Below are 140,822 nucleotides of genomic sequence, written 5' to 3'. Positions count from 1 at the left end.
GTGTTGAGGGAGGGTCACACTGGGAGAGGGGTGGTATTGAGGGAGGGTCACACTGGGAGAGGAGTGGTATTGAGGGAGGGTCACACTGGGAGAGGTGGTACTGTGGGAGGGTCACACTGTGGGAGGGGTGGTATTGAGGGAGGGTCACACTGTGAGAGGGGTGTTATTGAGGGAGGGTCACACTGTGAGAGGTGGTATTGAGTGAGGGTCACACTGTGAGAGGTGGTATTGAGGGAGGGTCACACTGTGGGAGAGGTGGTACTGAGGGAGGGTCACACTGTGGGAGGGGTGGTATTGAGGGAGGGTTACACTGTGGGAAGGGTGGTATTGAGTGAGGGTCACACTGTGGGAGGGGTGGTATTGAGGGAGGGTCACACTGTGAGAGGTGGTATTGAGGGAGGGTCACACTGTGGGAGGGGTGTTATTGAGGGAGGGTCACACTGTGGGAGGAGTGGTGCTGAGGGAGGGTCACACTGGGAGAGGTGGTATTGAGGGAGGGTCACACTGTGGGAGGGGTGGTGTTGAGGGAGGGTCACACTGGGAGGGGTGGTATTGAGGGAGGGTCACACTGTGAGAGGTGGTATTGAGGGAGGGTCACACTGTGGGAGGGGTGGTATTGAGGGAGGGTCACTGTGGGAGGGGTGGTATTGAGGGAGGGTCACACTGTGGGAGGAGTGGTATTGAGGGAGGGTCACACTGTGAGAGGGGTGGTATTGAGGGAGGGTCACACTGTGAGAGGTGGTATTGAGTGAGGGTCACACTGTGAGAGGTGGTATTGAGGGAGGGTCACACTGTGAGAGGTGGTATTGAGGGAGGGTCACACTGTGAGAGGGGTGGTATTGAGGGAGGGTCACACTGGGAGAGGTGGTACTGAGGGAGGGTCACACTGGGAGAGGTGGTATTGAGGGAGGGTCACACTGTGAGAGGTGGTATTGAGGGAGGGTCACACTGTGGGAGGGGTGGTATTGAGGGAGGGTCACACTGTTAGAGGGGTGGTATTGAGGGAGGGTCACACTGTGGGAGGGGTAGTATTGAGGGAGGGTCACACTGTGAGAGGGGTGGTATTGAGGGAGAGTCACACTTGGAGAGGTGGTATTGTGGGAGGGTCACACTGGGAGGGGTGGTATTGAGGGAGGGTCACACTGGGAGAGGGGTGGTGTTGAGGGAAGGTCACACTGGGAGAGGGGTGGTATTGAGGGAGGGTCACACTGTGAGAGGGGTGGTATTGAGGGAGGGTCACACTGGGAGAGGGGTGGTATTGAGGGAGGGTCACACTGTGAGAGGAGTGGTGTTGAGGGAAGGTCACACTGGGAGAGGGGTGGTATTGAGGGAGGGTCACACTGGGAGGGGTGGTATTGAGGGAGGGTCACACTGTGAGAGGTGGTATTGAGTGAGGGTCACACTGTGAGAGGTGGTATTGTGGGAGGGTCACACTGTGAGAGGAGTGGTGTTGAGGGAGAGTCACACTGTGAGAGGGGTGGTATTGAGGGAGGTTCACACTGGGAGAGGTGGTGGTATTGAGGGAGGGTCACACTGGGAGAGGTGGTATTGAGGGAGGGTCACACTGTGAGAGGAGTGGTGTTGAGGGAGGGTCACACTGGGAGAGGTGGTATTGAGTGAGGGTCACACTGTGGGAGAGGTGGTATTGAGTGTGGGTCACACTGGGAGAGGTGGTATTGTGGGAGGGTCACACTGTGAGAGGAGTGGTGTTGAGGGAGAGTCACACTGTGAGAGGGGTGGTATTGAGTGAGGGTCACACTGGGAGAGGAGTGGTATTGAGTGAGGGTCACACTGTGAGAGGTGGTATTGAGTGAGGGTCACACTGTGAGAGGTGATATTGAGTGAGGGTCACACTGTGAGAGGGGTGGTATTGAGGGAGGGTCACACTTATGGGTGGGGAAAGTGGCGAGGGTGCAGAGATGATTATATCCAGGAAGTGGGTGGAATTCTGGATCCAGAGCGGTCCGAGCCTCCCTCTATCACCGGTCCGGGGGGTAGAGCCTGTGGTTAGGCTGAGGAGTGAAGGTGGTCACATTGGGTATAGATGATGACTGCTGGGTGGGTGACGAGAACATGGGACACGGTGAGGGTGGAATTGTGGTGGTGGGGGGGGGAGGACTCTTTTGAAGCCGAGATGGCAGACCTCCTCGACCCAACAGCTTGTCACAGCCCGTCTCTCCGGACGAGAACGGCAGTTTGTGAGGGACTACTGGAGGAAACGTTTGGCCACGGATCGCTGACTGGGTCTGGGAGGGGTCCTTCATTCGATCCGCAAGATCCTCCAAAAGAAGGCGAGGGGAGCAGGGTGACCCGTCAGGAGCGGCGTCAGTTTCAGCGACTCCTGGAGTCCCCGGAGAGGGCGCGAAGGAGAGGTCTGCTCCTTCTCCCAGGGGCTCTGAGAGGGGCCAATAGGCGCGACATGAAGTTGTGTGGCGCAGGAGGGGCGGCTCTCCACGGATTCCATCAACTCTCTGTCCTCCGGGACGGGAGACAGCGGCGAACTTCCCGCAGGAAGCCCGCACCATCCCGGCTCCTTGAATGGCGAGGTGGGGGTGGGGGCCATCTTGCTGGCCCCCTTTTTCCCAGCCGGAAGCGGTGAAGTTTCGGGAGCTCTGCTTCACCTCGCCATGCGTCAGGTCGGCGCGCCGATGCCCTTTGTAACCGCGTGCGCCCTTAAGCCGGAGCTGCACCGGCATTTCAACAACCAGCTCCGGGATTCGCCCCGGCAGTCCTGGCAGGAGGAGCGGGGGAGTTTCCCCTCTCTGAGGCTGTGGTGGGATGTGGGCAAGGTTGATGTCCGACCGCTCCGCCAGGAATCCGTCCGCGGGTCGACCAAGCGGCGGACGTCCGGGAATCGATCCTTCTACTCTCTGGAAGGGGAGTTGCTGGCAGAGGATGGCTCCTCCGTCACGGATCCGGCGAGAATTGTTCCGGAAGCTCATTCCTTTTGCGAGACTCTCTTCTCGCTGGACCCGTGCAACGAGGGTGCACACGGGGCTCTGTGGGAGGAGAGTGCCGAGAGTCAGGCCTGGCGGCGCTGAGCGGTTCGATGCCCCGCTATCTCGGGTGGAGCTGACCAGTGCCCTCAACCAGCTACAGAGAAGCAACTCTCAGGGGCTGTTGAATTTCTCCCGGCCTTCTGGGACATCCCAGGGGCTGATTACGCAGGGGCGCAGGGGGAGAGCACGGTGACGGGTGGGTTGCCCCTCTCTTAGCGCAGATCAGTCATGGTCGAAGCCTGCGGATCTGGGGCCTCAGCGCGGAGAACAAGATCTTTGCCCGGGCGATGGCCAGTCGTCTGGGCTCCGTGCTGGCGCAAGTGGTCCACCCTGACTCGGGGCGGTCGATCCAGGGCAATATCAACCTCGTCCGGGATCTGATGCCCCCGTGCCGGGAGGCTGGTCTGTCGGTTCCCTTTCTCCCCCTCGGCCAGGAGAAGGCGTTCGACAGGGTGGACCGCGGGTACCCTTTTGGGACTCTGTGAGTGTTCGGGCTCAGGACACACTTTGTGGCCCGCATCCGACTGCGGAGTGGCTAGTGAAGGCGAACGGGTCCTGGACAGCGCCCCTGTGCTTTGGGAGTGGGGGGGGGGGGGGTTGCCCCATGTCGGGACAGCTGTACTCGGTTTGCGTGGAGCCATTGCTGTGGCTTCTCCGTAAGAGGTTAACGGCTGTGGTTTTATTCTGTGCAAAACCAGACATGGAGGTCTCGTGTACGCTGATGGCGACCGCTCCTCATGGTCACCGACCCGGCTGACTTGCAGAGGACGCGAGACTGCCAGCGTCTTCGGCAACGGTCATCTGGGAGAAGGGTCAGTGGCGGAGCGATTGAGGCCATTTGCGCGGAGCACCACACCCCACGTCCACCTGAGCTCGGCAGAGGAGGCCTGGCGGTGAAGTGGCGGGAGTTGGAGACGAAGACCTCTGCCCGGCTGTGGCGCCGGTCGGACGATCTCGCACCGGGGAAGGGCATTAGTTATAAATCACCCGGTCACCTCCATGGTGTGCTGCCGTCTGACTACTTTAGTCCCACCCTCTGCATTTGTATCGAGGACCCAGAAGAGGCTGGTGGACTTCTTGTGGGGCAATAGCAAGCTGCGGCCTCGAGCCTTCCGATTGCGGAGGGCGGTCAGTCCTTGGTGTGCGTACGCACCCAGCTGTCGGCTCTCGGCCTCAGGACCCTGCACAGTGACCAGCCCCCGAGAAGGCACGCGTGGGCGGCGCACTCTCTCCGCCGGGGACGCTGCCTGCTGGAAGATACGCGACTTCTGGCTCCGCTCTGAGGAAAGTGCCTCGCTTTTACCGAGCGCTGCTAGGGTCCAGTCTCATCCGGAAAGGGTGCTCCCGTGCCGGCCGGGTCTGGGTGCCGATCCTATTATGGTGGCTGTCGGGTGGTGGGGGTGGGCTGGGAAGTGGAGGGGCTCCGGCCGAGACCGAGTCCTCGGGACACCATGCGGGAGAGGGTCACGCACTGTGTGAGCTGTCTCGCGGTGATGTCTCGCCGTTCCGTTTCGCTCCGAAGCGTTTCTTGTCCGCGCTGCCCTCGCACATCTTTCACCTCCGGGGCGGGTCGCGAGGAGGGTCTCCCGGTGGGCTTGCTCCTAGTGAAGGTGGAGGGCTCTGCCCCTTTCCTGACGATACGTTCGTGCCTGGCTGTCCTTGGAGAGGGAGCACGGGGTCGCAATGGACACATTGGGGGATTTCCTGGAGCGGTAGGGCCCCCGGGGTACTGACTGTTTAATAGACGGTAGTAACCATGCTTTAGTCCGAGTGCACCCACCCACTGTCTTGTCTACATCTTGTGTGATTGTTATGTAAAGGAACTATTGTGGCGACCCACTTTCTGCGCAGGCGCCCCGGCTCACAAATAGCCAGGGCGGGGGGAGACTTTGGTCAAGCACCTCTGACGTCATTTCCGGCCGGAGAGGGTGGGCGCGAAGTCTGAATAAACTAGTCTCGAAACGACTTACCGACTGCGTGTCGTTATTTCAGCGCTGTGTGTAGCACAATCGCTACATTGGTGACCCCGACGGTCCAAGCGGGATTTGAACCAAAGATGACCGACTCTTCATCTGTTCACGCAGTTTCGCTAGAACTGCCGACTTTCTGGAAGCTGCGACCACGTGTGTGGTTTAGCCAAGCAGAAGCCCAGTTCCAGATTCGGCAAATATCCTCTGATTCCACGTATTACTACCACGTGGTGAGCACCCTTGACCAGGAGACGGCCGACCAGGTTGTGGATTTCATACAGTTGCCCCCGGAAGAAGGCAAATATGAAGCATTCAAAGCGATGCTCATTGGGACCTTTGGCCTCCCACGGTGTGAGCGGGGTGCCCGCCTGCTTCACCTGGATGGTTTGGGAGACAGGCTGCCGTCAGCATTGATGAACGAGATGCTGGCCCTGGCTGACAGACACAAGCCCCGCCACATGTTCGAGCAAGCATTCCCAGAGCGACTGCCCGAGGACGTACATGTGCTGCTGGCCGACGCAGATTTCAGCGACCCCCGGAAGGTGGCGGCCTGGGCAGACGTGCTGTGGATAGCCAAGAGGGAGAGTGTGGCGTCTGTCGGTCAGATTACCAGGCCACGTGCCCAACAGCAGACCAGACCAGGCCCGGCAGGGGGGAGCACACAACACAGAGGCAGGAGTGAGGAGGCCAGTGAACAGTGGTGTTTCTACCACCAGTGGTGGGGCAGAAAAGCCCGCCATTGTCGCCGGCTCTGCAAGGGCCAGGGCCAGCTGCCGCTAATGACTATGGCGGCTGGCCACCAGGACAGCCTCTTGTACATCTGGGACAAACAGTCGGGACGCCGCTTCTTGGTCGACACCAGATTGGAGATCAGCGTCTTGCCCCCGACGGGGTACAACACCCACAACAGGAAGCCAGGACCCACCCTGAGGGCTGCAAACGGCAGCACGACACGGACCTACGGCACCCGCACGGTGCAGCTGCAGTTCGGCCCCAGCCGGTTCACGTGGGACTTCACACAGTCCGTGGTCGCCCAACCACTCCTGGGGGCGGACTTCTTGTGAGCTCACAGCCTGCTGGTCGACTTGCAAGGGAAAAGACTGGTACATGCCGAGACTTTCCAGACGTTCTCCCTGGGTGAAGCCAAGTTGCCGGCCTCACACCCGGACACGAATTGACCAGAATCCTGGTGGACTTTCCATCGATTCTGGCACCGCAGTTCACGCTACACTATTATAGTTTTGTAAAAAAAAAGGCAGAACTGAGAAAGCCCTACATTGTGAGAGAGCAGGAATTAAGGAGTGCAACGCTGTTAGAGGTGCGGTCCTGACGGACAACCTGCGTGAGGGGACATCACTGTGAATGGACATCGCTGTGAATGGACATCGCTGTGAATGGACGTCGTGAATGGACATCGCTGTGAATGGACATCGCTGTGAATGGACATCGCTGTGAATGGACATCACTGTGAATGGACGTCGTGAATGGACATCGCTGTGAATGAACATCGCTGTGAATGGACATCACTGTGAATGGACGTCGTGAATGGACGTCGCTGTGAATGGATGTCGCTGTGAATGGACATCACTGTGAATGGACATCGCTGTGAATGGACATCGTGAATGGACATCGCTGTGAATGGATGTCGCTGTGAATGGACATCGCTGTGAATGGACATCACTGTGAATGGACATCACTGTGAATGGACATTGCTTTGCGAGCCGAGAAAAGCTGATTCGCAGTAATTGCCCTTTAAATTCTAAAATCCTATCACACAGTTTAGTCGTTCTCCCTCCCCCTCTCTCTCTCTTCTCTCTCTGTCTGTCTCTGTCAGTCTGTCTGACTCTTCTCTGTATGTTTCTCACTGGCCAATTGTGCACACTTCCCCCCCAGATTGAATCACTGGTATCCCCTGCCCAAGTATTTAATTTGTGTGGAGGTTTGGTCGATCGCTGAGCTTGAGCAAGTGTTTACCTTGTGTATACACCAGCATCTCTTCACAGTTAGTGGTGACCTCGGCTCTCCTGATCCTTGGCTCATTGGGGGGGGGGGGGGGAGAGAGAGAGAGAGAGAGAGAGAGAGACCTTCATGGTACAAGCAGTGGAGGGGTGGCTGTTGAGGCCAGAAGGTGTCACAGAGATGGGGATGCAGAAGGAGTTAGGGGCTGGAGGGAGTCACAGAGACAGAGAGGGGTGCGGGGAAAAAGGGAGTAACAGGTAGCAGGAGTGTAGGGAAGGGTTTTCAGACACAGAGGGACATGCGGGAGCTGTACAACATCCACAATTTTGCACTGTCTTGTCCTGTCTTTCCTGTCTCCCTTCACAGAAATCTTTCAGCCCGACCTCGGCTGACCGAACTCTCACCCCGACCTCGGCTGACCGAACTCTCACCCCGACCTCGGCTGACCGAACTCTCACCCCGACCTCGGCTGACCGAACTCTCACCCCGACCTCGGCTGACCGAACTCTGTCACCCCGACCTCGGCTGACCGAACTCTCACCCCGACCTCGGCTGACCGAACTCTGTCACCCCGACCTCGGCTGACCGAACTCTCACCCCGACCTCGGCTGACCGAACTCTGTCACCCCGACCTCGGCTGACCAAACTCTCACCCCGACCTCGGCTGACCGAACTCTCACCCCGACCTCGGCTGACCGAACTCTCACCCCGACCTCGGCTGACCGAACTCTCACCCCGACCTCGGCTGACCGAACTCTGTCACCCCGACCTCGGCTGACCGAACTCTCACCCCGACCTCGGCTGACCGAACTCTGTCACCCCGACCTCGGCTGACCGAACTCTGTCACCCCGACCTCGGCTGACCGAACTCTCACCCCGACCTCGGCTGACCGAACTCTCACCCCGACCTCCGCTGACCGAACTCTCACCCCGACCTCGGCTGACCGAACTCTCACCCCGACCTCGGCTGACTGAACTCTGTCACCCCGACCTCGGCTGACCGAACTCTCACCCCGACCTCGGCTGACCGAACTCTCACCCCGACCTCGGCTGACCAAACTCTGTCACCCTGACCTTCGCTGACCGAGCTCTGTCACCCTTTTTTCTATGCAAAATATCTTCATTACAAATTCAGTGTTATATATACAAAACAGTGACTAACACAATTACTTCACTACAAATAGACTATAGACATTAAACTAAAATGTTCCCATCTCTGTCAATGATACAATTACCCCCCACGGAGCCCAACGGTCCCAGAACTCTGTCACCCTGACCTTTGTGGATTGACTCTGTCACCCTGACCTTGCTGTCTACTTTTATTTATATACTCTGTTTTCACCCTCTAATATTATAATGAGTTAGTTATTGCCGGTTACGCCGCTGGTGTTCAGGATGACAAAGGTCCTCCATCTCTTTCCGTCTTTCGCCTTCTTCTCTATTGTGCTCCCGATGTGGTTCAGGGTCCCAACTTCGGTCTTGTTCTTGTCTGTGTGCAGGGCCTCCTTCATCGTGCCAGTGGTTCCTCTCGGTTTTCCCTGCTGTCGGTCACGCGAGTCCCGGGTGGAGACTCAGGAATTCCGTCACACTCGAGTGTAGAAGGATTCTTCGTGGCAGTTTCTGTAGCAGTTTTGTTTGACTGGTCAGGGTTGTTAGCCCCGAGATGAACCCCTGAATCTGGAGGACCGGTGGACCATTCTTAGTCTGTCATCTACCTTTGACCTGTTTGGCATGGGTGACCCATAAGACAAAGGAATGGAAGTCGGCCATTCGGCTCATCGAGTCTGTTTGGCCATTTCATCAAAAGCTGATCCATTCTCCCCTTTAGTCCCATTCCCCCGCCTTCTCACCATAATCTTTGATGCCCTGGCAACTCAGATACCTATCAATCTCTGCCTTAAATACACCCAATGACCCGGCCTCCACTGCCACCCGTGGCAACAAATTCCACAGATTCACCACCCTCTGGCTAAAAAAAAAATTATTTGCATCTCTGTTCTGAATTGGCGCCCTGCAATCCTCATGTCCTCTCGTACCCTACCAAGAGCCAAAGCACAAGTCCCTGACTCCAGCCAACACACCTCCAGGTCGTTGAGGCATGCAAGCCTCCAAACCCTATGGCCAGATAGTGGTCCACTTGGAGGAATTTTATAATGAGTCACAGAGTAATATAACATAGAACCAGGACCTTCGGCCCAACCTATTCATGCTGTCAATGTTGCCCACCAAGACAGTCTCATATCCCTCTACATTGCTCCTTTCCCTGTACTTATTCCCTGTTTTTAAGCTATTGCCTCTACCACTTCCCCACCATCATCTACAGTAGAAGTTGTCCCTCAGATCCCTTTAGAATCTTTCACCTCAAACCTCTACCCTCTAGGTTTTGATTCCTTTTCTCTGGGAAAAGGCCTGTGCACGTTCACCGTATCGATGCCCCTCATAAGACCATAAGACATAGGAGCAGAATTACCATGGACAGAATATAAAATAAAGAAATGATAGAAAATATTCAAAATGCTCTGTAACACTTCATCCTTGAAATTAAATAGCTTCTTACTCTTTTGTTATTAATGCATTAATGATTTAATGCGGCATGTAATATCTCAAGGATTACAGCTGATAGCACTCACATCTACTGTGATGATGTGCTCTGAGAGGTTGGTTGGGGCAGAATCTACTCGATTCTAGCCATGGCCAAACTCTCAAAGTGCTTCATCTGTAGTTCCTGGACCTACTGCAATTTCCCTAAAGCTACTAAAGTTCTACAGCAGATGCAGTCTCACCGGCTGTACACTCGGATCACCTGGATATCAGCAATACCCATGCCAGGCTGCCGTTTATTGATTACATCTCAGCATTCAACACCATCACTCTCAGTTCTAATCAGCAAGTTCCAAAACCTGGGCCTCTGTACCTCCCTCTGCAAATGGATCCTTGACTTCCTCAATGGGAGACCACAGTCCATGCAGATCGGAAATAACACCTTCTCCTCGCTGACAGTCAACACCAGTATACCTCAACAATTCATACTTAGCCTACCGTTCTACTCTGTCTACCCTCATGACTGTGTGGCTGGGCACAGCTCAAACACCATCTATAACTTCACCAATGACATCGCTGTTCTTGGTAAAGTCTCAAATGAGGATGAGGAGTTGCACAGGAAAGAAATAGATCGGCTATAGTTGATTGGTGTCACATCAACAGCCTCACACTCAGCATCACTAAGACCAAGGAATTGACTCTGGCCTTTATGAAGGTAAAGTCAGGAGAGCACACCAGTCCTCACTGAGGGCTCAGTGGTGGAAGGGGTGAGCAACTCCAGGCTGCTGGGCGTTAACATCTCAGAAGGTCTATGCTGGCCCCGACACATTGATGTAGTCACAAAGGGGCCATACCAGCAGCTGTACTTCATTAGGAATCTGAGGAGCTTTACCCCTCTATGTTTCCCAAAGACACTTTCAAATTTCTACAGATATACTCTTCAAGGACGTCTTCAAGAGGCGGTGCTTCGAGAAAGACATGCTCCATTCATAACATACCCTCTTCTCATTACTACCACCAGGGGGAGCCTGAAGACCCACAGTCACTGATTCCGTGACAACTTCTTCCCCTCCATCATTAGATTTCAGAGTGGTCTTTTAATAATAATTGTCTATTTTGTCGATTATAGTAATTTTATGTCTTTGCATTATGCTGCTGCCACAAAACACATGCCAGTGATAATAAATGTGATTCTGATTCTGAAGATCTCCCCTCATTCTCCTATGCTCCGGGAATATAGACGAGGCTTGTCCAACCAGTCCCTGTAACTCAGTCCCTCAACTCCTGGCAGCATCCTTGTAAATCTTCTCTACACTCTATACAATTTAATCATGGCTTAAAGAATACATCACTGAACTGGAAAGAGTGTGAAGACATCATAAATATCATCCTATTTCTTTTGGGATATTATCTCATTACTTTCCCATCACTTGCATCAAGTCAACTGGTCTACAATTTCCTCTCTAAATTCCCTGAACAGTGAGTGAGTTCCATGCCCTCTTTATTTACTTTCTAAAAATTTCTAAAAAGACTCTTGTCCTCACAATCCTCCAAGAGGTCCTCAACCTTGTCATGGTTTGCAGGCTTGTGTGCCTCAATGACCCGGAGAGCTATGTTGGCTCTTGGTGGGGTCACCCATGCCAAACTGGTCAAAGGGCCAGGCTAACAGTGGTCCATCAATTCTCCAGATTCAGGGTTCAGCTCAGGACTAACCACGCTGACTGGTAAAACAAAATTGTTATGAAAACAGCAATGAAGAATTCTTCTACATCTGAGTGCAATGTATTCCTGAATCTCTATTTGGGACTTGCTTGATGTAACATTAGTGAAAACATAGTGGAAGCTACTGACATGATAAAAGAAGCCCTGGGCACCACCCGAGATGGAGGACATTCACTGCTGCCCTAAACACCAGTCGTGTAACAAGCAGGCATGCCTTGACCTCAAAATATACCTCGTTATGATCTTGCACCTTATTGTCCGCCTGCAGTGATCTGGTGTGAATGAACAGTATGCAGGGCAAATTCTCCCCGTATCTCACAACATGTGGCAGTAAGGAAAGGAGGGGAAGAAAGAGGGAGAAAAAAAATTGGAGGGGAGGGGGAGGGAGGGAGAGAGAGAGAGAGAAAACAAAACATGACAAGAAAAGAGATAAAGAGAGAAAATGCCAAGGAGAGAAAGAGATCATGAGATTGTGAGAGGATGATTGAAAGAGTGACAATGAAGATGAAAAAATGAAACGGAGGGGGAAAGGGAGACAGAGGCAGAGGAGAGAGAGGGACAGAGGTAGATAGAGAGAGTGTGTGACAGGAAGGTAGAGAGAGAGTGAGCAAGATGGTGAGGGACAGATAGAGAGAGTAAGAGGCAGATGAGGGGAAAGAGGGAGAGAGCGTGAGACGGGAGGGAGAGGGACAGATAGAGACAGACAGACAGAGAGGGGAGAGGGAAAGAGTGAGACAGGGAAGGAAAGGGACAGAGATAGGAGGGAGAGGGAGAGAGAGTAAGTGCTCTGAATGTCTACGTCAGGAATGGTAGTGGTTGTGTATGAAGTGCACAGATTTAAAGCTGAAAGGCATGAGATTGGCACATGGAGCTGACATTGGCAGGCACTAATGACTGTACCTTCCTCTCCATATGTCAGATCCCCAGTGGAACGTGGAGAAGGGTAATTAAAATGCAGGCAGTATATTTTTGTCCTCGCTGTGCTTAGCTCTTCTCTTCAGGCCCAGCTGTTCTTCCTGAGTTCTGTAGATTATGGGGCAGGAGAATAGGGTTGAGAGGAAAAATAAATCAGCCCTGATTGAATGGCAGAGCAGACTTAATGGGCCAAAATGTCCTAATTCTGCTGCCTCAGCACGTCATTTGGTCTTATTATTCATGAGGGGCTTTTGGAAGGAAGAGATTAAAAATCAGCTTTATTTGTCACATGTATGTTGAACCATATGGAGAAGTGCATTGTTTGCATCAAATCCAATGTGCAAAGATTACGCTGGGGGCAGCCTGCAAATGTCGCCATGCTTCCAGTGCCTGCGTAGGATCCCCAAAACTGACTAATCCTCACCCCGACATCTTTGGAATGTGGGAGGAAACTGGAGCACCTAAAGGAACCTCGCACAGTCACGGGGAGAATGCACAAACTCCTTAAAGACAGCGGCAGAATTGAAAACCCGATTGGTGATGGCTGGTGCTGTAAAGGGTTACGCTAACCACTACGCTACCGTGCAAAGATACCATACAGAAAACGTTACTCCAAATACAGTGGATTAATTTGGCCATCAGTTTGTCGGGGACAACTTTTTAAAGAACAAAAACTAAACTGAGAAAATAGTTGGGATTTCCTTAGTATTTTTGGGACACAATGCCTCTTGGGGCGGGGGACTGTTACTGAACAGTTTCTAACGGTCGTGTGCACTTGTGTGGCCTTTAGTCACTACTCCGTGCTTGGAGCACCAGTTGCATGTGTTTGTGTTCAAAAATGAATGTTATTTGTCACTGATAGTTGGCGAGAAATAAGCACCAAGTCAATTCAGAATTGTTCTGCTCACTGCAGTTTCCAGTGTTCAGGTTTGGGAATACCAGAAACGGCCGGGAGTGAAAGTGAAAAGATTTCACTGCTTCAACGAGTTAGGAATTACAATGGTATCAACAATCATCTTGAATGTTACAATGAAAATGAAGGAGGATGCAATTATCGATAGCATCATATGAAGGCAGTCCATTATCTGAACTCATTTTGTTCATTTACAGTTAACCGCACTTTCTCCTTCTTCATAGTAAGGCCTTCCTCAGTTTAGCTGACTTGCAACAGCCTATATACACAGGTCATGTCAGGGAGACCAGCAGGACGAATCTTTCAGCTGCTGCTGAGTGGGTATTTGGTTCATGGCAATATCTAGATGGTTAAATCAAATGCTCTGGTTTAACTATATGTTGGCCTAAGTATATTGCTGGAGTCAGCAGATCAGGCAATATGTACCTCCATTTCATGACGACGTTTATGTGCATATATGATTGGTTTACAGGCAGTCCCCGGATTACGTACGAGTTCAGTTCGTGAGTCCGTTTTTATGTCGGATTTATACGTAAGTCGGAACAAGTACATCCGGTATTATTTAACGTCAGTCAGACATTTGTCTTAGTATATAGTATATATTTTACCTTTCTATGCATATAAAACACTTAAGAAACGTATGTATTCCAATAATTAAACCACTGCGTTGCTTAGTAATAAGTGTAGCTTTCATCGGGGCAGGGCCTTTCAAATGCTCCATAATTCTCACTTTATCCGTTATCTTTTAAAATTGTTCCGATCGTTGACGGACTGTAGCCTAATGCTTTTCTAATGACCGGTGGCGTTTCACCTCTTTCCAAACGCTTTATTATTTCCACTTTATTTTCAATCGCGATCGCTTTCCGTCGATGGAACAGAAACACTGCGGGCGTCGGGTCCCGACCTCCGCCGGCTCCCGAGGTCCGCTGGGTCTTAAGGACCACCGCACACTGTCAACGGAACAGAAACACTGCGGGCGTCGGGTCCCGACCTCCGCCGGCGCTCGAGGTCCGCTGAGTCCTAACGACCACCGCAGTGAGACAGGCTGAATGGAACAAGTGCGGGATGCGCTGGGTTTGCGTATTTGATCATCCACAATATTCCGCGTGGGAATTTAAACTGGAGGTGGCAGTGTTTTTTTACGAGGTCGTATGCGAGCTCGATATCAACCCGGCACGGAAGATACGGGAGTCACTAGCCCAGCGCTGATCTCACTGCGCCACCAGCCGACTGGAATGGTGGGGGGGGGGGGGGGGGGAGGAGGGGGGCGGGGTCAGGGTGAATCTTACTAAGAAATTTTTAAGCCAAATACAAAGTTAAACACTCAACACAATGTCAACAGCAACGATTTATAATGGCGGACGGCGTTCTCCTTCCTCGGTTCGTAAGTACGAGTGGCCCGTAAGGCGGACGTTCGTAACTCGGGGACTACCGGTTATTTAAATTTTCTTTTCCTTTTCTGCGACTTCCTTAAAGTTGAAAATTTGGTAAATGTATTTCCTCCAATTCTATGCTGGTGTACACTTTTCTGTATCAACTGTGTATCATTTTTCTGGTGAACACTAAGTGCAAGGGGCTGTATTTACACAGCATTCACTACAATCAATGTTCTTCCCCAGAACATTCCAGTTTACCTGTTTGGTTCATCCCCAAATCATATCGATCCTAGATGCTGAGTCATGTGGCTGTTAGCAGAGTTAGCCAACGAACCAAGCCCCGGTGATAGGATTACCTTTGTGAGGGCTCATCTGGGAATCGGATGCTGTGTGAATTCTGTTTAAGGATTAAACAGTTTATTAGTGTGTTTAAGCCTGTGTTTTTGGAAAGTGAGGTGCGTTGTAATTAAGGTACATTGTAATTATGGATGCTGCTGCTGGGATTAAGGTTTGCTGTGATTTGAAGATATCTACAAGTAACTCTTATGTTCTGAGCGGGGTCAATATTCAAATTCCCAATGAACTGTTACTTAGAGAGCTGAGTTCTGTAAAAGTGTTGGGGAAAGTTACACTGATTGAATGGTGTTGTGACCAATCAGCTGATGTAAATGTCTTGTTCGCCCAGACTACTAGTGATGTGACTGAAACCATGTTGCCTGATAGGATAGGGGCACCTGGAAAGGGACTGTGGGCAGTTCATATCTCTAGAGAAGGGGAGAATGTAGCTGAGGGTGAAGACTTTAAAGTCAAGTTGTTCTTGTTTCTGCAAAGTGAGGGAAAGGAGTTGTCTGATGTGAGAATTCTAATTAGTCCTTCAGCTGCTGATTTGGGTTCTGAGCTGGTTTCAGCTACTACATCAGTGGTTGATAAATGCCAAGGTGTACTTGCAGAGAGCCAAAGCGATTGTTGGCTGAGAATGCTCACAGCCAATGGGGAAGAAGAATATGAGGCTTGGACTGAGCAGACATCTCAGTTACTGGATGAGTGGCAGTGCTCAGATAATGTGGGGAAAAAAACTGAGACAGGTAGGGAGCTTAAAGGGACAGGCAGCTCATCTAGTGAGGCTTCTAAAGGCAGAACCTTTCAGCCATGCCAAACTCTGGAAGATGCTTTTGACACCACTGAAAGTTCAACTGATTTATGATGAAGCTTAGGTACAAATTCCAGAAGGAAGGAGAGAAGCTGTCGGTCTCCCTTTCCAGGTTGGAGAAATGGCTGCACTGTTTGTGCCATGAAAGGGGCATTCGGCTGTCTGAGAGAAGTTGCTTGAGGATGGAGCAAGTTGTGAAGGGCGCACTGTCACATGACGGGGTTGCTCTATGAATGACCCACGAAGTGTGCCCGCCTCCGTCTTTTACCAAGTTACTCAGAGAAGTTAGAGAGGTGGAAAAGGGGCGACAGAGAAGCAGGAAATTTACAAAAGCTGAGCCGTGTCTTCAGTGGTGGCCTCTGTTATTAGAGTGACCCCTGATGCCACAGAGACAGAGCTTTTGAGGACCCTTTGAGCTGAGCTGATTCAATGGATGTCCACTAATGTTTTAGTTAAAGGTGACACGTCCATTGGGAACCTAACCCATCTGTAAGACTTGCTAAGCAGTGGAATGTTGCCGAGAAGGGTTTCCTGACTAGAGAGGTGACTGGTATTATCTGTCACAACGGTGGAGAAGATGGACACTTCAAATGAAACTGTGCCAGTCTGGAAAACCTTGGAAAGTAATTCAGCGGTTAATCAAACAGAGAAGAAAAGAAACAAAACAGAGGGACCCAGTAAAGGAATGGGCTGGTGTCTCAGGGAGGAGACGTTCCAATCAGTGTATCAAGGGAAATGCTAAAGTGCAAAGACAGACAGACAGAGAATTGATCCTGAGGGAAATTGGGTTTCGTTACAGCCGTGCCAACCAAGAATAGTGAAGAAATATAGCAATATAAACCATAAATAATTAAATAATAATGTCAATCATGCCAAGTGGAAATAAGTCCAGGACCAGCCTATCGGCTCAGGGTGTCTGACACTCCGAGGGAGGAGTTGTAAAGTTTGATGGCCACAGGCAGTAATGACTTCCTCTGACGCTCAGTGTTACATCTTGGTGGAATGAGTCTCTGGCTGAATGTACTCCTGTGCCTAACCAGTACATCATGGAGTGGATGGGAGTCATTGTCCAAGATGGCATGCAACTTGGACCGCATCGTCTTTTCAGACACCACCATCAGAGAGTCCAGTTCCACCCCCACAACATCACTGGCCTTATGAATGAGTTTGTTAATTCTGAATCAACAATATTCCAGAAGGTTTATTGGGGCCAAGTTCTGACATATCCATATGGATTGAAGGTGTTTATGCTAGAACCATACTTGACACAGGTTCTCGAGTTTCTTTACCTTAGAGATCCAATTACAATCAGTATTTGATGTATTGACCATGGACGCCACTCAATGCCTTTGTGATTCAGGGGTTTAGTACTGATGAGTACCGGAAGATGGTTACTTGTCATTGAAACTAGAGTTTTTGAAGCAGATGTTGGAGTAACTGAGACTATTGATACACCAGTGTTGGTCTGCCAGGATCTGGCATTGTTGGTCTGCCATTGTGAGAATGCTCCTGGCAGCATGCAAGGAGAGAAAAAACTTTATCCATTCACCTGGTGTTCAGAGCTGCTTTTGAGAAGGTGCAAGTATACTGGCAGCTGTTATGAGCATCGGGTGTCTTTATTCCTGATCGGTCTCTCAACAGTGTTCCACCCTCCTCAGGAAATTCAATTCCTTTTTGTGACAAGTTAAAGGATAAGACACTAAAGATCTGTTAAGTTCAAAAATTGTTTAAAAACAGTGAAAACACATGTTAAAAAGGGCTAAAATACTAACAGGTATTTAATTCATTTCATTGTTTCTTTCATTCTTTAATGTGTAAAGTTAAGCCCTGATAGTATTATCAGTGATCTGCAGAGTAGCCTTGATCTGCTAGCCAGAGGTCGATTGCTTCTGTCTCCACCCACATACCCAGGGGACGTCGGGGTACTTTCTTCACGTGAGTAAATTCTCAATGGGGAAACCACGTGGCGTCTTTGTCGTGATGATCTCTCCCCGTTTTTCAGGTATGTTGTCGGTAATTTACGCTGTTAAAGGGGTCATGATAACTTCCTAATATGTGTAAAGTGCCAAGAGAGTGTTCATGTAAAGTTCGACTAAGTAAGAGTAATATTTGCCGAGTGTATTACAGTGCGCGTGTGAGCGGAGCCGCCGCTATTCTGTGTACCGATACCGCGTGTTTTGCTGCTTTGTGAGTTTACACGTGCACCTACGTAAATGCATTTTGCACAGTTGTTTGTGTATTATTTATTTAGTAACTTTGTGAGAGTTTTCTGAGCTAATGCTACACATTATGCACCAGTAACAGTAGAGAAAATGTGAATGATGTCTCAGGGAAATACTATGTATTGCTGTAATTTACAGAGGGCATGTATTCTGTTGTGACCAATTTGTTGTGAAAATATGTTTTTTTGTAATTTGTGTATATTTTGATGACTTGAGTAAATTTTCAATGAGGAAACCACCTCACGTCTTTGTCGTGATTATTTCTCCCCGTTTTTCAGGGACTTAACATTTTCACTATTCCTCCCTCCCATCATGGGTTTCTGTTGTCCCACATTCTACATTGTTTGTTTTCATCCACCGACATCCCCCTTTCTCCCCCTAGGGACTTTTATAAGAGGGGTAAACCTGAACGTATTTTGGTAGATTGCCTTAAACCAGCCCACCAGGGTTCCACTACCGTACCCCTGCTGTCACGATATGACCATGAACATGTCAACACACCTCTGGCCAAGCCAGAGCCCTCTGCTGTTCCTCCACCCATGGAATGCAGGACCTGAGCTGGGCGCTTATCCGAGCTCTGAACAGGCTCAGAATGCCAGTTTTAGTAAGTCCTGGGAGTGGGGCGGTGGGGGGGTGGAACTATGTAGGGTAATGTATTTGGGAGAAATGTACATAATTCACAACCACTGACATGGAGTTGGGGTTCTCTTTAAGAGGCTGGTCTGATGGGTTGACATAATTATGTAAAGGACTTTTAGTGTGCTTTTGTATTCAGGTTTAGTAGTTCAATAAAATTTGTTATGATCTTTCCCAAACATAAAATGCCTCACTTAGTTTTATTTGCAAAAGTACAGAGGAAACAGATATAACAAGGTGCTTGAGGCTCTTAGGTACATGAGCGTGTGGAGAATGGATGGATATGGACACTGGAGGCATTTAAATATTAGTTTGACACAGTACGTGCTGAAAGAACTCAGCAGGTCAGGCTGAATCTATGGAGGGAAGTAAGCCGCCGATGTTTCGGGCTGAGACCCTTCTTCTCCAGTCCTTATAAAAGGTCTCAGCCTGAAATATTGACTGTTTCTTCCTTTCCATAGATGCTGCCTGACTTGCTGGGTTCCTCCAGTATTTTGTGTGTGTTACTCTGGATTTCCAGTATCTGCCGAATCTCTTGTGCTTTTTAGTTCCCACAATATCATGGGCTGAAGTGTCTCTTTTGGTGCTGTACTGATCTACATTTCATATCCCCCTATCTGCCATTCTAAACTACTGACCCCTCAATTCCAAAGACCACCATAGGCACTGACCAGCACAAACAACCTTGCTATTCCCCAGTCTCCTGTTGACCCCTGTGCCCCCTTCCAATCATAACTGGGTGGCTCCAAACCTTTTGCCTTCTCTGCTTGCTATTCCCCACCTCTCTTCTCCCTCAGCTCACACTAACCTTGCTCCTCAGCCCAAGGGTGTGATGGAGAGAGTTGTGGGGATGTGTGGGAGGGTCTTGTGGGCGTATGCAGGAGAGATTTGTTAGGGTGTGTTGGAGGGAGTTGTGGGGGTATGTGGTTTGTAGGGGTTTTTAGGAAAGAGTGGTGGGAGCATGCAGGAAAGTGTTGTGGGGGTATGTGGGAGAGTTTTGTTGGGGTATCTAGGAGAGAGCTGTGAGTGTACATGGGAGAGAGCTGTTGAGGATGTTGGAGAAAGTTATGGGGGAATGGTGGAAAGAACTGTGGGTGATGGGGGAGAGAATTGTGGGGTAAGTGGGTGTGAATTGTGGAGGTATGCAGAAGAGTTGGAGTATCTGGGAGAGACTTAAGGAGTTATGACAGAGGACATTGTTGAGGTATGTGGCAGAGCATTGTGGGGGTATGTGGGATAGAGTTGGGGTATATGAGGGAGCTGCGAAGGTACGTGAGAGTGTTGTGGGGTTATGTGGGGGATTGTTATGGGGATAAGTGGAGATGTGTGGAGGGAGTTATGGGGGTATTTGGGAGACTTTTGTGAGGGTATGTGGGACAGAATTGTCGGGGTATCTGGGAGAGAGCTTTATGGGGGCATGTAGGAGAGAGTGGTGGGGGCATGAGGGAGGGAGTTGAGAGGTATGTGGAAAAGAGTTTTTGGGGATGTGGGAGAGAATTTTGGGGGACTGATGGAAAGAGAATTGTGGGGCAATGGAGGAGAGTGTTGCTGGGGAATGTGGGAGATGGTTGTGGGGTTATGTGTGTGGTGAACTACATATACCTGTCTGGACATGCCCCCTGCTGACTGCTCCTGTGGCTCCTCCCACAGACCCCCGTATAAAGGTGATCAAGGCCTGAGCCTGGCCTCTCAGTCTCCAGGATGTAGTATGGTGGTCACTCTCTGCTTGTTCCTTCTTCCAGTCAATAAAAGCTGATATCTCACCTTTACGTCTCAGAGTGAGTTATTGATGGTGCACTAATGTGGGAAAGAGTTGTGGGAGTACTTGGAAGAGAATTGTGAGGGCATGGTGCAGCGAGTTGTGGGGTATGCGGGAGAGAATTGTGGGAGAATGTGAGAGAGAAACATGGGGATATGTCCGATTGATTTGTAGGGGTATGTGGGAGAAAGTTGTGGGGGTCTGTTGGAGAGTGTGGGTTTAGTGGAAGAGATTTGTGAGGGTTTGTGGAAGTGAGTTGTAGGGGTATGTGAGAGAAAGGTGTGGGGCTATTTGGACAACATTTGTGGGAGTATGTGGGGAAGATTTGAGGGGTATTTAGGAGAGGGCTGCAGCGTATATGGAAGAAAGTTGAGGGGGTATTTGGACAAGAGTTGTGGGTTGTGAGGAGATGATTTGTTGGCGCATGTGGGATAGAGTTGTGAGGGAATGTAGAAGAGAGTTGGGAAAAGATGTGGGGTTGCGTGGGAGAGAGTTGCTGGGTCTGTGGGTGGGAATTCTGGCAGTATTTGTGTGAGAGTTGTGGTTAAGTGGGAGAGAATTGTGGGGGTGTTTGGGAGATTATGATAGGGGTATGTGTAGGAGAGTTGTAGGATTATGTGAGAGAGACTTGGGGATCTGTGGGAGGGAGTTGTGTGAGTATGCGGGTGAGATTGTGAGGGTATGTAGAAGAGATTTCTGGGTGTATGTTGGAGTGGGTTGTGGAGGTAAGTGGGAGAGACTTGTGGGTGTATATGGGAGAGAATTTTGGGGGTATGTGGGAGAGAGTTGTGGGGATTTGTGAGAGAGGTGTCTGGGTATCTGGGAGAAAGTTGTGGGGGTATGTAGAGAGACTTATGGGGTACATGGGAGAGAGTGATGGGGGATGTGGGAGAGAGTTGTGAGTGCGTTGGAGAGAGCTGTGGGTGTGTCGGAGAGGGCTGTGGGTGTGTCGGAGAGAGCTGTGGGTGTGTGGGAGAGAGTTGTGAGTGTGTCAGAGAGAGCTGTGAGTGTGTCGGAGAGCTGTGGGTGTGTCGGAGAGGGTTGTGAGTGTGTTGGAGAGGGTTGTGGGTGTGTCGGAGAGGGCTGTGGGTGTGTCGGAGAGGGCTGTGGGTGTGTCGGAGAGAGCTGTGGGTGTGTCGGAGAGGGCTGTGGGTGTGTCGGAGAGGGCTGTTGGTGTGTCGGAGAGGGCTGTGGGTGTGTCGGAGAGGGCTGTGGGTGTGTCGGAGAGGGCTGTGGGTGTGTCGGAGAGGGCTGTGGGTGTGTCGGAGAGGGTTGTGGGTGTGTCGGAGAGGGCTGTGAGTGTGTCGGAGAGGGCTGTGAGTGTGTCGGAGAGGGTTGTGGGTGTGTCGGAGAGAGCTGTGGGGAGAAATAGATAGTTGGCTCTGAGAAAGGATGGGATGAAGAACAGGGAAACGGGCACAGGAGTTCGAGAATGAAGTAAGAAAAGACTGAGATAACAGGTGTGGTGGGTAGTGATAGAGAGGCTGTGACACGTGTTGTTGACAGATTCATTTTGCTGGTTTTAATATCTACAGAAGCAAACAGGATCCACTTGTTGACAGCTGCGAATGCCTGACCAACACACGTAGGACTACGACAACAATGATGAGTCAGAGAGAGTCAGGACTGGGCAGAGGCATTCGTGCCTCCCGCTCCAGAGCAGTACCAACTGACTCGGGGTCAGTGCACTCCTGAGATGGGCTCCCCATAACACCGAGATCACCAGTCACATGGAGGACAGGCTGTGTGAGACCCAGAGGGTGGTGGGGGAAGCTGTGAACTCTCAGCCATGGCCGCTGGCAGGCTGCTCTCCCAGCAGCCAGTATGTTCTCATCTTCCCCTTCCCCTGAAAAACAAGAGCACATGGTTTTAGCTGCCCCAGGACGGACCGGGTTAACCTGCCTGGTCGCATCACAGTTGGTAATGACAATTCCAAAACACATAAACACAACATGGATAACATGAAGGGAACTTCACTCTGTGTCTGACCCCGGGAGTGTGTGATGGGACGGTGTGGAGGGAGTTTCACTCTGTGTCTGACCCGGGAGTGTGTGATGGGATGGTGTGGAGGGAGCTTCACTCTGTGTCTGACCCCAGGAGTGTGTGATGGGACGGTGTAGAGGGAGTTTCACTCTGTGTCTGACCCCGGGAGTGTGTGATGGGACGGTGTGAAGGGAGCTTCACTCTGTGTCTGACCCTGGGAGTGTGTGATGGGACAGTGTGGAGGGAGTTTCACTCTGTGTCTGACCCCGGGAGTGTGTGATGGGACGGTGTAGAAGGAACTTCACTCTGTGTCTGACCCCGGGAGTGTGTGATGGGACAGTGTGGAGGGAGTTTCACTCTGTGTCTGATCCTGGGAGTGTGTGATGGGACAGTGTAGAGGGAGTTTCACTCTGTCTGACCCCGGGAGTGTGATGGGACGGTGTGGAGGGAGTTGCACTCTGTGTCTGACCCTTTCACTCTGTGTCTGACCCCAGGAGTGTGTGATGGGACAATGTAGAGGGAGCTTCACTCTGTGTCTGACCCCGGGAGTGTGTGCTGGGACAGTGTGGAGGGAGCTTCACTCTGTGTCTGACCCCGGGAGTGTGTGATGGGACAGTGTGGAGGGAGCTTCACTCTGTGTCTGACCCTGGGAGTGTGTGCTGGGACAGTGTGGAGGGAGCTTCACTCTGTGTCTGACCCCAGGAGTGTGTGATGGGACAATGTAGAGGGAGCTTCACTCTGTGTCTGACCCCGGGAGTGAGTGATGGGACAGTGTGGAGGGAGCTTCACTCTGTGTCTGACCCCGGGAGTGTGTGATGGGACAGTGTGGAGGGAGCTTCACTCTGTGTCTGACCCCGGGAGTGTGTGATGGGACAGTGTGGAGGGAGCTTCACTCTGTGTCTGACCCCGGGAGTGTGTGCTGGGACAGTGTGGAGGGAGTTTCACTCTGTGTCTGACCCCTTTTTTTTAATTACAAAATCCTTTATTACAAATATCAGTGCTATACAATATATACAAAACAGTGGCAAACATAATTACTGCACTACAAATAGACAATAGACATTACACCAGAATGTTGCCATCTCTATCCACGATGGCATTTACACCCCGCAGAGCCCAACGGTCTCGAAACTCCTCTAAGGCCGCTGTGGACTGCGCGTGTTCTTTTTCAATATTTACCCGGGCACGAACATACCCCCCTAAACATTGCCAGGCAGTCTGCCCGGGGGAGATCCTCCCGCCACCCGTTTCCAAGACCTTCGGATGGCGGATTTCACCAGCCCCAGGAGCAAGTTGACTAGGACATCCTCATCCCTCCATGCCCCCTTCCTTACTGGATGACCATATATAAACAGGGTGGGACTAAAATGCAGCCAGAAGGTGAGAAGCAGCCCACGCAAATACGCAAAAAGAGGCTGCAGCCTCACACATTCCATCTACATGTGGTACACGGTTTCCTCCAGCCCGCAGAAGTGGCATGCGGGTGGGAGATCCATGTAAAAACTGAAGAACTTATTGCAGGGCACTGCTCTATGCAGTACCCTCCAGGCGAGATCCCCCAGGTGCATGGGAAGAACCCCCTCATAGAGGTACTTCCAGTGGGGACCCTCCTCACCTCTGGGTGGAAGGACCATCCGCCATGGCGTGTCGGGACGGTGGACAAGGGCAAGGAAATGGAGGGTGTGGAGCAGCAGCCCATACAAATACCTCCTACTTGCATCCCTGAATGGGACTGTGGGTATCGATGAGAGACGGCTCAAGTTGTGTGGACACAACTCCCGGAGAAGATTGCGGGGTCTGGGCCCGACCAGCAGCTCGGCCTGAGTCGGTCCACACAACTGAGCCGCACCGACAGCCACTGAGGTAGGGCAAGGGTCAGCCGGGACCCCGCCCTCCGCCTGAGGAAGGGATTCCCGGCCTGTGGCGACCATGTTCCAGACTCTCAGTAGGTCCTGATAGAAACCGGGCAGACTCCGCAAAGCAGCACGTCTGACGCCCGCCGGTGGTAGCCGCAAGTCTTCGTGAAGACAGCAGCCCCTCAGGAGGAAGAAAGTTTCCAATACGTGCCACCTGGGAGGGTGCTCGGCGTCCAGGAATCTCTGCAGAGTCCTGAGGCAGAGAGCCGCCAGTCGCGTTCGGACGCACACCAGCGACTGTCCGCCCTCTCCCACTGGGAGACTCGACCGCTGCAGAGACCCAGTGTTTCCTGTTGCCCCAGAAGAAGTCCACTAATTTCCTCTGCATTCTTGCAACAAACGGGGCAGGAGGGGCCAAGGTGACCATCCGATACCACAACATGGAGGCCACCAGCTGGTTTATGACCACCACCCTGCCTCGATAGGAAAGCACCCTGAGAAGGCCTGACCAGCGCCCCAGCCGGGCCATGACTTTCGTCTCCAGGTCCTGCCAGTTCGCCAGCCAGGTCTCCCCAGAAGGACTCAGGTAGACTCCCAGATAGAGGAGACGCCTAGTGTTCCACTCAAAAGCTCTCATCTCCTCCGGCAGGGAGTCCACCTGCCACTGACCCACTAAGAGTCCGGAACATTTCGCCCAGTTGATCCTGGCGGAGGATACCGCCGAGAAAACTTCTTGGCACTCGCGCATCCTCCGCAGGTCATTGGGATCTGTCATCATGAGGAGTACATCATCGGCGTAGGCCGAGAGGACGACCTCCATGTCCGGTTCACGCAGAACCAGACCTGTCAGCCTTCGCCGTAGGAGGCTCAGGAATGGCTTGACACAGATCGCGTACAATTGACCGGACATGGGGCATCCCTGACGCACTCCTCTACTGAAGGGAATGGGTGCTGCCAGTGATCCATTGACCTTAACAAGGCACTCTGCGGCAGAGTAGAGGAGCCGAACTCGGGCCACAAAGTGTAGTCCGAGCCCAAAGGCCTGCAGAGTGCCCACCAGGAAACTGTGGTCTACCCGGTCAAACGCCTTCTCCTGGTCAAGAGAAAGAAACGCTGCCGGGGACCCAGTCTCCTGGTGCAGGTGGATCAGGTCCCGTACTAGGTGGACATTGTCCTGGATGGAGCGGCCCGGGACTGTGTAAGATTGGTCAGGATGGATCACCTGTCTCCGTACTGAACCAAGATGGATGGCCATTGCCCGGGTGAAGATCTTGTAGTCCGCGCACAAGAGGGAGACTGGGTGCCAGTTCTTTAGCAGGCAGAGGTCTCCCTTCTTGGGCAGTAGGACCACAACAGCTCTCCGCCACGAGAGGGGCATTTCCCCGGTGGCTAGGCTCTCCCTTAGAACAAGGCTGTAATCGACCCCCAGGACATCCCAAATAGCCTGATAAAACTCTATACTCAGACCATCTAAGCCAGGGGAATTACCCCTCCGGAGTTGCTGAAGGGCAGTAGACAGCTCCTCCCCAGTCAGGGAGGCATCCAGACGCGCTGCGTCATCTGGGCTGACCTTTGGCAAATCTTCCCAGACCTCACTGCACGCCCCCGCATTTGACGGATCTGGTGAGAATAAGATCTGATAGAAAGTGCGGAGTTCTTTGATAATTTCGTCAGGGTCTGTGATGGAGGAGCCATCAGCAGCCAGTAGCTCCACCAGCTGCTTTTGAACTCCCCGCCACTTCTCTGACGAGTAGAAGAAGGGTGAGCCGCGGTCCAAATCTTGCAGCATTTGGATCCGCGACCTCACATATGCACCTCGGGACTGCTGAAGCTGCAGATTCCTTAGTGTGTCCTTCTTCTCCTGGTATTCCTGCCACATTTGATGGTCTCCACTGGTCGGACCAAGACAGGACTCTAGGTCAAGCAATGCTTTATCAAGCTGCTCAATCTCAGAGCCCCACCTCTTTGTTGACCCCTAGTGTACTCCCGATATAAAAACCAGATGTGGGCTTTGCCCACATCCCACCACAGCCGTAGGGAGCAGAACTCTCTCCGTCTCTCTCTCCAGGTGGTCCAGAACGCTCAGAACGAATCCCGGAATCGACTATCCTCCAGTAGCCGGTTGTTAAAGTGCCAATACCCAGACCCTACCCGAGGGTGCAGAGGAGTAAATTCCATCCACAGAAGGTGATGATCCAAGCACAACACCAGCCGCATGGAGGACGCCGACACGTGGGATACATAAGCCCAAGAGATATATAGGCGGTCTATCTGGGAGCCCCCCTCTCTAGATCTTCTGGAGAAGGCGCTAGAGTCAGGGTGAAGATTCCGCCAGCTGTCCGCCAAGTCAAAGGAGCCGACTAGCTCCTTTAACTTTTTTGCCAATGCTGGGTCCTCCACCTCGAGGGTACAGTTGAAGTCTCCCCGGAGGATGACGCAGTTCCCAGGATTGATGGAACTCAGCAGAGTGGACAGCTGACAGAATAGGCGCGTCTGCATCACCCCGCGCCTCGGAGCATACACGTTGATAAAATGTAACGGTACTCCATCCAGGCGCACAGCCAGGTGGAGCAGACGGCCGGGCAAAACATCTCGGACTCCTACGATTTCTGGCCGGAAGGTTGGGGCCAACAGGATCGCCACCCCACTAGAGTTGGAGCTAAGGTGACTCATGTAGACCCCGCCCTGCCACTCCAGGAGCCAAGCGGATTCGTCCCCCGGGGTGGTATGGGTTTCCTGCAGGAAACTCACCGCGTATCTCTCATCCCTGAGGACTGAGAGATTGTTATACCTGCGGAGAGAGCCCCTGCTACCGTTCACATTGAGACTAGCTATGGTCACTTTCATGTCGGGAGCTCACTAAGCCTCAGCACCAGTCCACTTCCCACAGCCGCACTATCCCAAAGAAAACCAAGAATATCCTTTGCTTTCCGGGCCCGACTGCTACTATCGCTTCCCTGTGACCCACCATCTCCCGAAGGAGCGAGGCTGCTTTTCATCCTGATGTCCCGCACCAGGTCATCCAGGAAGGATTTCAGCCTGTCATTCCCCGTCACAGCATTCCTCTTCCCCTTCCCCTTCCGTCTGAGGATGACCCTCAGGGACTTCACCAGCCTCGGCATGCTAGGCCAGCAAAGCGAGGCTAGTTTAGGCCGATGCTTTACACCCACAGAGGAGTGAATAAACTCTCTGAGCTCCTCCACAGGTATTAATGGGGATTTCTCAGGAGGGGTGAGGATGTCCATCGTCTCGCTATCAATAGAATCTCCCTCCAGCCCCTCACTGCAGACAGATTCCCCCATCTTCCTCCTCATGTAGTGTATAAGGTGGCTGCACTTGCAACCCACACTGCGCAGCGGGTACCTCCCTCATACCTTTCCACTCCACCGTCGTATCAGTCTTATCCACAGTTACGGCAATGGAGGGAAAATCCCCAGGTACTCCCTGTAGGGCATTAATTGATGGGGTCAGCATGCAGGTTATATCCCACCCCTATCTGGGACTCCCCTGCATATACATTCCCTGCCCTCTTGGGGGAACATTCCCTTCTCTTCAAGCGGGAGGAGCACACAGGTGCGGGATTCACCGACGGAACATTACTCTCCACTTCCATCACCCCGTCCGACTGTGCACTTCCCCGAGCCTCCCGCTCCGCTTCAGGGCAGATGGGCGTGAGCTCTGCGGTCTCGGGGGCCGACTTCTTCATGTGTTTGGATTTCTTCCTCACTTTCCTTCTCCGCACAGGCTCCACCCTGTCCCTCGCCTGAACCTCCCCACACGTAGCCCCAGGATCACCCGCCTGAACCACAGGGGTAGGAGCAGAGACTGGAACAGATGTAGGAATAGGGACAGGGGTAGAGACAGGGTCAGGGGCAGGAGCAGAGACCGGAACAGACGTAGGAACAGGGACAGGGGTAGAGACAGGGTCAGGGGCAGGAGCAGAGACTGGAACAGACGTAGGAACAGGGACAGGGGTAGAGACAGGGTCAGGGGCAGGAGCAGAGACTGGAACAGATGTAGGAACAGGGACAGGGGTAGAGACAGGGTCAGGGGCAGGAGCAGAGACTGGAACAGATGTAGGAATAGGGACGGGGTAGAGACAGGGTCAGGGGCAGGAGCAGAGACTGGAACAGATGTAGGAATAGGGACGGGGTAGAGACAGGGTCAGGGGCAGGAGCAGAGACTGGAACAGACGTAGGAACAGGGACAGGGGTAGAGACAGGGTCAGGGGCAGGAGCAGGGGCTGGCACAGGTGTAGGAGCAGGAATGGGATCAGGGGCAGAGGTAGCTGGGGCACTAGTTCCTGAAGTGGACTCCCTGGGTTTTTGGGTGCTAGGACAGTCCCTCCGAAAGTGCCCCACCTCCCCGCACGCATGGCACCGTGGGCGCTCAGAGCTCCAATACACCTGATAATCTACCCCCTCGTGCCGGACAGTAAACCGGCCCTCAACTTTGTCCTCCCTTTCCAGCTGCATGAATACCTGTCGCCGGGAAGAGATTACGGTATGGAAGGTGCGTCTCCTGAATTTGTGCCTGATGGCAGTTATCTCTGACCGTACTTGCCCCAAGCGTGCTAGTGCGGGAAGCAGGTCCTTGTTGGGAATGAAAGGCTTTACGTGACTGAGGACGATGCGCTGTGAGGGAGCTGTCACTAGCTCCATCTGTAAAAAGATGTTCTCCACCGTGATCCCTCTACTGAGGGCCCGATGCACCAACTCATCATTCCTCAGGTAAAACACCGCTTTCCCGAACTCTTTCTCAGCGGCCAAAACACCATCTCTCCCCAACAAGTCCTCCATAGCCTCCGCACACTTTTCCAGGGTAGTTCCAGTTCGCAAAATACATTGCACACCGCGTTCCACTTTCACCGACCGAAACAGGGCGTTGTCCGAGGCCGGAGAGGCAGCCGCCTTTGCATAACTCCCCGCAGGCCTGCGACTCCCCGCAGACTGGTCCGGCATGTTACTTGTGTGTCCGAATCGAGAATGATACGGTGGTGCTGGTTATAAAGTCCTGGAGCGAGTGGAGTAACTGGCGGGAAAAGTTTGTACTCGACGGTACCTTGCTGGCTCAGTGCCAGAAATTCCAACGCCAGGAAAGGCTCCGTTAGACCTGTTGAACTTCCAGGCCGTGAGAGGATGAGACGTCTCAAACGATGTTTCGGCTCCTACACCGAACGTGAGTCACGACGATAGAGATGGAAGGAGGTGTCCCGATGTCAGTGGGGGAACAACGGCGTTTGTCTCCGGTTTTTGGAGCGAACCCGCTTCCCGGCGAGTTGCCAGCGGCCACAGCTGGGAGCTACGCAGTTCGTGGCCGTCAACGAACCCCGTCCAAACTGACAGAAAAACTCCAAATGAAGCTTCCACACTAAACCAGCCGCTCACTTAGACGTTCAAGGGATGTTTCAAACCAACTCCAAAGTAACTCACGACCTTAATACAGCAGTTTTTCCTCGATTTCTCCCAGCGCAGTCAGAACAGCTTCACTCTGTGTCTGACCCCGGGAGTGTGTGATGGGACAGTGTGGAGGGAGTTTCACTCTGTGTCTGACCCCAGGAGTGTGTGATGGGACGATGTAGAGGGAGTTTCACTCTGTGTCTGACCCCGGGAGTGTGTGATGGGACAGTGTGGAGGGAATTTCACTCTGTGTCTGACCCCGGGAGTGTGTGATGGGATGGTGTAGAAGGAACTTCACTCTGTGTCTGACCCCGGGAGTGTGTGATGGGACAGAGTGGAGGGAGTTTCACTCTGTGTCTGACCCCAGGAGTGTGCGATGGGACAGTGTGGAGGGAGTTTCACTCTGTGTCTGACCCCGGGAGTGTGTGATGGGATGATGTAGAGGGAGCTTCACTCTGTGTCTGACCCTGGGAGTGTGTGATGGGACAGTGTAGAGTGAGCTTCACTCTGTCTGACCCCGGGAGTGTGTGATGGGACAGTGTAGAGGGAGTTTCACTCTGTGTCTGACCTCGGGAGTGTGTGATGGGACGGTGTAGAGGGAGTTTCACTCTGTGTCTGACCCCGGGAGTGTGTGATGGGATGGTGTAGAGGGAGTTTCACTGTGTCTAACCCTGGGAGTGTGTGATGGGACGGTGTGGAGGGAGTTTCACTCTGTGTCTGACCCGGGAGTGTGTGATGGGACGGTGTGGAGGGAGTTTCACTCTGTGTCTGACCCCGGGAGTGTGTGATGGGACGGTGTAGAGGCCATTACAGTTTGTGGGTTCAAGGCACTCACCTTCATTTCAATATCGCCTCGCAACTCAACCACAAAACAGCTGAACTGCTCCAGCACGTCCTTTGTGGCGGAGGAAATGTGGATCTTAAGGGCTGGAGAGAAAGAGATGAGACTGTGTTAAAGGAATTAGCTCTGTTACTGGTGAGCTGGGCGCCTGACTGGAAGGACCCTGGATCAAGCCCAGCTCCAGAGGAAAGAGCTTGCGGACAGCGTAGGAGTGAGGGATCATTGCACTGTGGGAAGGGTAGTGAGGGGGAAGATGGTGAGGAGGGAATGCCGTGGGAGGAGCTGAGGAGGGAATGCCATACTGCAAGGGGCAGAAAAGAGGGAGACCATGCTGTGAGCACCAGTAAGGAGTGAGCTCTCCGGGAGGGGCAGGGAGAAAGGAGTAAAATCCTGTCAATTGGAGCTGCCGTGGGAACACTGTCCTGTGTCCTCAGAGGCCGGCACCATGTCACCACCGTGCTGACGCCGAGGGAGAGGGCGTCTTGTTCCTGAGACCCTGAGTCTCAGCCAACCCCCACCCGGCTGGGAATGACACAGGTTCACAGTATGGTGGAAGACTGAGGGTGCTCATCACAATGGGGTGGGGGCAGTGCAGTGGTAAATGGGTGGAGACGGTGTGGGTGGAGATGGTGCGTGGGGGGGGAGACGGTGTGTGGGGGCAGTGCAGTGGTAAATGGGTGGAGACGGTGTGGGTGGAGATGGTGCGTGGGGGGGGAGACGGTGTGTGGGGGCAGTGCAGTGGTAAATGGGTGGAGACGGTGTGGGTGGAGATGGTGCGTGGGGGGGGAGACGGTGTGTGGGGGCAGTGCAGTGGTAAATGGGTGGAGACGGTGTGGGTGGAGATGGTGCGTGGGGGGGGAGACGGTGTGTGGGGGCAGTGCAGTGGTAAATGGGTGGAGACGGTGTGGGTGGAGATGGTGCGTGGGGGGGGAGACGGTGTGTGGGGGCAGTGCAGTGGTAAATGGGTGGAGACGGTGTGTGGGGGCAGTGCAATGGTAAATGGGTGGAGACGGTGTGGGTGGAGATGGTGCGTGGGGGGGGAGACGGTGTGTGGGGGCAGTGCAGTGGTAAATGGGTGGAGACGGTGTGTGGGGGCAGTGCAGTGGTAAATGGGTGGAGACGGTGTGTGGGGGCAGTGCAATGGTAAATGGGTGGAGACGGTGTGTGGGGGCAGTGCAGTGGTAAATGGGTGGAGACGGTGTGGGTGGAGATGGTGCGTGGGGGGGGAGACGGTGTGTGGGGGCAGTGCAGTGGTAAATGGGTGGAGACGGTGTGTGGCGGGGAGATGGTGTGGGTGGAGATGGTGAGTGGGGGGAAACGGTGAGTAGTGGAGATGGTCTGTGGGGGGAGACGGTGAGTGGGGGGAAACGGTGAAGGGGGAGACGGTGTGTAGTGGAGTGTCTGTGGGGGGAGACGGTGAGTGGGGGGAATCGGTGAAGGGGGAGGGTGTGTAGTGGAGATGGTGAGTGGGGGGAGACGGAGTGTGGTGGAGATGGTGTGTAGTGGAGACGGTGAATGGGGGGAGACGGAGTGTGGTGGAGATGGTGTGTAGTGGAGACGGTGAGTGGGGGGAGACGGAGTGGGGGGGAGATGATGTGTAGTGGAGACGGTGAATGGGGGGAGACGGAGTGGGGGGAGACGGTGAGTAGTGGAGATGGTCTGTGGGGGGAGACGGTGAGTGGGGGGAAACGGTGAAGGGGGAGACGGTGTGTAGTGGAGTGTCTGTGGGGGGAGACGGTGAGTGGGGGGAATCGGTGAAGGGGGAGGGTGTGTAGTGGAGATGGTGAGTGGGGGGAGACGGAGTGTGGTGGAGATGGTGTGTAGTGGAGACGGTGAATGGGGGGAGACGGAGTGTGGTGGAGATGGTGTGTAGTGGAGACGGTGAGTGGGGGGAGACGGAGTGGGGGGGAGATGGTGTGTAGTGGAGATGGTGAGTGGGGGGAGACGGAGTGGGGGGGAGATGGTGTGTAGTGGAGATGGTGAGTGGGGGGAGACGGAGTGTGGTGGAGATGGTGTGTAGTGGAGACGGTGAATGGGGGGAGACGGAGTGGGGGGGAGACGGTGAGTAGTGGAGATGGTCTGTGGGTGGAGATGGTGAGTGGGGGGGAGACAGAGTGTGGTGGAGATGGTGTGTAGTGGAGACGGTGAATGGGGGGAGACGGAGTGGGGGGGAGACGGTGAGTAGTGGAGATGGTCTGTGGGTGGAGATGGTGAGTGGGGGGGAGACGGAGTGTGGTGGAGATGATGTGTAGTGGAGACGGTGAATGGGGGGAGACGGAGTGGGGGGGAGATGGTGTGTAGTGGAGATGGTCTGTGGGGGGAGAAGGTGAGTGGGGGGGAGACAGAGTGTGGTGGAGATGGTGTGTAGTGGAGATGGTGAGTGGGGGGGAGACGGAGTGTGGTGGAGGGTGTGTAGTGGAGACGGTGAATGGGGGGAGATGGAGTGGGGGGGAGACGGAGTGTGGTGGAGATGGTGTGTAGTGGAGACGGTGAATGGGGGGAGACGGAGTGGGGGGGAGATGGTGTGTAGTGGAGATGGTGAGTGGGGGGGAGACGGAGTGTGGTGGAGATGGTGTGTATTGGAGACGGTGAATGGGGGGAGACGGAGTGGGGGGGAGATGGTGTGTAGTGGAGATGGTCTGTGGGGGGAGATGGTGAGTGGGGGGGAGACAGAGTGTGGTGGAGATGGTGTGTAGTGGAGACGGTGAGTGGGGGAGACGGAGTGAGGGGGAGATGGAGTGGGGAGTGCTAGTGGGCACCGTGACCGACTGCTGTACCTTCACCGTTGGACTCCATGCGAGAGGCCGTGTTCACCGTGTCCCCAAACAGGCAATAGCGAGGCATCTTTAATCCCACCACACCTGCGCACACTGGCCCTACAAACAGAACAGAGGGGCTTGAACAACCTTTGAACTCCTGACTAATGAAGAACCTGTCAACCTCTGCTTTAAATGTACCCAATGATTTTGCCTCCATAGCCGTCTATAGCAATGAATTCCACAGATTCACCACCCTCTGGCTAAAGACATTCCTCCTCATCTCTGTTCGAAAGGGACGTTCTTCTGTCCTGAGACAGTCCATATCCACTCTATCTAGATCCTTCAGTGAGATCACCCCTCATTCTTCTAAACTGCAGCAAAGGTCTGGAGCCATTAAATGCTCCTCACATGTTAACCCTTTCATTCTCATAATGGGGATCATTCTCATAAATCTCCTCTGGATCTTCCTACGATATTGGGGCCAAAACTGCTCACAATAGACCAATTGCGGTCTGACCAACCCTTTATAAAGTCTCAGCATTACTTCTTTCTTTTATATCCTAGACCTCTCAAAATGAATCCTAACATTGCATTTGCCTTCCTTACTACCAACTAAACCTGCAATTAACTTTTAGGAAATCCTACACTGGGACACCCAAGTCCCTTTACACCCGTTGATAAAACAATCTATGTCTTTATTCCTCTTACCATAGCTTTGCACACCTTCCCAGCTCTGCCCACCCATGAGAGTGACCAAGGTGAACGCAGCAGTGACCAAGCTCGTGAGAGGGTTATTCCAGCAACTGCCCCCTCACACGATGAGCTCGCCCCTGGGTGATCCCAAGAACTCTTGGCAGCCACCGGGAATCTCTTCAGCTGGTTGATGGTGCCATCCGCACCAGACTTTTAGGCGAGTGGTCCCGGGTTCGAATCCTGCCAGCTTCTAGGACACTTTCCATCCATGTTGGGTTGAGCATCGAGCTAGCAACTCGGCCTCGTATGAAACAGACGAACACTGAAGAAGCAGCAAGCTTGCAGCCAGAAGGTGTGGGAAGGACCAACAACTGAGTATCTCACTGAGAGCCTGGGCTGAGCTGAAGGCTACATCCCTTCAACTGAACTGCAAGGTGCACAGCCGTGAGGGACAGAGGGAGACGTTGACGGGGAGCGAGTGAGTGGTGTGAAGGCCCGAGAACCTTTCATGAATCGCTATCTAATTTCCTTTCATCTTAAGCAACAAAACGCACTTCTGGAGGAACTCGACAGGTCGAGCAGCTTCTCTGCGAGGATCAATGATCTCATATAAAGTCAATTCTAGTGCACGAGTGCCAAGGAGAATGAAATAATTGTTACTCCAGATCCGATGCAGCACAGTAAGGTAAAGAACACAATAATAGTGGTGGTAGAGGCAGATACATTTGGGGCATTTAGAGGCTCTTTGATAGCCGCACAGAAGAATAGAAAATAGGTTGAAGAGCCTGCACTGTTCTAAGTTCTGTGTCCATACTCATTTCCCTGACTGATGAAGGCCAGCATGCCAGAAGGCTTTTCTCATCCCCCTGTCTACCTGTGACTCTACTCGACCTTACTCTGCAAACAGAAAACTTCAGGATTCAACATTCAAAATTGTTTGAGTTGAGTTGAGGCCGGTTCATTGGCTATATTTAAGAGGAAGTTAGATATGGCCCTTGTAGCTAAAGGGATTGGGGGGGGGGGTATGGAGAGAAAGCAGGTACAGGGTACTGAGTTGGATGATCAGCCATGATCATACTGACTGGGCGGTGCAGGCTTGAAGGGCCGAATGGACTACTCCTGCACCTATTTTCTATGTTTCTATGTTTAACGTCATTTCCAGCAGAAAGGAGTATAATGGAAAATGAAGTAATTGTTACTCTGGATCTGATGCAACACCAAGGATACAATAAGATAAAGAACACAATAAATATAAATACACAAGATAGTTTACATACATTGATAGGTTTTATGTCCATAAACTGACACTAGACAGAGGAGTGTCTGTACATTTATATGACTCTGACAGGAAATGACAACGGTTGAGGGTGTGAAGGGATGGGTTCTGGGTGGGGATGTTGGTCAGCCTGACTGCTGGGGGAAATAACTGTTTTTGAGTTTGGTGGTCCTGGCGTGGATGCTATGTAGCCTCCTCCCCGACGGGAGTGGGACAAATAGTCCACAAGCAGGGTGGGTGGGATCCTTCATGATGTTACTGGCCCTTTTCCGGCACCTTTCTGTATCTATATCCTTGATGACATACCCACCCACCATCAGGCAAGAGGTACCAAGCATGAAGAGAAGGACTGTTAGGATGGGAGACAGCCTCTTCCGCCAGGCTGTGAGGCTGTTGAACTCCCTGCCACCGCCCAGGTCAGATCGTGTATGAAATGCCAGTAGTGTTTACTGCTTACTTTTTAACGTGTGTGGTAAATGCACCTTATTACTTGTTAAGTTATTTGTGTTAATATTACCTCCAGTGTTGCGTGTGAGTTATATGTACAGTGTTGTGCACCTTGGTCCAGAGGAACACCGTTTCGTTCAGCTGTATATGTGTGTACGGTCAAATGACCATAAATTTGGACTTGAACTTGATTTGTGTCTTCCCCCCCCCCCCCCACCACCATGCAACAGATGCTATTTGACACACTGAGTTCCTCCAGCAGATTGTCTGTTGCTCCAGATTCCAGCGTCTGAAGACTACGGTGTCTCTAATTCTTCTTATTGTCTATTCGGTGCACTGTAAACACTTTAAACCACTGTTTATAATGCTGTTTACATTGTAAATACATCTTGGTGTTTACGTATGCTTGCACATTTTATTCCATATCCATACTTTAATGTGTAATATTACTTTATTCTTTATCAACGTTGAATGTTTCTTTCATTGCATTTCACAGCCCAACCAAAACACCACAGCTAATCTCCAAACACAAGAGATTCTGCAGATGCTGGAAATCCATAGAAACTCACGCAAAATTCTGGAGGAACTCAGCAGGTGAATAAGCGGTCGATGTTTCAGGCTGAGACCCTTCGTCAGGACTGGAAAGGAAGGGAGGAAGAAGCCGGAATAGGAAGTGGGCAGAGGGCAAGGAGTACAATCCACAAGCCAGGTGAAGGGGAGAAGAAGGTAGAAGCTGGGATGTGATAGGCCAAAAAGTTAAAGAACAAGGAATCTGTTAGGAGAGGAGAGTGGATCATGGGAGAAAGGGAGGAGCAGGGGCACCGGGGTGAGGAAGAGAAGTAGGCAAATAGCAAATTACAAATATATGTAAATGTACGTAGCAAATGAAGTTGGTCCTTGATCACTGTTACTGACACGACCAGCACACTCTCTGGCCCTCATCTAGAAACCAGAACAACACGGGAACATGCCCAATACACCCATGAAGTTGTGGCAAACTAATGAAATGAGTAGTCCCACTCCCAAACCAGAGCAGCCAGGGGATACCCATGTGTTCATGGGGAGAATGCACAAACTCCTTACAGGCAGCAGGGGGATCTGAACCTAGGTCGCTGGGACTGTAAAGCATTGTGCTAACCGTTACTCTGCCGCGCACGGTCTCACTGTACTGTGTAATAAAACAATCTGTATGGATGAGAGTTCTTCACTGTGCTTCAGTACATGTGACAATAATTAGCCAATTCGCTCAGCCTTCTCTGAGCCTATCCCTGTTGCTGTGTTCCCATTTGCCCGGCCTGTCCCAGCCCGATGCTGTGATGGCTGGTGCTCCTTACCCGTATGGATTCCAATCCTGAGCCTCAGCTGCTGGTCTGGCCGATGGCGAGTTTTGAACGTTTTGACAGCCTCCAGTAGGGCGAGGGACATCCGGGCCACTTCCCGGGCATGGAGCTTCCCGTTCCGCTCCGGCAGGCCAGACACCACCATGTAGGCATCTCCGATCGTCTCCACCTGCGAGTCCCACAGAGGAGGAGAGAGGGAGAGGGGAAGGGGAGAGAGGGAGAGGGAGAGGGGGAGAGAGGGAAAGAGAGAGAGAGCATTATTTTCAGTGCGTGCAAATGGGGAGGGTGAGAGAAAAGGAAGAGAAGAAGAGAGAAGAAAGGGATAAAATAAAGGGGAAGTCTCTAGTGGGAAGGGGAAAGAGAGCAGGGGAGAGAGGGCAGCAGAGAGAGATAAGAGGGGAAAGGGGGTGAAACCATCACTTCTGGTTGGTGGGAGAATGGAAAATTTCTGGAGAGAACGGGGAGAGGAGGGAGAAGGGAAAAAAATTGATAGAGGGACTAGCAGCTGGGAAGGGAGAAAATGGGGAGAGCAGGAAGAAAGGGAGAGCGGACGGGGAGAAGGAGGGCAAGACATAAGGAACAGGGATGGAAGGCAACAAGGCAGGAAATGAGAGACCAATCGATTCGCAGAGAGAGAGAGAGGGAGAGAGAGCTTTGCACAGATCGGGTTGAAGAGTTTTAAAAAGGAGCATTTCACAGGGCTCAGCAGCAGACCAATTGATTCATGATTCATTGTAAAGCAGGGTCGAAGCAGAGCGGCCACGGTGAGAGTGGACCGGTGTGGGCTGTGTCTCCCCACTTGAGGCTTTAGCTCAAGAGGCTTCGGTGAGGAGGCATAGGACAGTAGCAGGCAAGGCTTTTGTAGTGGTGGAATAAAACAGAATTACAGCTAACTAAACAAAGGGATGAATCAGGGTCAGGTGATGTGCTGTAGCTGCATGGCGTGGGAGCTGGTGGACCCCATTGTGGTTCTTGGTGACCACATCTGCAGCAAGTGTTGTCTGCTTGAGGAACTCAGGCTCAAAGTTGATGACCTGGAATATGAGCTTCAAACACTGCGGCACGTCAGGGAGGGAGAGAGTTACCCGGATTCTCTGTTTCAGGAGGTAGTCACACCCATTAGATTAGCTGCCTCCGATTTGGTCTGTGGTCAGGGACAAGAGGGTGTGACTGCGAGTGAGGTGGGTAGTGGGATACAAGAGACAGGGCTGGAGGAGCCTCAGCCTTCAAGCTTGTCCAACAGGTCTGAGATTCTTGCTCCCTGTGTGGATGAGAGTGGGGGCTGTAGGAAGGATGAGCATCCTAACTCACCATTAGGTCAGGGAGCCATTTATTAGGGCTGAGAGATGAGAACTGTAGTGGTAATTGGGGATAGTATCGTCAGGGGAATAGACAAGAGTTCTCTGTCGTGAGGATAGAGCATCCCGAAGGCTGTGTCACCTGCCTGATGCCTGGGTTCAGGACATCTTATCTGACCTGCAGAGGAATTTTCAGTGGGAGGGGAAAGATCCAGTTGTCATGGCCCATGTGGGTATCAACAACATAGGTAAAATGAGGACAGAGGTTCTGTTGAGGGAATTTGAGCAGTTAGGGACTAAATTAAAAAGCAGAACCAAAAAGGTGGTAATCTCTGGATTACTACCTGGGCCACGTGCAAATTAGCATAAGGGCAAGATTAGAGAGTTAGATACACAGCTCAAGGATTGGTAAAGGAGAAGTGAGTGTGAATTCATGGGAAATTGGCACCAGTATTGGGGAATGAGGGAGCTGTACCAATGGGACGGGCTCCACCTGAACTATGATGGGACCTGGATCCTAGTGAATCACATAACTGGGGCTGTGGATAGGGCTTTAAGCTGAATAATAAGGGGGTGGGTTCAACAGATTAGAGAAGTATGGATAAAGATAAAGAAACAGATAAAAAAGAGAAAAGTAACAGTGAAGAAAAGTGCAGTGTGAAAGAGTAAAAGACGCCAAGATTTTAAAAGCACAATGAGTGTAAGGATGCTTTATTCGAATGCCTGTAGTATTTGTAACAAGGTCAGTGACTTGTGGCACAAATCAGTATAAAGGGGTATTATTTAGAGGCCATTACAGAGACGTGGTTGCAGAGTGGACAGAATTGGCAATTAAATATCCAAGGATATCAGGTAATGTGGAAGGATAGGCAGGAAGGTAAGGGAGGTAGGGTAGCACTCTTAATTAAAAATGAGATTAGGGCGATAGTGAGAAATGATATAAGATCTAAGGAGCAGAGTGTTGAATTCATCTGGGTAGAGATTAGGGATAGTAAAGGGGAAAAACTCACTGGTGGGAGTTGCCTATCGGCCACTGAATAGCAACATTACAGAGGCACGGGCAATAAACAGAGGGATATCTGAGGCCTGTAAGAATGGAACAGCAGTTATCGTGGGGGTTTTAACTTGCACATAGATTGGCTGAATCAAGTTGGTTGAGACATTCTTGAGGAGGATTTCATAGAATGTATCTGCGATGGCTTTCTTGAACAGCGTGTTACTGAGCCTACGAGGGAACAGGTCCTGTGCAATGAGACAGGTAAAATTAGCAATCTTGTAGTTAGGGATCCTCTTGGAAAGAATGATCACAGTATGACTTGAGTTTCTCAAACAAATGGAGGGAACAATAGTTTGATCTAAGAACAGTGTATTATGCCTAAACAATGGAAGCTACAATGGGATGAGGGAGGATTTGCCTGGGAGTACAGGCTATATGATGGGACAGTTGAGAAACAGTGGAAGACTTTCAAAGAGATTTTTCACAGTGTTCAACAGAAGTATATTTCAGTGAAAAGCAAGGACAGTAACGGTGGTAAGAACCAGCCATGGATAACCAAGGAAATAAAGGAAGGCATCAAACTAAAAGCTTGTGCATACCAATTTGCCAAGATCAGTGGGAATCTGGAAGACTGGGAAAACTTTAAAAAGTACCAAACAACCACTAAGTGAGTAATAAAAAAAGGGAAGATAGATTATGAAAATAAACTAGCACAAAATATAATAACAGATAGTATAAGTTTTTATAATTATATAAAGTGGAAAAGAGTAGTCAAAGTGTATGTAGGTCCCTTGGAGGACGAAAAGGAGGAATTGATATTGGGTAATGAGGAAATGGCCGGGGCTTTGAATGACTATTCCATGTCGGTTTTCACGGTGGAGGAAACATCTAAATGTCGAAGAGAGATGATACGGATGTGATGGGAGGTGAGGACCTTGATACACTAAAGAGGTAGTAGACAATAGACAATAGGTGCAGAAGTAGACCATTTGGCCCTTACAGCCTGCACCACCATTTTGAGATCATGGCTGATCATCTACTATCAATACCGGGTTCCTGCCTTGTCCCCATGTCCCTTGATTCCCCTATCCATAAGATACCTATCAAGCTCCTTCTTGAAAGCATCCAGAGAATTGGCCTCCACTGCCTTCCGAGGCAGTGCATTCCAGACCTCCACAACTCTCTGGGAGAAGTTTTTCCTTAACTCTGTCCTAAATGACCAACCCCTTATTCTCAAACCATGCCCTCTGGTACTGGACTCTCCCAGCATCTGGAACATATTTCCTGCCTCTATCTTGTCCAATCCTTTAATAATCTTATATGTTTCAATCAGATCCCCTCTCAATCTCCTTAATTCCAGCATGTACAAGCCCAGTCTCTCTAACCGCTCTGCATAAGACAGTCCAGACATCCCAGGAATTAACCTCGTGAATCTACGCTGCACTTCCTCTGCAGCCAGGATGTCCTTCCTTAACCCTGGAGACCAAAACTGTACACAATACTCCAGGTGTGGTCTCACCAGGGCTCTATACAAAGGCAAGAGGATTTCCTTGCTCTTGTACTCAATTCCCTTTGTAATAAAGGCCAACATTCCATTAGCCTTCTTCACTGCCTGCTGCACTTGCTCATTCACCTTCAGTGACTGATGAACAAGGACTCCTAGATCTCTTTGTATTTCTCCCTTACCCAACTCTACACTGTTCAGATAATAATCTGCCTTCCTGTTCTTACTCCCAAAGTGGATAACCTCACACTTATTCACATTAAATGTCATCTGCCAAGTATCTGCCCACTCACTCAGCCTATCCAAGTCACCCTGAATTCTCCTAACATCCTCATCACATGTCACACTGCCACCCAGCATAGTATCATCAGCAAATTTGCTGATGTTATTCTCAATGCCTTCATCTAAATCGTTGATGTAAATCGTAAACAGCTGTGGTCCCAATACCGAGCCCTGTGGCACCCACTAGTCATCACCTGCCATTCCGAGAAACACCTATTCACCGCTACCCTTTGCTTTCTATCTGCCAACCAGTTTTCTATCCATGTCAATGTCTTCCCCCCGAAGCCCTGAGCTTTGATTTTACACACCAGTCTCCTATGTGGGACTTTATCAAATGCCTTCTGAAAATCGAGGTACACTACATCCACTGGATCTCCCCTGTCTAACTTCCTGGTTACATCCTCGAAAACTCCAACAGATTAGTCAAGCATGATTTACCCTTGGTAAATCCATGCTGGCTCGGCCCAATCCTATCACTGCTATCTAGATAATGCCACTATTTCATCCTTAATAATGGACTCTAGCATCTTCTCCACCACCGATGTCAGGCTGACAGATTGATAGTTCTCTGTTTTCTCCCTCCCTCCTTTCTTAAAAAGTGGGATAACATTAGCCATTCTCCAATCCTCAGGAACTGATCCTGAATCTAAGGAACATTGGAAAATGATTACCAATGCATCTGCAATTTCCAGGGCCACCTCCTTTAGTACCATAGGATGCAGACCATCTGGACCCGGGGATTTGTCAGCCTTCAGTCCCATCAGTCTACTCATCTCCGTTTCCTTCCTAATGTCAATCTGTTTCATTTCCTCTGTTACCCTATGTCCTTGGCCCATCCATACATCTGGGAGATTGCTTGTGTCTTCCTTAGTGAAAACAGATCTAAAGTACTCATTAAATTCTTCTGCCATTTCTCTGTTTCCCATAACAATTTCACCCAATTCATTCTTCAAGGGCCCAACATTGTTCTTAACTATCTTCTTTCTCTTCACATACCTAAAAAAGCTTTTGCTATCTTCCTTTATATTCCTGGCTAGCTTGCATTCGTACATCATTTTTTCTCCCCGTATTGCCTTTTTAGTTAAGTTCTGTTGTTCCTTAAAAGCTTCCCAATCATCTGACCTCCCACTCACCTTAGCTCTGTCATACATTTTTTTAAAATGCTATGCAATCTCTGACTTCCTTTGTCAACCACTGTGGCCCCTTTCCCCCCTTTGAATCCTTCCTTCTCTGGGGGATGAACTGATTTTGCACCTTGTGCATTATTCCCAAGAACACCTGCCATTGCTGTTCCACTGTCTTTTCTGCTAGGCTATCCGTCCAGTCAACTTTGGCCAGCTCCTCCCTCGTGGCTCCATAGTTTCCCCTGTTCATCTGCAACACTGACACCTCCGAGCTGCCCTTATCCTTCTCAAATTGCAGATAAAAGCTTATCATATTGTGATCATTACCTCCTAATGGCTCCTTTACTGCAAGATCGCTTATCAAATCCTGTTCATTACATAACACTAAATCCAGAATAGTCTTGTCCCTGGTCGGCTCTCGTACAAGCTGTTCCAAAAATGCATCCCTTAGGCACTCTACAAACTCCCTCTCCTGTGGTCCAGCACCAACCTGATTCTCCCAGTTCACCTGCATGTTGAAATCCCGCATAACTACTGCGACATTCCCTTTGCCACATGCCAATGTTAACTCCCTATTCAACTTGCACCCAATATCCATGCTACTGTTTGGTGGCCTGTAGACAACACCCATTTGGGTCCTTTTGCCCTTACTGTTCCTCAAGTGCTGAGCAAACTTGGGGACCTAAAGACAGACAAGTCCCCTGGTCCTGGGAATGCATCCCAGGGTACTGAGAGAAATGGCAGAGGTTATAGTTGAGGCTTTGGTGATAATTTACCAAAATTCTCTGGACTTTGGGCAAGTCCTGACAGATTGGAAAAAGGTGAATGTCATGCCACTGTTCAAAAAAGGATGTAGGCAAAAGGCAGGTAACAATAGACCAGTTGTTTAGCATCTGTAGTTGGGAAAATGCTTGAAGCTATCATTAAAGAAGAAATAGCAAGGCATCTGAAATAAATGGATCCATCAGGTAGATGCAGCGTGGATTCAGCAAAGGCAGGTCCTAATTTTTATATATATTTCAAGCAGTCCCCTCTTTAGTTCCTAAAACATTTTTTGATAAAATAGACTCTCTGATTTTGTCTTATGTTTGGAATAATAAAAGCTCTAGAGTGAATAAACTTTTATTGCAAAAATCAAAAAAAGGTGGAGGACTGGCTTTACCAAACTTTAGATTTTATTATTGGGCAATTAAAAATTCATTATATTACTTATAGGATTTATGATAATAGACGACCAAGATCGCCCTTCATGGTTACAGTTGGAGGAAAATTCAGTAATGGGGTTTTCATTAGCTTCTTTATTAGGAGCCCCTCTTCCGTTTTCACTCTCAGACTAGGTAGACAAGCTCTCAACCCTACTGTTGAACATACTTTAAAAATTTGGTTTCAATTTCGTAGATTTTTTGAATTAAATTATTTTTTACTTTCTAGTAATATTTATTCTAATTTCTTTTTTAAACCATCAGCTTTTTTAACATGGAAAATTAAGGGAATAAAAACTTTTTTAGATTTGTTTTTACAAGACTGTTTAATGTCTTTTTCACAGTTAATGGATAAATATGATATCTCTAGTACACATTTTTCCAGGTACTTACAAGTTAGGAATTTCTTAAGTGATTTTTTACCGAATTACCCCTTGGCCTGCTCTACAAATCTGGATTCTGTTATTTTTTAGTTTAAACCTTTTCAAAAATGATTAATAGCTATTATTTATAAACAGTTAATGAATGCTCACATGTCGCCTAATGATAGGGTTCAACATACCTGGGAAGTAGAACTTCACATTCACTTTCAGATAATCAATGGAGTAAAATTTATTATTTAGTCAATAATTCATCTATCTGCGCACACCATATCTTAATTCAGTTTAAGATAGTACTTAGGGCCCATACGTCCAAAGATAAATTGGCGCATATTTTTCCTAATACAAGCCCTATTTGTGACAGATGTAATGCAGAAATGGCTACTCTAACTCAAATGTTTTGGTCCTATGTAAGTTTAAATAGTTTTTGGAGGGATGTGTTTGGAATATTATCTAAAGTTGTGGATGTGGATGTTCAACCTAATCCACTTACAGCAATTTATTGGATTATTCCAGAGGAAGCAACAAAGTGTCTGCTTCCGCCCAACATGTGATAGCTTTTTCAACTTTACTGGCGAGGAGAGCTATTTTGCTACATTGGAAAGAATCTAACCCACCTACTGTTTTCTATTGGCTCTCCTCCATTATGTCATGTCTAAGCTTGGAGAAAATTAGAAGCCAGACATTTGATACATCCTTTAATTTTGAACAAGTCTGGTCACCTTTTATTCAATATTTTCACATGATTTAATTTATTTTTATTTATTTATTTTTCTTTATTCTCTTTGGGGAAAATCCTTGTCCGTGAAGGTTCGGAGATGACTGGAAGGATGTGTTTTTTTCTCTCTCTCTCTGTTTTTTCTAATTTTATCCTCAATTGGACTGCCTAATCTTTCTTTTTCTTTCCCTTTTTTCTTTTTGATTTTTTGTTTCAGTTTAGTTAGTGGGGTTTTTTTTTCCCTTATCAATAAAATTTCCTATCTTTTTTTTATGATTGTTCTGAGGAGTTGTAGTTTTTTTTGACCATTGTATATATAACAGCATAATATTTTACTTATTTGATTTTGATATTATATACTTTTTATTTTTACTGTTGCTGTTTATATGTCTTTTATATTATCTACTTGTTAAACTCCTCTTCTGACGTGTATATTCTTTATTTGGAAATCAATAAAAAAGATTGAAAAATGAAATGAAAAATGAAGGGAACAGATGGATGTTATTTACTTGGATTTACAGAAAGTGTTCGATAAGGTGCCACATGAAAGACTTTTCCATAAAATAAAGATGCATAGAGTTGGGGGTGATGTATTGGCATGGATAGAGAATAGGTTAATCAGTAGAAAGCAGAGAGTTGGGATACATGGGTATTTCTCTGGTTGGCAATCAGTGGTGAGTGGTGTGCCACAGGGGTTGGTGTTGGGCCCGCAACGGTTCACGATATACATTAACGATCTGAAAGAGGGAACTGAATGTAGTGTATCTAAGTTTGCCAATGATACTAAATTGAGCGGAAAAGCAAATTGTGCAGAAGATATGGAGAGTCTGCAGAGAGATATAGATGGGTTAAGTGAGTGGGCAAAGGTCTGGCAGATGGAGTGCAATGTCGGTAAATGCGAGGTCATCCACTTTGGAAGGAAAAATGAAAGAGCAGATTATTATTTAAATGGTGAGAAATTCCAGCATGCTGCTGTGCACTTGGGAGTGCTTGTGCATGAATCACAAAAGATTGGTGTGCAGGTGCAGGGTATCCAGAAGGCAAACGGAATGTTGGCCTTCATTGCTGGAGGGATTGAATTCAACTGCAGGGAGGTTATGCTGCGACTGTACAGGGTACTGGTGAGGCTGCACATGGGGTACTGCGTGAAGTTCTGGTCTTATAGGATATCTTGGCTTTGGAGGTGGTGAGAGGAGGTTCACCAGGTTGATTCCAGAGATGAGGGGGTTAGACTATGAGGAGAGATTGAGTCACCTGGGACTGTACTCGCTGGAATTCAGTAGAATGAGAGGAGATCTTATAGAAACATTTAAAATTATGAAAGGGATTGATAAGATAGAGGCAGGGAAGTTATTTCCACTGGTAGGTGAGACTAGAACTAGGAGACATAGTAGATTTTAGGATGGAGATGAGGAGGAACTGCTTTTCCCAGAGTGTGGTGAATCTGTGGAATTCTCTGCCTAATGGGGGCTACCCCAGAAAATATATTTAAGAAAAGGTTGGATAGATTTTTGCATAGTAGTGGAATTAAAGGTTATGGGGAAAAGGCAAGTAGGTGGAGATGAGTCCATGGCCGGATCATCCATGATCTTATTGAATGGTGGAGCAGGCTCAATGGGCCAGATGGCCTACTCCTATTCCTATTTCTTATGTTCTTATGAAATAGACTGGGGGTGGGGGGAGAGGAGAGAGAGGGTAAAAGGCAAGGAGAGAAAGGAGAGTCAAGGTGAAGGAGGGGAGGCAGAAGGAGATGTAAGTAGAGTGGTCTATTTACCTTGTAAACATCGAAGTTGTCGATAATAGCATCAAAGCAGGTGTAGAGATCATTGAGTAACGTCACCACCTGTAGCCAATTGGAATCAAAAGGGTTAGACGAGCAGAAACTTTCATGCCGGCATTCAGCAGAAGACTGAGACATCCACCAGGAGCGAGCAGGACCACAGATAAAACCATTAGAAATTCAACAGCAACATAAGAGTGTTAGGGTGGTGTGTCTGAGACCTAGAAGAAGGTGTGTGTGTGGGGGGGGCGGTGAGTCTGGGTCCCAGCAGCCATCATCAGGACAGGAAACAAGGCCTGACTCAGGTTATCGATTGGCAACTCGACACATTACGTATTTGAGATTTCAACTCATGACACTTGTCTGGCATTAGTTTGCCACTGGTTGACTGTCCTCATGGTGCCCCATCCAATGACTGCCAATCGTCAAGTGTTCCCACAGTTGGTTGCTCTTAAAAATGATGTCCTGCAATTGGTTGTCCTTCTTCATGGTGTCCCACCATTGCCTGCTCTTCGACATGGTGTCCCACCATTGGTTGCCCTTCGCCATGGTATCCCACCATTGGCTGTCTTTTTCTATGGTGTCTCACCATTGGTTGTCTGTCACCATGTTGTCCCACCATTTGTTGCCTGCCCACACGGTGTCCCATCATTGGTTGCCCATCACCATTGTGTTGCACCATTGGTTGCCCATGACCATGAATTCCCACTATTTGTTATCTTTTTTTAAACAAAACTACAAAAGTTTATTTACACAAAAATACACAAGGTACAAACATTAAGTATTTATAAGACAGTGAATAAATTCAAATTAAAATATGACTATTACTGTGTATAAAGCAGTGTGGTTGGTGCTTGCTGCTGGAAGCCTGTGGATACGACTGCAGGAGGGCACACAGCAAGCATCAACCACGCTGCTTTGAAGGAACTGCCTCGTTTTCACCGAGTGCTGTTGAGTGTTATCTTTTCTGGAAAGGGTGCCCCTGTACCAGTGGGGGACGGTGCTCTAGCTGAGAGTGGGGCTGGTCCCCATCCTATCATGGTGGGTGTTGTGGGGGGCTTGGGGGTAGTGGAGCCGAAGAGCCGCCAGCGGGGTGCGCACACACATCAAGGACCAACCACCCTCTGCGACCGGAAGCCTCAGGATCGCAGCAGAGACCCAATGCCTGCTATTGCCATCGAAGAAGTCCACCAGCCTCTTCTGGGTCCTGAAGACAAAAGCTGATCTCCCGCCACCGATGGAGGCGACCAGCTGATTTATTACCAATGCCCTACCCTGGTATGAGATTGCATAAAGGAGAACTGACCTGTGTCAGAGCTGGGCAGAGAGCTTTGTCTCCAAATCCTGCCAGTCTGCCACCCAGGCCTCCTCCGATGAGCTCAGGCAGACCCCCAAGTAGAGGAGGTGTGTGGGGCTCCACGCAAGGGTCTCAACCCACCCAGTAGAGGAATCCACCTGCCACTGACCCACCAAGGGGCCCACACACTTCTCCCAGTTGACCCATGGCTGAGAAGATCTGCCGGCAGTCTGGCATCTTCTGTAAGTCAACAGGGTCAGTGACCATGAGGAGGATGTCATCCACGTAAGCTGAAAGGATGACCTTCATGCCTGGGTTGCACAGAACTGAACCCGTCAATGTCTTAAAAGAGAAGTCACAGGAATGGCCCCATACAGAGGACAACTACCCAAAAATGGGGCACCCCTGATGCAAACCCATCCCAAAGTACAAGGGCGTGGTCAAGGACCTATTAACCTCAATGATTAACAATGTGGCCCAAGCCCGAATGCTTGCAGAGTCCAGAAAAGGTACTCGTGGTCCACGCTGTCAAACACCTTCTCCTGATCAAGGGAGAGGAAGGTGACTGACAGACCGGCTTCTTGGCACAGATGGGGTGGATATTGTCCTGGATGGACAGCCCTGGGACCTGGGTGGACCACCTGACCGAGCATGGAGCCCAGACAATTGGCCATTGCCCGGCAAAGATCTTGTACTGGGCACCGAGGAGGAATACTGGGCTTTAGGCAACGGAGATCCCCTTCTTTGGCACAGGGCTCACCACCTTCCCCACGGTGTCCTGCCACTGGTTGCCCGTTGACATGGTGTCTCACCATTACTTTCTGTCTCCACTGTGTCCTGCCATTGGTTGTCTATTGTCACAGTGTCCCAGCTTCCCACAGCCAATCAAGAACAACCAGTCTCTCTCAATGACTTGATTGGCCGATTCTCCACCTCAAATATTTTTTAACCAATGGACAGAAATATTCATTGTAAAGCAACTCCGTTTGCTGCTTGAGTGAGCTGAGCTGCTCTCTCCTGGGTTCAGACAGGTGGCAGAAACCTCTCAGCCCATGCTGGTGTTCGGCATCATCTGCTCCCATGATAAAGCACGTCCTTGGCCGGCTGTCCTCAGGGAAGTAAGTCAGACCCTTCTGGGTCACTCACACTCTCTCACCTGCATGGGAGTGCTCTCGGCAGACATGGCCGTGAACCCCACGATGTCGCTGAAGTAGATGGTGACACTGTCGAATGCCTCAGCTTGGACTGTCTCGCCCCTCTTCAGCTGCTCGGCCACCGAGCTGGGAATGGGAAGGGGGACATGGGTTAAGCCGTTAGGAAGCTATGCTCTGAAAACCCAAAAGGCCCTCACTTCCAACCTCAGGGCTCCTGTCTCCGTTCGCAGTGGAGTAGTGGGCCAGACTTCACCGAGTCTCTATCTTGGCTGCACTACACATCTCCTTCGACCCTCCATGTCATGGTTCCTTCACCCTCCAACCTTCCACTGGGTCTGAAGATATCCCACCCAGTCCCTTTTCATCACGGTGATTAGTGATATCAACTGGGACAGCTCCAAGTGGTAATCCTCAACCACATGTGAAAATCCCTTTGTGATCACAACTTCTCCATCCCTGTCTCTGTAATACCCTTCAGCAACTACACCCCTCTCCAGCTTAACACCCCTACCTGTCTCTGTAAACTCCTCTAGCCCCTACATCCCACACCATCTCTGTAACTCCCCTCTGACCCCACAGTCTTCCCTGACCCGGTCCTCTTTGGCCCCTACACCCCTCCCTGTCTTTGTGTCCATCTTCAGCCTACAGTCCTCCCTGTTGGTGACCAACTTTGGCCTCTACACCCCTCCCTGTAACCTCCTTTGGCCCTACATCCCTCCCTGTCTCAGTGTTCACCTTCAGCCCCTGCATCCCTCCCTGTGACCTCCTTTGGCCCTGCACCCTTCCCTGTGACCTCCTTAGGTCCCTACACCCCTACCTTTCTCTGTCGCTACCTTCCGACCTACACCCCTCCCTGCCTCTGTGACCTCCTTCAGCCCCTGCATCCCTCCCTATCTCTGTGACCCACACCTCTCCCTGTTTCTGTAACACCCTGCCTCCCCTACACCCCTCCCTGCCTCTGTGACCTCCTTCAGCCCCTGCATCCCTCCCTATCTCTGTGACCCACACCTCTCCCTGTTTCTGTAACACCCTGCCTCCCCTACACCCCTCCCTGCCTCTGTGACCTCCTTCAGCCCCTGCATCCCTCCCTATCTCTGTGACCCACACCTCTCCCTGTTTCTGTAACACCCTGCCTCCCCTACACCCCTCCCTGCCTCTGTGACCTCCTTCAGTCCTTTGAGATGTCAGCATTCTTCCAATGGCTGACTTCTGACATTGTCTGACAAGAGATGTGCAAAGCAGTGGGGTTGAGAGTGAAAATCTTTATCACATGATGGGAGTGTCAGAGGTTAAATTGTGAGGTAGAGGTTTGGAGGGGACCTGCGGGGCTGGCTCGAGATTGGAATGTGTTACCAGATGACGGAAGCAGAGACTCTCTCTCACAGCATCTGGACTAAGATGGAGAAGGTCTGATGTGGGTAAATGGGATGAGTGCAGACAGGTAGGGACACTGCAGGGCAGGGACACTGTGGGGAAGCACTGTTTCTGTGCTGCGTGAATCCAGAACACATTCTGGTGGCCTCTACTGTGGTTAGAGGTCTGTGTATGTGAGAGTGAGATGTTATCTGTGTGTGCATGAGAGTGTGAGTGTGTGTGTGAGAGAGTGATTGTGTGAGAAAGTGTGTGTGCATGAGTGTGTCTGTGAGAGAGTTAGTGAGAGTGTGGTGGTGTGTGTGAGTGTGCGAGAGTGTGTGTGAGAGAGTGTGCATGTGTGAGATAGATTGAGTGTGTGTGAAAAAGGAGTGAGAGTGTGTGGTGTGTGTGACAGAGTGCATGAGAGTGTGGTGGTGTATGAGAGTGTGTGTGTATGTGAGAGAGAGTGAGAGAGATTGCATGTGTGTGTGTGTGAGAGCGATTTTGTGACTGTGTGAGTGAATGTAAGAGAGTGAGAGAGATTGTATATGTGTGAGAGAGTGAGAGTGCGTGTATGAGAGAAAGTTTGTGTTAATGTGCGTGAGTGCATCTGAGAGACTGTGTGAGAGAGAGTGATTGTGTGAGAGTGTGTGTGTGAGTATGTGTGTCTTTGAGAGAAAGTGAGAGACTGTGTGTATGTGAGAGTTGTGTGAGAGAGTGAGACAGAATGTGTGTGTTTGTGAGAGACTGATTTTATGAGTGTGTGTGAGAGAGTGAATGTGTGTATATGTGAGTGTGTGTATGTGAGAGAGAGTGTGTGTAAGAGAGTGGGAGACAGATTGTATGTGTATGTGTGAGAGAGAGAGTGAGAGAATGTGTGTGTTTGGGTGCGTGTGAGGGTGAGTGAATGAAAGGGTGAGTGGGTAAGTTGATTGGTGTATGTGTGAGTGGTGGGTGTGAGAGAATGAGTGGGTGAGTGGGTAGGTGACTGGGTGAGTGGATTGGTGGATGGGCGAGTGGTGAGTGGGTGAGTGGATTGGTGGATGGGCGAGTGGTGAGCGGGTGAGTGGGTAGATGGATGACTGGGTGAATGGGTGGGTAGGTGAGTTGATTGGTGGATGGGTGAGTGGGTAGGTGGGTGGGTTAGTGGGTGCATGGGTGGGTGAGTGTGCAGATGAGTGGGAGAATGAGTGGATGGGTGGGTGAGTGGGTGGTTGAATGCATGGGGAATGGGCAGGTCAGTGTGTGGGTGTGTCAGCGAGTGAGTTGATGCATGGGTGAGTGTGTGGGAAGAGGCTGAGTGGTTGTGTGCATGTCTAGGTGAATGTGTGTGTGGGTGTGAGTGAGAGAGTGGGTGGGTAGGAAGGGTTTGTTTAGCTTCTTTGTATTATTCTGTTGAACATTGTGAACATGCTACATTGGCTCTGGAATGTGTGTCAAGGTTTCCTGCTGCCCCACACACCCTCAGGTGTGTTGGTTGTTAAGCAAAGGTCGCTACGGTAGCATAGCGGTTACCGGACGCTATTACAGCTCGGGACGCTGCAGTTCCGAGTTCAATTCTGTAAGGAGCTGGTAAGTTCTCCTTCTGACAGCGAGGTTCCTCTGGGAGCTCTGGTTTCCAAAGGCCTCTGGATCAGGAGCAGTGAGTTGTGGACACGTTATGTTGGTGCCGGAAGCGTGGAGACACTTGTGGGCTGCCGCCAGCAAAATCCTCGGGAGTGTTGGTTCTTAAAGCAATCGATGCATTTTCTGTGTGTTTTAATGCACCTGTGAGAAATAAATCGGAATCTGGCTTCTCTGCACAATTCACTGTGGAGTTGCAAAGAGCAGTCCAACACACTTACTGGTCCTTTGGCCCAACTTGGCTGCTGTACTGTTCTAATCCGTACGTCGTTGAAACGTGCGAGGAAACCCACACGATCACATGGAGAACATACAAACTCCTCACCGATAGGGCCGGCTAACTGGCTGGTGTGGGCACAAGGGCCTCTAAATAAAAAAAATGCAAAAGGTCCCTCAAATTTCATGCCCGAAGGCTCCCTTGGTATATGGACGTGAGCCTCGGGGCCCCGAGTGTTGGTGGGCGGAGCCAGTGGGGGCAGGTTACGTACTGCGGCAGGATCTGGTAGAGCAGTGCCTCAGCCTTCCGCTTCTCCTCCAGGTACGCCTGCGTCCGGTCCTCCACCAACTCCTCCAGGTTGTTGGCGTACTGCTCCATCCTCGACAGCAGGTTGTTCAGTATGTTGGAGCTGTTCTCCCTGTGGACAGAGGGAAGTTCAGAATCAGAATCAGGTTTATTATCACTGACTTATCTGGTGTAATTTCCTGTTTTGCAGCAGCAGGGATAAAAAGAAACTATAAATTACAATAAGAAATACATGGAGATAAATGGTTTTTTTTAATTTATGCAAAAAAAAGCAAAAACAGTAAGGCAGTGTACATGCGTTCATGGTGCATTCAGAAATCTGATGGCAGAGGGGAAGAAGCTGTTCCTAAAATATTAGATGTTGGTGTTCAGGCTTCTGTGCCATCTCAAGTTCAAGTTTATTGTCATTCAACAGTACACCCATATACAGGTGTCCTCCGCTTTACAAATGTTCGCTTCATGTCACTTCGCTTTTACAGAAGACTTACATTAGTTTTTTTAAATTATTTATTACATTTTAGAAATTACAAAGAATAAATGTAATAGTAAAAAAGTAAGAAAGATAATACTAACCCTCCCCCCTCCCCTTAACCCTTATCTAAAGTGAAAAAAAAAGAGAAAGATTGCCTGGATATCGGAGGATCCCCACATGCTCCATGGAGTTCAAAATAATTTTGATATTTATTTTTTACTTTCCCCAATTACTATAATTTTATCTTCAAAGGACCTCTGTATTTAACCCTATCTTTTGTAAGTATGGGAGCCAAATTTTCAAAAATATATCATATTCATTTCTTAAATTATACGTAATTTTTTCAAATGGAATACAACTATGTATTTCATTATTCCAACGATCCATAGTTAAATATAAATCAGATTTCCAACTAATTGCAATAACTTTTTTGGCTACCGCCAATGCAATTTTTATAAAGTTTTTCTGATACTTGTTCAATTTAAGTTTCAGTATTGTCCCTTCAATGTCTCCTAATAAAAATAATAGTGGACTATGTGGGAGTTGTACTCCAGTAATTTGTTCCAATAAAAGTCTTAAATTTATCCAAAATGGTTGAATTTTAAAACAAGACCAAATAGAATGTAAAAAGGTACCAATTTCTTGATTACATCGAAAACATTGGTCAGACATATTTGAATTTAATTTATTTATTTTCTGTGGTGTTATATATAATTGATGTAAAAAATTATATTGTATTAATCTAAGTCGAACATTTATTGTATTTCTCATACTATCTAAACATAATCTTGACCAGTTTTTCCCATCAATTTTAACATTCAAATCAGATTCCCATTTTTGTCTTGATTTATGAATTCCTAATTTAATTATTTGCTTTATACATACAAGATGTAAATTTTTTAATTCTTCCTTTCTGAATCAATATTTCTATTTCACTAGGTTTTGGCATCAACATTTTAAGAATTATTATAAAGCAAATCAACTTAGATTTATTGCGTCTTTTTTTGATGAAGAGAAACCGGCATGGATTAGAATAGAATTAGATAAGATAGGAGAAAATATACCAGAAGATTTTATATATAAATGGGAATCCAAATGGATATGGGAAAAAAAAGAATCTCCTATATTGACACTTGATTGATTTATGGAATAAGGTAAATATAGATGATGAGATAAAGAAATCTTTATTAGCAAAAAGAACTTTAATTCAAAATAGGCTTATTCCTTTTACGATGGACAATAAACTTTTACATAATTGGTTCCAAAAGGGGATTAAATATATAGGGGATTGTTTCGAAGGAGGTATATTGAAGTCGTTTGATCAATTAAAAAATAAATATAAAATATCAAATAACACTTTTTTCTGTTATTTTCAATTAAGAACCTATTTACGAGAAAAGCTGGGATAAACAATGTTGATGCCAAAACCTAGTGAAAAAGACTTACATTAATAACCTGTTTTCGCAATACAAAGAGGATTTTTGCTTTCATGAAAATTTTTCCCATATAAGTTAATGGTTCTTCACTTTATGCCATTTCAGCTTAAGAAGGGTTTCTATCTTTGTAGGGGGAGGGGGAACACCTGCAACACTAAACGGAAAAACATTCCTCTGGACCACGGTGCACAACACAGTACATATAACTCACACACAACACATGAAGTAATATTACCACAAATAAATTAACAAATAATTGCATTTATGACACAAGTTTTAAAAAGTGAACAGTATAATGCACTGCTATTTCACACGTGATGAGACCAGCTTGGTAGCAGTCTCACCACCTGAGGGGTAAGAAGCTATTTCCCATCCTAACAGTCCCTGTCCTAATGCTACGGAACCTCCTGCCTGATGGTTGGGGGGGGGGGGGGTCAAACAGATTGCTGGACGGCTGAGAAGGATTATTGGCAATGCTAAGGGCCCTTGGCAACAGTCTGGATCCTGAGCAGCAATCCAGATAAACATCTCTTATGGTGGAAGAAAGACCCCGATGATAGTAACGAGAAGAGGGCATGAAGTAGGTAGTGAGGGTCCTAAATGATGGATGGCACCTTTTTGAGGCATCACCTCAGTTGGGGAAGGTGGGAGGGGTGACTAATGGCCACGATGAAGTTAGTTGAGTTTACAACCCTGCGCAGTGGCTCCTCCATACCAGGCGGAGATGCAACCAGCCAGAACGATGTACCAGATCTCCTCCAACTCCTCATGAAATATGGCCACTGGCGTGCCCTTGACTGTGTGCTGACATTAATGAGGACAACTTTACTTTCACTGCCTTACTACATCTGGGCACCTACTGGCAATGCTGGCATTTACTCACCATTGCAAATTGCCCCCCTTTACTGTGCCATTGGTGGTAGGACCATCTCTGGTCTGCCAAGCATATTGCAGTTACACATCCTTCCGTCCACCATGCTGTGCCAACCTTTCAACCTACCTCAAGATCAATCTAATCCTTCCCCCCTACATAGCCCTCCATTTTTCTGTCATCCGTGTGCCTAGCTGAGGGTTTCTACCACTACCTCCACAGCATCTGCCTCTACCACCACCCCGGCAAGATGTTCCACACACTCACCACTCTCTGTGTAAAGAACTTATCTCAGACTCCCCCCCCCCCCCCCCCGATGCTTTCCTTCAATCACCTTAAATTGTGCCCTCCCACATTAGTCACTTCTGCCCTGGGATCTATCCACCCGATCTATACCTCAGATCACCTCGTACATCTGTATTAAGCCACCTCTCAGTCTCCTTTGCTCCAAAGAGAAAAAGCCTCAGTTCACTCAACCTATCCTCATAAATCATGCTCTCTAATCCGGCTGGTAAATCTCCTCTGCTACCCTCTCTAAAGCTTCTATGGTTACCGTTGGGTGCAGAGGCATCTTCCGCCTATAACCAAAATAACCTTATTTATAATAAAATATAATTTACAAGTGTAACACCCTGGTGAAGGTTTCACTGCTGACGTTGTAGGGTGCTTCATGTAACGGTCTTTCCGTAGAAGCAGTGTGTGGGTTACTGTGGGAAATAGGGGATGCTTGGGAATGTGGGCCATCCAATCAGGAGAGTGGAACGGGTGGTGGCTCTTTGTCTTTGGCGGGAGATGAAGATTGAAGATGCTGGAGAGAACCGGTTTTAGGATTCGAACTGGTGGGGAAACACGATTTGATGGAGCCAAGGCGCAGAGGTATACTAAGGATCGGTGACTGTGGGTTTTGGAAGATTTGAGCTCTGACCTGTGCACAATTGACTGTTTAATTATAATGAGCCCTTTTGTTTTCTTTACTAACTCTTCGGCTAAGTTAACGTTCACAAATATACATCCTTATACTTGAATGCAGTGTGCAATCTGTAATTTCATACTGACTGGGCGACATCATCCTTCCTGAGCTGGAGGCAGCGTCTAATTGCTGGGTCTAAATCCTGGCACTGCTCCCACCCCAGCCTCATCCGGACAGAGAGCAGTGGTTCAAGGTGGTCACCTCACAGCCACTTCCCAGCAGTGATCCGGGATGGTCCTTAAGGACCAGCAGTGGAAGTGGACCAAGGAAGCAATGGGACCAATGAGATGGCAGAGGTGGCTAATCTCTGATCTCTGGAGACCCACCTGTTGAGTTTACGCAGGAGGACTTTGATCTGGTTGAAGTCAGGCCTCTCGAGGACATCCTCTGACCAACAGCGCTGCATCAACAGACTGATCTCCTCCAAGCTCGTGTCTGTGCTCGGGCGGAAGGGGGGCCGCTTGTGACCCTTCACCTTCTCGATAATTTCTGCCACATACGGGAACAGTTACCATATAGCAATGAGAGGGGTACTGGGGAGGGTGGGGGGAGAGTTGGAGAAAGGAACAGATGGTTTCAGTGTCGAGACAGGGAGGAGATTGGGAAGAGGTGTGGAAGGCAGTGCTGTTCTCACTCACAATCAGGGCCAGATCCAGAGAGAAGCTGTGCAGGAATTCCCACTGTCCCCATCGGTCCTGTCGCCAAGTGAGGGTCAGTGTGTGTGTGTGTGCGCGCGGTGTGTGTGTGCGCGGTGTGTGTGTGTGCGTGCGGTGTGTGTGTGTGTGTGCGCGCGGTGTGTGTGTGTGTGTGTGCGCGGTGTGTGTGTGTGTGCGGTGTGTGTGTGTGGTGTGTGTGTGTGTGTGTGTGTGCGCGCGCGTGTGTGTGTGTGTGGTGTGTGTGTGCGCGCGGTTGTGTGTGTGTGTGCGCGGTGTGTGTGTGTGCGCGCGGTGTGTGTGTGTGGTGTGTGTGTGTGTGCGCATGTGTGTGTGTGTGTGGTGTGTGTGTGTGTGTGTGGTGTGTGTGTGTGTGTGTGGTTGTGTGTGTGTGTGCGCGCGGTGTGTGTGTGTGCGCGCGGTGTGTGTGTGTGTGTGGTGTGTGTGTGTGTGTGTGGTGTGTGTGTGCGCGCGGTGTGTGTGTGTGTGTGCGCGCGGTGTGTGTGGTGTGTGTGTGTGCGCGCGCGCGTGTGTGTGTGTGGTGTGTGTGTGCGCGCGCGTGTGTGTGTGGTGTGTGTGTGTGGTGTGTGCGCGTGTGTGTGTGGTGTGTGTGTGTGTGTGTGCATGTGTGTGTGTGCGCGTGTGCGTGTGTGCGTGCGTGTGCCCCCCAGTGATAGTGAGTATTGCCGGTACGGATTAGAGTGTGTGGCACCTGTTTGCAGTGAAAGTCAGACACGTTCCAAGACAGATTGAAATAAACAAAGCATTTTAGAATACTTGCTGAAAAATTATGTATATTAATCTTTTTAAAATATCCAAAATGGCGGCGTGATGCAGCTTGCAGTGGCCACTCTGGAACTTAATAAACTTAAAATAATTAGACAATAATCTGAATCTGAAAATAGCAGCAGTTTAAATTAGTATTGTTACTGTAGCTATTTACTATCAAAATACCGATGTGTACACCAGGTCTGTGAGAATTTCAACATCAACCAACGTCATGTGATCTGAAGGCCATCCAGCGTGAGACGTTTCTTGCAAAAACATCTCCCTGCTCCCCGGTTGTAAAGAAACCATTTGTTGCTTCATAAAGATAATCATTATTTTTGTTTTTATTATGGGTTGGGTTTAAAGAATCAATGGGTACCTCATGCTGACAAAATTTTTACAAGTGCCATCTTGGGCACGTGTGCCATAGGTTCACCACCTCTGAGTTACAGACACTGAACCGAGGTTCTGAGATCCACCTGCTGCCTCCAGTGAAACTGCTGGCAGGATGGGTTACCTTGGCACCAAATCCTCCCAGTACAACTATCAATTTCTATTTAAGAATTATCCCAGGAATGAAAGGGTTAACATACAAGGAGCATTTGATGGCTCAAAGTCTGTATTCACTGGAGTTTGGAAGAATAATGGGGCTTTGGGTCTCATTGAAACCTACCAAACATTGATAGGCCTAGATAGAGTGGACATCGAGAGGATGCTTCCCATCGTTTTGGGGGGGGGGGGGGAGGTCTCGGATCAGAGGGTACAGCCTCAGAATAGAGAGGAGGAGGGATTCTTATAGCCAGAGGGTGGTGAATCTGTGGGATTTATTGCAATAGACAGCTGTGGATGCTAAGACATTGGGTATAATTAAAGCAGAGGTTGGTAGGCTCCTGATTAGTAAAGGTGTCAAAGGTTACAGGAAGAAGGCAGGAGAATGGGGTTGAGAGGGGTAATAGATCAGCAGTGATGGAATGAATGTGGGAAAGATTGAAGGGAAGAAAGCAAGAGGAAGGCAAAGACAAGTGATGATGGAGACAGCAGCCAGAGAACTGGAAATGGATACCAACGAATTGATCCACTTGACAGGAGTGTGTGGGCCGTGGCAGTCAAAGCTCAAACTGGGCATGGCACCTGATGTTGATGATGATGATGGAATGGTGGAGCGACTCGATGGGCTGAATGTACGAGTTCTGTTTCTAAATCTTATGGTCTTAAGATGGGTGAGCACTGACACCAGGACACCAAGAACGATTCCTCAGCTCAAGTGTGATTTTTCAGAAAACGGATGATCCCATTCTCTTATCGTTGACGGCGGGCTTACCTTTGGGACTCAGCTCCATGCTCTCGATGAAGAAGGGTCCCTTCCGGAGTCCGACCTCCTGCAGGATGATGCCGAAACTGTACACGTCTCCCTTCTGTGTTCCTGTGGGAGGGCTCTCCATCCGCAGGATCTCCGGGGCAGTCCACAGCTTCTCTGCCATAGGAAACAAGTTCAAGACAGTGAGGTAACCAGCCTTCCTCCGTGCTCACTCAAGTTACTTGAACAGAAGACCATGAGATAGAAAATTAGGCCATTCAGCTCAATCACGGTCAATTTGTTTTAGTCCCACTCTCCCACCTTCTCCCCGTAACTCTTAACCCTGTCACCAATCAAGAAACTGTTGATCTCTGTTTTAAATCCACCCAATAACTTGGCCTCCACAGCCGCCTGTGGCAATGAATTCCACAGATTCACCACTCTGGCTGAAGAAATTCCTCCTCACCTCTGTTAATCTGAGGCTGTTCCCTCAGCCTGAGGCTCTCCTCCTGGTAGAAATGTGCTCTCACATCCATGCTAGTGGCCTTCCAGTATTCAGTAGATTTCCTCCCTTTCTTTTCCCCTTTAACTTTCAGAACTCCATTGAATATAGGCCCAGAGACATCAAATCATCTATCAAGTTTCTCGTTCTTGGGATCATTCTTCTGGACCTTCTCCAGGGCCAGCACATCTTTCCTTAGATACAGGGCCCGAGATTGCTCACAATATTCCAAATTTGCTGCTCTGCTTTTTTTTAAAAATGGGATATGGGCCTGGTAGATATTTCCTTATTTCAGAAGGCGGGTCAGAGCTGACGACATAGCCACGAGGGTCACCTCTAAATGGGAAGATCTCCCACCCTGCTACAGTGTCACAACAATCCTGGAAACAAACAGGTTAGGTAGCAACACACACACACACAAACACACACACTCACAAACACACTCACACACACACACTCACACAAACACACACACACAAACACACACACTCACACAACACACACACACACAAACACACACACTCACAAACACACTCACACACACACACTCACACAAACACACACACTCACATACACACTCACACACACACACACACTCACTCACAAACACACACACACAGAAACACACACACTCACAAACACACACACTCACATACACACACACACTCAGAAACACACACACACATACACACTCACACACACACACACACACTCACTCACAAACACACACACACAGAAACACACACACTCACAAACACACACACTCACATACACACACACACACACAAACACACTCACACACACACACTCACACAAACACACACACACAAACACACACACTCACACAACACACACACACAAACACACTCACACAAACACACACACACAAACACACACACTCACATACACACACACACACACACTCACTCACAAACACACACACACACACACAAACACACACACTCAGAAACACACACACTCACAAACACACACTCACACACACACTCACTCACAAACACACACACACACTCACTCACAAACACACACACACACTCAAACACAAACACACACACACAATTGTGGCAGAACTCAGCGGGTCAGGCAGCATCTGTGGACAGAAATGGACAGACACAGTTTTAGGCCAAGACTTTTGTTTCTCTCCCCACAGCTGCTGCTTGTTTACTGGGTATTTCCGGCACGTTGTTGGATTCCATTATCTGTTGACCCCCACCCACCTACCATCTCCTGACCGCTGCCGTTATTCCCACTCTCCCCTCCTTCCATTGCCTGATCACCTCTCCTTGCTGGGGTCCACCCAATACTTGTTTGCTCTTGCTGCAGCCCTAACCCAAATGTTGACCATCCACTCCGCTGACCTGCTGAGTTCACAGAACACAGTACAGCACAGGCCCTTCAGCCCACAGTGTTATGCTAACCGTTTAATCTAACCCATCCCTCTCACATGGCCTCCATTTCACTTTCATCCATGTGCCTATCTAGGAGTCTCTTAAATGTCCCTAAATTATTTTCCTTTAAATACACCCATATCTGCACCAACAGTTAACACAGAACAGGCTTTGTGGCCCAGGATGTTTTGCCAACCTTTTAACCTACTCTAAGATCAATCTAACCCTTCCCTCCCACATAGCTCTTCATTTTTCTTTCACCCATATGCCTATCAAAGAGTTTTTTCAATGTCCATTATGCATCTGCCTCGACCACCACCCCAGCAAGGTGTTCCACATGCCCACCCACTGTCTGTGTGAGGGTTTGTGTGTGTTGCTCCACATTTCCAACATCTGCAGTCTCTCTTGCATTACTGCTACCTGCCCTCAGTCTGGATGGAGGGTCTCGATCTGAGAGGTGCCCATTTCCCCCTCACAGATACTGCCTAACCTGCCGAGTTCCTCCAGCACCTTGTTTTCCTGTTCCAGCACCTGCAGTCTCTTGTGCTCCCAAGGACATTCCACGAATTTCATCTTTCTCTCCTGGACATTTTCCCCACTGATTTCCCCCAGCGGAGCAAGTCCAGGAGAGGAAGTGGAATTCCACGGTGGCAAGCAAAGAGTTAACAGTGTGTTTTGGTGTGGGGGGGGGGGTGACTTTCAACCTCCACCCTCCCCTTGCCCACCCACAAAATGCAAGGCGAAAGGTGGCTGTCAGGCGACGCACTGGCATAGAGCAAATGCTGGTCCTCGGAGGTGAGGGCGCACCGGAAGGTGGCCAGTCCATAGTCTGCAATCTTCAGCACGAATCTGCTGTCCACCACACAGTTGGAGGACTTGAGGTTCCCGTGGCAACCGATGACGCTGTTGTGGAGGAACGCCATTCCCTGCGAAGGGATTTCAATTTAAAATCTTTTTTATTAATTATTATTGAAGATTAACAATAAAATTAAGTCAATATGTCATTATATACAATGAGGAATTAAATTAGCAAATAACTGATTAACAAAGCTAAGCAATATATCAATAATAATAAGAAAAAATAAAGCATTAAGAATATTATTTTTGGGGGAAAAAAAAGAACCCCCTACTAACTGGAAAAAACCCCATTGGGAGCACAACCCCGGATCTATACATCATACAAACTTCCATGAAAGAAAAACATCAATCCACCAACTCAAATCCAGATAAAGAAAAATCGGAAGGGAACCATATTAATTAAATCAGATGATAGTAGCGGGCGAATGAACCCCACCTTTTCTCAAAATCAAATCGAGGATCAAAAGTTCGACCTCTGATTTTCTTCAAACTGAGACATAACATCACCTGAGAGAACCATTGTATCAAAGTAGGAACAGAAACATCAAAAGTTCAACAAAATAGCCCTTCTTGCCAATAGTGTAACAAATGCAATTACATGTCGGTCTGATGGAGAAATACCATGAATATATTGAGGGATTATACCAAATAAAACTGTCAATTTATTAGGTTGTAAATTAATTTTTAAGACTTTAGAAATTGTAGAGAAAATAGATTTCCAAAGACGTTTGAATACAGAACACGACCAAAACAAATGTGTAAATGTAGCTGTCTCAGCTTTACATCTGTCACACTGACTATTAACATTAGGAGACATTTTACAGTCTCTCCTTTGTCAAATAGTAACAATGTACAATTTTAAATTGAGTTAAAGAGTGACTGGCACAGATTGAAGAAGAGTTAACCAACTTGAAAATCCGCAACCAATCTTCTGTTATCAAGGTCATGTTCAGCTCTCTCTCCCAATCTTGCTTAATCTTAAGTGAAGGGTAATTGTGCTGTTGTAACAATAAATTATAAATTTTCCCAATAAAACCCTTCACTAAAGGATTTATTTTTAAAATAGTATCTAATAGGTCAGAATCCTGTATATATGGAAAATTACTTAAATATTCTTGTAAGAAGTGTCTGACCTGAAGGGAAGTGTCATTGAGTTACACTGAGTATGGAAACAGGCCCTGTGACCCACTGAGTCTGTACTGATCAATAACCAATGTCGGGTCTGGTGACTTTTCATCCAGTGGTTCTCCAGAAGTCAAGAATGAGAAATAAAACTGGTTTATTGACTATTATAAGAGATGAAAAAAAGGACAAGACAAAAAAAAGAAGCCACACAAAGTTCAAAGTAAATTTATTATCAAACTGTGCATATGTCACCATGTACAACCCTGAGATTCTTTTTGAGCGTTATTTAAAAAAAGACCAAACAAAAGGAAAGGACAAGTCATGGTTACATTATAATAAAATCTAACTCACACTAGAAAGATAAGACATGCCAGTGGTAAGAGTGTCTGAGGATCCAACCTGGACCCAACACATTGATGCAGCTACAAAGAAGGCACAACAGTAGCTATATTACATCAGGAGCTTGAGGACATTTGCTATGTCACCTAAAATACTCACATCTTCTACAGATGTACCGTGGAGAGCATTCTGACGGGTTGTATCACTGTCTGATATGGGGGGGGGGGGTGGAGGATGCTATACAGGATCAAAGTAAAGCTCGAGAGTGTAAACTTGGTCCGCTCCATCATGGGCACTAGCCTCCATTGTATTCATGACATCTTCATGGAGCAATGCCTCAAAAAGGCGGTGCCCATCATTATACACCCAGGAGCCCTCTTCTCCAGGCTACCATCAGGAGCCTGAAGACACACACACAGTGGTTCAGGAACAACTTCTTCCCCTCTGCCATCCCATTTCTGAATGGGCATTGAACCTCTCACTACTTCTTAATTTCTATTTTTTCTACTCATTTAATGTAATACACAGTGCTTATAAAACATATTAACCCCCCCCATCCCCCGGAGGTTTTCATGTTTTATTGTTTTACAACATTGCATCACAGTGGATTTAATTTCACTATTTTTTGGGACACTGATCAACAGAAAAAGATTCTTTCATGTGAATGTGAAACCAGATTCCTACGGAGTGATCTAAATTAATTACAAATATAAAACACAAAATAATTGATTGTTTAAGTATTCACCTTCTTTAATATGACACCAAATCATCACTGGTGCAGCCAATTGGTTTCAGAAGTCACATGATTAGTTAAATGGAGATCACCTGTGTGCTCAAGGTGTTTGAATTGATTGTGGTAAAAATACACCAGTATCTGGAAGATCCAACTGCTGGTGAGTCAGTATCCTGGCAAAAACTACACCATGAAGACTAAAGAACACTCCAAGCAACTCCACGGAAAGGTTATTGAAGAGCACAGGTCAGGAGATGGATACAAGAAAATTTCCAAGTCTCTGAATGTCCCTTGGAGTACAGTTAAGTCAATCATCAAGAAATGAAGAGAATATGGCACAACTGTAAATCAGCCTGGAGCAGGCTGTCCTCAAAAACTGAGTGACTACGCAAGAAGGGGACTAGTGAGGGAGGCCACCAAGAGACCTATGACAACTCTGGAGGAGCTACAAGCTTCAGTGGCTGAGATGGGAGAGACTGTACATACAACAACTGTTGCCCGGGTGCTTCCCCAGTCACAGTTTTATGGGAGAGTGGCAAAGAGAAAGCCACTGTTGAAAAAAATTCACATGAAGTCTCAGCTAGAGTTTGCCAGAAGGCATGTGGGAGACTCTGAAGTCAGCTGGAAGGAGGTTCTATGGTCTGATGAAACCAAAATTGAGCTTTTCGGCCATCAGACTGAACACTATGTTTGGTGTAAGCCAAACACCGCACATTATCAAAAACACACCGTCCCTACCATGAAGCATGATGGCGGCTGCATCGTGCTGTGGGGATGTTTCACTGCAACAGGCCCTGGAAGGCTTGTGAAGGTAGAGGGTAAAATGAATGAAGCAAAATACAGAGAAATCCTGGGGGAAAACCTGATGCAGTCTGCAAGAGAACAGTGATTAGGAGAAGATTTGTTTTCCAGCAAGACCATGACCCCAAGTGTAAAGCCAAAGCTACAACAAAGTTAATGTCCTGGAATGGCCAAGTCATTGTCCAGACCTCAAACTTGTGGCTGGACTTTAAAAAAAAGAGCTGAGCACTCTCAATCCCCATGCAATCTGACAGAGCTTGAGCAGTTCTGTGAAGAAGAATGGGGAAAAATTGCAGTGTCCTGATGTGTGAAACTGACAGAGACCTGTCCACACAGACTCAAGGCTTCAATTACTGCCAAAGGTGCTTCTACTACAAAGTAAATACTGACTTGAGGCGGTGAGTAGTTATGCAATCAATGATTGTGTTTCTCTCTTTAACCCTTTTCGCTCCTTATGGAGCATAGGGCCTCAACAAAAGTCCTCCACTTCCTGCGATCTCCAGCAGGTTTTTGCAGTCTCCCAAGTTTGGCCGGCGGCTTTCAGTTCATTCAAAAGCCTACGCCTCCAGGTTTGCTTTGGGCGACCTCTTCTTCTCTTCCCTTGTGGACTCCATTCGAGTGATTGTCGGGTGACATTCGACTGGCTCTTCCTCAAGGTGTGGCTGACCCATCTCCACTTCCTCCTCCTTATCTGGAATACAATGGGCTTTATTTTGTGTTTAATAACTAATAAATTTAGCCCAACTTGTAGAAATTTGCTTTCACTTTGACGTGAAAGAGTCTTTTCTGTTGATCAGTGTCAATAAAGCCAAATTAAATCCGCTGTGATTCAATAAAACAGGTGAACTTCCGATGAGGGCGGGGGTGAATTCTTTTTATGGGCACTGTGTACATTGATACTGTAATTCCATGTTTCCCTCTATTATTATGTATTACATTGTACAGCCGCCACACAGTCAACAAATTTCACAGCATTATCCTGGTGATACTAAACCTGATTCTGGTTCTGAGAGTAACTTACGGATGTGACACATGCTGCACAGGAAAACTAAGAAACTTGTAGAAAAATACAGAATCAGCTAGACTGGACTTGCTGAATAATTACATGTAATTAGATAAAAACACAAGCAAGCATAAGAGAAGTTAAGCTACAAGAAAAATAATCATTTTAGACTCCAATCCAACGCCACCCATTTATAGTAATCCTCTTGCTGACCATCGGCACAGGAGCATCTCATGGCTGTGCGTATAGCCCCCCTGCTCTGCTCACTATACACGCGCCAGCTCTCGTGCCAGACACAAATTCACCAATGCACCACTGCTGGTGAAGCAGCTTCCAGGGGAGAGAGATAGGACACCTGGCCATGCCACAACAACAGCTTCATGCTCAACGTCAGTGAAACGCACTTCGGGAAGGGGGAGGAGAGTGACAGTCTGCAGCGGGGGTAATATGTGGAGAGCAGTGGTTGGATGACCTGTCTTGGGCCCAGCACATTGATGCGATCAAGAGAAAGATCTGCCAGTGTCATTACTTTCTTAGAAGTTTTGGCTTGTCACTGAATACTCTACAAGCACCTGTGGGTGGATTATTGAGATTATCCTGACTGTAACATACAAACTCTTGTTGGGCTTCCAGCCTGGTCCTGTTGTTGATTTGAACCGATGTTTGGATGAGAAACTCTGCCATTTTCATCAGGGATGTTGCCTTGGCACGCCTGGTCTGGTAGTACATGTACTCAACTCCCTTCGTCCATCCCTCTCCATTAGTCCTCAACCAGTCAGGTTTCTGCTGTCCCACCTTGGTTAAAATCATACACCATTTCTGACTCGAGACTAACCAAACAGGAGGGATGGACAATGGGAATTGAGTATGTTTACCACCAGATGAAACGTGCCCAGGCATCATCCTTGATGAAGATGGTGGAGTTGGTCATTGAAACTTTGGTTAAACCCGACATCTGGGCCCGGCTGGAACCCCGAGAAGAGTTTATGTGTCATCTGTGCCAGGAAAGCAGAGTCTGGTAGGGCAACTCAAATGCACAGGAATGAAAGAAGCTGCAGAGGAGTGGACTCACAGGCACATCGTTCTCCACTATCGGTAACATCTACAGGAGGCAGTGCCTTAAGAAGGCAGCATCCCTCATCAAAGATCCCCACCATCCAGACCAGGCCAACTTTCACAGCTCCCATCAGGCAGGAGGTACAGAAGCCTTAAGTCCCACACCACCAGGATCAGGAACAGCCATTCAACCATTCGGTTCCTGAACCGACCGGAACAACCCCAATTACCTCAGTATAGCAACACTTTGATTACTTTGCACTACAATGAACATTTTTGTTCAAATTTTATTCTTTCTTGAAAAAGTTTGTGAAAATATTTTGTTTATAATGCCATTAGATATAGGAGGAGAATTAGGCCTCCTAGATCTAATGAGGCCATTTGGCCCATTGAGTCTGCTCCACCATGGCTGATCCATTTTTCCTCTCAGCCCCAGTCTCCTGCCTTCTTCCGGTATCCCTTCATTCCCTGATCAATCATCAACCTATCAACCTCTGCCTTAATATATATGTAAAGATTTGGCCTCCACAGTCAGCTGTGGCAATGAATTCCACAGATTCACCACCCTCTGGCTAAAGAAATTCCTCCTCATCTCTGTTCTAAAAGGATGCCCCTCTATTCTGAGGCTGCCCCCTCTGGTCGTAGACTCCCCCACCATGAGAAGCATCCTCTCCGCATCCACTCCATCGAGGGCTTTCACCATTCGATAGGTTTCAATTAGGGCACCCCTCATTCTTCTGAATTCCAGTGAATACGGGCCCAGAGCCATCCAATGCTCGTCATATGACGAGCTGTTTAATCCTGGAATCATTTTCGCGAACTTCCTTTGAACCCTCTTATGGCCCTTCGTGGCCTGGATGGGGGGGGGGGTCTTTGCTGGTAAATGCTGCCTTCTTGAGGCAGTACCTCCTGTAGACTCTGCCAAAGGAGGGGAGGGTTGTGTCTGTGATGTATTGGGTTGAGTCCACTTCTCTCTGTAGCTTCTTCCATTCCTGAGTATTAATGTATTTCTTGTGGAAGCTGCTTGTCTGATGCACTGTGCCTGTGACACTGTGACATGTTTTATCTTACACCTGTACATATACAGTATTTATCTGTACTGTACAAGAGGGACTCGACTCTGACAGGAGAAGACTGGGACAATCGTTCTGAAACCACTGTCCCAACCTCATACTCTGCCTATCTGCCTATATCTCTTGAAGAGACAGAAATAGAGAGAGATAGAGATGGAAGGTTAAAACATTAATTCTGTTTCTCTCCCCACGGATGGAGCCCGACCTGCTGCTTATTTCCCGCATTTCCTGGTTTTACTTCAGATTCTGGGCTATGAAAGAAACCTCTCATGCCTTACCTTGACAATGTCATTGATCAGGGAATATCGGAACATCCAGTCCAGGGTAATGCTCTCATTTTCCAGAATGTCCTGGAATAAAAGAATGAGAGTTATCTACCTTGCACCTTCAGCAGGGTCGTTGAGGTCTCTGAGGGGCTGCCACATTCATCTGAAGAACACCATTGGAAGGAGACTGCAGAACAGACCTTCGGGTCGGGGGGAGGACGGCAGGCAGGCTTTGCAATGTGGCGGATGTGCAGGCTAAGCTTTAACGGTGGCAGACTGCATACCTGTAAACTCCCCCGGGGACAGTACTCTGTGACGATACAGATGTTCGGGAGATCGATGCAGACCCCAATGAATCGTGTCAGATGTTCGTTTTGCACATCCCTCATCTGTGGAGGGTGGGGGGGGGGGGGCGTGAGGGAAGAGCCAGAGAGAGAAACAGGATCAGAGGCAGGTTCTGAGAGGAAGTCCAGCCTTTGTCAGAGCTCGTGGGTGAGTGCTGACGACGCCAGAGTAATGAGCAGTGACACACTGAGGACGGATGTCCCAATTGATCAAATGTTCGGATGCACTCCCTCTCTACACAATCCCAATGGATCCAACCCTTTCCAGTTACTTCTGCCATGCACAATTCCAATGGACACAATGCCGGTGACACTGTAGCATAGTAGTTGGCACAACACTTTACAGTACAGTTTAATTCCTGCCTGCCTCTGCCTGTAAGGAGTTTGCACCTTCTCCCCGTGACCGTGTGGGCTTCCTCCGGGTGCTCCGGTTTCCTCCCACAGTCCAAAGACATACCAATTTGTAGGTTAGTTGCTCATTGTAAATTGTTCCATGATTAGTCTAGGGTTAAATCGAGGGATTACTGGGCAGCATGGCTCATAGGGCCAGGCCTGTTCTGCACTGTATTTCAATTTAAAAAAAAAAATCCCCCCCCCCCCAACCTTCCACTGTACATAATCCTACTGGACCCAACATCTTCCTGTTAAGGCCAGCCCAAAAGAACCAATGCCTGTTTGGCAGAAGACAGCCAATTCCAGGCTGACTTTCACAAATCGGTTGTTGTCTTATCAACATCTTTGGGTAAACTGTTTAAATAGCCGTGCTCAGGATGTACAGTTGAGTTTTGAGTTTGAAATTTGTAGTTGCAGAGATTTACTGAATAAAGTTGTATTCAGAGTTCGGGCGTTGTCCTGTCTCCTGACTTAGGGATTCATCAGTAGTTCTTGGCGAGCGAACACAAGCAACTGGTAGTGAGGTGCTGTATATCGATGCAGCAAGTTCAGAAGAATTGCACGCCAATTCTTCAACAGCAGGAAGCTCAGTCTGAGGCGGCCCAGCTTAAGTTAATCGAAACCTTGACCAAGTTATCAGTGAGTCCAACGATGTCGGTGTCAAACACAGAACAGAACTCGTGTGGATCAGTTGTTGCATCCATTTCCAAATTCCAGTTCAAATCAGCTTCGGGAGTTACACGTGAATCACAGTTCAAACATTTTATGAAGTTGTATTCCTGGTCTAGTTCACCAGTAGATAATCATGGAGAACATTTAAGCTGGCTGCATCACCAAGAGTGGGGGGGTGGGGTTGACTACTACACGTGACTGAAATAAGCTGCAGAGGATTGTAAACTCCATCATGAACACTAACCTCTATAGTATACAGCACATCTTCATGGGCCAATGCCTCAAAAAGGCGGCCTCCATCATTAAGGACCCCCATCACCCAGGACACGCCCTCTTCTCAAGGCTACCATCGGGAAGGAGGTGCAGAAGTCTGAAGCCACAAACTCAATGATTCAGGAACAACTTCTTCTCCTCTGCCATCCAATTTCTGAATGGACATCGAACCAACAAATACTGCCTTGCTACGTTTTAAGTTCTGTTTTTACACTATTTATCTCATTTAACTGTTTGATGTACATCGATATACTTAATGAAATTTACACTTTTCTTTATCTCTATTATCATGCACTGTACTGCTGCTGCACAGTTGACAAATGCCAGTGATAATAAATCAGATTCTGACAAAGACGCCCTGTGGAAGACACGCCCTTGGCGCTGAAAACCGGGTACTATTGAACACGCATTTCAACGTCAACCTGCCTAAGACTATTCCATTGATGAAACTGTCTGACGGCTAACAAGCATCTTTGGAAAGCAGTCATCGCTTGCCAGTGTTCGCCACTAATGCCTAAAACTTGTTAATCACATTGCTAATGACTTCATCACATTTGCCCGTGTCGTTAATCGTGAACGTGAAAAGTTCAAGGTGGGTAACATGACTGAACCGCAGTTGAAATGTCTGATTTTTACTTGCGGACTTCAGCCGCCTGGCTATGCAGACTTTCATAAAAGGTTCCTGTCCAGACTGGAGCAAGACCCTGATACGACTCTACAATCTGTCACTCCAGATTTTCAGCTTTTGATCAGCCTGAAATACGATTCCAAGCTGGTCCGTGTCAAAGCATTTTCCAGTGGCCCAGACATCGTCACTCAGCAGGTGTCCAAGCAGCCAAACACAGCTCGGTGGAACTGCCAAGAGTTAGCTCTGTGGCCATCCCCTCAATAATAAGTAGACCGCTTTGGATACTGTTGTGACCTCCCAGGGGAATGCCATGGAGACCAGATTACCAGCACTGAGCATGAGTCCGTGATGCAGAAGGGAAAGAGGGAGAAGAGCGGAACGGTAGTGGTAGGGGACTCAATAGTCAGAGGAACAGAGAGGAGATTCTGTGGATGTGAACGGGACACCCAAATGGTATGTTGCCTCCCAGGGATGTCGCGGGTCGCATTCACAGCATTTTGGAGGTGGGGGGGGGGCAGAGCAGCCAGATGTCTTGGTACCATTAACATAGGAAAGAAAAGCAAAGGGGTCCTGAAGAGAGAATATGGAGAGCTAGGCAGAAAGCCTAGCAGGACCTCCAGGATGCATCAAAATTGCAGTCAGCAGGGTGAGTATCAGTGCATTGGGAACGCAGAATCAAAAAGAGCAACAAATAATCTGTGTTATGCACTGAGTACAAGAAATAAGCTGGGATGATCTTGTTGCACTTTTACAGATTATCGGGTATGATACTGTGGCCATCAATGAATCATAGCTGAAGGATGGTTGTAGTTGGGAGCTGAATGTCGAAGGTTACACATTGTATCAGAGGGATAGGAAGGTAGGCAGAGGGGGTGGCATGGCTCTGCAGGTAAAGAATGGCATCAAATCAGCAGAAAGATGTGACATGGGATCGGAAGATGTTGAATCCTTGTGGGTTGAGTTAAGAAACGGCAAGGGTAAAGGGACCCTGATGACAGTTCTATACAAGCCTCCTAACAGTAGCTGGGATGTGGACTACAGATTACAACAGGACATGGAAAAGGCATGTCAAAAGGGCAATGTTATGATAGTCATGGGAGATTTTAACACGTAGGTAGATTGTGAAAATTAAGTTGCTCACGGATCTCAAGAGAGTGAGTTTGTTGAATGCCAAGAGATGGCTTTTTAGAGCAGTTTGTCATTGAGCCTACTAGGGGATCAGCTATACTGGATTGGGTGTTGTGTAATGAACTGGAGGCAATTAGGGAGCTTAAGGTAAAGGAACCCTTAGGAGCCAGAGATCACAATATGATTGAGTTTAACTTGAAATTTGATAGGAAGAAAGTAAATTTTGACATAGCAGTATTTCAGTGGAGTAAGGAACATTAGAGTAGTATGAGAGAGGAGTTAACCAAAGTAAACTGGAAGGAGATGCTGGCAGAGATGACAGCAGAGCAGCAACGGCGTGAGTTTCCGGGGAAAATGAGGAAGGTGCAGGATAGATGTGTTCCAAAAATTAAGAAATACTCAAATGGCAAATTAATACAACCATGGCTGACAAAAGAAGTCAAAGCTAAGGTAAAAGCAAAAGGGAGGGCATACAACAAAATAAAAATAGGTGGGAGGATAGAATATTTGGAAGCTTTTTAAAAATCTACAGAAAGTAACCAAAAGAACCATTAAGAGGGAAAAGATGAAATATGAAAGCAAGTTAGCAAATGATATCAAGGTGGATAGAAAAAAACTTTTTCAAGTATATATATTAAAAAAATATATATATAAAAGAGATGAGAGTGGATATAGGACCTCTAGAAAATGAGGCTGGGGAAATACTAATGAAGAACAAGGAGATGGCAGATGAACTGAATAAGTATTTTGCATCAGTTTTCACTGTGGAAAACACCAGCAGTGGGCTAGATGTTGGAAAGTGTGACAGAAGAAGTGAGAGTAGTTACTATAACAAGGGAGAAGGTGCTCAAAAAACCTGAAAGACTTAAAGGTGCATAACTCACCTGGACCAGATGAATTACACCCTAGCGTTCTGATAGTGGTAGAGATTGTGGAGCCATTAGAAATGATCTTTTAAAAATCATTGGACTCTGGCATGGTGCCGGAGGACTGGAAAATTGCAAATGTTACTTCACTCTTTAAGAAAGGAGGGAGACAGCAGAAAGGAAATTATAGACCAGTTAGCCTGACCTCAGTGGTTGAGAAGATGTCAGAGACAATTGTTAAGGATGAGGTTATGTAGTACTTGGTGACACAGGACAAGATTGGGCAGTCAGCATGGTGACCCTGTTGGAATTCTTTGAGGAGATTACAAGTAGGATAGATAAAGGGCATGCAGTGGATATTTGAATTTTCACAATGCCTTTGACAAGGTGCCAAGTTAAGAGCTCATGGTATTGCAGGAAAGTTGCTGGCATGGCTAGAGCATTAGCTGATTGATAGGAGGCAGCGAGTGGGAATAAAAGGAACCTTTCTGGTTGGCTGCCAGTGACTAGTGGTGTTCCACAGGGGTCAGTGTTGGGACTGCTTCTTTTTGTGCTGTTTTATCAATGATTTAGATGATGGAATAAATAGCTTTTTGCCAAGTTTGCAGATGATATGAAGATTGGAGGGGCAAGTCATTTTGAGGAAACAAGAAGGACTTAGATTAGGAGTAGACAGAGTAGAAGTGGAAAGTATGTTTCCCGTGGTGGAGGAGTATAAGAGAAGAGGACACGGCCTCAGGATGGAGGGGTGTCCATATAAAACAGAGAGGCAGAGAAATTTCTTTAACCTGGGGGTGGGGCTGAGGAGGGGGAAAATAGGATCAGTCATGATGGAGCAGACATAATGGGCCAAATAGACCTACTTCTGTTCCTATGTCTTACGGTCTTCTTAAATGGTCTCAATGCAGATCTAGAGGCACACCAGTATCCATTACAGATACGAGCAGATCTCTTCACAAAATTGAACGGCAGTGGCTACTTTGCAAAATTGGACTTGACTGAAGCCTACCTCTAAGTAGAAGTGGCAGCAAATTCACAGGATCCTCTGACCATGTCAACAAAAAAGTTTGGTTTCCTTTGGCTGTCTGCCTTTCTGGGTAAAGGCAGTTCCTTCAATTTTCCAACAGCTTATGGACACAATGAGATGGGCATGGATTAGACAGAACTATGCCAACACCTGGTCCATGTTTTGAAAAAAAACTACAAAACTTTAGATTGCGACTTTGGGCAGAAAAATGTAACCAACTGATGTCATCAATTTAGTATCTAGTATTAATCATAGATGAGCACAGTCTTCACCCAGATCCTGAAAACATCACTGCTATCTTGAAAAAAATGCCTCCACTATCAAATGCCAGCCTTTACAATCATTCAGCATTTTACCTAGTGATGCACTGGCTGACGGAGCCATCCAATGCCCTGCTACGTGAAAATGGTCCGTACAATGCCAAGAGGCTTTTGATCAGGTGAAGAATATGCTATCGTCCAACCTTCTCTTGATGCATTTCAACCTGGAGTTGCCAATTGCTGTCACAATGGATGCATCCAACTACAGAGTGGGTGCTGTCAAATCCCATGTCTTCTCTGGTTCATAAAAAGCTGTCATTTATGCAGCCAGATCACTGACCACAATTGAAAGGAACTATGGACTATGGACAAATTGAGTAGGAAGCCTTGGGAATCATCTTTGCTGGGAAGAAATTCCACAGGATGATTTGTGGTAGAAGCTTCACTTTCTTCACTGATCACAAACCACTGTTGTTCATCTTTGGGCCTAAGAAAGGCACCCTGGTATATACAGCCAAACATCTGCAAAGGTGGACAACAACGCTATTAGCCTATGATTTTGAAATCAAGGGCACACCAGCCCAGGAATCTGGTCAGGTGATGCCTTCTCCAGACTGATGAATCAGAAGGTTACTGAAAACGAATACTCATTTGTGGCTGGAATTCTGAAGTGCTGAAAGCCTTCCAGTCAACAAGACCAGAGCAGAAACAGCTGCAGATCCTCTTCGGCCCATCTCCAGCTACCTCCACTGATGGGTGGCCAGTCGAGATTGAGGAAGACGTGTATCCTTCTACCAACATCATCCATCAACTGTGGACTCCTGTTTGGAGACAGAATAATGATTCCACAAACATCTCGATCAAAAGTACTGAAACAATTCCACCATGGTCACCCAGACATTAATTGAATGAAAGCCCTGCAAGAAGCTGTGAGTACTGGCTGGGCCTAGATGAAGAAGTCATATCCATATGTGGGCAGTGTATTCAGTGCTCTCTGGCAGCAAAGAATCCACAACCATGGCCACAGGGCTACCGGACCTTAGAGTCAAGCACATGACTTCACTGGCCCAATTAATGGGTGTACCCACCTTATTCTGTTGACACCTATTCCAAATGGCCAGAAGTATTATCTATGAAGTCAACAATGACAAAAGCCACCATTCAACCATTGCTGCAGATCTTTAGCTGCTTTGGGATGCCAGAAACCCTGGTCTCTGACAACACCAGTTGCTGCATTCTGCCAGAACAGAGAAATTAAACACATCCGGTCACCCAAACATCATCCACAGTTCAATGGCCAAGCAGAGAGGCACATAGTCTTCTTAAAAACAGTAGCTTCTGGAATCAAGAGGAAGGAGCATCAGCAGAGACCCTCAACACATTCCTGCTGACATACTGAATTACACCACGTGCAGGCCTCGAGGCAAAGTTACCAGCTGCAGTGCTTTTAGGAAGAAAACTGTGTACTGTGTTAGATGCAAAGGCATCACAGCCCCCAACATCCAAGAATGTAGATGGTCAGGTGCACAAAGACAGCCACACAGACCTTGTTCCACAGGTGAAATCTCAATGGGTGAGATCCCTGGGTACCAGTTCAGATTGTCAGATGAATGGGGAGAGTGGCCTACAAAGTTATCATAGATGGAATTCACTGGTGTCACCACATCAACCAGTTGTGACCATATGCTCCCAAAGGCACATCACGTTTGTCAGGCAAGGCAAGTTTATTTGTTTAGCACTTATCAAACACAAGGCAGTTCAAAGTGCTTTAGATAGAAAAAGATATAAAAATTAAACATTAAATTTAAGACAATATAAAGAGAATAAAATAATACAAAAATAAAGAAATAGAAGTTACAGTGCAGGAGATTCTAAATAAAAGCTACAGCGAAAAGTTTTAAGACTCAATTTAAAATAGATTAAAGTTGGGGCAGACTTTAGATCCTCTGGAAGATTATTCCAGATACGTGGAGCATAGTAACCAAAAGCTGCTTCACCTTGTTTAGTCTTGACCCTGGGGACAGTAAGCTGATGCGCCCAGATGACCTGAGAGCTCAGCAAGGTTCATAATGCAGCAAGAGATTGGAGATGTATTTTGGCCCGAGACCATTCAGTGCTTTATACACCAATAGTAATACTTTAAAGCAATCCTCTGGATAGGAAGCCAATGTAGTGATCCGAGAACTTGAGTGATGTGTTCTGCTTTCTTGGTCTCAGTGAGGACTCCAGCAGTGGTGTTCTGAATGAGCTGCAGCTCTCTGAGAGATTTTTTTTTTACAGAGACCTGTGAAAATACCTAACAATAGTCAAATCTACTAAAAAATAATGCATGGACGAGTTTTTCTAGATCTTGCTGAGAAATAGGCCCTTTAAGCACTGACTTTTAATTCTTTTTGGCACCAAAAAGAATTTATTTAAGTTTTCTCTTTGTTTAACTGGAGGAAATTTCCAATCAGTGATTTGTTCAATATAGTTTTCTAGTGACTGCATGGGACCATAGTCACTTGACGACTCCGTTATATAAATCTGAGTGTCATCTGTATACTAAGATATTTTGTTGCTTACCACGATTTGAGCTGGAGGGAGCATGTATATGTTAAACAGGAGAGGCCCTAGTTTGGACCCTTAAGGCACTCTGCACGTCATTTTTGCTTGGTCAGATATGTAGCTACCAATCAATACAAAATAGCTTCTGTCCTGTAAATACAATTTAAACCACTTTAGGACTGTACCTGAAAGTCCCATTCAGTTTCCCAGTCTGTCCAGTGATATGCCATGGTCAAATGTGTCAGAGCAGCTCTGAGATTCAGTAGAACTGAAACTGTAATGTTACCATCATCACGGTTTAAGCGGATGTCATTTAAAACCTCGATCAGAACAGTCTTAGAGCTGTGGTGTCAAAACCCAGACTGGGAAACATCCGAATGGTTGCTAAATGCCTAAAAGCTGATAAACAACCTTTTCAATGATTTTACTTAAACACGGTAAGTTTGATACAGGCTTGCAGTTATTATTTGGAGACATCCAGGTTATTCTTTTTGTAAAGAGGCTTAATAACTGTAGTTTTCAGGGCTTTTGGGAAACAGCCTGATAGAAGAAAAGTGTGACTATTTGTAGAATGACTGGTACCATGCAACTAAAAACACTTTTTAAAAAGATCAACATACACAAAATGCTGGTGGAACACAGCAGGCCAGGCAGCATCTATAGGGAGAAGCGCTGTCGACATTTCGGGCCAAGACCCTTCGTCAGGACTAACCGAAAGGAGAGATAGTAAGAGGTTTGAAAGTAGTGGGGGGGAGGGGGAAATGCGAAGTGATAGGAGAAGACCGGAGAGGGTGGGATGAAGCTGAGAGCTGGAAAGGTGATTGGCGAAAGTGATACAGAGCTGGAGAAGGGAAAGGATCATGGGACGGGAGGCCTCGGGAGAAAGAAAGTGGGGGGGGGGAGCACCAGAGGGAGATGGAGAACAGGCAAACAACTAAATATGTCAGGGATAGGGTAAGAAGGGGAGGAGGGGCATTAATGGAAGTTAGAGAAGTCAATGTTCATGCCATCAGGTTGGAGGCTACCCGGCCGGTATATAAGGTGTTGTTCCTCCAACCTGAGTTTGGATTTATTTTGACAGTAGAGGAGGCCATGGATAGACATATCAGAATGGGAATGGGATGTGGAATTAAAATGTGTGGCCACTGGGAGATCCTGCTTTCTCTGGCGGACTGAGCGTAGGTGTTCAGCGAAACGGTCTCCCAGTCTGCATCGGGTCTCACCAATATATAAAAGGCCACACCGGGAACACCGGACGCAGTATACCACACCAGCCGACTCACAGGTGAAGTATCGCCTCACCAGGAAGGACTGTCTGGGGCCCTGAATGGTGGTGAGGGAGGAAGTGTAAGGGCAGGTGTAGCACTTGTTTCGTTCACAAGGATAAGTGCCAAGAGGGAGATCGGTGGGAAGGGATGGGGGGGACGAGTGGACGAGGGAGTCATATAGGGAGCGATCCCTGCGAAATGCAGAAAGGGGGGGGGGAGGGTAAAATGTGTTTGGTAGTGGGATCCCGTTGGAGGTGGCAGAAGTTACGAAGAATTATACGTTGGACCTGGAGGCTGGTGGGGTGGTAGGTGAGGACAAGGGGAACCCTATCCCGAGTGGGGTGGCGGGTGGATGGGGTGAGGGCAGATGTGTGGGAAATGGGAGAGATGCGTTTGAGAGCAGAGTTGATGGTGGACGAAGGGAAGCCCCTTTGTTTAAAAAAGGAAGACATCTCCTTCGTCCTGGAATGAAAAGCCTCATCCTGAGAGCAGATGCGGCGGAGACGGAGGAATTGTGAGAAGGGGATAGCCTTTTTGCAAGAGACAGGGTGGGAAGAGGAATAGTCCAGGTAGCTGTGAGAGTCTGTAGGCTTATAGTAGATATCAGTAGCTAGGCCGTCTCCAGAGATGGAGACAGAAAGATCAAGAAAGGGGAGGGAGGTGTCGGAAATGGACCAGGTAAATTTGAGGGCAGGGTGAAAGTTGGAGGCAAAGTTAATGAAGTCAGCGAGCTCAGCATGCATGCAGGAGGCAGCGCCAGTGCAGTCGTCGATGTAGCGAAGGAAAAGAGGGAGATGGATACTGGTATAGACTTGGAACATGGACTGTTCCACAAAGCCAACAAAAAGGCAGGCATAACTGGGACCCATACGGGTGCCCATGGCTACACGAAGTGGGAGGAGCCAAAGGAGAAATTATTGAGAGTAAGAACTAATTCTGCTAGATGGAGGAGAGTGGTGGTAGAGGGGAATTGGTTAGGTCTGGAATCCAAAAAGAGGCAAAGAGCTTCGAGACCATCTCAGTGGGGGTGGAGGTATAGAGGGACTGGACGTCCATGGTGAAAATAAGGCGGTGGGGGCCAGGGAACTTAAAATCATTGAAAAAATTCAAAGCATGAGAAGTGTCACGAACATAGGTGGGAAGAGATTGAACAAGGGGGGATAAGACAGTGTTAAGGTATGCAGAAATGAGTTTGGTGGGGCAGGAGCAAGCTGAGACAATAGGTCTACCTGGACAGGCAGGTTTGTGGATCTTGGGTAGGAGGTAGAAACGGGAAGTGCGGGGTGTGGGAACTATGAGGTTTGTGGCAGTGGATGGGAGATCCCCAGAGCTAATAAGGTTGGTGATGGTATTGGAGACAATGGCCTGGTGCTCCTTAGTGGGATCATGATCAAGGGGTAAATAAGAGGAGGTATCAGAGAGTTGTCGCTGTGCCTCGGCCAGGTAGAGGTCAGTATGCCAGACAACAACAGCACCCCCCTTATCAGCAGGTTTAAAAAGGTTGTAGGCAGAAGAAAAAGAATTTCAGGACATTTATTGTATACATTTCTCTGACATCAAATGTAGCTTTTGAAACCTATTGGAGGTAAAATGTCAAGGGAACAGGAGGAAAATTTCAGGTGTAGCACAATTTCTTCTAAAGTTTTATAGTCAATAGGTTTGAATTGTGTCACCTTAACTAAATTAGTTCCAAGTGAGTGAAAGGATGACACTGACTTCTGACCTGATGCAGAAACACCAACAGCATGTCTAATCTGCTGAATTTTGTCAGTAGAAAAGAATACAAGGTCATTACATGACTTTGTGGATAGAAGTTCGGGTGCTACTGATGTGTGAGCCTATCAACTGTAGCAAGTAAGGCATGTGCAATATTGCTGTTTTTGTTTATGATATCAGAGAAGCAGGACTGCCCTGCACATCTCAATTCTAAGTTACAGACGTGAAGAGTTTCATGAGAAATTTCGAAATGGACCTGGAGTTCTGTTTTCCGCCTCAAGCATTCGACTCTTTGATGTTCTCTTTTTCGGAGTTTAACCAGCAAGGTGTTTCTCCATGGGCTTTCTTCTTCCCAGAAGCTACTTTTACTTATGTCAATGACACCTGCAGTTTTAGAGTTGAGATGGTCTACCAGATTGTTGGCAGAGGCCGGAGAGAGGGCAGGTGTGGGAGAAAAGGCCTGCATGAACAATACCTTGGTTTTTCCAGTGATAGACTACTTTGTGATTACCTCAGTTTGAGCACTAGTGAATAGGGAGATAGTAATTTCAAAGAAAACACAGAAATGATCAGAAAGAACAAACTTGGAAGTGTTATGACCTTCGGAAATGACTCTGTCAAGGGTATGGCCCTTGCTCTGTGTGTACCCTGTGTCAGTCCATAATTGTCTATGGGCAGAACAGTTCATTAGCATTACTGTCCTTGGGGTTATCACCATGAATATTAAAGTCACCAACAATGACGACCCAAAGTCAATAGTAGTTCAGTGCACAATATTTGGGTGGCCTGAATATAGTTAAAAATAAAGCACGATGGGAGGATTTCAGCTGAACAGCAGGATATTCAAAAGATGCAAATATTCCATATGATATATGCTTACTCTGATAAGAATTGTTAAACGGAATGGTTATTCCTCTCCCTCGTTTCTTTATCCTGGTCTCATTTATAAAACTGAGATTAGGAGGAGCTGATTTGATGAGAAATGCTGCTTTGTTGTTTTGGTCCAGCCAAATTTCTGTAAGAAACATAAAATCAAGGCTGTGCCTGATAATTAAATCATTAAATCATCAGCCAAAGACCTGACATTTCATAAGGCTAGGTTTAATGAGTTAAAAACATTGTCTGGGTTTGATAATCAAACATAGAGCTGAATCTTCATCTTCTCCCTGGAAGAGTTCAATTTACCCCGAGCACACAAGCACCTAGTGGCAGCACAGCCACATGCGACGCTGTGACAAGAAAGTGACGGCTGATCGTCAGCATAAGCAGTTGTTCCTATCCAACTCCTACACGTAATCGTTTTCAAGAAGGAGGTGTTATGGCAAGCCAAAGAGACCAACGCCTATTGGTCGGCTGGCAACCAATCCCAGGCTGACCTTCACAAATTGATCATTGTTCCGAACAATATTTTGAATGTTCTTTGGATAAATCATTTAAATAGTTGTGCTTTGGGATGTACAGTTGAGTTTTGAGTTTTGAGATTTGTAGTTGCCTGGCTTTACTGAATAAAGGAGTATTCCAAGTTCCAGCTTTGTCCGAAATCCTGGTTTCGGGTCTCATCTGTACTTCCACGTGAGTGATCACAACTCTTCCCAAATTTAAAAAAAAAATCAGATATACAGCATGGTAATGAGCCTGCATTGCCCAATTAGACCCAATCAACTTACTAACCCAACTTTGGAATGTGGGAGGAAATCAGAGCACCTGGAGGAAACCCACATGGTCACGGGGAGAAAGTACTAACTCCTTACAGGCAGCAGCAGGAATTGAACCTGGGTCGCTAGCGCTCTCATAGCATTAACTACCCACAATGGTACTGTGCCACCCCTGATTCCTGTTATGCACAATCTCAATGGACATAACCCCTTCCCTTTTCCTCCCACTGTATATAATCCTAAAGGATCCAAACCCTTCCCGTTTATTCCCATTACGCACAATCCCAATGGACACAACCCTTTCTCAATCACTCCCTCTGTCCACAATCTCTTTTGACTGAATCCATTTCCCGCCCCCCATTTTACACAATTCCAATGAACCCCCCCCCCCACCCAACTGCACAGAATAAATCCTTTCCCAGAAGTTCATAAACCTGGCATGTTGCTAAAAAGAGACTTCTTGCTATAGATACCTCCAAAATGGCTCTATAATCCTGGCCACAAACTGTACCTGAACATAATCCAAGGGCATGTTAAACTATGCTCATTATTCAAACAAGAGAAAGACTGCAGATGCTGGAAATCCAAGCAACATACACAAAATGCTGGAGGAACTCAGCAGGCCAGGCAGCATCTACGGAAAAGAGTGAACAGTCAACATTTCGCCTCAAATGTCAGCTATACTTTTTTCCATAGATGCTTCCTGGCCTGCTGAGTTCCCCCAACATTTTGCGTGTGTTGCTCATCATCCAAACCTTTCTCCAAACCTGACCTCCACTCACGCACCCACATCTTGCAAAGGATAAGACCGATTGGGGTGAAACCCAGCCCGTGAGGAGAAGGGGGTTGTACAGGAAGAAAGCCCCTGCAGAGAGAGGAAGACTAAGAAAATCGCATCCCAACATACGTGCTTGAGCTCAAAGAGGACGTTGCGAGTCAGCTCCACTCTCCTCCGATTGATGTGCTTAATGGCCACTATATTTCCCTTGGGGTAGAGTATCCAGAGAAGTTATATTAGTTACCAACAAGATAAAGATATAGAAAGCTTCAGAGTGCCACCCTGACCTTACATTGGATCTGAGCTTAACCCAAAGGCATGCTGCACTAAGCTCATCATAGATAACTCCTGCAAAAGTTATATTCGGAGGGCTGGTCGGAGGCTCGAAATTTTGGGACGGACTCGGAGTTGGCTGTGGTCGGATCTCCCAGGGTGCTATATCGGCAAACTGCGGCGCTGGAGGTTCATGGCAGGAAGAGTTTTTCTTCCTTCTACCGTATGCGTGAGATGATGGGCTGTTGGGACTTTGAGACTTTCTTTTAAACTGTGCCATGGACTGCTCTTTATCAGATTACAGTATTGCTTTGCACTGTTGAAACTATGTGTTATAATTATGTGGTCTTTGCCAGTTAGTCTTTTATCAATTATGGTATTGTCTGCACTGTTGTAACTATATGTTAACTATAACTATATGTAACTATGTGGTTTTGTGTAGGTCTTGTAGCTTTAGGTTTGTCTGATGGGTTTGTAGTTCCTTTCTGGGGAACGTGCTAAGACAGTGGCGCGATATCGATACGCAGCAGCCGCTCCGGACTCTGCATTGGGGATTACCAAACGTTATGTGGTTTTTCTTGTGTTGTCTGTTTTGTGCTTTTTTGTGATATCATTCCGGAGAATGTTGTCTCATTTTTTAACTTCATTGTATTTGTGGTTTATAAATGACAATAAACTGAATCTGAACCTATATGATCAGGGACTATTAGAACATCTATCCCAGGATAATGAAGAGAGAAAGACACAAAGAAGAGGGTAAGAGAGAAGATATTCTCTCCTCTATCTTCCCATCAGATAGAAGATACAAAAAAAACCTACACAACAAAAGCTACATAACATACGAAGATACGGAAAAACCGACACAAAGTAGTGAATACAGCTCAGTCCCTCACAGGAAAAGCCCTACCCACCATTGAGAACATCTACAAGGAATGCTGCCAAAAGAAAGCATCTCCCATCATCAAAGACTTCACCATCCAGGCCATCACCGTCTTCTCACTGCCGCTATCGGGACGGAGGTACAGGAGCATTAGATCCCACACCACCAGGTTCAGGAACAGTTATTATCCTTTAACCTTCAGGCTCCTGAACCAGTGTGGATAACTTCACTCACCCCAGCACTGAACTGATTCCACAAGCTAAGGACTCTACAACTGAGTTCTCAGTATCATTTCTTATTTATTTATCTATCTATTTATTTATTACTATTATCTTCTTTTTGCATTTGCACAGTTTGTCTTCTTTTGCACATTAGTTTTTTTCTGTCTTTGTGTGGAGTTTTTCACTGATTCTGTTCTGTTTCTTTGTATTTACTGTGAATGCTCATAAGAAAACGAATCTCAGGGCAGTGTATATGTTCCATAGCAACATAGAACACTACAGCACAGTACAGGCCCTTCAGCCCTCCATGTTGTGCCAACCCATATAATCCTTAAAAAAAGTACTAAACCCACACTACCCCATAACCCTCCAATTTTAGATAAATACTTTGATAATACCTTGTACTTTGATAATAGATTTACTTTGAACTTTGAAAGTACGTACCACTGGGTCAAGGACAGCTTCTGCCCTGCTGTCAACGGACACTTGAACAGACCTGTTGTACGATAAGATGGACTCTTGACCTCATTATGATCTTGCACTTTATCGTCTATTGCAAAACAGCTTCACTGTAGGTTTTACACATTATTCTGTACTACTCTAGCTCAATACACTGTGTAATGATCTGATCTGCATGAACAGAATGCAAGACAAGATTCTCACTGTATCTCAGTCATGTGACAATAATAAACCGCTACCAAAATCAGTTATTTCCAGAATGTCCTGGAATCTCTCAGGGGAATCAGTCAAGCTCAAAGTAAGTCAGAGCAAAGTTATCAGGAACGTACAAGTATGTCTCCATACACTGCCCTGTGTTTCATTTTCTTGCAGGCATTCACAGTAGAACAAATAAATACGATAGAATCAATGACAACTGCACACAAAGACTGACAAACAACCAATGGGCAAAAGACGACAAATTGTGCAAATAACAAAAGAATCCTAAGAACATGAGGTGTAGAGTGCTGGAAAGTTAGTCTGTAGGTTGTGGAATCAGTTCAGTGTTGGGAATGAGTGATGTTATCCACACTGGTTCAGGAGCCTGATGGCTGAGAGGTAATAACTGTTCCTGAACCTGGTGGTGTGGGACCTCAGGCTTCTGTAACCCTGCCCAGTGCTAGTGTTGAGAAGACAGTATAACCTAGATGGTGTTCTTTATTGTGCTAACATTCCATGTGAATGTGCTTGATGGCTGGCTGGGCTTTACTGTGGACTGGGCTGTATCCACCATTTTCTGTTGGCTTTTCCATTCAGGTATTTGACTTAATTTTCAGGGATCTCATAGCTCTTAGAAAGCATTCAGGCCTATAACATCCCTTGTATGTTTATCTGCTTTGCCCTGAACTCAACCATTTCTTTTGGGATGGAGTCCCATAGTCTCACTGCTCTTGGACAGCAAGGGTTTTCATGAATTCCCTGCAGGGTTTTGGACTTCCCGAACAAAGGCAAGCGTGTCTGCACCTGCTTTATTGAACATCATCGATCAACAACTTCCAAGTTCAACTCTTAGCCGTTGCTCTTCTGTGGGAAAGTAGGCCAATTCCATCTTTTGACCGTGCATTCCAGCAGAGTGCAGGCCTTTCCATTCACTGGTGACTGAAGTCATCCTTGAGCGCGGTGGTACCAGCTGTAGTATCTTTTGGCCGACAGGAGAGGGGAGGAGGGTGAAGAGAGAATGACCAGGGTGGGAGGGGTCATTGATCATGGCAGCATGAAGGGCAGAGAGAGTCCATGGAGGGGAGAGTGGATGTAGATGTGATTAGGAAGTTGAGTAGCTGTTTAAAATTAGCTCTGGGTTGAAAAAGGGTTTTTGCTTTCTCTCTGACCCAAATGTTAACTGGTTTCTCTTTCCACAGATGCTGGTTGATTGACTTGAGTTTTACCAGTGTTTCTGACTTGGCTACAGATTATACACAATAATGAAAGCTCATCAATGCTTCTACTTCCTGAGGAAGCTCGAGACCTTCATTGTGCATGTAAAGGGGGTTTCTTTTTTTTTTCTTTGTTACTGTTGGGAAAGGGTTTCCTTTTGTTAACTAGCAGGAATGCTAATTTACTGATAACGAGAATGGTATTCCTTTGTAAACCAAATGGGGATTAATGTTCTTTCTTCTGAGTCTGTAAGCTTTTGTTGACCGGCTTTTGGGCAGATCGGCGCGAGGGGGTCGAGAGAGAGGACGCAATGCTCTAAGCTGGGCGAGGATCGGACCCCAAAGGGGGGTCCGAGGCCGGGAGATTCTCCGAGGAGGGGGGGGATGAAGCTAGATGTGCTTGGTTGACCACTCGGAGGGTCCTGAGCTGCGAGTCGAGGAGTTCGGAGGGGATCGAATGGTGGCCAGAAGACTTCAGTAATTGAGCTCCAACGGCTGTGCACGAAGTGGTTTGGACTTTGATAAGTTTGGCGCCTTTTCTTTAATTTTCTCTTCATATATACTGTATTGTTATTAATCACTTAGTTATAGTAACCTTTATAAATTGTACTCATTTAATCGCATTTGGTGTATTGTCTGTTTTTGGGCGAGGCGGGGACATCACACAGCATCCACACCAGCTGATTACCCAGTTTGGCGGGGCTGAAGGCTGCTCCCCCTAGACAAGAACGAGCTGAGCGAGCCTGAGGCGACCCAGGGAGTTACATGCATATCTGTACTCACATTGTTCTACAGATGGGCAGTAAAGAGCATCATTACAGGCTGACACGGGGAAATCTGCAGACGCTGGAAATTCAAGCAACACACACAAAATGCTGGTGGAACACAGCAGGCCAGGCAGCAGCTATAGGAAGAAGTACAGTCGATGTTTCGGGCCGAGACCCTTCGTCTTGAGTTAGTCCTGGTGAAGGGTTTCGGCTCGAAACGTTGACGGTACTTCTTCCTATAGATGCTGCCTGGCCTGCTGCGTTCCACCAGCATTTTGTGTGTGTTGCTCATAACAGACTGCACCACCTGCATGGCACAGAAACTGCCCTGCAGTGAACATGACAGCTCTACCATGGGTACTCAAAACTGCCCAACGCATCATCAGCATCCGCCTACCGCCTTCAAGGACATATATACAGAAAGGTGCCAGTAACATCATGAAGGATCCCACCCCTGGACTATTTGTCCCACTCCCATCGGGGGGAGGCTATATAACATCCACACCAGGACAATCAGACTCAAAAACAGTTACTCTCCCCAAGCAGTAAGGCTGATCAACACCTCCACCCACTAACACAGCCTCCACACCCACCAACACTGCTATTTTACCATTTCCTGTAGTCACCTTATGTGCAGGCTCTACTGTGCCAAGCGTCACTTTATGGACCTACAATCAATCCATGTATATAAGCAATTTATGTATTTATTTTGTTTCATTATTAGTATTAGTATTATCTTATTGTGTTTTTTGTGCTGCATCGGATCTGGAGTTACAATTGTTTCATTCTCCTGCACACGTGTATAGGAAATGACATTAAACAATCTTGATCTTGACAGTCCCACATCAGCAGTTTATTTCTTTCCCATCTTTTTTTTTTCAAATTTGCCTCTGGTGCTTACCTTGTAATATCCTGTCTTGGCATAAACCTGGTACTGGCCTTCATTCGAGAGGAAAGAACCAAAGTTTGAGCCTCGCTGGCAGGGAAAGAAAATCTCCATCAGTTACTAGAATTACAATTTCTCAAAAGGATCTCACCTGAGAGATTATATTCAAAGGGGAAACCATTGGACTGAAAATTCACGGGGCACAATGGAATGACCGAAAGCAAAAGAAACTGGGAAGTCTATCTCCCTCTATACCATCCCATCACACATTCCCGGAGTCAGACACAGAGTGAAGTTCCCTCCACACTGTCCCACCACCCACTCCTGGGGTCAGACACAGAGTGAAACTCCCTCTACACCATCCCACCACACACTCCTGGGGTCAGACACAGAGTGAATCTCCCTCCACACTGTCCCATCACACACTCCCGGGGTCAGACACAAAGTGAAGCTCCCTCTACACCATCCCGTCACACACTCCCGGGGTCAGACACAGAGTGAAACTCCCTCTACACCATCCCATCACACACTCCCGGGGTCAGACACAGAGTGAAGCTCCCTCTACACCATCCCATCACACACTCCCGGGGTCAGACACAGAGTGAACCTCCACACTGTCCCATCACACACTCCCGGGGTCAGACACAGAGTGAAGCTCCCTCTACACCATCCCGTCACACACTCCCGGGGTCAGACTCAGAGTGAAACTCCCTCTACACCATCCCATCACACACTCCCGGGGTCAGACACAGAGTGAAACTCCCTCTACACCATCCCATCACACACTCCTGGGGTCAGACACAGAGTGAAGCTCCCTCTACACCATCCCGTCACACACTCCCAGGGTCAGACACAGAGTGAAACTCACTCTACACCATCCCGTCACACACTCCCGGGGTCAGACACAGAGTGAAACTCCCTCCACACTGTCCCATCACACACTCCCGGGGTCAGACACAGAGTGAAGCTCCCTCTACACCGTCCCATCACACACTCCCGGGGTCAGACACAGAGTGAAACTCCCTCCATACTGTCCTATCTCTCACGCATGCATTCGCATGGACACACGGCTGTACTGAGCTTCCTGACCAGTGAGAGGGTCAGCCTGCTGCCTGCACTTCGGAGGTTCTTTTCCAGGTTACTCAGTTGGATGTCCTCCCAACGGATGCGCCACAGCTCACTGGCCAGCTCCTTCTCCAGCCGAAACCTCCTATGGGGAAGAAGGGAAAAGTAAGGGTCTGGAACAGACTATCCAGGAATCTCAGTGGCTGATCATCTACCTCAGGAATTCCGGGCCCAATCGCTGAAGAGCTACCATTGAATCTATACCTACTGGCCTAAAGGATGATGGCTACCAAATCCCAGTGGGAAGGATGAAAAATGATTGAAGCAATTGAGTGAACAGATGCATTTTTTCAAAAAAAATTCCATAATCTCCATCAGTACAGGGTGCACCGTGAAGTTGTGAGCTTAGTCCCCGATCTATCTGTAGACTTACTAGTCATAGACTTATGACGATGTGGCTGAGCACAACTCCAATGCCATATACGAGTTTGCTGACAACACCACTGTCATTGGCCAAACCAAAGGTAGTGATGAGTCAGTATATGGGAGGGAGAATGAAAATCTGGCTGAGTGGTGCCACAACAACACCTCTCATTCAGTGTCAGAAGGACCAAGGGGCCGATTATTGACCAGGAGGAGGAAACCAGAAGTCCATGAGTCAGTCACCATTGGGGGATCAGAGGTGGAGAGGGTCAGCAACTTTAAATTCCTCAGTGCTATCACTTCAGTGTTCCCGGGCCCAGCACAGGTGCAGTTACGGAGAAAGCATAACAGTGCCCCTACTTCCTTAGGACTTCACAAAGATTCACTATGACACCTAAGATTCAATTTGACAAACTTCTATAGACGTGGGGTGGAGAACATGTTGATTGGCTGCATCACTGCTTGAAATGGAAACACCAATGCCCTTGAACAGAAAGTCCTACAGCAAGTAATGGATTATGGGTAAAGCCCTCCCCACCAAGGTGGAGAAAAGGAGGAATTCATCTCATGGAAGGTGAAGAACATTTAGAATTCTCTGTCCCTTTATGTTCAAGGGAGGTGCTCAGATAACGGGGAAAGTTGAGAATTAATGGGGAGCGGGGAGGAAAGTTAACCAAGACCACAATCAGATTGGTCACGGCATGACTGACTGGTGGGACAGGTACGAGGGGCTGCTGGAGTTGTGGAGGGGGGCTGAGCAGGAGCAATAAGGGGGCTGGTATGGAGCAGAAACACAGGCATGGAGCAGTGGGTACAAAAAGCACGGCTCTGCACTGTGAGTAGAGGGTGCATAGTTGTTGGGCTGCTCTGCTTCAGTTATATATGTAACTGTATATAAGGTTTCACTGCTAATGTAATGGTTTCTCTATAACAGCAGTGTTTGGGTAATGACTAGAGATAACGGGGGCTTTGGAGTGTGTGCCATCCAACCAGAGGCATGTTGTTCTTTCTTGTGGGTCTGAGGGATGGGATTTTGTCAGTGAGAGATGAAGAGAGAAGACATGAGTGGAGTTGGTAGACTGCCAGATGGAGTTTCATGAGAACAGGCCCTTTTTCTTTTTTGTTTCTTTACCAACCTACAGTCAAATTAAGAATTATAAAGCTCAATTGTTTAATTGCAAATTGTGTACTGTCTGTTATTTCGAGGTACTGACTTGTAACAGGGGAACACATCGTTGTGCATCCACCCAAACAAGATTTCTGAAGTTTGGATGGGCTGGAGGCTGTCTTCCCCTAGATTAAGCTTCTAGCTGAACCGAGGGTTACACATAGAACTATGGAACATGGAACAGAAAAGGTCTTTTGGCCCACCTTATTGTGGTAACCTACTCTAAGATCAATTTAACCCTTCCCTCCCACATTGCTTTCCATTTACCTTCATCTACAGTACTGTGCAAAAGTCTTAGGCACATATTTATAGGCAGAGTGACTAAGAGTTTTACACAGTACTGCTTTTGACAATGTGGAGTGGAGACAGAGTTTGTAAACCTGGCAGGAGCAATGGATATTGAGAATGGGTGGAGCGCTGTGGAAGGGGTGTGGGAGGGGTGCCCGGGTGAGGGGGTGGAATGGGTGCAGATTCACTCAACCCTGCGACACCCGTCAAGGTGACTTGATTCCAAACGATTGGTTTATTGCTCACTACAGAATGCCTCTCTGGTGCTTCCCTCTCCCTGCCCCCTTCCCATTCTCAGTCCACAACAGAGACCCATATCAGAATCAGGTTCCTCATCACTCACATGTCATGGAAGTACAGTACAATACATAAAATCATTATAGTACTATGAAGGTCTTAGGCATCCTTGCTCTATGCCTAAGATGTTTACACGCTTATATTTACATGCTTATATTTACATATTTATGCACATTTTATTCTGTATCTGTACTTCTAACATTATTTTAATATGATTCTTTATCATTGTTGAATGTTGTTTATTTTTGTTTCACGTCTCGCCCTGACCAACACACCACAGCAGATTCCTAATACATGTCCTTGCATGTGATGAATAAAGTTGATCCTTGGTCCGACAGTGTGAGGTCCAGAACTCCATCCCAATATTCCAGCTGAGATCTGACCAGGGGGTTATAACATTGGAGTATATTATCCCTACTTTTGTATTTAGTGCCACAACTAGTGAAGACCAATATCCTCACTGCCTTACTAACCACATTGTCTACCTGTGTTGCTGTCTTCCAGAACCTGTGGACTTGTACACAGAGGTTTCTCCTCTCTTTCATACTTTCCAGGACCCAACCTTTCTGTGCCCTAACCTCATATTAAACTCCTTCTGCCATTTTCAACCCACTTCACTAACAGCACGTAGCATAGCGGTTAGCACAACATTTTACAGCGACATTCCCGGCTGTTGTCCGCAAGGAGTCTGCACGTTCTCCCCGTGACCCTGTGGGTCTCCTCCGGCTGCTCCAGTTTCCTCCCACAGTCCAAAGACGTATGGGCGAGGGTCAGTAAGTTGTGGGCATGCTTTGCTGGTGCTGTAAGCATGGCGACGCTTGTGGGTTGCCCCCAGCACATCCTTGGACTGTGTTGTTTATGTAAAATGATTTATTTCACTAAATAAACACAAGAAAATCTGCAGATGCTGGAAATCTAAAGCAACACACACAAAATGCTGGAGGCACTCAGAAGGCCAGGCAGCATCTATGGAAATGAATGAAGAGTTGATGTTTTGGACTGAGACCCTTCTTCAGGACTGGAAAGGAAGGGGGAAGATGCTAGAATAAAAATGTGGGGGGAGGAAAGGAGGACCGTATCCAACGGACAACCCCATCAGACTCACAGGTGAAGTGTTGCCTCATCTGGAAGGACTGTTTGGGGCCCTGAATGGAGATGCGCGGGCAGGTGTAACACTTAGGCCACTTGCAGGGTTAAGTGCCAGGAAGGAGATTAGTGGGGAGGGATGAATGAACAAGGGATTCATGGGGGGACTGAAGGAGGTGGGGGAGGTCATTGTATGTCTCTATGTACATTTAAGAAAGCTCTTCTTTAAAAGGTACAAGCCTGTGCACCAACCAACTCAAGGACAGCTTCTATCCCACTGTTCTCAGACTCCTGAACAGACCTTCCAAGATGAACTCCCGATCTCCCAGCCGAGCAGGCTGTGCCCTTGCACCTTGCTCTTTCTCTGTAACCGTAACATCACATCTGTTCTCCTTCTCACTACCTCGTCCTGGTGTGTGGAAGCAGGCAAACAAAAGCTTTCACTGTACATCGGTACGTGGGACAATTACAAAGAGGATTACAACCCCACCATTGGATTTGGAGGCTCGCGTGCCTCAATGACCTGGAGAGCTATGCTGGCTGGAGTCAGGGCTTTATGCTGTTGGTAGGGTCACTCATGCCAAACAGGTCAAAGGGTAAAGGCCAGACCAACAGTGATCCACTGGTCCTCCAGGTTCAGGAGTTCAGCCCAGGGCCAACAACCCTGACTGGTCAATCAAAACTGTTATGGAAACAGCAATGAAGATTCTTACATCTGGATGTGATGGTATTCCTGAGTCTATTCCAGGGCTTGCATGGCTGACAGTGGTGAAAACCAACAGGAAGCTAACGATATGATGAAGGAAGCCCTGAACCCCGCCAGAGATAGGGAACCTTTGTTGCTGCCCAAAACGCCAGCAGCATAACGGGCGGTAAATGAGTATTATCCCAAATACAAGAGCTTCTGCAGGTGCTGGAAACCTAGAGCAACACACACAAAATGCTGGAGAAACATGGCACCATGAGACATATGTTTATCTCTCTGCCTTCTACACTATTAACAAGTCAACCTACCCTCTGCACTATCGATGTCAAATTAAATGGCAGAGAAGGCTGGAGAGGCTGAGCTGCTTCAGCTCTGGTTCACGTGCTCATGAGAACTGCCAGGAGATCACATAGAGAGGCCCTCTGTTGGTCAGGGTTGGACATGGATTTTGCATCAACACACAAGCCAGTGCAGGATCCAAACGGACGGCAGAGACCGATACAGTTTGCCACCAGCGACATCGCAAGAGTTGCCAGTCAGCGTTGAACTCAACCTAAGACTGCCTTAAGGACTCCAGCTCCGCATTTTTCCCCCCGGGGTTTACTCCCGAATCCTTCCCGATGGACAGCTATAGCTGCAAGGCAGTAGAGAATTGAAATCAAAATTTTTCTTCTCCGAGGTGAGCTGCCAACCACGGCTGACAAAACTCATCTACCCAGACTGGTTTTAAGTTGCCAGTAACCCACCTTTGCCCCTTCTGGGAGAGAGTTGTTCAGCCCCAGAGATTTTTTCCTGAAAATGCCTCTAAACCTGGTTACCTGTAGGCCAGAATCGAGCTGCTCGTGATGATGAGAAGAATCAGAATGACGATGATGGATAAGACTTCGAGCATTGAGAATGCTCTTCCTAAGGAGAAAAGAAGCAAGGATTAGCTGAGGGTTGGCACAGTAGCACTGATCTATTAGAGTGCTAGCAACCCAGGTTCAATTCCCACCACCGTCTGTACAGAGTTTGTTTGCTCTCCCCTTGACTACATGGGCTTCCTCCAGGTGCTCCGGTTTCCTCCCAATCCCAAAGATGGACGGGTTAGTAGGTTAATTGGTCACATGGGTGTGATTGAGCAGGTCAGAGAGCATCTAGTTAGGGAAATGGACAATTAATGCTTTGGATTGAGATTGCTCAACCTCGTTGACTGTGCATTTCCTTCCACTGACGGTGTCATTCCACTGGAGTTATTCCGGCAGATGTGCGGGTGGATGGGAACGGAACGCGAGAAGACAAATCTCAAGATTGTATATGGAATACATACTTCGATAATAAATGTACTTTGAACTTGGCGAGTTGCTGTTGGCTCTAGAGAGGAGGTTGGAAGATGCAGTAACAGGGAGACCACCCACACTCCAGGCTGGATAGCAAATCCAAGTCAGAAGGTGATGGGGGAACGGACTGGGGGTGGGGGGGTGGGGGTTGGGTTTTCGAAGCCTTCACCAACTCCGAAGGTCAGTGAGCTCACACCTTTCTGACAGGCAGGATTTTCATTGTCGAAGCCGCAGTGAGGAACGTCCTCGGGCACTGCGTTCCCAGGCCAGTGAATCTCCAGCCCGGAGATGGGCAGGATCCTCTTCATGGTCCCGTTGTAGTGCTCTACCACCTAGAGAAAGAGAGAGGGGGCAGGAAAGAGAATGGGGGGAGAGAGAGAGGGGGAGGAGGCATGAGGGAGGAGAAGGGAGGAATGAGGGGGTGGAGAGATGTGAGGGTGAAGGAGGAGGTGGGGAAATAGGAAAGGGGAGAGTTGAGGAGACGGGAGAGTGGAGGTGGAGGGGGAGTGGGGGAGAGTGGAGGGAGGGAAGAGGGGGAGGGGAGAGGGGAGAGTGGAGGGGAAGGGGAGAGGGGAGAGTGGAGGGGGAGTGGGGGGGAGTGGGGAGAGTGGGGAGAGTGAAGGGGAGGGGGAGAGGGGAGGGGGAGAGGGGAGAGGGGAGAGTGGAGGGGGAGTGGGGGGAGTGGGGGAGAGTGGAGGGGGAGTGGGGAGAGTGGGGGGAGAGTGGGGGGAGAGTGGGGGGAGGGAGGAGGGGAGGGAGGAGGGGAGGGAGGAGGGGAGGGAGGAGGGGAGGGAGGAGGGGAGAGTGGGGGGAGGGAGGAGGGGAGAGTGAAGGTGGAGAGGGAAGAGAATTGAGTGAGAGGTTATCATTTTCCCTTTACTCGTTAAGCCATTGAATTCAAGAATCAGGAAGTTATGTTGCAGCTTGATAAAACTTGGGTAAATTGGTAAATTTATGACAGCTGTGGCAGGGTTGGAATTCCATTACTTCCTAAAAGGTGAATCCTAGCAGCATAAATGGCAGTGATGTTGCACTTGCTGATGAGCTTATGCTTTTGAAAGGAAAATAACACTAGGACCAAGTCCACAGCATCTGGCAGCTGTGTGATGTCTGCCTTGGAGGCTGGCGTGAGAGCATCCTTCAAGAGATCAGGCCACGATGGCACTGGGCAGGGTGAGATCTGTACACTGACTGAGTCTCTCAGTCCCTCTCTCTCAGGGTGAGATCTGCACACTGACCAGTGTCTCTCAGTCCCCCTCTCTCAGGGTGAGATCTGTACACTGACTGAGTCTCTCAGTCCCTCTCTCTCAGGGTGAGATCTGCACACTGACCAGTGTCTCTCAGTCCCTCTCTCTCAGGGTGAGATCTGCACACTGACCAGTGTGTCTCAGTCCCTCTCTCTCAGGGTGAGATCTGCACACTGACCAGTGTCTCTCAGTCCCTCTCTCTCAGGGTGAGATCTGTACACTGACAAGTGGGAGTGTTCAAGGATACCTTCAACCTCTCGGTGCTGCGGTTGGAGGTTCCCACCTGCTTCAAAAGGGCGACGACCATACGGAGCTCAAAAGAGCAAGAAAGACTATGTAGACTATTTTCTAAACAGGCAGAAAATTCAAAAATCAGAGGTGCAAAGGAACACGGCGTGCTCTCTTGGTCATAGTGTCAAAATGATTAGACCAGGACAAGTTATTGGTGATAATTAGAAATATTAGTTCAAGGAGAAAACTGTCTACTCTGTGAGGCAGCAGTTGAGAGATCTTGACCTCCATGGGATGATGACGACATGAGCTCAGGTTCAAGGCTCCACTGGAAAGATCTCTTCCTTTGGACCCTGCTTTTCACTGCACTGAGCAGTTGATCCAAGCACCAGGGGAGATGAAACAGTGTCAAATATGAGTTAAAGGATATTGAGGCAAAGGGAAAGAGATTTCCTGACCTGGAAAGTTCCAGACTCTGTGTCAATCATGTCCCAGAGTGAGTAGTCATTCTCTCGATCTCCATTTTCATCCATCTTCAGAAATCCTGTCACTCCTGCAAAAAAGGACACAGCAGATGGGTCTTACTCCACATGGGCATCTCTCAGAGGAGATATAAACACTAACTAGAGTCTCTGACCCCCTCTCTCAGGGTGAGAGCTGTACACTGACTGAGTTTCTCAGTCCCTCCCTCTCAGGGGGAGATCTGTACACTGACCAGTGTCTCTCAGTCCCTCTCTCTCAGGGTGAGATCTGTACACTGACCAGTGTCTCTCAGTCCCTCTCTCTCAGGGGATATCTGTACACTGACCGGTGTCTCTCAGTCTCTCTCTCTCAGGGGGAGATCTGTACACGGACCAGTGTCTCTCAGTCCCTCTCTTTCAGGGGATATCTGTACACTGACCAGTGTCTCTCAGTCCCTCTCTCTCTGGGGATATCTGTACACTGACCGGTGTCTCTCAGTCTCTCTCTCTCAGGGGGAGATCTGTACACGGACCAGTGTCTCTCAGTCCCTCTCTTTCAGGGGATATCTGTACACTGACCGGTGTCTCTCAGTCCCTCTCTCTCAGGGGATATCTGTACACTGACCAGTGTCTCTCAGTCTCTCTCTCTCAGGGGGAGATCTGTACACGGACCAGTGTCTCTCAGTCCCTCTCTTTCAGGGGATATCTGTACACTGACCAGTGTCTCTCAGTCCCTCTCTTTCAGGGGATATCTGTACACTGACCGGTGTCTCTCAGTCCCTCTCTCTCAGGGGGAGATCTGTACACGGACCAGTGTCTCCCAGTCCCCCCTCTCTCAGGGTGAGATCTGTACACTGACCAGTGTCTCTCAGTCCCTCTCTTTCAGGGGATATCTGTACACTGACCGGTGTCTCTCAGTCCCTCTCTCTCAGGGGGAGATCTGTACACGGACCAGTGTCTCCCAGTCCCCCCTCTCTCAGGGTGAGATCTGTACACTGACCAGTGTCTCTCAGTCCCTCTCTCTCAGCGGATATCTGTACACTGACCAGAGTCCCCCTCTCTCAGGGTGAGATCTGTACACTGACCAGTGTCTCTCAGTCCCTCTCTCTCAGCGGATATCTGTACACTGACCAGTGTCTCTCAGTCCCCCTCTCTCAGGGTGAGATCTGTACACTGACCAGTGTCTCTCAGTCCCCCTCTCTCAGGGTGAGATCTGTACACTGACCAGTGTCTCTCAGTCCCTCTCTCTCAGCGGATATCTATACACTGACCAGTGTCTCTCAGTCCCTCTCTCTCAGGGGGAGATCTGTACACTGACCAGTGTCTCTCAGTCCCTCTCTCTCTGGGGTGAGATCTGTACACTGACCGGTGTCTCTCAGTCCCTCTCTCTCTGGGGTGAGATCTGTACACTGACCGGTGTCTCTCAGTCCCTCTCTCTCTGGGGTGAGTGACCTCTGTCACTCCGAGTGAGATCTGTACATTCAGGTGATATCACTGATCACTGTTACACTGATACAGTTCCTCTCACTCTGGAAGGTATGAGAAAGCTGGGAGATGGAGGTTCTGCCGACCTCCGCTTACCTCGGAAGGTTCGATTCCACATCTGCTTGGTGATTGCCACGGCATCCCTTGTTGTGCCCCCTCGTGCCAGCGTCTCGTTGAGAGCGTGGGCATACAACATAATGCCGTCGTAGAAAGAGCCCGCAATGTAATTCATCTGGAATGTGGCGGAAGAGGCTCTGGTGAAGCCAAGGTACCTTTACAAATTTCCAACTGTGACTTTGTTTGGGATTAGTTGGGATAAAGGAATATCCTGGAAGTGGGGGGTGGGGGAGAGGGAGTGTGCGGAATTATGCTATAAGAGTCTCCGGTTTAATAGGAAGCAAACTAATTTGTCGACAAAGCTTGTCGGCAATACCCCTCCCACAGTGTGTCAGTCCCTCAGTGCCTGTCAGTCCAGCATTCCCACTACCCTCCCAGAGCGTGACTGTCCCTCTATTCCCTCCTACGGTGTGATTCTCCCTCCTCTATTCCCCTCCCACAGGGAAAAGCTCCCTCAGTACCACCCTCACTGGATGATGCTCCCTCAGTACCGCCTCAACAGTGTGACTCTCCCTCAGTAACCACCCTCATAGTGTGATGCTCCCTCAGTATCACCACCACAATGTGACTCTCCCTCAAAACCGTGCCTCAATACTGTGACTCTCCACAGTGAGGAGCTCCCTCATTACTACGCGAGTGCAGCCTGGATGATGTTTGAGAGTCGGTCTCAGATGACCAGTCTGCTGTTAGAGTTCTGCTGGACCACAGGGGTTAAAGGTCAGCAGGCTCCAGGAGTCCGTGGGGGTGAATGTGTCTCTGTCCCAATGTCCGTGGGGGTCAATGGAGTCTCTGTCCGGGTGCCCACGGGGGGGTGAATGGTGTCTCTGTCCCAGTGTCCATGGGGGTGAATGTGTCTCTGTCCCAGTGTCCGTGGGGGTGAGTGGTGCCCCTGTCCAGGTGCCCGTGGGGGTGAATGGTGTCTCTGTCTGGGTGCCCATGGGGGGTGAATGGTGTCTCTGTCCCAGTGTCCGTGGGGGTGAATGGTGTCTCTGTCCAGGTGCCCGTGGGGGTGAATGGTGTCTCGGTCCCAGTGTCCATGGGGGGGAATGGTGTCTCTGTCCCAGTGTCCGTGGGGGTGAATGGTGCCCCTGTCCAGGTGCCTGTGGGGGGGAATGGTGTCTCTGTCCCATTGTCCGTGGGGGTGAATGGTGTCTCTGTCCAGGTGTCCATGGGGGTGAGTGGTGTCTCTGTCCCATTGTCCATGGGGGTGAGTGGTGCCCCTGTCCAGGTGTCTGTGGGGGTGAGTGGTGCCCCTGTCCAGGTGCCCGTGGGGGTGAGTGGTGTCTCTGTCCGAGTGTCCATGGGGGGGAATGGTGTCTCTGTCCAGGAGCCCGTGGGGGTGAATATGTCTCTGTCCGGGTGCCCATGGGGGGGAATGGTGTCTCTGTCCCATTGTCCGTGGGGGTGAATATGTCTCTGTCCAGGAGCCCGTGGGGGGTGATCGATGCCCCTGTCCAGGTGCCCGTGGGGGTGAATATGTCTCTGTCCAGGAGCCCGTGGGGGTGATCGATGCCCCTGTCCAGGTGCCCGTGGGGGTGAGTGGTGTCTCTGTCCAGGTGCCCGTGGGGGTGAATATGTCTCTGTCCAGGAGCCCGTGGGGGTGATCGATGCCCCTGTCCAGGTGCCCGTGGGGGTGAGTGGTGTCTCTGTCCAGGTGCCCGTGGGGGTGAATATGTCTCTGTCCAGGAGCCCGTGGGGGTGATCGATGCCCCTGTCCAGGTGCCCATGGGGGTGAGTGGTGTCTCTGTCCAGGTGCCCATGGGGGTGAATATGTCTCTGTCCAGGAGCCCGTGGGGGTGAGTGGTGTCTCTGTCCGAGTGTCCATGGGGGGGAATGGTGTCTCTGTCCAGGAGCCCGTGGGGGTGAATATGTCTCTGTCCGGGTGCCCATGGGGGAGAATGGTGTCTCTGTCCCATTGTCCGTGGGGGTGAATGGTGTCTCTGTCCAGGTGCCTGTGGGGGTGAATATGTCTCTGTCCAGGTGCCCGTGGGGGTGAATATGTCTCTGTCCAGGAGCCCGTGGGGGTGATCGATGCCCCTGTCCAGGTGCCCATGGGGGTGAGTGGTGTCTCTGTCCAGGTGCCCGTGGGGGTGAATATGTCTCTGTCCAGGAGCCCATGGGGGGTGATCGATGCCCCTGTCCAGGTGCCCGTGGGGGTGAGTGGTGTCTCTGTCCAGGTGCCCTTGGGGGTGAATATGTCTCTGTCCAGGAGCCCGTGGGGGTGATCGATGCCCCTGTCCAGGTGCCCGTGGGGGTGAGTGGTGTCTCTGTCCAGGTGCCCGTGGGGGTGAATATGTCTCTGTCCAGGTGCCCGTGGGGGTGAATATGTCTCTGTCCAGGAGCCCGTGGGGGTGAACGATGCCCCTGTCCAGGTGCCCGTGGGGGTGAGTGGTGTCTCTGTCCAGGTGCCCGTGGGGGTGAATATGTCTCTGTCCAGGAGCCCGTGGGGGTGATCGATGCCCCTGTCCAGGTGCCCGTGGGGGTGAGTGTTGTCTCTGTCCAGGTGCCCGTGGGGGTGATCGGTGCCCCTGTCCAGGTGCCCGTGGGGGTGAGTGGTGTCTCTGTCCAGGTGCCCGTGGGGGTGAATATGTCTCTGTCCAGGAGCCCGTGGGGGTGATCGATGCCCCTGTCCAGGTGCCCGTGGGGGTGAGTGGTGTCTCTGTCCAGGTGCCCGTGGGGGTGAATATGTCTCTGTCCAGGAGCCCGTGGGGGTGATCGATGCCCCTGTCCAGGTGCCCGTGGGGGTGAGTGTTGTCTCTGTCCAGGTGCCCGTGGGGGTGATCGGTGCCCCTGTCCAGGTGCCCGTGGGGGTGAGTGTTGTCTCTGTCCAGGTGCCCGTGGGGGTGATCGGTGCCCCTGTCCAGGTGCCCGTGGGGTGAATATGTCTCTGTCCAGGAGCCCGTGGGGGTGAGTGGTGTCTCTGTCCAGGTGCCCATGGGGGTGAGTGGTGTCTCTGTCCAGGTGCCCGTGGGGGTGAATATGTCTCTGTCCAGGAGCCCGTGGGGGTGATCGATGCCCCTGTCCAGGTGCCCGTGGGGGTGAGTGGTGTCTCTGTCCCAGTGTCTGTGGGGGTGAATGGTGTCTCTGTCCAGGAGCCCGTGGGGGTGATCGATGCCCCTGTCCAGGTGCCCGTGGGGGTGAGTGGTGTCTCTGCCCCAGTGTCTGTGGGGGTGAATGGTGTCTCTGTCCAGGAGCCCGTGGGGGTGATCGATGCCCCTGTCCAGGTGCCCGTGGGGGTGAATGGTGTCTCTGTCCAGGAGCCCGTGGGGGTGATCGATGCCCCTGTCCAGGTGCCCGTGGGGTGAGTGTTGTCTCTGTCCAGGTGCCCGTGGGGGTGATCGGTGCCCCTGTCCGGACCCATTCGAACTCACCAGCGTATTCTCAATGGTGAAGTTGAAGAACTGAGCAGCGTAATGCTTCAGGTCCTGTACAAATTGTCCATACTCGGGGTTCTCAGGTTCCCTGTAGGTTATAATCATCACAGCCTGGCGACAGAGAGAACAGAGGTGTCACCATCACACAGAGTTGTCACACTGTCCCTGTCCTGTCACACAGAGTTGTCACTCTGTCCCTGTCCCGCCACACAGAGATGACACCCCGTACCATTCCCGTCACACAGAGCTGTCACCCTGTCCCTACCCCGTCACCTTGACCCTGTCCTGTCACATAGAGATGTAACCCTGCTCCGTCACGCAGACGTGTCTCCCTGTCTCTGTCCCATCATACAGAAGTGTCACCCTGTCCTGTCAGACAGATTCACCCTGTCCCTGTCTTGTTACACATAGGTGTCACCCTGTCCACTTCCCATCACACAGAGTTGTAACCTCCTCTTAGTCTCTTCATACCAGCCATCTCCCCTACTCACTCTCAGCCCAGTTTGTGCTACAGCTTTGAGGGATGTATGGATGTGTGCCTCACGATCCCTCTGTTCCTCCGCACTGTTACCCCTGTATTCTGCCTTCCAGTTCAATCTTCCCCCTGAAGTCAGTAGCCAGCTCCCAGTCTTGCTGACGTTCAGTAAGAGGCACCACTCAGCCAACCTCCCTCCTATTTCATCACCACCTTTGATTCGGCCACTCTCTGAAAATCACCTTTGATTTAACCACTTTCTGAGTAAAAATCCCACTTCAGGCATCCCCCTATACTCTCCTCCACTACCTTAAAGTTATTCCCTCTTGCTACTCTGGTGGGGTGGAGAACTGCTGCTGTCCACTATCATCTTATACACCTCTGCCAAGTCACCTGTCATCCTCCTCCTCCTAGATCACTCAAACTGTCCTCATAAGACAGGAAGCACCTGCTCCAAAGCTTGTACACCCTTCCTAATGAGGCAACCAGGACTGAACACAGTGCGGTCTGACCAGATGAGCTGCAATATTACCTCACGGCTCCTGAACTCAATCCCCTGACTAATGAAAATCAACACATCACAGATATTGTTAACCACCTATCAACTTGTGCTGCAACCTCGAGGGATCCGTGGACGTGACCCCAAGATCCCTCCGTTTCTCCACACTGCCGTTAACATGCATTTATTCACAGTAACACTAACATTCACGTTTGAACTTTCAATACATAGCACTTCAGACTTTTCCAGGCTAAACTCCATCTGCCACTTTTCAGCCCAGCTCTGCATCCTGTCAATGTCCTGTTGTAACTTACAACAACCCTCCACACTATCCACAAGTCCACCCACCTTTGTGTCACCTGCAAACTTATTAACCCACTCTTCCACTTCCTCACCCAAGTCCTTTCTAGAAAGCACAAAGAGCAGGGGTCCCGGAACAGATCCTTGCAGAACACAACTGGTCACTGACCACCAGGCAGTATATACGCCAACTACAACCACCCTCTGCTTTCGAGGGGCAAGCTAGTTCTCAGAAATTACCTTGTCATTGCCTTGCATCTTACTAAGCGGCCTGCAAAGCACTTCATCTGCATACAAAACATTATCTTCTGCATTCTCTTATTAATTTTCCCTCTGTAATACACTCATGTACTTATATTTCAGTATTATCTATCTGCAAGGTGTGCAATACAAAGATTTTCTTTATACATCAGTATATGTGACACCAATAAATTAAAAACAAATTAGAATAAAACTCTGAGAACTTCTTAAACGGAAGGTGGGAAACATGGCATTTTAACGGAGTGTGAGAAAGTCTGTCGTGAGTTCACAATGAAACTGGGAATGGGGACCACGATGAACTTGTAAGGAGACTGGGAATGGGGGTCCCAATGAGTTTACAAGGAGACTGGGAATGGGGGTCCCAGTGAGTTTATAAGGAGACTGGGAATGGGGGTTCTGGTGAGTTTATAAGGAGACTGGGAATTGGGGTCCCAGTGAGTTTACAAGGAGACTGGGAATGGGGGTCCCAGTGAGTTTATAAGGAGACTGGGAATGGGGGTTCTGGTGAGTTTATAAGGAGACTGGGAATGGGGGTCCCAATGAGTTTATAAGGAGACTGGAAATTGGGGTCCCAGTGAGTTTATAAGGAGACTGGGAATGGGGGTCCCAATGAGTTTACAAGGAGACTGGAAATTGGGGTCCCAGTGAGTTTATAAGGAGACTGGGAATGGGGGTTCTGGTGAGTTTATAAGGAGACTGGGAATTGGGGTCCCAGTGAGTTTACAAGGAGACTGGGAATGGGGGTCCCAGTGAGTTTATAAGGAGACTGGGAATGGGGGTTCTGGTGAGTTTATAAGGAGACTGGGAATGGGGGTCCCAATGAGTTTATAAGGAGACTGGAAATTGGGGTCCCAGTGAGTTTATAAGGAGACTGGGAATGGGGGTCCTGGTGAGTTTATAAGGAGACTGGGAATGGGGGTTCTGGTGAGTTTATAAGGAGACTGGGAATGGGGGTCCCGATGAGTTTATAAGGAGACTGGGAATGGGGGTTCCGGTGAGTTTATAAGGTGACTGGGAATGGGGGTCCCGGTGAGTTTACAAGGAGACTGGGAATGGGGGTTCTGGGAGTTTATAAGGTGACTGGGAATGGGGGTCCCGGTGAGTTTACAAGGAGACTGGGAATGGGGGTTCCGGTGAGTTTATAAGGTGACTGGGAATGCGGGTCCCGGTGAGTTTACAAGGAGACTGGGAATGGGGGTCATGGTGAGTTTACAAGGAGACTGGGAATGGGGGTCACGGTGAGTTTATAAGGAGACTGGGAATGGGGGTCCCGGTGAGTTTCTTAGGAGACTGGGAATGGGGCCCCAGTAAGTTTACACTGAGAGTGGGAATGGGGGTCCCGGTGAGTTTATAAGGAGTCTGGGAATGGGGGTCATGGTGAGTTTATAAGGAGACTGGGAATTGGGGCCCCAGTGAGTTTATAAGGAGACTGGGAATTGGGGTCCCAGTGAGTTTATAAGGAGAGTGGGAATGGGGGTTCTGGTGAGTTTATAAGGAGACTGGGAATGGGGGTCCCGATGAGTTTATAAGGAGACTGGCAATGGGGGTTCCAGTGAGATAATAAGGAGACTGGGAATTGGGGTCCCGATGAATTTACAAGGAGACTGGGAATGGGGGTCACGGTGAGTTTATAAGGAGACTGGGAATGGGGGTCACGGTGAGTTTATAAGGAGACTGGGAATGGGGGTCCCGGTGAGTTTATAAGGAGAGTGGGAATAGGGGTCCCATTCAGTTTATAAGGAGACTGGGAATTGGGGTCCCAGTGAGTTTACAAGGAGAGTGGGATTGGGAGACTGGCAATGGAGGTACCGGTGATTATATAAGGAGACTGGGAATGGGGTCCCAGTAAGTTTACACCGAGAGTGGGAATGGGGGTCCCGGTGAGTTTATAAGGAGACTGGGAATTGGGGTCCCGGTGAGTTTATAAGGAGACTGGGAATTGGGGTCCCGGTGAGTTTACAAGGAGACTGGGAATGGGGGTCCCGGTGAGTTTACAAGGAGACTGGGAATGGGGGTTCCGGTGAGTTTCTTAGGAGACTGGGAATGGGGCCCCAGTAAGTTTACACTGAGAGTGGGAATGGGGGTCCTGGTGAGTTTATAAGGAGACTGGGAATTGGGGTCCTGGTGAATTTACACCGAGAGTGGGAATGGGGATCACGGTGAGTTTATAAGGAGAGTGGGAATAGGGGTCCCATTCAGTTTATAAGGAGACTGGGAATTGGGGTCCCAGTGAGTTTACAAGGAGAGTGGGATTGGGAGACTGGCAATGGAGGTACCGGTGATTTTATAAGGAGACTGGGAATGGGGTCCCAGTAAGTTTACACCGAGAGTGGGAATGGGGGTCCCGGTGAGTTTACAAGGAGACTGGGAATGGGGGTCCCAGTGAGTTTATAAGGGGACTGGGAATGGGGGTTCTGGTGAGTTTATAAGGAGACTGGGAATGGGGGTCCCAATGAGTTTATAAGGAGACTGGAAATTGGGGTCCCAGTGAGTTTATAAGGAGACTGGGAATGGGGGTCCCAATGAGTTTACAAGGAGACTGGGAATGGGGGTCCCAGTGAGTTTATAAGGAGACTGGGAATGGGGGTTCTGGTGAGTTTATAAGGAGACTGGGAATTGGGGTCCCAGTGAGTTTACAAGGAGACTGGGAATGGGGGTCCCAGTGAGTTTATAAGGAGACTGGGAATGGGGGTTCTGGTGAGTTTATAAGGAGACTGGGAATGGGGGTCCCAATGAGTTTATAAGGAGACTGGAAATTGGGGTCCCAGTGAGTTTATAAGGAGACTGGGAATGGGGGTCCCAATGAGTTTACAAGGAGACTGGGAATGGGGGTCCCAGTGAGTTTATAAGGAGACTGGGAATGGGGGTTCTGGTGAGTTTATAAGGAGACTGGGAATTGGGGTCCCAGTGAGTTTACAAGGAGACTGGGAATGGGGGTTCTGGGAGTTTATAAGGTGACTGGGAATGGGGGTCCCGGTGAGTTTACAAGGAGACTGGGAATGGGGGTTCCGGTGAGTTTATAAGGTGACTGGGAATGGGGGTCCCGGTGAGTTTACAAGGAGACTGGGAATGGGGGTCATGGTGAGTTTACAAGGAGACTGGGAATGGGGGTCACGGTGAGTTTATAAGGAGACTGGGAATGGGGGTCCCGGTGAGTTTCTTAGGAGACTGGGAATGGGGGTCATGGTGAGTTTACAAGGAGACTGGGAATGGGGGTCACGGTGAGTTTATAAGGAGACTGGGAATGGGGGTCCCGGTGAGTTTCTTAGGAGACTGGGAATGGGGCCCCAGTAAGTTTACACTGAGAGTGGGAATGGGGGTCCCGGTGAGTTTATAAGGAGTCTGGGAATGGGGGTCATGGTGAGTTTATAAGGAGACTGGGAATTGGGGCCCCAGTGAGTTTATAAGGAGACTGGGAATTGGGGTCCCAGTGAGTTTATAAGGAGAGTGGGAATGGGGGTTCTGGTGAGTTTATAAGGAGACTGGGAATGGGGGTCCCGATGAGTTTATAAGGAGACTGGCAATGGGGGTTCCAGTGAGATAATAAGGAGACTGGGAATTGGGGTCCCGATGAATTTACAAGGAGACTGGGAATGGGGGTCACGGTGAGTTTATAAGGAGACTGGGAATGGGGGTCACGGTGAGTTTATAAGGAGACTGGGAATGGGGGTCCCGGTGAGTTTATAAGGAGAGTGGGAATAGGGGTCCCATTCAGTTTATAAGGAGACTGGGAATTGGGGTCCCAGTGAGTTTACAAGGAGAGTGGGATTGGGAGACTGGCAATGGAGGTACCGGTGATTTTATAAGGAGACTGGGAATGGGGTCCCAGTAAGTTTACACCGAGAGTGGGAATGGGGGTCCCGGTGAGTTTATAAGGAGACTGGGAATTGGGGTCCCGGTGAGTTTACAAGGAGACTGGGAATGGGGGTCCCGGTGAGTTTACAAGGAGACTGGGAATGGGGGTTCCGGTGAGTTTCTTAGGAGGTTGGGAATGGGGCCCCAGTAAGTTTACACTGAGAGTGGGAATGGGGGTCCTGGTGAGTTTATAAGGAGACTGGGAATTGGGGTCCTGGTGAATTTACACCGAGAGTGGGAATGGGGATCACGGTGAGTTTATAAGGAGAGTGGGAATAGGGGTCCCATTCAGTTTATAAGGAGACTGGGAATTGGGGTCCCAGTGAGTTTACAAGGAGAGTGGGATTGGGAGACTGGCAATGGAGGTACCGGTGATTTTATAAGGAGACTGGGAATGGGGTCCCAGTAAGTTTACACCGAGAGTGGGAATGGGGGTCCCGGTGAGTTTATAAGGAGACTGGGAATTGGGGTCCCGGTGAGTTTATAAGGAGACTGGGAATTGGGGTCCCGGTGAGTTTACAAGGAGACTGGGAATGGGGGTCCCGGTGAGTTTACAAGGAGACTGGGAATGGGGGTTCCGGTGAGTTTCTTAGGAGACTGGGAATGGGGCCTCAGTAAGTTTACACTGAGAGTGGGAATGGGGTCCTGGTGAGTTTATAAGGAGACTGGGAATTGGGGTCCTGGTGAATTTACACCGAGAGTGGGAATGGGGATCACGGTGAGTTTATAAGGAGAGTGGGAATAGGGGTCCCCATTCAGTTTATAAGGAGACTGAGAATTGGGGTCCCAGTGAGTTTACACCAAGAGTGGGAATGGGGGTCCCGGTGAGTTTATAAGGAGACTGGGAATGGGGTCCCAGTAAGTTTACACCGAGAGTGGGAATGGGGGTCCTGGTGAGTTTATAAGGAGACTGGGAATGGGGTCCCAGTAAGTTTACACCGAGAGTGGGAATGGGGGTCCCGGTGAGTTTATAAGGAGAGTGGGAATAGGGGTCCCATTCAGTTTATAAGGAGACTGGGAATTGGGGTCCTGGTGAATTTACACCGAGAGTGGGAATGGGGGTCCCGGTGAGTTTATAAGGAGAGTGGGAATAGGGGTCCCATTCAGTTTATAAGGAGACTGGGAATTGGGGTCCCAGTGAGTTTACAAGGAGACTGGGATTGGGAGACTGGCAATGGAGGTACCGGTGATTTTATAAGGAGACTGGGAATGGGGTCCCAGTAAGTTTACACCGAGAGTGGGAATGGGGGTCCCGGTGAGTTTATAAGGAGACTGGGAATTGGGGTCCCGGTGAGTTTATAAGGAGACTGGGAATTGGGGTCCCGGTGAGTTTACAAGGAGACTGGGAATGGGGGTCCCGGTGAGTTTACAAGGAGACTGGGAATGGGGGTTCCGGTGAGTTTCTTAGGAGACTGGGAATGGGGCCCCAGTAAGTTTACACTGAGAGTGGGAATGGGGGTCCTGGTGAGTTTATAAGGAGACTGGGAATTGGGGTCCTGGTGAATTTACACCGAGAGTGGGAATGGGGATCACGGTGAGTTTATAAGGAGACTGGGAATGGGGTCCCAGTAAGTTTACACCGAGAGTGGGAATGGGGGTCCCGGTGAGTTTATAAGGAGAGTGGGAATAGGGGTCCCATTCAGTTTATAAGGAGACTGGGAATTGGGGTCCCAGTGAGTTTACAAGGAGAGTGGGATTGGGAGACTGGCAATGGAGGTACCGGTGATTTTATAAGGAGACTGGGAATGGGGTCCCGGTGAGTTTATAAGGAGACTGGGAATGGGGCCCCAGTAAGTTTACACTGAGAGTGGGAATTGGGGTTCTGGTGAGTTTATAAGGAGACTAGGAATGGGGGTCCAGGTGAGTTTCTTAGAATACTGGGAATGGGGTCCCAGTAAGTTTACACCGAGAGTGGGAATGGGGGTCCCGGTGAGTTTATAAGGAGACTCAGAATGGGGGTTCCAGTGAGTTTATAAAGAGACTGGGAATTGGGGTCCCGATGAGTTTACAAGTAGAGTGGGAACGGGTGTCCCAGTGAGTTTACAAGGAGAGTGGGATTGGGAGACTGGCAATGGAGGTACCGGTGATTTTATAAGGAGACTGGGAATGGGGCCCCGGTGAGTGTTTAAGATCTGGAATGGGGATACCTGTGGGCTCTGGTGAGCGTACAAGGAGCATTTGGAGCATCTGATCCTAAATCACATGCCGAACAATCAGGATATCAGAACAACTCATGAATTACTGGAGTTTTATTACAAACTATCAGTCCTACTGTTTTCTCAGTAAAGTCGAAATGCAACTGTGATTATGATAATACCATATATAAATGATAGAGAATTGATATCGATTTCATTTGAACTACACTTTGTTTAAGTAATATATAAATCTTACGTATGTTTTGGTGATTTACATAATTATACACATAGTATAGTTCTATAAAAGTTTCATACAATAAACGTAGAGAGACAGATTCTTGGTAAACTCCATATGATCTATATAATTACATGTAAATTCATGTTAGTTTTTATTCAAATTCGATTTGATCCAAAGAAACTTTCACATGAAGTTTGATATTTGTGCAATGAATTTGACTTGAAAAATAATTGTGTGGTGCTCTGCCACGTATCCATGCTTCCTTCTTTATTCCAGCTGAGGAGGAGGCCACTTGGCCCTTCAGCCAAATGCTGGCTCCCCAATGGAGCAATCCCCTCTATTCTGATATCTCCCTTCATCTCCTAGTGATCATACAATCTATTCTCTCTCACGTGACCATTGTAGCCCCTTTGATCCATTCACTATTCACCTACACAAGGTGTAGTTTACCAATGCCCAGGTCTCCAATGGGATTGCCGGTGTGATCAGGGTAATGTGTCCAATCAAGAATTGGACTGAATTGGATTGGTCCCCAGGGCCTGAAGGGATCCACCCCGGGATATCAGCAGAGGCAAGAGAGGAGTTTGCTGGGACTCTGTCTGTTCCCACAAGGGCCATGAGAAAAGCCGCTGGAGATCCAAAGCAGCAGATGCGAGATGCTGGAGGAACTCAGCAGGTCAGGCAGCTTCTGTGGAAGGGAACGTAGTTTATGTTTCGGGTTCAGGACTGGGAAAAAGCTGAGAAGTCAGAGCTTGAAGGTGTGTGGAGGTAAGGGAGTAGTACAAGGTGGCAGGTGATAGGTGAAACCGGGAGAGGGACAGGGGTGAAGTAAATAGCTGGGAAGTTGTTTGGTGAAAGAGATAAAGGTCTGGAGAAAGGGAATCTGACAGGAGAGGGTAGAAGACCATGGAAGAAAGGGAGGGGGAGGAGCACCAGAGGGAGATGATGGGCAGGTAAGGAGATAAGGTGAGGGAGGGAAACGGCAATGGGGGAACGGTGAAGGAGAGGGCGCAGTTACCAGAAGTTTGAGAGATTGATGTTCATGCCATCAGGTTAGTGGCTACCCAGATGGAATACAAGGTGTTGCTCCTCCAACCTCCTCCTCAGCTATCACCTACCACCTTGTACATCTTCCTCCCACCTTCTCGTTCTGACCTGTCATCTTTTTTCCCTGTCTTGATGGAGAGTCTCTGCCCAAAACATCGACTTTTTACTCTTTTCCATAGAAGCTGAGTTCCTCCAGCACCTTACGTGTGTTCTCAGAGGACTGGGATGTAGCCAGTAATGTTCCTGTGTTCAAGAAGGCCGCAGGGATAAGCAAGGGATTACCGGCTGGTGAATCTCATACCAGTGGTAGAGAAGCTATTGCAATAGTTTATGAGGGATAATCTTTACTCCCACTTGGAAAAGCTTGAGCTTATTAAAGGTGGTTTTACATATTTGACTTTAGCTTTAGGGCTTTTTAAGGAGGTGATAAAGATGAGTGATGATTGGGGATGGCACAGTGGATATTGTTAATGTGAACTTTCGAAAGACTTTCAGCAAGGTCCCGCATGGTGTGCCGTTCCAGAAGCAAGATGCACGGCATCCATGATGACTTGGTAGACTGTCCATTCAGCCCATCAAATCTGCTCCATCGTTTGATCTCGGCTGATTTATTTTCCCTCTCTACTCCATTTCTCCTGCCTTCACCCCGTAACCTTTGATATCCTGACTAATTAAACCTCCGCTTTAAACATACCCAGTGACTTGGCCTCCACAGCCATCTGTGGTGCCACCAGGTTTCTGAATGGCCAATGAACACTACCTCACTATTTCCACTATTTTCTGTCTCTTTGTCCGTTAGATATATATGTAATATATTACTTATTGTTATTTATGGTATATTTTATATATTGCACTGCACTGCTGCTGAAAAACAACAAATTGCACAACATACGTCAGTGATTTTAAGCCTGATTGTCATTCCCATATAGATGGGTTTAGTTTAAATAGGCATCATGGTCAGCACAGATATGTTGGGCTGAAGGGTCTGTTCCTTTGCTGTACTATTTTATGCTCTACGTCCATACTCCTACCAACTCTGTCATATCAGAATTATAACATTCATCTCCACACTGGGGAAATTATCTGGGTTCACTTAATATACCGTCTTTCAATAAGCACAAGAAATAGAATGAACATTTCAGGCCAAAGATCTTTCATCAGAACTGGTGATGACATGAAAGGTTAATTCTCTCTCCACGGACACCCCCTGACCTGCTGAGTGGTTCTATTGATGCTGGTCGTCCAGACTTACCTTTGATAGACATCCCTCTAGAAACCTCACACAAAATGCTGGAGGAACTGGATGCTGGATTACGGATACATTAGGGATATTTTGATAGGCAGATGGATGATAGAAAAATGGAGGGCTGTGTAGAAGAGAAGGGTTAGATTGATTTTAGAATAGGTTATAAAGTTGACAAAACATGATGGGGCAAAAGGCCTGTAACTGTGCTTAATGTTCTTTGAACCCAGCAAGTCAAGCAGTATCTATGAAGGGAAATAAATACAGGTGTCCCCCGCTTTATGAATGTCCGCTTTGCACAACTTCGCTTTTACAAAATACCTACATTAGTAACCTGTTTTTGCATTACAAAGAGGATTTTTGCTTTCATGAAAATTTTTCCCCATATAACTTAATGGTTCTTCGCTTTACGGCATTTCGGCTTAAGAAAGGTTTCACAGGAACGCTCTACCTTTGTAAAGGGCGGGGGGGGAAAACACTCATATTCCACATTTTGAGCCGATGCCCTTCACTGTGAGTCTTGATGAAGGATCTTGGCCCAAAACATTTTCTGTTCATTCCCCTCCACAGATGCTACCTGACTTGCTGAGTTCCTCCAGCATTGTGTGTGTGTGTGTGTGTGTGGGGCTCAGGATTTCCACCGTCGGCAGAACCTCTTGCGTTTACATCAAGGAAAACCACTGCAGCTCCCCACTCCCCACGACCCTGGTGCGTGCCTTACCGCGTAGGCCTCCTTGCTCTCGGGGTCGTCCTCATCCCATCGTCTCCACGGCAACAGCGGCACCCTCTGCAGGCTTTCCCCAAATACGTCCACGTGGAAGAAGGCGAAGTCCCCGCCCGTCATGCCTGCCCGCCTGGCGTTCAGGATCAGCTGGCGGAAGGTGTTGGGAGAGCAGCAGATGTACACAACTGCCCGGGAGCAAGAGGAACAAAGGCAGGTGTCAGCTCATTTCCAAAGAAGGGCCGTGGGGGTTGGTGCTGGTCATTTACACCCTGGAGTTGTTCCATCTTTCATCACAGCTGATCTACCTACACCCTTTTCCTGCGGTCTTTTCACCACAGGCAGAGACCTTTCAGACTCTGAACGGAGTCTGGAGTAGAGAATTCCAGAGGTTCATTGCCTTCTGTACAAAGATATTTCTTCATATCTTAGTCCTAAATTGGCCCGTTACTCTGGGTTTCCTAGTGCAAGACACCTCTAAGTCCAGAGCACCCATTCTGTTGAGCTGTGTAAGTTTTAATGGGGTGGGCCTCACTACAGGAGGGTAGGTGAGGAGGGAGCACCTCACTACAGGAGGGCAGGGTAGGAGGGAGCACCTCACTACAGGAGGATAGGTGAGGGAGCACCTCACTACAGGAGGGTAGGTGAGGGAGCACCTCACTACAGGAGGGTAGGTGAGGAGGGAGCACCTCACTACAGGAGGGTAGGTGAGGAGGGAGCACTTCACTACAGGAGGGCAGATGAGGGAGCACCTCACTACAGGAGGACAGGGTAGGAGGGAGCACCTCAGTGCGGGAGGGCTGGTGAGCAGGATATACCTCCCTGTGGGAGGTCCGGTAAGGAGGGTGCATCTTACTGCGGGAGGGACAATGAGGAGGGAGCACCTCACTGCAGGATGGCCAGTAAAGAGGGTGTGCCTTACAGTGAGAAGGGTGGTGAGGGAAGAAGTCAAAATAAAGAGGGCTGAAGGAGAGAGAGAATCAATAGCTGGTGGGTGATAGGTGAATCCAGGGAAAGGGGGGGAAGGTAGGAGGGTGGAAGAGGAGACAATAAAAGGGAGCAATGTGAGAAGCTGGGAAGCAATAGGCAGAGGAGTTAATGGGGTAAATAAGGTACTTGATAGGAGAGAACAGTAGACCATGGAACAATGGGAAGGAGGTGGGGAACCAGGGGATGGAAGGTGAAGGTGGATGGGCTGGTTGCGAGGCCAGGGGAGGGAAAAGAGAAGGGGTTACAGGGCCACAAGATAAAGGAGGGAGGGGAGGGTACCAGAAGCTAGAGAAATCAATGTTGATGCCATCAGGTTGGAGATTACCAAGACAGGATTCTCTTAGTAGTATGGAGGAATAGAGGGGTTGTAGGTTATGATGGGATATAGACAGGATGAGAAGTGGCAGATCAATTCTGCAAGTACGTAGTGATGCACTTTGAAAGATCGAACCTCAACACAGAGTACAATGGCGGGAATCTTAACTGTGTGGAGGAACAGAGGAATCCAGAGGATCCATAGATCCCTCAAAGATGCCGCACAAGTTGAGGAGGTAGTTAAGAATGCCTATGGTGTGTTGGCCTTTATTGGTCAGTGGACTGAGTTCAAGAGCCACGAGGTAATGTTGCGGCTGCATAAAACTCTGTTTAGACCACACGGAGTAGTGTGTTCAGATCTGGTTGATTCAGGAAGGATGTAAGAGCTTTAGTGAGAGATTGATTTTGAAGTACACTGAAAGGTTGGTACGACTTTGTGGGCTGAAGGGCCTGTACTGTTCTGTGTCCTCAGAGGAGATGTTGCTCCTCCAATCAGAGCCTGGTTTCAACATAGCAGTGGAGAAGTTAGTGGGAACGAGCAGCAGAATCAAAGTTGCCACCTAAAAATCCTGGCTATTTTTTGCCCAGCTTTTAATACCAGAATTTTTTTTTGGCATCTTAACTGGCTCAACACAGCACTGTGATCTTAAGGATCTATTCGTGTGCTGTACTGTTCTGTGTTCTATCTGTGGGATTATTTTGCTGTTTGGGTTTTGGCAGTGAGTGTTTCTTTTGCTCCTTGGGGGCTAGGGTGGTAGGTTGCCAGCAACCCCCCCCCCCCACCCCTGGCAATGGGACTCTCTTGTTGGGTTCTTAGACCAATTTCTCAGTGCTTGCTAGCACATCAGATCCTGTGAATACTACGCATGTTGGTCCCTGAAGACTGAACAACCAACTGAGCAGTAAATTTCCATCTCGACAGCCCACGCAGAATGTTTGGTTCTTTAGCATGATGAGTGCTTGAAACACTAATGTTGCTGTCAGAGGCTATTATTAAAGTCCTTATAGCAAGGTACTTACCAAATTTCATGGTAAGCAGGCAAATTCAACAATGTTTTGTGAAATGGAAATCGAGTTTGGACAATTTACTAGAGTCCCTTGCAGAAACAGGATGTGCTTTGGATAAAGGGGAAATGGGTAGCTATATTCCGGTTCAGTTTATTGTCATTCAACATGTATGTCACCAAATGAAACAATATTCCTCTGGACCAAGGTGAACAACACAGTATATATCTCACACAACACATGAAGTGCATATATGACTCAAGTTCAAAGGTAAACAGTATAACATGACTGCCACTTCATACGTGATGAGACCTGGCTGGTGGCAGGGAATTCAGTAGTCTCATGGCCTGGGAGAAGAAGCTGTTTCCTATTGTCCTAACTCTATGGTAAACTTCTGCCAGATGGGAGGTCAAAGAGACTGTTGGAAGGATTAGAGGGATCATTGACAATGCTAAGGGTCCTGAGTACCATATATAACCATATAACAATTACAGCATGGAAACAGGCCATCTCGGCCCTTCTAGTCCGAGACGAATGCTTATTCTCACCTAGACCCACCCACCTGCATTCAGCCCATAACCCTCCATTCCTATCCTGTCCATATACCTATCCAATTTTTTTTTAAATGACAATATCGAACCTGCCTCTACCACTTCTACTGGAAGCTTGTTCCACACAGCTACCACTCTCTGAGTAAAGAAGTTCCCCCTCGTGTTACCCCTAAGCTTTTTCCCCTTAACTCTCAACTCATGTCCTCTTGTTTGAATCTCCCCTACTCTCAATGGAAAAAGCCTATCCACGTCAACTCTATCTATCCCCCTCATAATTTTAAATACCTCGATCAAGTCTCCCCTCAACCTTCTACGCTCTGAAGAATAAAGACCTAACTTGTTCAACCTTCCTCTGTAACATAGATGCTGAAACCCAGGTAACATTCTAGTAAATCTCCTCTGTACCCTCTCTATTTTGTTGACATCTTTCCTATAACTCGGTGACTAGAACTGTACACAATACTCCAAATTTGTCCTCACCAATGCCTTGTACAATTTTAACATTACATCCCAACTCCTACACTCAATGTTCTGATTTATAAAGACCAGCATACCAAAAGCTTTCTTCACCACCCTATTCACATGAGATTCCACCTTCAGGGAACTATGCACCATTATTCCTAGATCACTCTGTTCTACTGCATTCCTCAATGCCCTACCATTTACCATGTATGTCCCATTTTGATTAGTCCTACCAAAATGTAGCACCTCACACTTATCAGCATTAAACTCCATCTGCCATCTTTCAGCCCACTCTTCTAACTGGCCTAAATCTCTCCACAAGCTTTGAAAACCTGCTTCATTATCCACAATGCCACCTATCTTAGTATCATCTGCATACTTACTAATCCAATTTACCACCCCAAATTATGCAGCGCTAGGATAGATATCTCTGATGCATGTCAGAAAGACCCCGATGTTCCACTCAGCATTCCTCACAATCCTTTGCAAGTAGATTTCCTCAAGACAAATTGATTTATTTATACAGCCCTTCGAGCCCCACCGCCCAGCAAACCCCTGATTTAATCCCAGCCTAATGAAGGGACATTTTACAAAGATCAATTAACCTCCCAACTGGTACGCCTTTAGAGTGGAGGAAGAAAGCAGAGCACCCGGAGGAAATCATGGGGGTCACAGGAAGAACGTACAAGCTCCTTACGGACTGCGGCGGGAATGGAACCCAGGTTGCTGGTACTGTAAAGTGTTCTGCTAACCACCACACTACCATGCCCTCTCAGTTGTTGAGATTGCTCCTCGAAGGGGCATCTGTTGTACGAGGAAAAAGGGGTGACGTTAGAATTGGACAGAAGACTGGCCAGCTAGCAAGCTAGGAAACTAGTGAGCTCCAGCAAGCTAAGTGGTGAATCTGAACAGTGAATGGTCTAAGTGGGCTCTTTTCCGGGTCACTGAGATGTACAGTAATGAATGGTATCTTGATGCTGAGTCTCAACAGTTGTTCTACAGATTATATATGCGACTTTGCTAAAGACACCAAATGTCTGGATGTTACGTTTGCAGATGATACGGAAGTAGATTATTAAGGAGATGATGTAATAAATTTCTGGAAGAGAAGCAGTCATTCTGCCTAGTCCCACCAACCTGCACCTGGACCATCACCCTCTCATCCATGGACTTATCCAAACCTCTCTTAAATGTGGCAACCAAACCCACATCCACCCCTTTTACTGTCAGCCTGTTCCACACCCTCTGAATGAAGAAGTTCTCCCTCAGTTTCCCCTTTCAGCCTTAACCTATGACATCTAGTTATAGTCTTACCCAGCCTAGAGGAACAGTCTGGGATATGAGGGTACAGCCACAGAATAAAGAGACGTCCTTATAAAACAGACCAGGAGGAACATCTTCGGCCAGAGTTTGGTGAAGCTGTGGAATTCTTTGCCACAGAATGGCTGTGTAGTCATTCAATGTATTTAGAGCAGAGATTGTTAAGGCTTTTATGAGGTGTTATGGCAGGAGAATGGGGGTGAAAAAAAATCAGCCATAATTGAATGACAGAACAGACTCAATGGGCTAGATGGCCTAATTCTAATCCAATGTTTTCTGGCCTTATTTTGTGTGCAAAGTCTGATGTGGTACAAAACCATGAAAAGCAGGTGGGTAGCATCATAGCCACATAGGTATAGACAGAATATAACTTATACATAAATTATACTTCAAATTATACCATACAATGAAAAAACTGTGCAAAAGCAAAAAAAATCAAAGACAGAGTTGAAGAGAAATGGAGGACAGGTGGTGCTGAGGAGGCAGTACTGACTGTGGTGCTACGCTGCTGGAGGGACATGGTTGAAGAACGACCATGTTGCCGGGGGCAACGCTGAGGGAGTGATGTCCTGCTGAAGGGGCAGCGGTGAGGCAGTGCTCCACTTGTGCAGAGGACAGCAGTAAGGCTGTGCCATTTTGTCCTAACAATATGTTATATGTAGGAAGGGCATTCCTTTAGCAAATGGTACACTGAGCCACACAAATAAACGTCAGGAAAAGGGACTAAAAATTCAGTCACCCCAGTTGTTGGACCCATAAGACACAGGAGCAGAACTAATCCATTGGGCCCATTGAGTCTGCTCTGCCATTCAAGCATGGCTGGTTTATTATTCCCTCTCAACTGTAATATCCAGGACATCTTCACAGATCGATGCCTCAAAAAGGCAGCATCCGTCATTAAGGATCCCCAGCACCAAGGCCATCAGGAAGGAGGTACAGGAGCCTGAAGGCACACACTCAGCGATTCAGGAACAGCTTCTTCCCCTCTGCCATACAATTTCTGAATGGACATGGAACCCATGAACACTACCTCACTATTTTTTTATTTCTACCTTTGCACTACTTACTTGATTTAATTTAATTATTTAATATATATATATTTACTATAATTCAGTTTTTTTTCTTTCCTATTACTATGTATTGCTTGGCCGCTTGGCCGAGTGGTTGAGGCGTTTGTCTAGTTATCTGAAGGTCGCTAGTTCGAGCCTTGGCTGAGGCTCGCGTGTGTGTCCTTGAGCAAGGCACTTAACCACACATCGCTCTGCGATGACACCGGTGCCAAGCTGTATGGGTCCTAATGCCCTTCCCTTGGACAACATGGGTGGTGTGGAGAGGGGAGACTTGCAGCTTGGACAACTGCCGGTCTTCCATAAAAAAAACCCCTTGCCCAGGCTTGCACCCTGGAAACTTTCCAAGGTGCAAATCCATGGTCTATCAAGAATAACGGAGGCCTACATTGCTGCCACAAGGTCAACAAGTTTCACGACAAATCCCAGTTATGTAAAACTTGATTCTGATTCCTTCTCCTGCCTTTTCTTATAACGTTTGACACCCTTACTAATCAAGAACCTATCAAGCTTCTGAGTCCCTCTAGTATTTTGTACAATTACTTTATCAGCCTCTGTTTTAAATATACTCAACAACTTGGCCTCTGTCTGTGCAATGAATTCCACAGATTCACCGCCCTCTGGCTGAAGAAATTCCTCCTCATCTCTGTTTGAAAGGAACATCCTTCTATTCTGTGGCTGTTACCTCTGGTCCTAGACTCTCCCGGTTGTTTTTAAGGAGCAATCTGAACAGAGCGACAGGAATGTGAAATTGACTCACAGGGAGTAGTTGGGGGTTCAGGGAAGACTGGACAGAGATGGGAATAACAGAAAGTGGTGCTAGTGGGGAATAGAAATAGTATTTGGTATTGGCATTAGTTTATCATTGTCACATGTACTGACACAGCGAAAATATTGTCTTGCATACTATTTGTATAGATCACAGTGCATTGAGCTAGAATAAGGTTAAACAACAACAATGCAGAATAAAGTGTAAAAGCTACAGATAAAGTTCAGAGCAGGTAAGCAATGAAGTGCAAGATCATAACAAAATAAATTGTGAGGCCAGGAGTCCAACTTATCATAGAAGAGGACCATTCAAGAGTCCATTTACAGCAGGATAGAAGATATGGACTTTCAGGCTTCTGTATCTTTTGCCAAATGGGAGAGAGAAGAAGAGAGAATGTAATGATCGGGTGGGTCTTTAATTCTGCTGGCTGCTTTACTGGGGCAGTGAGAAGGGTAGACAGAGTTCATGGAGGGGAGGTTGGTCCCTGTGATGTGCTGAGCTGTGTCCACGACTCTCTGCTGTCTCTTGCTGTCACATGCGGAGCAGTTGCCATACCAAACTGTGATACATACAGATAGAATGCTTTCCATAGAGCATCGGTAAGAACTGGTATGGGTCCTCGGGGGTGAGGTAGAGCCCAGGATCCGAGGGCAAGGCCTCAGAATAAAGGATGTCCCTTTCGAACTGAGTTGAGGAGGAATTTCTTCAGACAGAGTGTGATGAATTTGTGGAATTCATTGCCGTAGACAGAAGTCACTGGATGTATTGAAGGCAGAGGTTGATAGTTCATGATTGGTAAGGGTTACAGGGAGAAGATCATCAGCAGTAAAGCAAACCGGATATCATGCAAGTGTCAAGGGCAGCATGCCCAGAATTTGGAGGAGAATTTCCAAAGACTCCACCCTGATTGCTTAAGGTGGTAGAACCCTGGCCAAGAAATCACAGGGGACAGACTGATTTAAAAAATACTTAGCAGTGGAGCACAGTGAGTGAGAGCCGCTGTCGAGATGGAAACTTTTCCCAGATCAAATTTAGTTCCACCCACAGATCTCTGGGACAAGCTCAACACCACTTCTTGGACTTGGTAACAGCTCATGACAGGAAAATATATTAAGAGGAAGAAGGGATATTTTCTGTGGAGGTTACCCTGGCAGGAGTTTCACAGATTGATGTATTGAAACAATACCTCAAGACCTGCAGGTTAATTGAGTCACGTTGTGGCAGTTACAGAATTGGGAACATGGAAAAGACGGTTCTTAACCAGATTAGAGTAATATTTTCAAAGTGAATTGAGGGTGAAATTCCATCTGGAAGCCTCCAATCTGATGGCATGATAATCAATCTCTTCTTCAGTAAAAGAAATTCCCTCTCCTCTTCTTCTATTCCCCACTCAGGCCTCTTACCTCATCTCACCTGCCTATCACCTCCCCCTGGTGCCTCTCCTCCTTCCCTTTCTCCTATGGTCCACTCTACTTTCCCGTCAAATTCCTTCATCTTCAGCCCTTTCCCTCTCCCACCCATCTGGCTTCAACTATCACCTTCTAGCATGTCCTCCCCCCCCCCCCACCACCCCACCTGCCACCTCTGTATTCTGGTTTCCTCGCCCTTCCTTTCAAAGCACTAAAGGAGGGTCTCGGTCCAAAACGTTGACTGTTTGTTCATTTCCATGGATGCAGTTTGACCTGCTGTGTTCCTCCAGCATTGTGTGCACATTGCTCTGGATTTCCAGCATCTGCAGAATTTCTATCAATTTTGCTTGCCTCCATCAAGATCAGTTCTTGTTCTCTGGGTGGCACATCACTTTACAGCACCAGCGTTAACAACCGGTGTTCCATTCCTGCCCCTGGAAGGACTTTGTTCGTTCTCCCTTTGACCGCGTGGGTTTGCTCCCACATTAAAGGGTTAGGGTTAGTAAGCTGTAGGCATGGCAACCCTTGCAGACTGCCTCCAGCACATCCTCAGATTGTGTTGGTCAATGACACAAGCAATGCACTTCACTGAATGCTTCAATGTTCCTATGAGAAATAAAACTAATCTTTAAGATCTGTATTCTTTAATTGATTCATCTTGTGGCATTTATAGAATCTGAAAATTGGAAAAGGAATGATTGGAGGAAGCCTTTCTTCACCAGATTAAAGTATATCTTCCGAAGTTGATTCAGAATGAAAAATGATCAAGAGTCTTGACTGTCTCCATCAAGTTGCCCCTCAGATTCCCTTAAATATTTCACCTTTCACCCTAAACCTATGACCTCTAGTTCTAATCTCATCAACTTGTGCCCTCACCCTTATCTATACCCCTCATAATTTTGTATACCTCTTTCAAATCTTCTCTTAGCCGGCTGTGCTCCAGGGAATAAAGTCCTAATCTATTCAAACTTTCGCTATGACTCAGGTTCTCAAGTCCCAACAAATTCTTTAAAAATGTAGTTTACACTCTTTCAAAGTCACCTGTAGGTAGGTGACCAGAAATGCACACAACACTCCAAATTTGGCCTCACCAATGTCTTGTACTTCAACCTAACATCCCAACTCCTACACTCAATGGTCCCAACGAAGGGTCTCGGCCCAAAATGTTAGCTGTACTTCTTCCTATAGATGCTGCCTGGCCTGCTACATTACACCAGCATTTTGTGTGTGTGCCCCGATTTATTGTCACAAATTGTCACAACCGGGGTCATTTATATAAAAAAAAAGGGATTCTTTTATCAGTAAGTACGTGGAGTGTATTTTCTCAGTCACCTCATGGATTGTTTATCTTTTGTTTGTCTTTGGACCAGCTCTGGATTCTTACTTTGTGTTGCAGGTGTCTCTTTTGGTATCATGGGGATTGTTAAGTTCACTTTGTACTTATTACTTTTATTCAATTTGGGATAATTTAGTTAGCATGGTATTTTCAATGCCTTGTAGTTTTGATTTGGGGGTTATTGCCTTATCTGGACATCAATATTGACTGATTGGTCCAATTCCTATGTGCTCCAGGGTGTATTTCAGGTGGGCATGCCAGCTCCTCTTTGCTGAGTCATTATACTTCCTTGTCTGGTGAAACTCAGACCAAGTTCTTCTGTGTATTGTCAGTAATTACAGTTCATCAAGATTTTGTATTATTCTGTTGGTTAATTTCTGTAATAAATCTTAATTTTTGTTTGAACTGCTGAAGTCTCTGTGATTCCTGCACTTGATTTCACTAGTGACCCTCACACCAGTGTGCCAAAGCCCTCTTTATGACCATAGGACACCACTTTCAAGGAATTATGGATCTGTATTCCCAGGTTTCTTGGTTCTGTCACACTCCTCAGTCCCATACCAGTCAGTATGTAAACCTTACCCTGATTTGTCCATCCAAAGTGCAATACCTCACACTTATCTGCATTAAATTCCATCTTTTCAGCCCATTTTCCCAGGTGGTCAAGATCACACTGCAAAGTTTCGATAGCCTTCTTGACTATGCTTGGTGTCGATTTGCTACAAACCCTAAGTTGGTTGAAAGCTACAGCTGCCAAGTGCCCCAGTGGCCTACAGGTTAGTGAGACTTTCACTGCCACCACCCAGGTTCGATTCTCTGTCAGGTAAGAGTGTTTGGGAGGTGTATGGAGGCCTATGGCCCAGTTGTAGGTCAATTGGATGAGACAGAATAATAGTTTAGCACAGACTTGATGGTTTGAAGGGGCTGTTTCATATTGTAGTGTTCTGTGACTCTGTAGTGACACCGGCTGGGAACAGAGATGGGATTTCCACCAGACCATGAGACATAGCAGCAGAACTAGGCCATCCCGCCCATTAAATATATATGCTCCACCATTTGATCAAGGCTGATCTATTTTCTCTCTCCACCCCATTCTCCTACTTTCTCCTCGTAACCAAGTCGTTGGGTATATTTAAAGCACAGGTTGACATGACTAGTCTTGATTAGTAGAGATGTCAACTGTTGCAGGGAGAAGGGAAGAGAGTGGGGTTTAGAAGGAAAGTAAATCAGCCATGATGGAATGGCAGCACAGACTCGGTGGGCCAAAAACCCTAATTCTGCTCCTTATGGAAAAGAATGAATGATGTGTGAGATCGGAATCCTCGATCAGGTCTCAGGAATCCCAAATGGCAATTCCTACCCCTCTCTATAGATGCTGCCCAACCCACCGAGTTCCGCCAGCAAAGTTTTTGATGGCACGCAAGTCAAGACAGGAAGCAGCTATAATCATGTGCTGGTGGATTAGAGTGAGAACAACCCAAACCCGAACGTGGAGAAGATCAAGAAAATCATTATGGATTTCAGGAAGCTGCAGACAAACCATCCCCCTCCTCCATAGAGAGAATTAAGTGCACCAAGTTCACATCACAGGTGACCTTACCTAGTCCCTTAATATTACCTCCCTGAACAGGAAGGCACAGCACTTCCTAAGACGATTGAGGGAAGCCAGGCTTTCACACCCCGCCCCCCATCTTAACTGTGTATGACACTGAGAGTATCCCGTCAAGTTGCAACTCCATCTGGTGGGAGCAGTCAAGCATCTGACCAGAAGTCTCTACAATGGACTGTGGGAACAGCTGAGAGGATTGTAGGGGTCTCCCTAACATCCATTGGGGACATTTATCAGGAGCGCTGCATCTGTGGGGCCCTCAGTGTTATTTAGGATCCCACCCATCCATCCAGCATCCTCTTTGACTTCCTACTGTCAGGCAGGAGACTTAAAAACAAGAACGGTCAGGATGGGAAACAGTTTCTTTCCTTAGGTCATTAGGCTTCTGAATTCCCTGCCGCATCGTATTCAAAGTGTCACTGGTTAATCTGTTCTGTATTTTGCAATACTGTATTTAATTTATGCACTTTAGTTTGTTATTTATATTTGATTTATCTGTAAGTTTTATCCTTACCTTCATAAGTTATCATGTGTTACGTGTACTACTGTGCTTTACACCCTGACTCAGAGAAATATTGTTTTGTTTCTATAGACATTGTATGGTTATGTACATCATATACATGTATATAGTTATATGACAATAAACTTTACTTCACTTGAATGGTGAGGGACCTGGTGACTATTTTCTTGTGCCTTTGTGGAAGATTTTTGTTAACCAAAGGCCTTAAGGAAACAGAAAGAAGATGGAAGACATTGAGGATCCTCGAATGCGGAGTAACACTGCAGTCCAGATGAAAGATCTCGACCAGTAATATTGACTATCCATTTCTCTCTGTAGATGCTGCATGACCCACTGGGTTCCTCCAGCATCTTGCGTGTTGTATTACGAGACCAGGTAGAAAGATGGGGGTGAGCTCAAAGACTAACCACAATTCCATTAAATGGCAGTACTGGCGCAGAGAGCGGAGTGTACTACACAGTCTAGTCTAGATCTTGGCAAGGGAGAAATCGGAAGACACAATTGATCTCTCTCTCTTGTATACAGTTTATGTGGCTATACATATAGCCACAGAGAACAGGGGGCAGCTGCAAAAGGAGAGACTGAAAAACCAAAACAACCTAACCACTAAACACAGCCACCACTTATTCTTGTCCAGACGTTCCAGAATACGTGGCTCCCAGATCAGCCTCTAAAGCCACCTGAAGACCCATCAATAGACAACCCCTTACTTGAAATACCTAGCAGTGTGATCTCCAAAAATTTTTATTTAGTGTAAAACATCCATTTTAACACACACATACACACACACACACACCATATATGCATATATGGTGTGTGTGTGTGTGTGTGTGTGTATAATATATTATTAAAGTAGGTATTTAATGCAACACCTGGGGATTATAACATGGCTCCCGGTAAATACGACAGGGAATTCAGGGGAATTGTTTTCCCTGTAAAGTGACAAGAATGTGAAACAGTTCCACAGTGGATGGTTGAATGGAAGAGAAACTGGAAACTGGAAAGGCATGGGAGAGAGGGGATTAGAAGGGGTGGAAGCAGGGGAATAGAGATGGTTAGGATGGGGAAAGGGAGAGGGGAGATGGAGGGGATGTTGACAGTGAGGTGGGGGTGGAGATAGTGAAAGGAGAGGGAGAACGAGAAGGAAATTTTGCCAGAGGGAGGGAATTTTGGCAGGGAGGGGAGGGTGATGGGGGCAGTGGTGGGGGGAGGGCGATGGGGGCAGTGGGGGGGAGGGTGATGGGGCAGTGGTGGGGGGAGGGCGATGGGGGCAGTGGTGGGGGGAGGGCGATGGGGGCAATGGTGGGGGGAGGGCGATGGGGGCAGTAGTGGGGGGAGGGCGATGGGGGCAGTGGGGGAGGGCGATGGGGGCAGTGGGGGGAGGGCGATGGGGGCAGTGGGGGGAGGGCGATGGGGGCAGTGGGGGGAGGGCGATGGGGGCAGTGGGGGGAGGGCGATGGGGGCAGTGGGGGGAGGGCGATGGGGGCAGTGGGGGGAGGGCGATGGGGGCAGTTGGGGGGAGGGCGATGGGGGCAGTGGGGGGGAGGGCGATGGGGGCAGTGGGGGGAGGGCGATGGGGCAGTGGGGGAGGGCGATGGGGGCAGTGGGGGGAGGGCGATGGGAAGAAGATGGTTAAGAGGGTTTGGATGAGGTTGGAAAATAGCTTAACCAATAGAACCCTTACTTACAGCGATGAACAAGAGATGCATTATGGGAAAGATGGGCAAAGGGAGGTAAATATGAACAGAGATGATCGGGAACTCGCTATCCATAAATGTTAGTGGAAACAAACATCACTAAGAGCTCCCAAAGGGATGAAAATAAATCTCGGGGCCGTGGGAAAAGAACAGTGAGCGGCCAGTGCAGACCTGACGGGCCGAATGGCCCGCATTCTCGCTGCAACAACTCCCTGAAAGGCGCGCGTACTCACTGCGGCCCTTCTGTATGATCTCCTGGATGAGGTAGTCGTAGTCAACGGTCTTGCTCTCCTTGAAGGGGATGTAGACCACGGTCAGGTTCTTGAAGGCCAGCACCTCCTGGTAGAGGCCCTCCACGGCGAAGAAGCAGGGGCGGTCATCGACCTTCTCGTCGTTGTAGATGATCAGGGCTCTCCTGGTCCAGTTGAAGCGCCGGTGGAGGTGGGCCACGTACTCCCCCAATTTGCCGTGCGAAGGCCCACTCCTGGTCAGCAGCGGGTACTCGCGTGACTTCTGGGTGAAGCCATAAGCCGGGGCTCCCGCCGTCACCATTGGGATCTTCCAGTGGCCAGTGAAGCGGGCCACCGGGGCCGCCGCGTAGACGCAGCCCGGCCCCACGAAGACGTCGGGGTCGTTGGTGAACTTGAGTTCCATGGCCACCAGCGGGGCGATGCTCTCGGAGCAGATGCCCTGGTTGTCCTCGCAGTTGCCGAAGACATAGCGGAGGCGGTGGCCCGGCAGCAAGGCGGGGTCGCGGTTGATGGCGTCCCTGGCCAGGCGGATGGCCGGGCCCACCCTCTGCCAGGTCCATGGGTAGGCAGTGTTGTTCTGGGGTAGGACCACGGCGATGGTCAGCGTTTGCAGTCCAGGGCTGACGTCCGGCGGAGACGCGCCACAGACAGTCCAGAGGAGCGCGACGGCAGCAACCCACTCCATCCCAGCTGGGGAACAGACGGGGACAGTGCTCACCTAGGGCTGACCATCGCTCTCCACAACCATCGACACACACCCCCTCGGCCCCCTCTCTCCTCTCACCTTCCCCCCTTTCACGCACCTCGTCCGGTTGCTCTCTTCCTCTCTCTCACACTCCTCCTCCCTCCGACTTGACTTCCCTCTCGTCCCCCTTTTCACACACATGCACCCCGTCTGCGGTTCTCTACACCCCTCCCACACGCGCACACTCACGGATTCCCGCTCCGCTCCTTCCCCGCTTTACAAAATTGCCCCTCGTCTTCCCTCTCCTTCCACACTTGGCAAGCACGCACCTCGTTTGCCTACCCTCCTGTCCTCTCCCTCAAAAACACATCCCCTCTTGGTCTTCTCTCCCCTCTCGTCACTCCTTCTCCCTTTTCAGACTACACACACACGCGCGCGTTCAGTCTGGCTTCTCTCCCCTCTGTTCCTCTCCTCTCCTCCCCGTCTCACAAGCGCAGCTGAGTTCTTGTCACATGCGTTCCTCCTTTCGCTTCTATCTCACACACACTCTCTTCCTCTCTTACGTACTTCCCCCTCCTCCTATCTGATAAGAGAATCTACAAGCAGTTTATATTCAAAATGATGACTCCAGTCCCTTTAAATCCGAGGGACCTCATTCCACCGGTCGGTCGCTCGCTCTCTCACAGGAAGACAGTGCATTGAGCCACGTCCAATCCATCATTTTATGCAGGAACGGGCTGCGGAATTTCAGTACACAGGACAGACACACAGTTTGAGCTCGCCGGTTCCGTCTCCTCGAATAATGCCAGGCTCCGCTTGGAATAGCTCGGCCCCGTGATCGCTTGGCATTTACTGTTAGACGCTTCTAATGAGAAGGGGGGGGGGGGGTTCTGAGTGACAGCCTGAGCCTGGATGGAAACAAGCGCTGGTAACCATTTCATTGCCAAATGTAGACCCTCTGCATCCCACGCACAAATTGGCAAATGTCTGCAGTATTAACACGGTTCCTTAACTCCGAGAGTTTGAATTCCAGAGTTTACTGAAATGCAGATGAATCCCTAAAGTGCCGCGTCTCAATATTCAACAGCCCCTCTGCAGTCCAGGTGATGGGTCCGGACCCGAAGCGTTTCCCTCCGCAGATGCTGGCTGGCCCGCTGAGGTCCTCTGGCTGCTTGTACCGATTTTTTTTTTTTGTTATCCGTCTCTACTGCATCACAACCTGCCAGGGAATTCAGTAATAAAAGGGAATAAATTTGAGGCACAAGGAAGCTATTTTTTAATGCAATAAGCCGTACACAACCCTAACGAGCCCACAGCTGGAATAGTGCGGATTGTTTTGGGAACTGCGGCGCAGGAACGACAGATAGCTGGACAGAGATTGTGGGGCTGATTTATGGCACATAAGACAATAAGACATAGGAGCAGAATTGGGAGATGTAGCCAGGGTCAAAGAATTTTACACAGGAGGAAAGATTGGCCGGGCTTGTCTTTGCTGGAACAGAGGCGGCTGAGGAGAGATTTAATTAGTATATGCGAAAGGTCCAACATAAAACAGGATATGTTGAAAATTCTAGCGTGAAGCAGAGTATCAATCCCGGCAAATGAGCACGCATCATAGACACTAAAGGTTCTGCAACTGTTGGAAATCCGGAGTAACACACACACACACATACACACACACACACATGCCCCTGGACACACAGACGCTCACACACACACACACACACACACACACACACACACACACACACAATGCTGGAGGAACTCAGCAGGTCAGGTAGCATCTATAAAGACGATTCCCTCGAAGCGTCAACTCTTCATTCCTCTCCATAGATGCTGCCTGACCTGCTGAGCTCCTCCAGCGTTTACTGGGCATTCTGGTGTGGAAACACCTGCGCCCGAGAGCAGAAGAAGGGGGATACAGCCCAATTCATCGCAGGAAAAGCAATGTATGTAGACTGTCTTCTTTTGCACATCGGCTGTTTGTCAATCCTGTGTAGGTTTTCATTGATTCTATTATATTTCTTTGTCCTACTGTGTATGCCCACAAGAAATTGCAGCTCAGCTCAGTGGTGACATTGAATTAACACTGAACTTCGAGCAGGGATCGGTTAGGAAGGGTTGAGATTTGACCAAGAGTGAGGACCCCTCTCCCTCACCAGGGAGGTCAGGAACTGATGGCATACATTCCAGCGGCAGGGGGAAGCTCTTTTCTTGCCACCAATAGGGTACTGACATTCAGAGCCTGAAAATGACGTGGAGTCAAACTCCCACGGTGTTTGAGAAGCTCTGGGAATGCATTTGATATCCGACAGGGCTACTGACCAAGAGCTGGAAAAGAGGACTCGGGACACAGGGCTCTGCTTTGGCGCACCTGGACTCCAAGGTTCAAGAGTGTTGGTTGTCATTCTTCAGTACATAAGTGTAAAGGAGAGTGAAAAGGTTGTTACTCTGGATCGGATGCATAAGGCAATAAGATATAAGATCAGAATTAGGCCATTCAGCTAATCGAGCCTGCTCTACCATTCCATCATGGCTGATCTCAAACTCACTCTTCTGCCTCCTACCCATAACTATTGATGCCCTGATCAATCAAGAACCTATCAATATCCACATTAGATTACTCAATGGTGGCACCCACAGACATCTCTGGCAATGAATCCCACAGATTCATTATCCTCTGGCGAAAGAAATTCTTCCTCATCTCTGTTCTAAATGGATGTCCTTCTACTCTAAGGCTGTGCCTCTGGTTCTAGACCCCTGCCCACTGTAGGAAAAATCCTTCCCAAATTCACTCGATCTGGGCCGTCCAATATTTAATAGGATGATTTCAATGAGATCCCCTTCATTCTTTTAAATTCCACTAAATATAGGCCCAGAGTTATTAAATGCTCCTCAAAAGTTAACCCTTTCATTCCCAGAATCATTCACGTAAACCTCCTCTAAACCCTCTCCAATGCCAACATACCTTTTCTCACATAGGGGCCCACAATTGCTCACAATACTCCAAGTGTGGTCTGACCAATGCTTTATACAGCCTCAGCATTACATTCTTGCTCTTATATTCTAGTCCACTAGAAATGAAAGCTAACATTGCATTTGCCTTCCTTACCACTGACTCACCACCAAGTTGACCTTTAGGGAGTCCTCCATGTGGCCCCTCAGGTCTCTTTTTGAAGGTTTTTTTTCTGAGTTAGGAAACAGTCTAGGTTTATTCCATATAACACTTTACCCATTCTCCCAATCTATGTCCTTCTGCAGACTCCCTGCCCCTCCACCTATCTTCCTATTGCCTCAAAGAATTCCAACAGATTTGTCAGGCAAGATTTTCCCTTTAGGAAACCCTGCCAACTTAGGCCTATTTTATCATGTGCCTCCATGTACCCTGAAATCTCATTCTTAATAGTGGACTCCAACACCTTCCCAATCACTGAAGTCTGGCTAAATGGCCTATAATTTCTTTTCTTTTGCTTCCCTCCCTTCTTAAAGAGTGGAGTGACATTTACGATGTTCCAGTCATGGAGTCATAAAAAAACTACAGCACAGAAACAGGCCCTTTAGCCCATACAGTCCATGCCAAACCATTTAAACTGCCTAGTCCCATCAACCTGTACCTGGATCATAGCTCTCCAACCGGCTCCCATCCATGGACCTAACCAAACTTCTCTTAAACACTGACATCAAAACCGCATCACTTACTTGCACTGGCAGCTCATTCCACACCCTCTGAGTGAAGAAGTTTCCTCTCATGTTCCCCTTAAACATTTCACCTTCACCTTAACCATGACCTCTAGTTCTAGTCCCACCCAACCTCAATGGAAAAAACTGCTTGCATTTACCCTATCTATACCCCTCATAGTGTTGTATATCTCTATCAAATATCCCCTCAATCTTCTACATTCTAGAGAATAAAGTTCTGATCTATTAATTCTTTCCTTAAAACTCCTCAAGTCCCAGCAACATCCTTGTAAATTTTCTTGATACTCTTTCAATCTTATTGACATCTTTCCTGTAGGTAGATGACCAAAGCTGAACATAATGCTCTAGATTAGGTCTCAACATAACATCCCAACTCTGTATTCGATACTTGGATCTATGAAGACCAATGTACCAAAAGATTACTTTACAAGCTTATCTATCTGTGATGACATTTTTCTACCTGGTTCAGATCCCACTGCAAGCTTTGATAGTCTTCCTTGTTGTCCACTACACCCCAATCTTGGAATCATCATATTATTATCCAGATGTTGATATAGATGACAAACAACAATGGACCCAGCATTGATCCCTGCGGCACTCCATAAGTCACAGGTCTCCAGTCAGAGAGGCAACCATCTACTCCCACCCTCTGGCTTCTCCCACAAAGCTGTTTAATCCAATTTGCCACCTCATCTTGAATGCCAAGTGACTGAACTTACTTGAACAACCTCCCATGCAGGACCTTGTCAAATGCCTTACTAAAGTCAATGTAGACAACATCCACTATCTTGCCTTCATCAACTTTCCTGGTAACTTCCTCGTAAAACACTCTAAGATTGGTAAGACACAACCTACCATGCACAAAGCCATGCTGATGATCCCTAATCTGTCCCTGTCTATTCCAGATAGTCATATATCTGGTTCCTTAGAATATCTTTCCCTCTACTAATTTCAGGCTCACTACCCTATAAGTTCCTGTTTTTTTCTTAAAGCTTCTCTTCAATAGCCAAACAACATCAGCTATCCTCCAGTTGTCTGGTACCTCACCTGCTGCTAAGGATGATTTAAATATCTCTGCTAGGGCCCTTGCAATTTCTGCACTTGACTCCCACAGGGTTAAGGGAACAGCTTGTCAGGTTCTGTGCATTTGTCTACCCTGATTCCCCTGAAGACAGCAAACAGCTCTATAATCAGTATAGGGTCCATGACCTTGCTGCTACTTTGCCTCACTTCTATAGACTCTATGTCCATTTCCCAAGTAAATACAGATGAAAAAGATCTTCCCCATCACTCTTGGCTCCACACATACATTACCATTCTGATCTTCCACATGATTAATTTTGTTCCTTGCAATCCTTTTGCCCTGAAAATACCTGTAGAAGGCCTTCGGATTCTCTGTCACCTTGCCTGCTAGAGAAACCTCATGTCATCTTTTAGCCCTCGATTTCTTTCTCAAGTGTTCTCTTGCGTTTCTTATACTCCTCAAGTACCTCATTTGTCCCTACCTGCCTATATCTGTTATGCACCTCCTTTTTTCCCTCAACCAGTGCCTCAATATTTCTCGAAAACCAAGTTCCCTAAACTTGTTACCTTTGTCTTTAATTCTGACGAGCACATACAAGCTTTGCGCTCTCAACATTTCACTTTTGAAGACCTCCCACTTACCAAGTGCACCTTAGCCAGAAAACAGACTGTTCTTATCCGCACTTGCCAGATCCTTTCTGATACCATCAAAACTGGTCTTTCTCCAATTTGGAAGTTCAATCCAAGGACCAGACTTATCCATTTCCAAAATTACATAGAAGCAAAGAAAACCTACAGCGCAATACAGGCCCTTCAGCCCACAAAGTTGTGCCGTACATGTCCCTACCTCAGAAATTTCTAGGTTTTCCTATAGCCCTCTATTTTACTAAGCTCCATGTACCTATCTAAAAGCCTCTTAAAAAACCCTATCATATCCATCTCCACCACCGTTGCCAGTAGCCCATTCCACGCACTCATCACTCTCTGAGTAAACAACTTACCCCTGACATCTCCTCTGTACATACTCCCCAGCACCGTAAACCTGTGTCCTCTTCTGGCAACCATTTCAACACTGGGGAAAAAGCCTCTGGCTATCCACACGATCAATGCTTCTCATCATCTTGTACACCTCTATCAGGTCATCTCTCATCGTCCTTTACTCTAAGGAGAAAAGGCCAAGTTCACTCAACCTTTTCTCATAAGGCATGCTCCCCAATCCAGGTAACATCCTTGTAAATCTCCTTGAAACTAATGACATTATGGTCACGAGATGCAAAGTGTTCCCCTACACAAACTTCTGTCGCTTGCCCTGTCTCATTCCCTAATAGGAGATCAAGTATCGCTCACTCGTTCTTTGGGATTAAGGAAACCTTCCTGAACAGATTTGACAAGCTTTATCCCATCCGATCCTTTTACAGTATGGGAGTACCGGTCAATATGGGGAAAGTTAAAATCAACTACAATAACTACTTTATGTTTCTTGCAACAGTCTGTGATCTCTCTACAAATTTGCTTCTCTATATCTTGGGGTTTTAGACCACTCTCTAACTGTTGGGCAGTCTATAATTTAGCCCCATTAACCTTTCTTATTCCTCAGTTTCACCCATAAAGCCTCACTAGATGAGTTCACAGTTTGTCTGGCATGAGCACTGCTGTAGCATTTTCCCTGACTAGTAATGGCACCCATCCCTATAATTCCTCCCGCTCTATCAGATCAAAAGCAATGGAACCCTAGAATATTGAGCTGCCAGTCCTGACCCCTCTGTAATCAAATCTCACTAATGCTACAACATCATAATTCCATGTGTTGATCCGTGCCCCTGAGGTCATTAGTCTTTTCTGTAATACTCCTTGGAGTGAAGTATACACAACTCAGAACATTAGTCCCACCATGATCACCTTTTTGATTCTGAACTTAGGTTTTAACAATATCTGTTATGCACCTCCTTTTTTTCTTCTTAACCAGAGCCTCAATATTTCACAACCTCTCCACTATCTATTCTGGCAGCTGCAATTCTAGTTGAACACACCCCCCCGCCACCATCCCCATCCAATACGAGCAAACCTTCCTGCTGGATAGTCCCCCCTCCAGTTTAGGTGCAAGTCTGGAATCAATCCCAATGATCCAAAAATCTGACACCCTCCCTCCTACACCTATTCCTTAGCCATGTGTTAAACTATATAATTATCCTATTTCTGGCCTCACTATCAGGTAGCATAGGTAGTAATCCTGAGCTCACAATTTTGGTGGTCCTGTCTTTTAACTTAGCACCTAACTCCCTGAACTCACTTTGCAGAACCTTGTCTCTCTTCCTACCCATGTCATTTGTACTTAAGTGGACCACGGCCTCTAGCTACTCACCCTCCCACTTAAAAATGCTAAGGACTCGATCCGAGTTGTCCTGGACCCTGGCACCTAGAGGACACATAGTATTCGGAGTCTCATTCTCATCCACAGAACCTCCTTTGTGATCTCCTAACTAACAAATCCCCTATCACAGGGGGAACACAGCTCGCATTTTCTCTCCCCTTCCCTTCTGAGCTGCAGAGGCAGACTCCATGCCGGAGACCTGACTGCTGTGCCTTTTCTCTGCTTGGTCAGGAACTTGAGGAACCATTCCAGGACCTAGTAATTCTTGGAAGATCATTAAACCACAATCTCTTCAGCTACATCTTTCAGAACCCTGGGGGTTAGTCTATCTAGTCCAGTTGACTTATCTAACCTCAGACTTTCAGCTTCCCAAGCACCTTCTCCTTGGTAATAGCAACTACACAGACTTCCTTCCCCTGACACTCAAACATCCAGCACCCTGCCAGTGCCTTCCACAGAGAAGATTGACGCAAAATACTTATGAAGTTTGTCCGCCATTTCTTTTCACTCATTACTACCTCTCTAGCATGATTTTCCAGTTGTCCAATATCTATTCTTACCACTTTTACTCTTTATATACTGTAAAAGCTTTTGGTATCTCTTAATGGCTTTTTTAGATGCAGAAACCCCAAAATCATAAAGAACACAATAAAAACAAGTAAATAAATATAAAAGCAATCCTATAAAAACAATGTACAAATAACTGTTTGAGTGTGGCCATAGTCACACAGATTAGCTTATATACATAGACAGATCATGTGACACTAGGTGCAGGACTATCTGAACATAAGGTGACTCTAACAGGAAATAATAAACATCTATAGAAGTTTCTCAAAGTTTTAGATGTCATGCCAAATCTTTGCAAACTTCTAAGAAAGTAGAGTTTTCTTTGTAATTACGTTTACAAGCTGGGCCCAGGACAGGTCCTCTGAAATGAGACTCCAGCCCCTTGGTATGAGCATCGAATTCTTCAACTTCCGGTAATTCCCTCCCTATCCCTTCCCCATCCCACCTCTACTCTGTCTCCTCTTCTAGCTGCCTATCACCTCTCATGACTCTGCCTTCTTCTACTACCATAGTGCTTTCCCCTTAGATTCCTTCTTCACCTCTCCAGCCTATCCCCCTCCCCCACCCCTTGATCTTTCCTCTGATTGGTTTTCCACCCTCTCCCCACCTTCTTTATAGGGCCCCTGCCCCCTCCTTCTTCAGTCCTGATGAAGGGTTTCGACCCGAAACATCGACTTCTTTCAACGGATGCTGCCTGACCTGCTGAGTTCATCCAGCTTGTTTGTACGTCTTAAAGCTGCTGACCCTCTCCACGTCTGATCCCCGATGAAGACTGACTCATGGACCTCTGGTTTCCTCCTCCTGAAATTAATAATCAGCTCCTTGGCCTTGCTGACACGCAGTGACAGGTTGTTGTCGTTGTGGTGCCACTCGGCCAGATTTTCAGTCTCCCTCCGATATGCTGATTCATCACTGCCTTTGATTTGGCCGACAGTGTTGTCATCAGCAAATTTAAACATGGCACTGGGGCTGTGCTTAGCCACTCGGTCTTGAGTATAAAGTGAGTGAAGTGCTGCTGGCTGCAGGAGTATCTGAACGTACAGTGACTGTGGCAGGAAATGATGAAGTGACAAAGTGACTCTCGGCAAGAGGAACTCTTCTAGGTAGCAGCAGGGCAGATGAAAACACAGTGGGGTAGTGACTGTCCGGTGTGGAGTGGCAGTGCATGTGGGGGATGAAGGGTGCTGAGTGGCTGAGGGGCATGTAGAGCTTCCAGGGTGGAGGTGTTGACTTGTTCTGTGTAGATGCAAATTTCTCTGGGGCTGGGGGAGCTCGATTTAAGCAAAGTTCAAAGGATTATCGACGTTTGTATGCTGGATTATTTATTTAAAATATAGCGCGGGACAGGCCCTTCCAGCCCAAAGAATCACACTGCCCAGCAACCCGCCAATTTAACCCGAACCTAATCACAGGACAATTTACAATGACCAATCTACCTACTAACCGGAATGCGGGAGGAAACTGGAGCACCCGGAGGAAGCCAACATGGCTCACGGTGAGAACATACTACTTAAAGACAGTGCCAGAATTGAACCTCGAACACAGGAATGCCCAGAGCTATAATAGCGTTGTGTTAAACGCTCCGCTACCATGGCACCCCAAAGAATGTATACCAAATACAACCACTAGGTTACTGTGGCACCCCAAAGAATGTATACCAAATACAACCACTAGGTTACTGTGGCACCCCAAAGAATGTATACCATATACAAACACTAAGTTACTGTGGCACCCCAAAGAATGTATACCATATACAAACACTAAGTTACTGTGGCACCCCGAAGTATGTATACCATATACAAACACTAGGTTACTGTGTCGCCCCGAAGTATGTATACCATATAGCCTCTACATTACTGTGGTGCCACAAACTATGTATACCATATACAACTACTACACTACTGTGGATTCCCAAAGTATATATACCATATACAACCTCGAGATTCTTTTTCTTACAGGCACCCACAGATTCAACAATAGAATCCATGAAAAAGCAAAGACTGAAAAACAGCCAATGTGCAAAAGAGGACAAATTGTGCAAATAATAAGTGAACAAATAATACTCAGAACATGATCTGCAGAGTCCCCAAAACGTGGAGTCAGTTCAGTGCTGAGCTAACAACTGGCAAAGCCAACACACAATTCATTGTCTTTTCTCAATCTTCTGAAGGCGTTGCCTCAAGAGGGCGGCATCTGTCATGAAGGACCCCCATCACCCAGGATGTGTCCCCTTCTCACTGCTATCATCAAGGAGGTGGTACAGCAGCCTGAAGACACACTCAATGATTCAGGAACAGCTTCTTCCCCTCCACCATCGGATCTCTGAATGGACAATGAACCCATGTAGCGTACACTACTTTTCTTTTCTCATTCAGCTCTCTTATTACACTACATATTTAATATTTTTATTCAAATTTCTTATTGCAGTTTATAGTTTTTCTTTCATTATTGTGTATTGCAATGTACTGCTGCTACAAAACTACACTTTTCACGACTTAGGTATGTGATGTAAAACCTGATTCTGATCGTCTTCTTGGTCAGGCACTGGCCTGAGTCACTGCAGTCTACGCTCCCATGACAGTGTTGTGGAGGGAGTTAATTTGAGTGTCTTAGAAAGGAAGCTAGAGGTGGTGGCACTCCCTTGCACCTACTGGCCTTGTCCTTCAGCAACTACAGCAGTGGTGATCACTGATCAGGGTTCAGTTCAGTAAGAAGCCTATACGTTTTCCCTGTGACCGTGTGGGTTTCCTCCGGGAGCTCCAGTTTCCTCCCACATTCTAAAGATGTATGTTAGGATTAGTGAGTCAAGGGTGCCGGAAGCACAGCGACAATTGCAATCTGCCCCCAGCAAAATCCTTTTCCTGTCTTAAACATTGAGACAAAAATAACCCATTTCACTGTATGATTCGATCTGCATGTGACAGATAAAGCCAACCTTTAATGTTGTCCATGCAGGTTTTTGGATGGTTGACGAAGTGCAGCGCATTGTGAAGATGCCACGCATTGGAGTGAGGGTGTGTTCAGGGTGATACCAATTAATCCAGTTGCTTTGTCTGGGATGACGTCAGGCTTCCTGGGTGTCATCCAGCAGAGTGTTCCAAAATGTTCCAACTTGTTCCTCGAGCTTTGAGTAATGAGAATGTGAGTCACTGGGCACAGAATTGCCAGCCTCCTAGGCTGGGCTTGTTTTCTTGGAGTCAGGAAGGCTGCAGAGACAACCTGATATTTACTGCCTGTTAGGCTGCTGGCATTTAGGGCAGCAATGAAGGTCCTCCATCTCTATCGGTACAGGATTCACCATTGTCACAATTGTTTGTTTTGTCCACTCAGGGTTTTTGGTCCTGAGCTGAAACCCCGAACCTGGAGGACTGGTGGACTGCTCTAAGTCTGGCCTCTACCCTTTGACCTGTTTTCTTCTTGGGAGACCATACCAGGAGCCAAAGCCCAGGGCCCTGACTTCAGCCAACCTTGCTGTCCGGGTCATTGAGCCTGCAATCACTACGACAAGGTTGTGGTCCTCTTGGAACTTGGTGGAAGGCAGAAAAATTGGTGGACTGGTTTATTATTGTCACACGTACCGATGTTCAGTGAAAGACTTGTCCTGCAGGCTGCAGAAAGCATTTTGACTGGCTGCATCACCGTCTTGCACGGAGGAGCCAATGCAATGGATCGGAGGGTTGTAAACTCAGGTAGCTCCTTCATGGGCACTAGCTTCCCCACTATCATGGACATTTTCAATAGGTGATAGCTCATCCATCATTAAGGACCCTCATTCAGGATATGCCCTCTTCTCATTGCTACCATCAGGGAGGAGATACAGAAACCTGAAGACACACATTCAATGTTTCTTCCCCTCCATCATCAGATTTCTGAATAGATCATGAACACTACCACAATTTTTGTTCTCTTTTTGCTCTACTTAATTATTATATCTGGAGGTACTTATTTATGCCCATCACACTGCTGGTGTTTAGGGCAGCAATGAAAGTCCTCCCTCTCTGACAATGTTCAGGGCTTCTTTCATCATGTCAGTAGCCTCCTCTTGGTTTTCACTACTGTCAGTCACACAAGTCCCAGGTGGAGACTCAGGAATACCGTCACACTCAGATGCAGAAGGACTCTTCATTGCTGTTTCCATAACAATTTTGTTTTACTAGTCAGGGTTGTTAGCCCTGAGCTGAACCTCCATACCTGGGGGACCTCTATCCTAGTCAACATAGTTCTCCAGGTCATTGAGGCATGCAAGCTTCCAAACCCAATGACAAGGCCGTGGTCCTCTTAGGGGAGAGAATGGAGGTAGCACAAAGGAAAACAATACCGGAATGATGGTTATGGAGAAGATGCAGTGCAAGCAAGTAATAAAGTCAAGGTTACAACAAGACTGTGAGGTCGAGAGTCCATCTACTTAACATACTAGAGGAACAGTCAATTAGGGAGACAGCATTATGAAGAGAGTATCTTGGATACACAGTAAAAAAATTTTAGAAGGCTAACGTTTAGGATGAGAAGTGATCTGAGGAAGAATATTTTCATCTTGAGGTTTGTTGGAATCTAGAATACAACTTGTCGATAAAACTTGGGGCAAGGGTCATTGGGGACATGCTGAATTTCCTTGACCTCCTGTGGAACCAGAGGGCACTGGTGAACTTCTTGGCCATTGCGTCTATGTGGTTTGACCAGGACAGGGAATTGCACAATAGTTGATGTTTCTACAGAGAACTGGGTAAGCTTTCAGGCTTATGGATGAAGGGAAGAAGGACTATTTAGTTAACTTTCGTGAAGAGTTGGCATCATCATCATGACGTTCTGTGCATGGTTCAAGAAACCTGAGATGTGATAGGTTGAGAGACACTGCCATCTGGTGGCCTAATGTGATACTCTGAATACCTCTGATGATCTGCAATTCTATCGCTCCTGTTTACAATTGTCCTGTTCCCAGAGGTTACTGATCACACGGGAACCTAGAGGGCTGGGCAAGATTGTCCTTCTGGTCACTGCCATGAGTTTGAACTCAGAAGAAATAAAACAGAACATTAAAAGGTCATGTTTCAATGGTGAAAATTGAAACTTTGCAGTTCAAAGTAGAAGGCAGCTGGGTGACTGAGGTGGCATGATAGCCTAACACTTTACAGTACCATCTGTAAGATTGGGGTTCAATTCTGCCACTGTGTCGAAAGAGTTGGTACATTCTCCCTGTGACTGTGTGGGTTTCCTCCAGGTGCTCCGGTTTTCTCCCACATTCTTAGGACACAAAGGGTTAATAAGTGCTACGTTGGCTCTGGAAGTGTGGTGACACTTGTGGGCTGAACCCAGCACATCATAGGCTCTGTTAGTCATTGACACACTTATTGCATGTTTCAATGTACATGGGACAAATACAGTTCAACGTTCAACACAATCATACCCTCAGTTATAATCAACAAGCTCCACAAGCTGGGCTCTGCAACTGCATCCTTGACTTCCTCAGCGGGAGACCACAGTCTGTGTGGATCAGAAATAATGTTTCCTCCTCACTGACAATCAAAACTGGCGCACCTATACACCCACGACTATGTGGCTAGGCACAGCTCTAATGCCAACTATAAATTTGCTAATGACAGAATTATTGTTGGCAGAATTTCAGATGGTGAAAGGAGGCGTACAGGAGTGAGATAGATCAGCTGGTTGAGTGGTGTCACAGCAGCAACTTTCCACTTAATGTTAGTAAGACCAAGGAAATGATTGTGGACTTCACGAAGGGCAAGTCAAGGACCAGTCCTTGTCCAGGGATCACAAACACCAGAAAATCTACAGAAGCTGGAAGTCTAGAGCAACACACACAACGTGCCAGGCAGCATCAATGGAAAAGAGGAAACAATCAGCATCAAGACTGATGAAGGGTCTCAGCCCAAAATGTCAACTGTTCACTCTCTTCCATTGATGCTGCCCAACCTGCTGAGTTCCTCCAGCATTTTGTGTGTGTTAAATGGAAAGGGTAAGCAGATTCAAGTTCCTGAGTGTCCACATCTCTCAGGGTCCATCCTGAGCCTAACATATTGAGGCAATTACAAAGAAGGCGCAACTGCAGCTATATTTCATTAGGAGTTTGAGGACAATTACTACATCATCAAAGACACTCACAAATTTCTACAGATGTACCTAGGAGGATACATTGTCTAGGTTGTAAACTCAGCCAGCTCCATCATGGGCACGACCCTTCCCAGCTCCCAGGACACCTTCAAAAGGCGATGCCATAAAAAGGCGGCATCCATCATTAAGGACCCCACAACCCAGGACATGCCCTCTTCTCATTGCTACCATCAAGTAAGAGGTATAGGAGCCTAAAGACACCCACTCAACATTTCAGGAACAGCTTCTTTCCCTCCATCATCAAATTTCTGAATGAACAATGAATTGATGAATATTACCTCAGTATTTTCCCCTCTTTTTAAGCACTACTTATTTAATTTTCTTAGAAAGCTATACTTACTGTAAATTATAGTTTTTATTACTTATGTATTGCAATGTACTGCTGCTACAAAACAACACATTTCATGACATATGCTGGTATTTAACTCTAATTCTCATTCTAATATTTATCTCTTTTTAAAGTAAATTTATTATGGAAGTGCATATATGTCACCATACCACCCTGACATTCATTTTCTTGTGGGCATTCACAGCAAATACAAAGAAACACAATAGAATCAATGAAAAGCCACACACAACAAAGACAGATAAACTACCAGTGTGCAAAAGACAACAAACTGTGCAAATAAAAATGAGAATAATAATATTAATAATAATAATAATATTTTTTTTCAAGTTTTCTGAGGAAGTTACCAGAAAACTTGATGAAGGCAATGCAGTGGATGATGCCCACGTGGACTCAGCAAGTTTTTTGACATGGTTGCACATGGGAGATTGGTCAAGAAGGTTCAGTCGCTTGGCATTCAACATGAGGTAATAAATTGGATGAGATATTGGCTTCACAGAAGAAGCCAGAGAATGGCAGTGGATGGTTGTCTTTCTGACTGGAGGCCTGTGACTAGTGGTGTGCCACAGGGATCAGTGCTGGGTTCACTGTTGTTTGTCATCTTTATCAACAATATGGATGATAATGTGGTAAACTGGATCAGCAAATTTGTGGATGACACCAAGATTGGGGTGTGAGGAAGATTACGAAAGCTTGTAGTGCGATCTAGAGCAGCTGGAAAAATTGGCTAAAAGATGGCGGATGGAATTTACCGCAGCCGAGTATGAGGTTGTCCTGCTTGGTGGTGCAATAATATCAGCGCCGGACTCCGGATCGAAGGTCCCAGAATTCAAATCCAAGTCGGGTTGAGCATCGAGCTAACAACTTGGCCTTGTAAAAACAAGAATAGCTTGCTACAGAAACACTGTCATGATGGTGCCCCAGTAACTCCACTGCTGAGTTAAGAGCTATTCTTCTTCTTCAAGTGTGAGGTAGGGCACTGAGGAGTATGGTTGAACAGAGAGATCTGGGAATATAGATCTATAATTCTTTGAAAGTGGTGTTACAGTTAGATAGAGTTGTATTGGAAGCCTTCATAATCAATGTATTGAGTTAAGACCTAATTTGGACTATTGTGTGCAGCTTGGTCACCTACCTACTGGAAAGATGTTAATAAGATTGAAAGAATGCAGAGAAAATTTACAAGGATGTTGCCTGGACTGGAGGACCTGAGCCATAGGGAAAGATTAAATAGGTTAGAACTTTATTCCCTAGAACCGGGGTCGGCAACCCGCGGCTCCGGAGCCACATGTGGCTCTTTTACGTCTGTGCTGTGGCTCCCTGTTGCTTTGGGAAATAATTGGTTGTGGTGACCCTTTTCCTGGCACATCCGAACCGACTCACAATTAGATAGCCTACGGGGGTTTGCGAGCACAGAGCTTTGGAGCCTCTGCGCCATGGGGGGGGGGGGGGGCAGGTTGAGGGAGGCTTAAAAGTGAGGCTGAAGATTTTGAATAAAGTTTTTTCCTTCGACTGCAGTTACCGACTCCGTGTCGTAATTTTAGCGCTGCGTGTAGCGCACCGCTACATGGTCAGTATTTAATTAAAATGTATTTTATGTTAGTTTGTTAGTTTTTGAAATGTAAATCTAAATTTGAAGATTATGGTGATCTTGTACAATCTAAATAAGACGTTGTGGCGACCCATTTCCTGACACATCCGAACCGGCTCACAATTAGCCAGCGTTCAGGCTAAGGGAGATAGCCTACGGGGGTTTGTGAGTACGTGTCTTTTGCAGCATCCGCGCCCATGGGGGGCGGGTTGAGGGAGGCTTAAAAGCAAGGCTGTTTAGTTCGAATAAAGCTATCTTTGACTGCAGTTTACTGACTGCGTGTAGCACACCGCTACAACGTGTTTTTATCGCTGGCTGTCCAGAGGGGAGGTGCTGAAACGCTTTGTCGCGTGTCTGGAAGAAGTGAAAACTTTCCTGGGCAGCAAAGGGCTCAACTTTCCTGAGCTGGAACAGCCAGAGTGGCTGGAAAAGCTACACTTCATGGTAGACATGACAGCGCACCTGAACACGCTAAACACAGCTCTTCAACGGGGTAAGGACGTACAGCCCTGCACATGTTGGAGGATGTTTTGGCATTCGAGCGCAAGTTGACGTTGCTTGCCAGAGATTTACAGAAAGGCACATTGTCTCACTTCCCCAATTTGAGAGAGTTCAAACAAGGTCACGACATGATAAATTCGGGGTATTTACATTCTGCAATCATCGCAATGCAAACATCGTTTGGGAAACGCTTCTGTGAGTTCAGAGAGGAAGAAAACACATTATCCTTCCCGGTCACTCCCCTAAGCATCGATCCATCCCTACTGAATACGACTGCATTGTCAGGTGTGAGTCAACCTGAACAAGTATGATAAATATTTTAATTGCCTATTATTTTACATATATTCATATGTTTTCATTGTTCAGTGAAATAGTCCTTTTATTTTTCAGGTTGACAGCTGGCTGACGTTATTTTTGGTTTGCTGCTGGCGGCAAATTTAAGTTTGGCATTTTTCATAAATACAAGAAGGACTCAAATAGACTTTGAGTATTTTA

At 48.0% G+C, this 140,822-nt stretch overlaps 1 protein-coding gene across 1 annotated transcript; it reads right to left on the bottom strand.

Moving 5' to 3' along the window:
• Window positions 1-21,775: 21,775 nt before the first annotated feature.
• LOC132399559 (atrial natriuretic peptide receptor 1-like) lies at window positions 21,776-124,170 on the bottom strand. The gene is made up of 22 exons (XM_059980049.1): window positions 123,398-124,170; window positions 110,115-110,302; window positions 99,338-99,451; window positions 95,946-96,081; window positions 94,362-94,456; window positions 92,622-92,757; window positions 91,925-92,012; window positions 87,163-87,283; window positions 86,089-86,163; window positions 81,305-81,382; window positions 67,905-68,009; window positions 67,633-67,704; window positions 61,133-61,292; window positions 58,483-58,635; window positions 56,067-56,229; window positions 51,957-52,103; window positions 48,495-48,618; window positions 46,036-46,104; window positions 36,751-36,925; window positions 33,019-33,117; window positions 30,236-30,327; window positions 21,776-22,008 (listed from the first exon to the last, which is right to left on the bottom strand). The coding sequence occupies exons 1-22, from the start codon at window positions 124,098-124,100 to the stop codon at window positions 21,946-21,948; spliced, it is 3,156 nt and encodes a 1,051-aa protein (XP_059836032.1). The 5' UTR covers window positions 124,101-124,170; the 3' UTR covers window positions 21,776-21,945.
• Between the last annotated feature and the right edge of the window lie 16,652 nt (window positions 124,171-140,822).

The sequence above is a fragment of the Hypanus sabinus genome, chromosome 9 (assembly GCF_030144855.1).
Source record: "Hypanus sabinus isolate sHypSab1 chromosome 9, sHypSab1.hap1, whole genome shotgun sequence".
NCBI classification, from domain to species: Eukaryota; Metazoa; Chordata; class Chondrichthyes; order Myliobatiformes; family Dasyatidae; genus Hypanus; species Hypanus sabinus.
The sequence above is the reverse complement of the archived record's forward strand: the minus strand, read 5'-3'. Positions and strand labels throughout refer to the sequence as shown.

What these genes read in the sequence shown, in the direction of transcription:
- LOC132399559 (XM_059980049.1), bottom strand. Translation starts at nt 124,100, where the DNA reads ATGGAGTGGGTTGCTGCCGTCGCGCTCCTCTGGACTGTCTGTGGCGCG. An exon ending in GATCATACAGAAGGGCCGCA is followed by an intron (nt 110,303 to 123,397) that starts GTGAGTACGCGC and finishes GCTCCCGGGCAG; the next exon opens with TTGTGTACATCTGCTGCTCT. An exon ending in GAGGCGATATTGAAATGAAG is followed by an intron (nt 22,009 to 30,235) that starts GTGAGTGCCTTG and finishes CTTGTTTTTCAG; the next exon opens with GGGAAGGGGAAGATGAGAAC.